This window comes from Mixophyes fleayi, chromosome 12 (genome assembly GCF_038048845.1).
Source record: "Mixophyes fleayi isolate aMixFle1 chromosome 12, aMixFle1.hap1, whole genome shotgun sequence".
NCBI classification, from domain to species: Eukaryota; Metazoa; Chordata; class Amphibia; order Anura; family Limnodynastidae; genus Mixophyes; species Mixophyes fleayi.
In genome coordinates, this window is record NC_134413.1 from 24,338,655 (window position 1) to 24,482,833 (window position 144,179).

General features: G+C 40.0%; 1 protein-coding gene across 2 annotated transcripts; it reads left to right on the forward strand.

Annotated features, from left to right (window-relative positions):
* The first annotated feature begins 108 nt into the window (after positions 1 to 108).
* BRMS1L (BRMS1 like transcriptional repressor) lies at positions 109 to 8,544 on the forward strand. Of its 2 annotated transcripts, none has more exons than XM_075193472.1 (4): positions 109 to 176; positions 481 to 520; positions 2,501 to 2,630; positions 4,676 to 8,544. In XM_075193472.1, exons 1-4 carry the CDS (start codon positions 129 to 131, stop codon positions 4,791 to 4,793), a joined length of 336 nt encoding a protein of 111 aa, XP_075049573.1. In that variant the 5' UTR covers positions 109 to 128; the 3' UTR covers positions 4,794 to 8,544. The 2 variants fall into 2 exon arrangements, with proteins under 2 accessions (XP_075049573.1, XP_075049574.1); XM_075193473.1 differs by having other exon boundaries at positions 2,501 to 2,627.
* Positions 8,545 to 144,179: the final 135,635 nt, after the last annotated feature.

Consider the following 144,179-nt stretch of genomic DNA (forward strand, 5'->3'; position numbering starts at 1 on the left):
CATTGGCTGTAATGATGTTCTAAGGCTATGACGGGAGCACTAGGTATGTGGTTATGTGCATTAACGATAATGCGAACCATCAATCCAATAAAATGTCCTTATCTTCTACACGACCATATATTGTTTACATGTTGCAAGACCTGGATATACTTGAAGACTGGACTACTATTAGAAAGGTGAGGAGACTTAAGATCTGTATTATATGCAATGCTTTCTCGTTAGTCAGCGGCCTGCTTTGTGTGCAGAGCGGGTAGCTAAAGCTTTATGTATTGTTCTTTTTACTGACAAGTATCTGGTTTGACAGTGAGACAAAAAAAAACCACCATTGTACTCATAGTTGACAGCTGTTCCTAATACACAGGGTCCAGGTTTATAAAGATTTTGTACCTGCTAATGTCTTTCAGTGTTTTGCAAACTCTCTTAAATGTACATGGAATAGTAAAGTCAGTATCTTGTAATTGTGTATTTCTTATTGCGCAGGCCATGGCGACATTGGGTCCTCATCGTGTAAAACCAGAAGGTAAGTTTTGCGTTAACAAATCTCACAACTCTGATTTTACCATTTACCATTTTACACATGCAAATCTGACTGCAGGTGCTATTTAATAGGCTACTAGTCAAGGGCTTAAACAATGTATAACATTCACAACGGGGCAATTTACCTCCGTTCATTCAGACCGTCTGAACTTGCTCTACAGATGTTTGGGAGGCATGGAAGTTTTCTCAGTCTGAGCTGAAGGACTTAAGCTGGGTACGCACTACAGAAAATTTCACCTGACGCAATGAGCCGGATTCATTAAGGAGAGCAAAGAAAAGAAGTAAATTTGATCCTAGACAAAACCATGTTACAATGCGAGGGGTGTAAATTTGTTTATTACTTTGCACATATGTTAAATACTGGCTGTTTTTTCATCTAACACACAATGCTTGATAGCTTTATTTATACACTGAATTTTAAAGTTGATCTAGGACATGTTCTATCCCAACTATAAATCTGTCCACACATTTTAATTTCAACTCCCCTCTCCAGTGCAACATGGTTTGGTCAAGGTGCAAAGTTACTCATTTTTTTTTAATTTAGTTTCCTTAATGAATCGGGCCCAATATCTTTAGTGATTTTACCAACGACTGAAAGTCCCGATCAGCATGTCTATTCATGTGTACACACTTACTCAATTTCACAGTATTTACCCTCAGATCTGTGCTCTTCATCTGTCATAACCATTTGCTGTGTGACTCTGTAAACTCTATTGGGATCTGCCTACACTGCTAGTTGTGAGGTCATACATATTTCGCAATTTGCCCGACATCTTCCATCATTTATAGAGATTTTTAGTCCGGTTATAAAATCAAATGAAACGATACAATGTGCTTTGGTACGGTAAACCATGATCGTGTGAGGGTATACTCTAATGCAATACCAGACCTAACAGTCGTGACCTATCGTGTGATTGGCACGATAATCCGTTGATAAACCTGTAGTGTGTACCCAGCTTTTGTGGACAAACTTCAAATGCTTTGTCTTACAATACCTTTAAAGATCTCCATGCATTTGTTTACTGCAGGTCAGAAACATTGTTCTGAAAAATACCTTTTATAAAAGTTGCATGTATTTTACAGAGGGGATATGTTCAAGGGATACATTCCATCCAAACACTTACTTTTTTTTTGGCAAGCACAATGCCATTTTCACAGTATGCCACTATTTTCATGGCATGCTGTAGGATACTAAACTTGTTAGCGCAACATGGTGCCTGCTGTTTATATTAGTATATGCATAGAAGCAAGGCTGCTTAAAGGATAAATCCACGTCTATAAAATGATATCAAAATAAGCTCTGCCAGTAAGCTGGTTATATTTTCTATTGAAAATGAATATGGATGTTCAATTCTGCTGTTGCCAGTGAATCTGCGAGCACCCAGCTCAGCATCTAAATGGCACCAGAACTTGGCCACAATTGCATTCATTAGTAGAAATGCACATGACCAAAGCTTGTTCCTCTTGTAGTTGTGGATTTTCCTACCCTAGGAATACCTTGTGTCATTAGTTCTTTTTCTTATACCGTACCTCCTAGTACTCAATTAACTACGAGAGCACCCAAGTATATTGGTATGAAACACTCAGGATTAATCAAATGTAAATACTTAAGGGTAAAATAAATGCGACCAATTTCCAGTGTGGGGATGGTTTGTCTATATTCTCCAAATCTAGTTGTGGATTTTCCAAGATCCTTCTGGAAAAGCAATGTGGTTATTGGCTCTCTTGCTGCGTGTGGTTAATGAATAGATGCATATGAAGAGTCATCGGGCAGTGCAGGTCAATAGCACTTGGGGGTGATTAACCTTCAGCTTCTAGATCCTTGTTAGTTCTGTTTGATATTTCAGGGGCATACTGGTGTACAGGAAACGTGAAGCTTAATGTGATGATGGTAATAAATTGTACAGTTATTCGTGGTTTTTTTGTTTTTAAATAGAATATATATAACATGCATGTTCATCAGTTACAGTGAAGCTGGAAAAACATCAGCATACTGCAAGATCAGAGGATGGTCGGCTGCATTATGATGGAGAGTGGTACGGTCGAGGGCAGACTATCAGCATTGACAAGAAGGACGAGTACCCAACAAGGTGGTAGTAATCTTGGGTTAATCTACAGTATTTTTAAAGTCCCTTTAGAGTGGACTATTCTGGATCTGTCTTTATAGTTTAAGATCTGGTACCCCATTGTCATAGGCATGTTTCATTCCTGTTACTGGTTGGTAATATTGAGGAATTCATATTTATTTGTGTAGTAATTCCTCTTGCCCACTGGGTGGCGCTGTTTTATTGCGGTCTACAGATGCTGCTAATTTTGGATCTGCAGAGTTGGAGTTGACACTTGGCCGTCCTTAGCCATGGAGCACTGCTTGCAGGGGCAGAATCTTTGTGGTTGGGATAGTGCTGTATAGGTGCCAGGGTTTCAAGAATTGGTGGGTGAGGGAGCAGAGTAGATGCAAAGAGGAGGTTAGTCAATCGGGCTGCTAAGGAGTGAGATATAACATATTAAGAGCTGTGGAACATAGCAGTTTGCAGAATTACAAATGCTGATGTGTCAAACAAGATTTTCAATAAGAATGGATTAAGGCACTGGTTCCCAAACTTTCTCAGCTCGAGGCACCCTTAGGGTCTCCATTTTTTTTTTCAAGGCACCCCTAAATCAAAGTAATTACTGAGCAGTCCCGTTTTTTAAGTAGTTGGGTCAAAATAGCGTAATAAGTATTTAGGTCAGGACAGAAATACTTATTAGATAAAAATTATACACATAAATCCAAGGACGTGCCCTTTGTCACTTTTGTCCCTCCATCATCGCACTGTGCTCCTTCACAATAACACTGTGCCCCTTCACTGTCCCTTTTATCCATCCATCATCACACTGTGCCCCTTCACTGTCCCTTTTATCCCTCCATCATCACACTGTGCCCCTTCACATAAACCCCTTCATCAGCTTCCCTTGTATTACACTGCCCCTTTCATCCTCCGTTTATATCCTTACCTTTTACATGTCCTTCTTTCTTCTGATTTCTTCTCAGTTTTCTTCTATTTTCTTCTCTTTCTCTTCTGTCTTCTTTTCTTCGGGCTCCTCACTGTGCCGATCTTCACTGAAAATGTTGGGCGTGATAACGTCATGGCCAAAAGACAGTGCGAACAGAGCAGGGTGCCATGTAAGCCCTGCTTACCTTGCTCACCGCCGAACCTGGTCGCGGCACCCCTATGAGATTGCCACGTCACCGTTTGGGAATCACTGGATTGAGGGAAATTACATAAATGTTTACATAGATGAATGTGGGATAAAGTACAATGGTTTAACAATAAGTGTGTTCCTGGGAAATGGTGAGGTAGTGGGGTTTGGTAGAAGTAGGAAATGAGTAAGAGTTGAAAGGTAAAGGTGTGGGGCGAAGTCAGAGAATAAAGGTGCAGTTTCGGGGGGAGTAGGAAGGAGCAGTATATGAAGTACTATGAAGAGAATGGATAAATTGAAATGAATATATGTTTAAAGGTATTGGGAGCTATTGCAGTAAAGGTTAAGTAGGATATGGAAGTGGTGTTTGTACACTAATGTCTCCTTAATCTGTCAAGAAGTTTTTTTATGACTCTTCAGTTGAATTCATTATTCATTCATTCATAGCGACGTTATGTACATTTCTTACCATTAAGTTTATAGTGTATTATAATGCTATTGCAAGTCTTTAAGGGGAATGGTCTCGCATAGTATATAATTACATGTCTACTAACATTAAGTTAGGACATTTAGAGAGTTTACACATTTAAAAACTTTAGGAACACTGAATAGCAGCATGAATAGCATTGGTCTGGTTTATTGCTTTGTGGCTGCCCTAGACCTATTTGGATCACACTCAATTATTTTAGCACCTGTTGTTGTGTTCTGCCCAGGACTAAAACCTCCTCATACTATCAGGCTGTCGCATTTACAAATGAGACCGGCCTCCCCTTGCTTGATTAATTTTATTATACCTCTTGCAGTTTAGGAAATGTTACTCTATTTTATATTACAGGCTACAGACAACATGGGTCTCCACTAAAGTTCAAAATTTGGTGCTTGAAAAAGTAATTTATGCCATAAATCTAGGAGTTGAAGATGCGGTGTTCAGTACATAACCCTCTTGTTTTCTTTTTAGTGCCATCATCACAACCATAAACAACGACGAGGTTTGGTTTAAGAGGCAAGATGGCAGCAAGTCTAAATTGTACATTTCTCAGCTACAGAAAGGGAAATATAGTATCAAGCACATCTGACCGTCTGATCTCACCAGGGTCTCCACTACTCTTGCTCCAGTCCTTCGGGGATGGAAACTGTGCCAAGTCATGGGAAGTCTGTTGATCCGCTCTCGCCGTTATTTTAAAGTATTTTCGGGAATGTTAATGTGAGCATGTTGGCATATTATGACTGTGTATCTGTGTGTACAGTGTTATGTAGATAATGTTGAGATAATCATTCATGGGAAAAATTATTTGTGCATATTTGTCTTGGATACCATGACTCTTGGTACCTCCCAACCTCAGAGTGGCATGCACAGGTGAACTGCCCCTGCCATCTCCTTCTGTAAGGGTATCTAAGAATCTAAGGGGTATACTTACTAAACTGTGGGTTTGAAAAAGTGGAGATGTTGCCTATAGCAACCAGTCAGATTCTAGCTTTCATTTTGTAGAATGTACTAAATAAATGATAGCTAGAATCTGATTGGTTGCTATAGGCAACATCTCCACTTAGACCTAAGACAGTTAGATTCCATATGGTTTACCAGCTCTGACTGTCCTCCCAGACAAATTGAGGAGGAGAAGGCAGTGTATTGACACCGGGGTGCCAGTGCAAATAAGAAAGTTCAGTATTAAACCTTTCACAAGATTATTTGTATTACATATGCATTTATTTATATCCTGCATGAATTGAATACTCTAGTGCAGGCCTGTCCAACCTGCGGCCCTCCAGGTGTTGTGAAACTACAAGTCCCAGCATGCCCTTCCAGCTATCAACTGGTTGTCTACCGGCAAAGCAAGCTGGGGCTTGTAGTTTCACAACACCTGGAGGGCCGCAGGTTGGACAGGCCTGCTCTAGTGGTTTGAGGACCTCTTTAACGACGTTTGAGCAATGTTCTGACCGATCTGAATAGTTGTTGTAGGATTTGGGATGTACACATTATAAGTCGTTCTGTTTAAAGAACCGAATTCATATGTACTTTGTGTTTGACCTTTTGTAAATGGTCATTGGTGTGTGGCTCCCATTCAGATGAAGTATTGAACATATTCCTAATCATTTCTATAACCATAATTTAATGAATTATTAAAAACACCTCTTATTTGTATGACCCAGTGTTCTGCAGAGTAAACCCACTTAGGTTACAGCTAAAGTGTTTGTTGAAAATCTATTGAAACTAAGTGGTCTCAGTGTATCCATTGAAAGTAAATGTCTGAATTTTTCCAAGTAGGGACCAATAATAATGTATTGTTAAGCATCTGGCAGTGGGAAAGTCTGTGGCCTATTAAATTGTGACACATATTGGTTATTTGTTATCTATTCATAGAACAAGAATTGTACAAATCTCATGCAATCCCTACTGTAAATTATTTGGATAGAAGTCACCAAAGAGAGGGGTTGGGTATAAAATGTGGACAATGAGCATGTCGACAGTCAATCTGGACACAGTAAAAAGGTTAAATATCAGAATGTCGACATTGTGAATGTCACCAGGGTTATATAATGTGGACAGTCACAATGCCGCCATAATGCATTAGATTTAAAGCGGCAATGTATAAAAATAAAATGAACTAAATTTTAAAAAAATTTGCTGGTTCTAGCAAAATTGGGGATAGGGCAAAAAGCGTTGGTCCCCCTGATTTTTTTTTTATTACTTGCACTAGGATTTGCCAGCTGTGGCTTGTAAGCACAGGGCTGGATTACTTAGAGGGACGAGGTCTGCAAAACAAAAATATGGTGGACTCCCTACGGGTTCCCAGCCTTGTGCAGAAAGCACTGTGGCTCTTCCCACACCCCTGGGTGGTGGGTGTGGGGTAATAAAAACGTACCATTAATAATAGACCATTTTGTCCTTGGTACGCTACATTTCTAAGCATGCCTAGGCTGCCATTCATTGTTTGGGCATTCTGGAGCTTGAAGTACTACAACCACCTGTATTACCCAAGGCTGCCAGGGAATGTTGTCACTTGGGGAACCACAAGTGCCAGCATGCCCTTCACCCAGGGCGTGCTGGGACATGTAGTTCAAGGAAAAATGTAAATACAACACACACATCCCTTTTTAAACATGACTTTATGTAAAATAAATAAAATCACACTTTGTAGTACTCGCCAACATCCAGGGTCTTCAACTGTAAATAATTATCCCTGCATGTCCAAGAATTCAGGGACTTACTGCTTTTCAAAACAAGCACTCCAAACACATCCACAGGATCATTGCTTGGCAAAAAAACAAACATGTAAAACAATGGTAAACTAGCTCTTCTCTGGAGAACTCCCACCAGTGTGTATTGAGCTAATCACGCCGTTGGGTCTATTTTTAATATGGGGATTTCCCAGGACCTCAGCGTTCCCCAAGTGCCAGCATACATGTGGTAGCCATGGGTATGCTGGTGCTTGTAGTACTACAAGCACCACCAAGTCTAAACAGTTAATGACAGCCTGGACATGCTGAGACTTGTAGTGCACCAGGGACAAGAAATAACAATTTCATTATTACCCCACCGCCCACAAGGTGTACGAAGAGCCCTAGTGGCTGGATACCCCTGGGGGGTGGGGGGGTCAGCTATTTTATTTTGTGCAGACCCCAGCTCCCTAAGGAATCCTGTGCTGACCAGCCTGGGACTGCTTTGTCATTACGGGAGTGGTACCTCTTGCTGCCAGTTTCCCTGCTATTGTGCCAGCAGGCAAAGCCTAATGCTGGTACTAGTAAAGAGGTACCTCGCGCTTTTTGACCCCCATGATTTTGCTGGTATCGGCCTAGGCTGGCAGCACTGGGATTAAGCTGGAGGGGACTTAACATAACTCAATGTAATTTTTATTAACATTCTGTTCTGTTTTATTTATTTTGTACTGTATATTGCCAGCAGTAGTGCATTGTCGCGTTAGATTTAACGCATTATGTTGACGTTGTGACTCATTTTACCCCTGTCGACATAAAGAACATGTCGACCATCAGAATGTCAACCTTTTAACTGTCGACATTCTAACTGTCGAGATTATGGTGTCAACATTTTGAATGTCGCCGTGTTCATTGTCTTCAACTACATCCCACCAAAGAGTTATCTGACCATATAAAAGCACAAAGCACACTTGACCTACAATCTTTTGTAGGTCAAGTGTGTTTATACAGGTCACAGAAATCCAAGGTTATTTCTAATATCCTTATTTGTTGGAGAAGAGGCATTATCCTTTGTAGTACTCACTGAAGTGATGATCTCCGATCTCATGGTTTGTACAGATGATATTTCCTGGAGTTTAGACACATAATAACATCATTTATGTATTCTATACAGATGGATAGATCACTGTATCTGGGAGCCAAAGCATTATACACCTGTCTCTGCTTGGGCTGCACTACCCCTGTGCCGAGTTAATAGTGGCCTTCAATTCTTCTAAACCAGACTTATTTATCATGTTCAATATTCAAAGCATTTTCCCTAAAGCAGTAAATGTTTATTAAGTGACAATTGTTTATAGTTTGTGTCAAACATCACTACTATGTTTCTGCTTGCATATTTGAAATTTATGTTTAAACTTAATTACAAACTTAAAGACAATGTAGGTTGTTTTCTATGAATGGTTTTCGTTTTGTTTTGTTTTGTTTTTGTTTTTTTTTATAAATATGAACTGTTGAACAGTTAAAGGGATTTTTTTTAAGTGATCTTTCTTTGTGTATCTGTAAAACTGACCATTAACCATTTGTGATATTCCAGAGATATTTACTTACTGAGTTTTGAATTCTTCTTTTGAGATCATTCAATGTTTAATAATAAAACCTACCTCCCCTACACGTAAGTGGCTATGGTCTGAAACTCACTCCCCAGTGACACCCTCTTCCTCAGAATGCAGGAGAATCTTAAATTTCTCTGTTGGTAAATAGTGTTTTCAGTGTGTGTGTGTGTGTGTGTGTGTACTCTGGAGATCACTTCTGCTGTTTATTAAAACACAAAAGCATTCTTTTATGTGTTAAAGCATTTAAATCAGTCCTATGTCCATACGGCAGGGGCGGACCTAGACTTTATGTTTGGGGGGGTGGGCGATTTTGCATAATCACGCCCCTCCTTTGCTCTGATTGGCTCTCCCACATTTAGCCCCGCCTTCCGTTCTCGGTCGGCCCCGCTCCCTCCCGTTTTGAACGGCGCCTGGGACCTATTTTAAAGGTAGGCTTTCTGCTGCTGGGGGGGGGGGGGGGGGGCGGGCGGGCGAAGGCCCCGATCGCCCCCCGGATCCGCCACTGCCATACAGTACTGTTTTGGAACAGATTCTCTCTATAAAAGCAAAACAGCTGGCTCTTCATATTTTTGTACCTCATATGTTTTTGGTAAAATCTCTCTCTATTGGAAAAAGGTAAAACTAAATCCGTACAAGCATAACACACACCATAGTGCCAAAGAGGTAAATGGATAAATGCAAGACAGAGCTACAGAACACTTTGGTAATGCACCATAATGAACTATAACGAAGGGTCAGGTCATTAATACAAATATACATTGTCAATCAAAAAAGAAACAACGGTACATTGCTATGCAACACGCAGTATTTTTCACTTGATAAACAAAAAGACGGCATAAGAGAACACAAATGTAATAAACAGGTGGAAAGGGGGGAAGGCATTGAGGGAATAAGAGTGGTAAGCTAGGGTCCTGCGTCTGTTGAAGTCAACCAAGGGACGTAGCCTAGGTAATCGGGGATAGTGGTCAAGCATCTTCAGGATGGAGCGGATTGTATGGAGTTTGGTGAATTCTAACCAGCTGCCCCAGGTGGCACAGTAGATATCGAATGTGTCTACAGAGGAGAAGATACCTGACATTTTTGTAGCTGATGGGAAACTGTCACCCTGAACCATTTGACATGTTGGCAGTAACACGCCTGTCTTCTCATAGTGACTGACAGTCCTAGCATTTGGGATATGAATGACAGGGTGGAGGGTTTTTTAGTTTTACAAGTGTTTTATCTTTTTAGTTTTTCTTCTATTATGTGTCCTGATTATATTTGTTCCCCAAAGAGGCTTTGTTTTTTTTTTTGTTTTTTTTTAGAATTCCTTATATATCTAAGGGAAGGCAATAAAGAATAAGTATATTAGTCTGTGTAATAGTCTAGGTCTACCACCCACCTCCTTTTCTCTGTGTTAGTGGTGGAGGTACTTTGGACTTACACCTATACTAACATACTTTATTAGGAATTTCTCCAAATGACAGACATAATCACAATTATAAAGCAGGGTCATTCCATGTCAGTTCAACCAGGGTTGTCCACCACCCATCTCAGATTTCTACGAAATTTTTTTAGTTAAGAAAGGATGTCAAAACAACTATTTCTGCCAAATATCTCGACTGTCTGACAATTAGTCGATTAAATATTGATTTTTCAATTTATTAATTTACTAATTGCGGCTTCTTTATCCAGTTTATTTGAAGTACCGCGGGTGTTTATTAAGGAATCGCCACAAAATTTGGACCCCTAAGGTAACTCTTCCTCCCGAATCCAAAAATCCAAACCAGATTACTTTATCTGCCTTGCGTTACGGCAAAAATGCACGTTTTTCGAATAGTTAAAAACGCTAGGTTCAATTGATATTAGGGATCCCATTTTTTTAGGGGTATTTAAATTACTACCACATTACATTACTAAAACAAAAATCAGCCGGGTACTCCGTTTCAAAGTGGAGAAAAAAAATAATGAAATTGATGTTCGATTACTGTTGTACCGCATACATAATTTACACATTGTTAAAAAGCATACCTCCCATAGACCACCGCTCCCTGTGTTCCGGCAGACTCTGCAGCCATTCCCATGTGATCACTCCTGCTGCCCTCCTGTGCTCCTAATTTCCAGCAGCTTTTAGAACATCAGGCCTTCTTCAGTCTCTATTGGATCATCACCTTTTCCCAGCCTCTGGCTTCTCTCTACTGGTCTCATCTGGCACTCACTCAGAGGACAGCGACCTGCGGGGCAGAGGCCGCAAAGTCCACACCTCCTTTCAGGGGTCCCGTAGGAGTAGGCTACTATTCCAGTGCAGGGAGGGGTTTCGCTTAAGGATGCCATTTCAGACCTGGCATGTCTACCACCTGGGTGAACAATGCTATTCAGGCATGTTCTGGACAGTTGGTCAAGGGTCTGCGGGATGATAGCCCACAGGCTGACTTACTGGTACTGGCTGACCACATTTGAGAGGCCTCTGAATTCTGGGTCAGGCATCTGTAGATGCCATGTCTGTTACTTCCACATTCTCGGCACTCATTATAGCGGCAAAACATTTCTTATGGCTTTGCTCTTGTTCTGTGAATGCTAATTCTAGATGGACTCTAGAGTTACCCTTTGATGAAGTGACCCTCTTTGGATCACAATTACACAACATTTTCAGGTGGCCATTGGAGGCAAAAACCCTTTCGCCAGTTAGACACGCTAAATCCTAACATTCCATATTTCAATCCTTTTGTCCTTTTAGTAGATCTCGGAGGATTCTGGCAAGAACACAGTCCTCTTCCACTAGTGGAGGGTTCCGTCGGGGCAGAGGGAACCCTAGGCCGACTGAGACGGTCTCCACGTTACGGGACTCCCACCCACAGAATTGTGGTAGGGGGCTGCCTCATGCATTTTCAGAAACAATGGCTGAAATTATCCCCTGATGCCTGGGTTCAGGAGATTGTATCTCAGGGTTATGTGATCAATCTGCACCAAACTTTTTCTGGTTCCGAAACTGGATAGCTCCTGGCCAATACTAAACCTCAAAACCCTGAGCAAACGGGTTTAAATCCTAGGTTTCAAAATGGAGCTGCTGCATTCTAATGGTGCCAGAGTCCACTTTAAATAGAAACAGGCTGACGGTCAGCGACGTAACTGACAGCTAAGCAAAGCATCCTCTTCACCTAGCAACGGGGATGCGTATTGTTGGCATGCCCATCAGCGAGACGCTCCCAGCCGGAAGAGACAGATGGCCGTCCCTGAGCAGGAAAAGAACTGCGGCACCTGGCTGTACCCCCCTCGACACCTTCTCTCCATCGGGAGAGGGCTGGAAGGGCAGCTCTTCCTGAAATTAGCCAGGAGGTGATGGGCATGGAGGTCTTCTTTGGAAACCTAACATCTTTCTTCAGCTCCTTATCCTTTCCAGTGCACCAGGTATTGTGTTTCAAGATACACTATACTTCATCCTCATCCCCAGAGATGGTTTGAATAGGGGAAGGGACAGTAGATTTGTAAAAACCCTTGGTCCTTCATGAATCTTTTAGTAAAGATATATGAAAAGTGTTATGAATCTTAAGAGCTGGAGGTAACTAGTGTGTAGGACACCGCAATGACAAGCTGGGAAATACAGAAAGGACCACCTCTCACTTCCGACTACAAGACTTCTCTCGTGCTGCTCTCCACTTACGGAATTCCTTACCACGCTCAATCAGACTTTCCAACAGCATTCAAATCTTTAGACTCTCTGAAAACCCATCTCTTTTTCAGAGGTGACCTTGACCCCGATAACACTATTCACACTAATGCACCCTCACAACTGTCCCAATCTCCACTCTGAACAACATTTGCTCCTCTTGTTTCAGCTGTGCCCTCTTCCACTTAGACTATAAGATCTCTAATGAGCATGGTCCTTCATACCCTTTGTTTTCATGTCTGCGTTTATTTTGTCTTACTTGTATGTGCCTGCTTTATGTATGTCCTATTTTCCCTACTGTACAGCACTGTGGCGCCTTACAAATTTACGATAATAAAGTCTCTACTTTATTATTATTATCGTAAATTTGTCTTCCAAAGACTATAAAAAAATGTAGAAGTACCAGTGAATTTGTGAAGATGGTTATTATGAGTAAATTCTGCCCAGGGAGGCACTCCAGGTGGATTTATGTTCAGAAACATAGCAACAAAGAAATTATTCCAAATCCTGTTTAAAACGTCCGGTCTGTCCATTGGCCCATGGGTGGTATGCAGAAGGAAATTTTAATTAGATGCCAAGATTTTTACAGAAACCTCTCCAAAATTTGGAGACAAATTGAATGCCTCTGTCAGAAATGCTGTCATGTGGACAGTCATGAAGACGGAAGATGTCCTTGATGAATAACAGGGCGAGTTTGGGGGCAGAAGGCTTTTGTGCATAGCGGTAAAATCAGAATCCTCGAAGGATCTGGAGAGAGCATCAGCTCTGGAGTTCTTTGTACCTGGACAGTAGGTGAGGGTTAGCTTAAATTGGGAGAAGAATAGGGACCATGGGGCTTGGCAGGAGTTGAGACACTGTGCAGTTTGCAGATAAGTAAGATTTTTGTGGTCTGTAAAAGGCCATGATAGGATGAATAGGGCAGTTTTAATTGCCAGGAGCTCCTTCTCACCGATGCCATAGTTTCTTTCACTGAGGGAAAATTTAGTAGACATGGATCCACACTGTTGGAATGTCCCAGAGGAAGATTTCTTATACAACACAGCCCCAATGCCGACAGAAGAGGCATTGACTTCCTAGACAAAAACGTTTGTAATGGTCAGGTTGTCTAAGCACTGAAACAACAGAGAAGGCCTTTTTCAGGATGTTAAAGGCAGAAACAGATGCCAGAAGCCAGGACTGACCCCCTTGTACAGGTGAGGGAGGTAATGGGAGCGATGAGGATGGAAAAAAAATTATAATAAATTGGCAGTAGCCAATGAAAGGTTGGGGCGCCTTTAATCTAGAGGGTTGAGGCCAGTTGAGAATAGCTTCTGCTTTCTTAGAATCCATCTGAAGATTGGAGCCAAATACAAGGTATAACAGAAAAAGCATTTGGAGAATCTCGAAGAGACATTTCTCTAATTTGCAAAAGATGATTTTGTTGCAAACGTCAGCGGACCTCTTTTATGTGTTTTCTATAAGAGGGTAAGTCCTGCATACTGACAGCGTTGAGGTCGATCCTCAACGCTGCTGTGGCGTTTGTCAACAGTATTCAGAATTATCCAAAGTTCTAGATATGTGAGAATAAGGTAAAGTGGGGGCTTGGGCAAAGAGCTGAGCCAGTGTACAGCTTACTCTAACCGTCGTCCACATGCCACTTATGCCCAGAGAGCCAGCATTGCCCTAGTTGGCCTTCTACACTGATGCCCTCTTGATGCTGCTCTGGGAACATCAGATAAACCCAAGCACACAAAAAAATATCACAACTCTCAACACTAATAATTGTCAGGTTAAGAGATGGGTTGGGGGGTGAAGAGACACCTAGGAAAACACATTATACACGCTCTGGAGAGTTTTTCATTTTCCTGTGTCTGTTCAGCTGATCAAAGAATTTGTTAGGGCTTCCAGGGAGTCTGAGGATGCAAATGTATTTGATTAATTATGCATAGCACAGGGGGATTCATGTGTTAAGTAAAGACTATCAACTATCTCTTACCCTACTATGTCATGTTTTTGTTCTTTCTGGACCTTGCCACACCCCATGCTGCTCTAGTGTGAGGATATTCGCATTTTGAGAATATTGACAGGAGAGCTCTAGGATTAGATAAAGGGATTATGGGAACAATGAATTGTAACAGTTCTGAATTGTGAACTCTGCTAGCAAATAAGCTAGCACCATCGTTCAATACAAAGGTTAAATGTCCTTTAATGTGTGTAGAATTGTGGGGGACATCTTGATATTCTGAAAGGGTTGCAGCTTCTAAATCAGACAATAGTGTAAATGTTTGAGTACGAAAACAATAATAATAGAATAGCCTATGAAATAGTGGAACTTTTGGTTATATGTCATTATGTCATTCTCCTTCACACTCTATTCATCCATTTCTACTTATGAGGCTTCTGTCTAAAAAACATTTTGTTTGACAAATCAATTTGTAAATTAAAAAAATCCTCTGTGTAAGGTTAGCAGGTTGCCTGTTGTGTCAAAATACACTTGAAAATGAAATGAGGCTTTTTGTAGAATGTGAAGACTTTAAAAATAGAATATGGCAAAGAATAAATAATACAACACGAAAATATACACAATAAATCCCTGCAAGATGCCTTCTTTGGATAATGCAAATGTAGAATGCTTGTGCATGGGTTTATTAAAGATGACCTTATGTACAGTGTCTAAACATACAATGCTTTATAAAGTGTCGTTATTAACATTTGTTAATATTGAATAGAAATCAAGCACAAGGTCTCACCCTGTATGAAAGTTTTAATCAATTGATAGTACAAAACACACAATAAAGAAAAAGTTGATGTAAAAAAAAAATTACGATGTCAAAATTTTATGTGCTATGTAAAAGGAAATGTGAAATAAAGTAAAGTTTATATTCTCAGTTTAATTACACTGCTCATCTTTAGAATTTTTGTTTAATATAACCTGCCAGTGACACGGCTCTATTGTTGATGAAAGGTTTAGACCAACTAAAAGCGCTACAGAAGTAGCGTTCTACCAAAGAACATAATATAAAACAATATAATTCAGATTACACATTATATATAATTTTCTGAAAAGTATTTTAAGGATGAATTTATGTTTTCCAAGGAAGCATCAAAATGCTTCCCTGGATAATGAATGTGATTATTATTATTATTATTATTATTTTGAGAAATCCCTAATAAAGGTCCTTAGTATAGGTGTATGTCCAAAATACCTCCACCACTAACACACATAAAGGAGGTAGATGGTGGTATACACAGGCTAATAAACATATTCTTAATTGCCTTTCTTTATAAGTGGGGGGGGGGGGGGAATCTAAAAAAAAATGACCTCTTGAGGAAAGAGACCTATTCCAGACATATAACAAAACATACAGAAAAAAAGTTAGACAAAAAAACAAAACAAAATCGCAACGAGGTACATAGAGCAAATCAGAGGTGGTACGTCACACTCCGTTCTCCGGGTGTCTACCCGAGCCTCTAAACATTGACTGTCACTTTAAATGTCTATTAGTTCACCTGTGTGTGGTCAGTTCTGCTATTGGTCAGCCTTTCTTTATAAGGTCCCTCCTTTCACCTGTGGATTGCTGGTTTTTCAAGTCATACCTGACCTGATTCTAATGCCTCCTCTGTGTTCCACTTCCCTGTGGTAATTGTGCTTCTATGCTGCTGGATGTCTGGACTATGCTGATCTCTACACATCAGTTTGATTACCTGTGGTAATTGCTGTGATCAACATCCACTGCCTACTCGGCCTGCACTACTGACTACTGCTGCCGTGTTCCACATCTCCAGGGCAAGCTGTACTTTTTCGCTGCTGTGTGTCTGGACTCTGCTGATCTCAACGTACCTGTTCCACTACTTGTGGTAATCGCTGTGATCAACATCTACTGCCTATTTGGCCTATACTGCTGGCTACTACTGTTTTGTTTTACATCTTCGGGTAATTATTGTGATCAACTTCCATTGTCCACCTGGTCCGTACCTGTGACTCCTGCTGCTGTGTTCTACATCTTCATGGTAAGCTGTGCCTCATCGTTGCTTGTATCTGGACTTTGCTAATTGCTGTACACCAGTCCCATTACAGTGAGAATCGTTATGTCCAATGCCCGCTATTCATCTCGTCTGCACTGTTGATTGCTGCTGTTCCGTTCCACATCTGTGATAAGCTGTGGCTCATCGTTGCTGTGTGTTTCTGGACTTTACTGTTCTCCGTGCACCAGTTCCACTATTTGTGGTAATCACCGTGATCAACATCCGCTACCTATTTGGCCTGCATTATTGACTACTGCTGCTTGTTCTACTATCCTGTGGCGGTTAACCATGGGAACAACATTTGCTATGTATTTCATCTACATTGTTGTCTATGCTGGCTCATGGACATCTTTATAGTGAGCTGTGATTCTTCGCTGCTGCATTTGGATTTATTGAACTATTAATTTCCAGTACTCCATTTAACTTTGTATTATGTTCTACTCCTCAGTGGTATAAGTGGTGATTTGCTATTAGCCTTCAGTCTGCATTATTGAATTTCATTGATGGTTCCTATTCTTGTATATTATCGTTATCAACATCTACAGTTTATTCAACCTTCAGTGAGCTTTGTACTATGTTTTACAATAAAGTGGTAATCGTTATTATCACCATTTGATGTCCGATTTGGTTTTCTTCTGTTATCAACTATTCTCCATCTGTCTCACTGGGAACTTCCCTAGAGGGCCGCGACCTGCAGGGTGGAAGCCGCTGAAGCCCAAATTCCCTTGCGGGAGTCTCTGGTGAATACCTTCCACCTTGTTAGATCTCTCTTCTCTCTTCTCTATCTCTCCCCGGTCCCTAGTCTCTATTACTTGGTGGCTGGCCCGGTTCAGAATCGGAGTAGGGGTTGATTATAGTATGAGGCCCATGGGGATGAGATTTGTAGAAGGATATGGAGGCGCCCCTCAGGATGCTGGTAATGTGCTCCATCTGATACGTGTGCCATAGCCAGCTGCAGACCATTTGTACCGTCGGTGGTAAGGGGTTTTTCCAGAAACCAGCGATTTGACAGGTCGCTGCACTGATAATGTGTCGGAACAACTTGTGGCCATGAAAAAGGGAGGTTGGGAGCGGCATGGGTAGGAGTATGTGATTAGGAGTAGAGGGTAGGGGGACCCCAAGGATTGTCAAGCAAAGGAAAGAACTGCAGTCCAAAATGGACGTAGTTTGGGAAAGTCCCACCATATGTGCATGAAAGTGATCACAGTTCCTCCAACAGGTATCGATCACCTGTGGATATATGGTATGGAGCCAGAAGGGATCTTTCTGCTGCATTTGATACTGTTGACCACTCTCTCCTCATACAAACGCTACAATCCCTAGGTCTTGAAGGCACTGTCCTATCCTGGTTCTCATCCTACCTATCTAATCGCTCTTTCAGTGTTAATTTCTCTGGATCCACCTCTGCTCCATTTCCTTTATCAGTTGGAGTACCGCAAGGCTCAGTCCTAGGTCCTCTGCTATTCTCTATCTACACCACTTCTCTTGGAAAACTAATAAGCTCCTTTGCATTTCAGTATCATCTCTATGTGGATGATGTACAAATCTATCTATTCTCTCCTAATCTTTCACCATCCGTGTTGTCTCGCGTTACTGACTGTCTTTCTGCCATTTCATCTTCAATGTCTTCTCGCCAACTCAAACTCAATCTTTCAAAAACTGAATTAATAATATTCCCACCCAAAAACAGAAGCTTCCTGCCTGACATTTCTATTACTGTTGATAACATGACCATAAATCCCACCCCGCAAGCTCGCTGCCTAGGTGTAATCCTTGACTCACAACTATCATTTATTCCACACATCGACTCTATCTAAATCATGTTATACATACATCTAAAGAACATTTCCAGAATAAGCACATATCTTACACAAGACACTGCAAAAACCTTAATTCATGCACTCATCATCTCCCGCATCGACTATTGCAATTCCCTCCTTACTGGTCTTCCCAAAATCAGACTTGAACTCCTACAATTTCTTTTGCACGCAGCTACTGGATTGATTTTCATTGCAAACAGTTCCTTTACTGACCCACTCTGTCAGTCTCTACATTGGTTGCCTGTATTTCAACGAATCCAATATAAAAATCTTCTACTAACATACAAGGCCATCAACAAAAATGCACCGATATACAGCTCCTCACTGGTCTCAAAATATCTCCCGACTCGACACCTCCGTTCTTCACAAGATCTGTGTCTCTCTTCCACTCTCATCACATCCTCCCATTCCTGGTTACAGGACTTTTTTTGGGCTGCACCCACTTTGTTGAATTCCCTCTGTCGTACAGTAAGACTTTCCTCTAGTATTCAAACCTTCAAGTGTCTGAAAACCCACCTCTTCAGACAAGCTTATAATACTCCTCAACCAGCATCTTAATCTCCATAGGTTACCCTATTACCACCCTCCACACAGCTAACACAAGGCCAACATTGCTGTGTGACTGATCACACAGCCCACTGAATACTTTTTACCTTTGCATTCTAGCTGGTCCAATGTGCAATATGATGTAGCACATACCCCTGTGTTTCAAACTCCCATTGTCCCATAGATTGTAAGCCCTCTTACCTCTCTGTCTGTCTGTATGTATTACCCAGTATTGTCTTATAAATGTTTGTTCCCAATTGTAAAGCTCTACGGAATTTGCTGGCGCTATATAAGTAAATGATGATGATGAGTGTTCAGGGAACCCTCTGGTCGTGGATACCACACCCACACCACAGCTGGAGCAGAAGAGGATGCGACAGCGAGTAGGGTAACACGTAACTGGATATCCCTAGTAAGTGACCGCTTAACACCAGTACCAGAGGGGTTTCACATTTCCACCGCTCTCCAGACACACTGGTGTAATCATCAACATATTTATCAACATTTATTTATATAGTGCCAGCAAATTCCGTAGTTCTTTACAATTGCAGCACGGTAGCTTAGTGGATAGCACTTCTGCCTCACAGCACTGGGGTCATGAGTTCCCAACCATGGCCTTATCTTATATTTGCAGCCAGCTGCAAGATAGAAAAAATAAATAAACATACATTTTTGTGCTCTATTTTCACATTGTAAATTAACATTTCATTATTTTACAGCTTATCCGTAAAAAAAAAAATAAAGCCTTGTTCTTATGCTGGATAGCTAGGTGGCAGTGTTAGTTCAGAAATACTCCTGTTTCTTTTGCAATCATACAGCATTCCAGATTCCTAGACATAGATATGTTGGACCTGATTCATCAAGGCACGCGTACTGAGCACAACGCGCATTTGCTTTAAAACACATGTAAATCGGCTCTTCGCACTCTTACATTCAATAAAGGTATGGATCTCAAGATCCATGCGCTGTTGAATTCGATTGATACCTAATAGCATAAAGAAAATACAAATATGTTTTGCGTATTTAGACCATTTCATGTAAATAACAACGGCTAATACCAGATTGTTGAAAGTTTAGATATTATTTTAACGAAAATGTATTCAAAATTAAGAAACCATTCATTGCAGTATTCATTTTTAAGGCTTGCACTTATTCTTTCATAAGTGGTAGTCATCTTGGTGGGATGGGTGTGGTGCAACTTTCAAATGCCTTGGGACAACTGACTTTCGATTCTCCTCATGAAACTGCAATAAGTTTGTTGAACTTCACAGAAATTCTCTATAGAGGCAGACGAATTCGGAGCTGTTGAAGGTTCACCTTGGTTTTGTTCAGTTGGTTGCGGAAAACTCTGTGGTGCATCCGCCACAGACTCCATAACTTCTGGGAAATTATCCACACATTCCAGAATTATGTGGTCTTCAGCTGCTGGGTCTGGTGCTGGTGTTTAGCCAGATTCAACATTGGACTCTGCTGGTATATAGTCTTGCATGTTCCTTGGTAAAAAAAAATTAAAAAATGAATCCACATTACCTGTACAAAACCATTTACAGGTGCTTATGTCTACGGGAAACAGTGACATGAAATATGTAACTTCCTTCTACATAGTTGGATTTACCTTCTGAGGAGATCTCCTCATCATAGCGAGTACCTGCTGGTGTTGTCTACGTTTGATACGAGCCTGCGTATTGTAAAGTTTGAGACGTTTGCTATTAATGTATTTTGTAAACAAATATTGTGAAGCTATGAAATAAAAAGATGACATCTACATGTCATTGGCACATTATCTAATATATGTCAGGATTCTGCATTCAATGTGCAAAAATGTATAACATTTACATGATGCAGGATTATTATTTTGGCATAAAGGGTTACAATATTTAACTATACACATTACTCGCCAGCCTTAGGTTGGGACAGAGGCCTGTCAGTGTCCCAGACATTGATCCCTTCAATAATCTTTCTGGGGATGAGTTGTTTAAATTCCTCCTTATAGGTGGTGTATGCTATGACCAGTGCGGGTCCACCTCCAGTCCCTGCAGCTGCACGACTCTCCATAGACATCTTTTGTTTGACTCACCATTTTATGTCGGAGATACGTTTGTGGCAATACTCAATGGACCTTTTGATGGGCCCAACAGCATTGGCAGCAGCACAGACTGCTGTCCACGGCTGCTTTTTAAGGGAAAAGGTAGTTTTGGCAGTTATCGTGCCCAAAAGCCGCTCATACACTGGGATGATGTTATGTACCGTATTTCCCCATGTATAAGACGCACCCATGTATAAGACGCACCTTAATTTTGGGGCCCAAAATGAAAAAAGAGATGTATTACATAAAGTTATAAGTAACGGTATATGGTATTGTAACCTACGGTATAGTAATGCAACCCTGCCTATAGATCTATTGTCATTAACGCTGTGCAGCTTACTGTATACAGACACACATGCTGGGCTCATTGGATATTATCGGCTGGCAGCTGTGGGAGGCGCCTGAAGGACCTTAAGGTCCTTTTGCCAATCAGTTTGAAAACAGCCAGCGGGGACACGATCTGTGAAGCAGACAGCGGGGACACGATCTGTGAAGCAGACGGCGGGGGCACTATCTAAGAAACAGCCAGCGGGGACACGATCTGTGAAGCAGACAGCGGGGACACGATCTGTGAAGCAGACGGCGGGGACACTATCTAAGAAACAGCCAGCGGGGACACTATCTAAGAAACAGCCAGCGGGGACACGATCTGTGAAGCAGACAGCGGGGACACGATCTGTGAAGCAGACAGCGGGGACACGATCTGTGAAACAGCCAGCGGGGACTCCTCTCTCACACCAGGTGCCGATTTCTTCATTAAGGTAAGTAGCGCTTGCAGTGTATAAGACGCACCTTTTTTTTAGACCCAAAATTTGGGGGAAAAAGGTGCGTCTTATACTTGGGGAAATACGGTATATGTAAAATGCAAAAGACTCTGTCTCTTTAAGAAGCTCCTGCTCCTCCTTACTTACTTGCTCCTCTCTCTCATCCTGCCCCCCCATCAACTGGGCCTAGACTTCTCACCTCTTCTTTCTCTCACCACCCTAACCACCAAAAGGATAAGACACAAAAACACAAAACACACATAAACAAAACACATGGGTAAGACCAAAAAACACTCACAAACAAAACATAGAGGTAAGACCAAAAAAATAAAACGACACTAACAAACAAAACACAGGCTCTTGGCAAAATTAGCAAAAAGGTACACAAACAAAGGTACAACAATACTTTAGCTACAATCAACACTCTCCTGCTCTTTCCACTTCACTCTCTATGCTCCTTAAACTCCTATTAACTCATATAAGGAAGAAGACTACTTTTTTAGTGTCAAAATCGTGCGAGTTTCATTTTTTCAGAAATGACTACTGGGTTGAAAAGAGACTAGTTGAATACAAGTCTTTTCGTGCTTTGTGAAAAACTGCTGCAACGCGCTCAAGATCGACGGCGATTTATAATTTGAGACTCAAAATCATTAGTTAATACTTATAGCGGCTCGATGCCTAAAATCGGCGGCAATCTCAAGCGATATGCAGCGATTTCAAATCGCTGAAAAAATCGCAGCTTGATACATTTAGCCCCAGGTCTTCAGACAAATACAGATTGAATTTTTAGACTGTAAACTCATATGGGCAGGGCCAATTTAAACTTCTCTTTTAACGTCATTGTATTTAAATAATTTATAACACAATCCCCTTAACGAACAGAGCTGCATATTATTTTTCTGCTTGATAAATGAAGGATAATATTAATAATACTATGTGACATACTAAGACTATGGTCTCTGAGCAGAAAATATAGATGGAAACAGAAGTAGGGCTTCAAGCAGGAAAGCAGTCTTCTCCAGTATCCCTACGCATGCTTATGCCAGTACTGTGCCCTCACACTTATTCTATTTCACAGAACCGTCCTTGTCAGCAGCTTTGACAGGGCCCACCCCCCATTGTACACTGCATTGCCACCCAGGACAGAGACCCATTGTCAGCCAGGTCTTATTCCAATTCACTCTACATGGGCCCCTTCCCCAATGGCACCTACGTAGTCTGAAATGGAAGCAGAGGCAGGTCTGGATTTACATCTTTGTCAGGCGCCGTCCCCGCAGTGTGCATGGGTGCTGGGGACGAACGTCAGCTTCTTGTGGCCTAGTATGTCCCATTGCCTAGCAACGGGACGCTTCTGTGCTCGGCAGGTCGGTGGCCATGTGCATCTGACCGCCAAAATTATTACTCACCTATCAAGGGCCATGTTAGGGTTTATCTGGCACCTCCTCCCCTCTGTCTGTGCCAGAGTATTGGTTTCACCTTTCTCTAGCGTGCTTATCCTGCTTCCTTGTTCCTGTTATTATTTATTGGTAGCTGACTCCTGGCTTGTTCCTGACCACTCTCTCTGTCCTGCGATTTGGCTCCGTTGTTACCTGGATTCCGACCCCTGGTTCGCCTCTGACCTTCCCTCTGGATCTCCCACGTGTACCGCGCTATCGTTTGGCACCGAACCGGACTGTACGACCATTCCTGCTCTCTCCCGCTGCACTGTTAACTAGCTGGCAGAACCGCGACCTGCGCACCCTACACAGCCAAGCCCAAACCTCCTTGCGGGGGTCCCTGGTGAATACCGGGGAGGTGTTAGACTCCGGGCCTCCATGTCTAGTAGTGGTAATGTCAGTCAGCGCCATCCTCAAAGTCATTATCGTGACAATCTCTCTAGAACATAATTTCTGTCCCACCACATAGCCCTCTTCCCACAATGCAATTGCTCTCCATGGTTCAAATTCACACCCAAGTATATAAAATAATTTAATACAGGCCTTATCAAGCCCATGGTTAAATGTTTGTAAAATGTAAGTCTCTACATTGGTTGCCTGTATTTCAACGAATCCAATATAAAATTCTTTTACTATTCATATCCAAAATTAATTAAAAACAATGATGTCAAGCCTTCATAAAGATTGTTTCAATCGAAACACATCAGCTGTGGATCACATACAGAGAGGACTGTTGATCTCCTCCCGATAATCGCAGAAGAAAAGTGCCCGATACCAACGTGGGGGAATCATTTCTATATGTGCACATATATCTGTATTAGGGTAAGAGTCCATCGTCATATGGCTGAATTTATATTTGGGGATCAAGTTTGTTTTAAGCATTGTCTGTATTTGAATAAATGGTAAAATGATAATGGACTCTTAGTGATATTTTCTTTCTGTATATGGAGTGAACAAACAAAGTTTGGGAATCCATGCGACATGATTCGCGAAGAGGAAATATAATTTACATACAACGCTGATTGGTAACCAACATCTTGTAAGTGCACTCACAATAGGGTGTGGAGTTATTCACGTGGTGTGAAAAGTTTGCATTGTAATCAAGTATATTCACCATATTAACTGGGAGGAAGTATTATGGAATGTATCTATAAGTGACTTGTGTCATACTGTGTTGCACTATGATATATTCTGTTTGTTTGATTTTGCATATGCGTTTCATGGGAGAAAGCTTTGAGGAAATTTGACACTACCGACGTTTAGAATCTCTGCACATGGGTTCCATATAGGATTGCACAGACTACATAATGGTCTTTCTCTTGAACAGAAATTGATTTATATGAACTCACCTTTCTAATTTATGGCTTTTTGATGTCATATTGGTTCTTGTTGATGTGTAAGGCTGAATGAAGAATTGAGATTAGTAGCACCATCTCTGGGCCTGATTCATTAAGGAAAGTACAGCAAAAAAAATGAGTAACTTTTCACCTTGACAAAACCATGTTGCATTGGAGGGGGATGTAAATTTATAATTGCGGTAGGGCATGTAATAGATCAACTTTTAGGGGGGTATTCAATTGACGGCGGGATCGCCGAAAATCCCGCGCTCAAAAAATATTACCGTTATTACGATAATCCTGCGCGGGAAAAACCGTTAATACGGTAATTTACTCGCTGGATTTCAGCTCGCAGCTCAGGGAGCTGCGAGCTGAAATCCAGCGACATATTACCGTATTAACGGTAATATTTTTAGAGCGCGGGTTTTTGGGCGATCCCGCCGTCAATTGAATACCCCCCTTAATGTCAGTGTAAAAATAAAGCTATTGAGTATTTGCTTACTACATGAAAAAAACAGCCAGTATTTTCCTTATGTGCAAATAAAAAAATAATTTGCACCACTTGCATTGTAACATGGTTTTGCCAAGGTTCAAAGTTACTCATTTTTTTTGCTTTCATTTCCTTAATGAATCAGGCCTACTGTCTCCAACCTTTTGAGATTACACTTTCTATTTGGCTCAAATACGGATCAAGCACCAGGAGGCAGAGCTTATGATCATTTGCGCTGTTTCACTAGTAACTGGATTTAGTTTACAGGGGCGAGCAGCTGAAAAATACAATGCACTTACTCTGTCTTATGTAGCAGTATATGTGCAGTGACAGTTATATTATGAATCTATTTTCGATCAGAGAATTGTGACGATGTAATTGTTCCAACAGCTTGGAAGATTAATTCATTTGTGAAGCTAAAGTTGATGAATACCAATTATCAGTCCTTCTTGTCCTTGTTCTCACAATTCAAATTTGATGAAAACCACCAAGGTTCAAAAGCACATAAAACCCTTCGGAATTATCAAATTAGCAAGTGGGTTCGCAAGAATGTTACTGGTGATCTCAATAGTAAGAGATCTAAGTGTCCTGTTGTGTGTCTATGGTGACATTGTGACTTCTGATAATCAACACTAAAGAGAGAAATTCTATTGTGAAACCAGAAAGACGTTTAAACTACACTTGGATAAATGGGCATTTCTATTCAATGTAGGGCAACCTTGAAACCATGCATCCAGAAATAATGGCAGGCTATATTCTCATTGTTTCCTTAATGTTATCACTCAACACAATTTATTTTATTTTTCATCCCATGCTTTAATGTAATCATACAGATGGTTAGAGCAGAACCTTCACATTTACTGATGTGCCATGACTGCTAGGTCAAAATATAAATGTTTTCAAATGAAAATGAACTGAAACCCTCATGCTTATTTATCTTTTATTTCCCCGGATCTGTTAAAATAAAATAAATATACGAGTATATTTTATTTTCTTGAATGTATAAAGTTATGAGTGTGGTTTATTGTTTGTTTGATCATTTTGTTTACTGTATCTGTATATGCCTGTTATCTTATAAACCAAGCAACCTTTACCCTAAAGACCTGTTTGTCTTGCCTCCAGCATTCATACCTGGACACCAGCATACAGGGGAGGGCTGGCAAATTTCTCGACTCAGCAGCCTATTTTGAAGGCAAAAAATGCAGGTGGCCCGGTGACCCAGCCCAAGGTAGTCTGCTAATGGACCAGCCCGGGGAACAAATGCCCCCCTGCCACCCAGCCCAGCCTGCCCCTGCCAGCATACCTTCCTTGGGGTTTTAGAAGGACTTTTGGCACTACTTTATGTACACCACTTGTTGTCAACTTGATATTTTTCAGGGGCTCTTGGTCTCAGATGAGAGTCACATGTTTATGGAGAAGCATCAGCTCACATTATGAAACAAGAATAGCTCACACACTATATCACACAATAATTCTAGAAAGGAGCGCTCGAATCTTAGTCTGCAGGTCGCATAAACATATAACAACCGATAAATATACTTTTCCCATAAAACTACAATTTTTATTAACATATCACTAGCATCATAAAATATCTCGTATACACAGGACTACATATTCCAAGCACCATAAATATGTATATTTGTGAACCAGTATATTAAAGCCAATATTAAGAGTAGCTATCAAATAGATTTTATATATATATATATATATATATATATATACCTAGAAAAATAGAGAAGGAAGAGGGAACCTAATATCATCATCATCATCATCAACATTTATTTATATAGCGCCAGCAGATTCCGTAGCGCTTTACAATTGGGAACAAACATTAATAAGACAATACTGGGTAATACATACAGACAGAGAGGTAAGAGAACCCTGCTCACAAGCTTACAATCTGTAGGACAATGGGAGTTTGAAACACAAGGGCATGTGCTACATCATATTGCACAATGGACCAACTAGAATGCAAAGGTAAAAGTACTGAGTGGGCTGTGTGTGTTGCAATGTTGGTCAGAGGGTTGTTGTCTTGAGTTAGCTGTGTAGAGGATGGTAATAGGGTAATCTAGGGAAATAAGATGGTGGTTGAGGAATATCATAACCTTGTCTGAAGAGGTGGGTTTTCAGTGAACGCTTGAAGGTATGAAGACTAGAGGAAAGTCTTACTAGTGCAGTATTTAGGAGGTCATGCTTAATACAAATAGGTGATAACTAATATGAGTACCAGATGTATATGTCAAAAAGGCACATCATCTGTTGGTGACAAATTTCCATTGCTCCCTCTTGATGGACTCCATAGAGAAGTTCCGGAAAAGACAAAAAATGGATAACCAGAGATCTTGTCTTAACAGAGTCAATATATGTGATTAAACCACACCCAATAGTAGCGCTTCACCGTACCAGAAAAAAGAGAATTATGAGCTTATGTATAAAGGCCCTTGATGCTGCAGTACATGTTGATCTTTCTTACCTCCAAAAGGAAGAGGTAATAGACCATGTGGTGTAGTATTTTTTGTAACAAAGCTTTTTAATCACATAAACATATAGTGTCACACTCTCAGATATACTGTATACTACAGTGCGCTATTCTGGAATCCTGGAACAACAATCCAAGCATAGTTGTTGTGGGGGTTTCAGCTGCTGACTCCCTATGCTGCACATAATGATACTGTTTCCCAGGTCGATTTCCAGAAAAGTCCATTAAGGTCCCAATCAGTCTAATAATGTTTACCCCAATGTGTTTCGTCTGAACTGAGACAAATTGCTTGGTATAAACTGTCAGGAGCCGTCCCTACACTTCCTCCATGTGCTGGGGACGGCCGTCTGTCTCTTCCTGCTGAGCGCGTCCCATTGCCTAGCAATAGTACGCTCCTTCTCCTCTTGGTGGGCGCATGTGCTATGTAACGGGACACTCCTTTGTTCCCTAAGTCGGTGGTCAGTGACGTACTGACCACCCAAATTTCTCCATGGCCGATCACGCCTCTCTCCACCCAATAAAAAGAAGATTTTGGCACCAATAGGGTGAAATAGGTCAAACCTAGCTTCAGCATTCTCCATGCCTGTTCCATTCACCTGCATCCTGCTCCTTTGCTCCAGTGTATTTGGCTCCTGACCTGGCTAGTTTCCTGACCTTCCCTTTGGATTACGATTTGGGCTCATACAGATCTCTCTGTTTCTGACTCCTGGCTTACCCTGACCATTCTCTAGACATCCCTTTGTACCATGCTGCATGGTTGGTTCTGACCCGGATTGTTTGACTACTCTAACTTCACCTAACACTTTGCTGATGACTGTCTCAGAGAACTATGACCTGCACCCCCTCACAGCCAAGTCCAAGTCCATTTACCCTTGCCATGGTCCCTGGTGAATACCCGGATGCATTAGAAAAACTTCTTTGTTCCTGAGCCATGCCCACTCAATTTCCACCCCATGAAAGAGAGTGTACTCTGGCTCTGTAAAGGGCACAGTAGTGCAAGATCCTCAACTACTAGAACCACTTTGTGAGATGTTCACCTTTAGCAGCCTCCTTTCTCAGGAACTTGTCACGTTCCACAGTACTTGGTTGCCTCCAGGACTTAAGCTCAGATAGTAGCAGGTATTGATCTAGCACCTGCCCGTTGGAAAGGACAGCACACAGTAGGAGGTTATCAGCCAGATAGACAAGGGTTAATGTGAAGTAGTCTGGAACTTGTATGATGGAGTGGACAGCTCAATGCAGCAGGTAGTGAGCAACCAGACTGTAAATAGTAGAATTCGGAGCCAGACAGACAAGGGTTAATGTGAAGTAGTCATCTAATTTACTGATGACGTGGACAGTACACTGCAGTAGGCAGTGAGCAACCAGACTGTACTTAGCAGAACTCTGAACCAGACAGGCAAGAGTTAATGCAGAGTAGTTTGGCACTTGTCTGATGGAGTGGACACATCACAGTTACAGGTAGTGAGCAACCAGATATATTTGGCAGAACTCAGAGTCAGACAGGCAGGGATCAGGAGTAGAGAATCCCGTAAACAAGCCAGGGATCAGGGCAGGTACAGATATGAGAGCAAATCGTGTAAAAAAGCCTAAAGTCAGGAGTGAGAAGACAGCAATTCCTATAAACAATCTGGGTCAAACACTGATAGCAGAATAGGTCAGGATACAAGGCACACTAGGTCAAGCAGGGACTATCACCAGCTTTGGTATGCTGCCAGGAAGAGGTTTATAAAGGCAGCAGCACCAATCAGAACTGCAGGATGATTAGCTGCATGAGTGTGGTAGGTGATTGCACACCTGAGGCTGCCAGACTGAGAGCTGAATGAAGCTTGTAACTATTTGCCTAGCAACCAGTTGAATCAGTGAACTGCAGGGATGATCCTACACATAGTAGTATCAGTATTAGCATAGATGATAGATTAAACAAACAGGAGAGCTCCTATTTCTTAACAGGTTCAAGTGTAGAACTGATCTCTGAAGTAGGAGGTCTGGTCAAAGATTTAGAGGGCACGGTTGCTTCAGAAGCATTTCCCAGGCTATGGCAAACCACACCATCGATGGCAAAATATGAGGTTGGCTATAAACGCCTTCCTGATCTTCCTCAACGTTCGTGGGATAAGAGGAAATGGAGGGAATATATATCCCAAACTGAAGTTCCAGGGCCTTGTCAAGGCATCTATCCCTTGTTCTCTGGGGTCTCCGTGATGGGAAGAAATGCTGCTAGTGGACTTGGAGGAGCCAAGAAGAGCCAGGAGTTACAGCACAGCGGCGGCTGGACCAGGAAGGTAGAAGAGGACTGTCTTCAGACAGCAGAATACAGAAGAAGAATAATGAAGAAGACTTCAAAAGTCTAGAAGAGAAGCTGAAAAGGTAAATATGAAGTAATACATTTTCCACAGTCACATATGCAAAATCTGGAAGACAAATAAAAGTCACTTTAATAAAACAGTCTGTGCTTTTTCCCCACGTATCTCTTTTATATTCCCGGCAAACCAAATCATTTAATATTCTACACCGTGCTAGCATCTCTCCATAGAAACATAGAATTTGACGGCATATAAGAACCGCTTGGCCCATCTAGTCTGCCCATTTTTTAACCTATGGTAACCTCAAACCCTATTTGATCCTTAGTGCTTTGTATGGATATCCTAATGTCTATCCCAAACATGTTTAAATTGCTCTACTGTATTAGCCTCTACCACCTCTGATGGGAGGCTATTCCACTTATCCACTACCCTTTCTGTAAAGTAGTTTTTCCTCAAATTTCCTCTGAACCTACTTCCCTCCAGTATCAGTGCATGTCCTCGTGTTCTAATACTTATCTTCCTTTGAAGAATGTTTCCCTCCTGTACCTTGTTAAAACCCTTGATATATTTGAAAGTTTCTATCATGTCCCCCCTTTCTCTTCTCTGCTCCAAACTATACATACCGGTATTAAGATCTTTTAGTCTTTCAGGGTAAGTTTTATTTTAGTTGCTCTTCTTTGTACAGTCTCTAATGTATTTATATCCTTCTGGAGATACGGCTTCCAGAACTGAACACAGTATTCTAGATGAGGCCGTATCAATGACCTACACAGTGGTATTATTACTTCTTTCTGCTACTGATTCCTCTCCCTATGTAACCAAGCACCTCTCCACTTCTGCAGTTTATAGATTTCAACGTTTAAAAAGAATATAAGGAGTTATGTTATTTATTTCTGCCAGGACATCTTTAAAATCAGAGAGCGCACATCTTCACATGGCCAAGACACTAACGAGAACGCCGTCATCTGCTTAAGTGGAACCTGATGTTTATTAACGCATAAAAAAAATATATCCAGTTTTACTAAATATCTTTAATATGCAGTAAAATATATGGCTGATATCGCCATCATATCAGTTGTATCTCTCCCAATATATCATCACTTTTCACTCTGCCAAGAGTATTGTTTGTAAATTGTACTTGGGATTGGGAGAGTGATATGTAGATAAAAAGGCTGCACTGTCTGGGATTGCTATATTATTTTTATTTTTGTTTTAAACCAATATTTTTGAAACCCCTCTCTAGAGCGGCTTACCCCTGTGCCCCAGACCGGGACAAGGTAGAACAACTAGAGAAGGAGAAACACGCCAACTGACCTGTCTCAGGGCACAGAGGAAGGACCAGTCTTTTCATTTGCCCAGCATCACTGAGAGCGGGACGGTAGGTTAAATTCTCATATATATTATGCATAATTATTTTTATTATTATTATTAATTTTTATTTATAGGGCGCCACAAGGTGTCCGTAGCGCCGTACAGGGACAAACGAATTACAATACAAGGTGAGACAGCACAGTACAGTAAACATTAAGCACAGTAACTCAGTAAGCTCAATGCACAGCTAGAGAGGACGGAAGAAGGGGGAGGGAGGATCCGCAAATGAAGGGGCCCAAGAAGGAGGGGCGCGGAAGACAGGGAGACCCCCCAGAGATGGGAGGAGGGAGCAAGAGGGGACGGGGGGTGGAGGGCCCTCGAGGAGAAGGGCTAAGTAGCTGGAGAGCAGAGTTAAAAGTGATGGAAACAGGAGAAGAGATTTACTAAGCTGCTGCTTGACAAATCACCAGGTGGTTGTGAGAGGTGAGATTACTTAAAGTACATGCTTTTTGAGCTATCTTACCATTAAGAACATAAGAGGAAGCACCATTGACATATAATTTATGGGGGCAATCGTTATTTATTGATTAAGGGGCAAAATGTATTTATAATTAACTTATGGGGCAAATTTTATATTTCATTACGTTAAAGGGATACTGTTACTGAATAATATTATGGGGGAAATAAGAATGCATAGATATATTAACTTGGCAATAATGTTTGATTAATAATCGGGGATATAATTATCTATGATACACACATGTGGCATTACATAGTACCCCCATAATATAAAACTCAATACATTTACCTTTACGTTCTAGCTGGTCCAGTGTGCAATATGATGTAGCACATGCCCTTGTGTTTCTAACTCCCATTGTCCTATAGATTGTAAGCTTGTGAGCAGGGTTCTCTTACCTCTCTGTCGTATGTATTACCCAGTATTGTCTTATTAATGTTTGTTCCCAATTGTAAAGCGCTACGGAATTTGCTGGCGCTATATAAATAGATGATGATGATGATGATTGTTCCTGTAGGTGCCCTAGAATGTAAGGTATCCATATATACCGATGATGCTATGCTATGTGCGATTTCATTGGAACAATACACAAATATTTTAAATCACCCTGGTCGTGCCCATCCTATAAAATTCACGGTAATAACTCCCCTACCTCATCGCTGGCAATTTTATTTCATCCATTATATAGACGCCCTGTAACCCACATCCCCATCAATTCTATGGTACCAACATATGTACCACTTGGGTAGCTCATTCATAACCATTGCATGTCAACATCTTTCCCAACAGAAGCTCGTCAAGGGAACATTTCATTAAGAATGAAAGTCCACAATTAATGATATTCAAAACTAACGGAATAACCTCCGCCAGATTCTGTGTGTTTAATCACATTGCAACACCTGACCACTACCAAGCCCCATTACGAGGACACTAATTAAGTTCACCAGTAATGACTCAATACCTGACAACCAATATACATAAGGTATATAACAGACCACCTCCGTTCACACTTGTAATCCCTTCAAAAAGTCTGTTACCATGGAGAAACGCATTGGGATTTAGACAATAAACACGGTCTTAAAAAGCTTATCCCTAATTTCACTGTTAAAAGTTTCTGGAAGCCAAAATCCATTAGAGCATAACCATGCAACCGGGGATCCAGTCATCCAACAGAAGATTGTGTCGCAAAGTTTACTATGCCAGAAATTTACTGCTAAAATGTAAGTGTAACTTTAAACTTTATGAACATTAAGGGCCAGATGCTGAGCAAAGCAAGGAAAGGAGCAAATTTGCTCCGAGACAAACCATATTACAATACAAGGGGTGCAAATTAATTTCTTCTTTTGCACGCAAAGTAAATACTGGCTGTTTTTTCATGTAGCACACAAATACTTTATATTTTTATTTGTACCCTTAAATTGAAGTTGATCTAGGACACGCCCTTCCCCAATTATAAATCTGTCCCTACATTTTAAATTTACCTCCCCTCCAATGCAACATGGTTTTGACAAGGTGCAAATTTGTTGTTGTTTTTTTTTTTGCTGTGCTCCTAACTCAGCATCAGACCCTAAATGTATGCAGAAATTCAGTATACCTGTTGTGTCTCTCTCTATCATCTTGTCCTGAGGGAGACTGAATGGAAGACATTAAAACAAACAAGACCACCTATTGGAGACGACTGCAACATTCAGATCCTGCAAAGGAGAACTACTCTAGAAATGCAAACACGTGAGAGAATATGCCTAATTAAGGTAATTAGATACACACACATATGACTCCAGAAGGCGAACCCTCCAGGATTTGCTAGTTGCTTCTATGATCACGAAGAGATAACATTTCTCCATTCTACACAAGAGACTATAAACTTTTTATGTTTAGGAGACGCAAAATAAGATATATTATTGACACAATCATCCTCATCATCATCAGCATTTATTTATATAGCTCCACTGATTCCGCAGCGCTGTGTGAATAGAGAACTTATTCGCATCAGTCCCTGCCCCATTGGAACTTACAGTCTAAATTCACTAACAGACACACAGACACACACACACAGACTAGGGTCAATTTTGATAGCAGCCAAACACAAGGAGAACATACAAACTCCACACAGATAAGGCCATGGTCGGGAATTGAACTCATGACCCCAGTGCTGTGAGGCAGAAGTGCTAACCACTTAGCCACCGTGCTGCCCCAATGACGATGACAATTACCCACCAGTGAATCAAATGTTACATTGTCATCATACACATACCCCTGGCTTTTAAAGGCAAACTTGCCCTTAAAAGCCATCGGCGCTTTCAATTTCCCCTGCAAGTCGCAGATTTCCAGCAACCTGCAGAAACCAGCGGTTCATACATTTACCCCCTGGTCATTACAATGATCCCTTTTTGTGGACGCATGTAACAATTGGCCAAAACATATGTAACAACATTTGCTATGATCATTACTATTTGTGTTAATTAATTAACAGAAACAATATCAATTTAATATAAAGAAAATATTACAGTCATGCATAGACACTTTTGCAAAGTAATCTAATGAGCCACTTTGTAGGAATTAAAAAGTCATCTTAATAATGTAAAGATCAATAATGCTCAGAGAAGAGTAACAAATGCTTTTAGTACAATACATCTAATGAGTATAATAACCTCATCGTTGGCAAAAACATTGTCTAATTATCTTTTGAATGCTTCTAGCTAAAACCGAGCTTGCGAAATAGGGCAATTAGGAAAATCCATACCGTATCTTGTTTATGTTTAAACACAAATTGGATAATGTACAGTAATTACATTAACACATTAACGATGAGGCCATGTTAGCAGTATGATGATTTATATTGTCAATCATTCGTGTGAGAAGTATTTTGCTATAAGAAAAAAGCGAGATTTTAAAATAAATAACACTTATTAATAAATTAAACCAAAATCTTTTCTGTAATAACTTCTGAATTAAATATCTAATACTTTAACGATTACAGTGTCATATTGTGTACACTGTTCTGCTCATTATTAAATGGACTAGAATCTGCTCTTTGCTAATTTCTGCATTGTCACTTCTTCTGTATCAATTACAAATGGTGGAACAACCACTACCAGTACCAGGGCCATCTTAACAACATTATGGGCCCCCGGGCAAAGCAGTGCACTGGGGCCCCTAGACATAGATATAGATATATAGATGGATACAGATATATATATAGATATATAGAGATAGATAGATGTACTTGCTCAGTGATCCTTGTAGGTTTTTTTTGCAGGATTATTTATTCTCGTTAAGAGCCATGCATATGGGGCCCCCTTGCCCGTGGGGCCCCCGGGCAGCTGCCCATCGTGCCCAATGGAAAAGATGGCCCTGACCAGTACGGTCACTATGGGGCTTGGTGTTAATAGGGACTGGACAATGCCGGTTCACCACCTTGAGGCCCGGCTCTGCTCTCAAAAGAGCAGAGCTGGGGTGTCTGATGAGCATGTGCCAAGCCCCAGTGCATGACCAGAGCTGGTAAGGGAATATTTAATGCCTTGGACTTAGAGGTACTAGATTTATAGTAAGATATAACTGAATATTTTTGGAGAAGAATAAATTAGGCTTCCACTGAGGGGAGTGTTTAAGAGAAATAATCACAGCATCTGTAAATAGACATTTTTTATGTCCAGTACCTTGGTTATAAATTCAACATCACCATCATCATTTATTTCTATAGCACCACTGATTCCACAGCGCTCGTTCACTCATTCACATCAGACCCTGCCCCATTGGAGCTTACGGTCTAAATTCTCTAACATACACACACACAGACAGAGAGAGAGACTAGGGTTAATTTTGATAGCAGCCAATTAACCTACTAGTATGTTTTTGGAGTGTGGGAGGAAACCGGAGCACCCGGAGGAAACCTACCCAAACACGGTGAGAACATACAAACTCCACACAGATAAGGACATGGTCGGGAATTGAACTCATGAACCCAGCACTGTGAGGTAGAAGTGCTAACCACTTGGCCACCGTGCTGCCCAATTGAGGGGTTATCTCTAATCAGCAGGGCTTGAGGCCCCGTTTCTAAGGAGAATATTAGTGCAAGTGGAAAGGCAGCCCTATCATTGGTAATGATAAAGGGGTTAGAAATAAAACCTGAGAAATTGACGGCGCCTAAAGGGTTGGAATATAAATTCAAACTAGCGTATAGAAAGTGGTCAAATTTTATATATACCCAATTCCGGCAATGAAAGGCTTTTTCAACATCCAATATGATAAACATAGCTGAGCCTTGGTGTTGCATATAAAATAATATATTAAATATTCCTGGTATATTTTGGGGTTTGTCTTTCTGGCATAAAGCCTGGTTGATCTGAATTAAGTGATGTGGGAAAAAGTGAATGTAATCTAGATATGCATAAAAATTTAGACTCATGTTAAGCAAACCTAGATGACCTGTGCAATTAACAAAGAGTCTTTTGAAACTAGACAGATAGATAATGATCTCTGGGGAGTTTGAAGCCCCAAAGTTGTAAACCATCTAGCCACTCAAAGCAGTTCAGAGGTGAGAGATTCTCTGAGGTGCTCAAACATATATCTTTGTGATATATAATTTACTTTGGAAAGCTCTGTGTCATTTCGGAATCAATCTGACTTAATTGAAAGTGTAATTCCTAAGGTGGGGGTGAAGAGCCTATAAGAAGGGTTTAAAATCTTCTGCTTTAGACTTTACATCGTGCATTTTCATGAGGAAGTCTATCAAGACTGAAATGTTCATGTTCTTCCATTGTGTTCCCTCACACACATCAAGACTACCTAGTAAGTAGTACTCTGATTTTATTTTCTATTTTATTTTCTGAAACTCATTTGTGTAAACATATTGTATGTCTTGTTATTAATTTTTGTAAATAAGCCTTGGAAACATTTTTCAGATTAAATAAATTTAATCTACTGTATTCTCCGTGATTATTTGTGAATTTACGAAGCCTAGGAAGGCTCATGCTACATGTGTATGTGATTTAAGTGTAAAATATAAATAAGTGGTTCTGGTGAATGTAAGGACACCACAATAAATCCTTTGTGGTGGCAGAAAAGGTGTATTTATTGCTAAGTGACTAAGGTGACGCCAGTCACGGCCAGCTGTTCAGATTGCTGTATCTGGGACAGGACACTGGTTTCTTTCCACCATACCTCCCATCATGTATACATACAAAATCAGAACACAATAAGCTCCACCCCTGAACCATCCAAACCCTGTCCTGATCTGATACAAAACATTCGTTTTTGGGGTGGGGCTTACATTTCAGTATAAGCTCCACCCACTCATGGTTTTCTAATTGGGATTGTCACATAGAAATGAAGACTGTTGGGAGTTATGCTTTCCACCTCCACTGTATATAAGTTACTGGTGCACTTGTTTATTTCCACCTCCACTGTGTGTGGGGGGGCGGAGGCAGGTACAGGGGCTCAGGCCTGCCTGTATAGTGGGAGGAGTCACCAACCTGAGGTGGATTTGGAAGGGGCACCACGAAGTTGCTATACCAGGGCCCCAAAATTTCCCTTGGTGGTCCTGCATGTAAGTTACTGGTGCCCTTGTGAATTTCCACCTTCACTGTGTGTAAGTTATTGGTGCACTTGTTTATTGCTATTTCCACAGTGTTTAGGTTACTAGTGCACTGATTTATCTCTATCTCCCCTGTGCATAAGTTGCTGGTGCTTATTTCTTAATTTTGTGTGGGCTACTGGTGCACTGATGATTATCACCTTGATTGTGTGCAGGCTACTGGTGCACTGATGATTATCACCTTGATTGTGTGCAGGTTACTGGTGCACTGATGATTATCACCTTGATTGTGTGCAGGTTACTGGTGCACTGATGATTATCACCTTGATTGTGTGCAGGTTACTGGTGCACTGATGATTATCACCTTGATTGTGTGCAGGTTACTGGTGCACTGATGATTATCACCTTGATTGTGTGCAGGTTACTGGTGCACTGATGATTATCACCTTGATTGTGTGCAGGTTACTGGTGCACTGATGATTATCACCTTGATTGTGTGCAGGCTACTGGTGCACTGATTAATTATCACCTTGATTGTGTGCAGGTTACTGGTGCACTGATGATTATCACCTTGATTGTGTGCAGTCTACTGTTGCACTGATGATTATCACCTTGATTGTGCGCAGGCTACTGGTGCACTGATGATTATCACCTTAATTGTGTGCAGACTACTGGTGCACTGTGTGTAGGTTACTGGTGAACTCAGTGACACAGCTACAACCACTGCAGGGATGCGACTGCTACGGGGAGTACCAGGAATACCGGACCGTGGTCTGACCTTCTGAGCATTAGCGGGGGCTGCTTAGTGAAGAAGGCCCAGACTGGTCTTTACTGCTCATGTGCTAGCCCCCTACTAATGCTCAGAAAAGGAAAAACAGAACAATTAATTTGCACTTTTTTTAAAAAAAAAGTACAGAACTTGTAAGTGCTTATGCCTGTAATCAATTCCAGGTGTTTCTCAAAATACGTTTCCATTTGAATCTGGGTGTAACTGCGCTCTGCCTACACAATTCCTGCTGTACGTAGACACACAGAAAAGCCTGCAGTATAGGCACAAGCATATGTTCAATATAAGGTCACATCAGAAGGTAAACAATAAATGAACAGCTCCTAACAGTATAATCACTAATAAAAATATGAATTAAAAAAAAAAAAAATATATATATTATTGATTACATTAAACACGTAAAGAGTCTTTTAAAGCAAACTGTACATACAATGTTTTTTTTATAGTCTATCTTACTTGCACATGTTCTGTGCTATCTAGTGGCACACATATATGTAGTTTTAAAATAAAGACTATGCTGTGTTAGTCATCACTATCAATCCTCACTTAACACCTGCCCTGCAGCTGGTGCAAATGATATGGATGAAACCAAGCGCACTTACGAGAATTCCAGGACTTGACTTGGCCACATCGGCAGGCCCTTACTGTACATGGCCAATGTCAGTCCGCTTCTTCCCGCCACCATTCTGCCTCTCATATTGTAGACAGTCGTAAGTGTCAGTTGCGTTCGGACATGAATTGTATTCAGTGGTGTAAGGTATGTTTGTCAGCGAGCCCACAGCTATTTTACGCAAATGGATGTTCGTCCGAACATGAATCAGACCTGCAGAGTATCAAAGACAACTAGAGTATGTAGAAGTAAATATGTGTTGAATAAAACTCATTGGGGGGTATTCAATTGTCAGCGAGTTCTTTTTTTTTAGCGTGTTAAGTCATTTTAACGCTGTTTTTTTTATCATTTTCGAGTGGGTTAACTTTACCCGCAATTGAATTCCATTTTTAAAGCTATGTTATTTTTCATGCAACGGTCCTCTCGCACTCCAGTGGAACGTCTATTGCAAGTATAGGGTGTGCGGGAGGCAGCCGTGTTAAAAGCTATTCAATTGTTTTTTAATGGGGCGGGTAAAACAGGCAAATATGCTGTTTTATCTCGCACCTCCTTGGGATGTCTTAAAAATAAAAAACTTCTGAAAAGTATTTGAAATCATGTAAAAAATGTTGAAAAAAAAGTTAAAGTTATGTTTATCACTAATGCCTACCTTGTGTAAGTTGATTTTTTCTGGTGAAAAAATAATGAAATAAATATAAATAAATAAGTAAAAAAAAATCATTAATTATTATATTTATGTATGTTTTTGGTACAAATATGAATGTAGTTTTGACATTGTGTAGATGATTTGTATGTTAAAAAATAGTTCAATTAATAATATGCTAAAGAAAGTACTTAAATGTAGATACTATCATGTGTAATGTATGGAAATGTATGCAAAACCTTTTTATTGTGTTATACATGACCGCGTTAAAACTCTCCTTCACTCCCCTAAAATCTCGCAAACACAGTTTTTAACACGCGTGGGCAGCGTTCCCTCTTTTTCAATTGAATTGCACACGTTTTTCCGCTGTGCTAACTAAAAACGATCGATATTGCTGTCAAAAACCCGCGGGAGTTTTTTTTTTTTTTAACACACCGGGAAAAAAAAATAAATCTCGCTAACAATTGAATACCCCCCAATGTATCAATGGGAGTACCATCAGACCACAGGTGCTACACTTTTTTTGCTTGCCTTCAGGGATATAGGTTGGCTGTCCCCAACAGTCAAAGTATAAACTATAAACAGCAGGGTATTCTGGGCTGAACAGGGTGGCCGCTCGGTCAGGCCGCTATTAGGGCCGGGGGGGTGTAGGCCGGCCGCCCCCCCCGGCTGCAAAATACTATGCTTTCCCCCCGCGGCCGCATCTGATGACATCAGATGCGGCCGCGTCAGCGCACAGGCGGCCGCATCACATGACAGGGGATGCGGCCGCCTCATCAATGACGCGGCCGCATCCCTTTTCATGGGATGCGGCCGCCTGTGTGCCCCCCGGCCACGCCTCTCCCAGCCCGCGCCTGGTGGCTAGCGATCATTATATTCTTATATTTACCAGTATTTTGGCACTTAGCCAAACAAAAAGATACAGTGAATAAAAATGAAACAACCATCGAGCTCTAGTAACGATGGACCAAGTTACTACATTATACATCTAGAGCTGATTATACAAATATATAAATAGTTAGCAATTCTTCAAACATACAAGATCAGAAACGACACTGAACTTATAGGGCAAACTTAACCTCATGTTGATCTTATTCATTCTAATTATGTCAATGTTGTATTTCATGTTGTACTGAGCTTAACGGTGCCAGCATCAATGCTGGAGAGACATAATAATGACACACAGATGTGTCCCAGTCCTCAGGTGCAATCACGCTGTGCAGGATTCTTACACAAGGGACAGAGACCTCTTAGGAGGTTCGTATTCATTCTCAGGGTTATGTGCACTGCCTGCAAAATCCCATCTAGGGGAGGGGAATTAAGACTTTAGCTGCTCTGTGAAGAAAACTGATACGTAGGCGAACATCAGACCTCGGAACAGCAATTAACCCGGAGAGATGAAAGTCTGAGCTTCCAAATCCAGGCAATTTACTGCAGAGTAGCTGAACAAATGTGTTCCTCATCTGCTCGTGTATTTATTGCATCCCTTTTCCCTGTCTTGCTCTCTGTTTTTCCTGCATTCATATTCCTCACCTAATGTTTTTTTTATCTTGTTACAAAGTTTCAATATATAAATGGACAATATATTAGTTACATGTATATAATAGAATATACAGGCACATTGTGCTGATGGGCCGGTGTAAATAAGAACAACATGGGGTATATTTACTAAACTGCGGGTTTGAAAAAGTGGAGATGTTGCCTATAGCAACCAATCAGATTCTAGCTTTCATTTATTTAGTGCATTCTACCAAATGACATCTAGAATCTGATTGGTTGCTATAGGCAACATCTCCACTTTTTCAAACCCACAGTTTAGTAAATATACCGCCATGTGTGGTGCAATTTAAGTGAACCTTGGACAAGTCCATCTGGTTGGTAGGTTAGAGTGGGCAGCAAATTTAGGATCCCAAATGATGCAGGAGGACCCTGACTGGCAATTAATTACTCAGTCTTACCCGAAAACCGTAATCTCATTATTATGTATCTCTCTATCTGAATTTAATCTACATAACCTTGTACATTTTTTCTGATCCTAGACCACCTCCCTCAATTTGCAGAATAACAAATCCAACACTGAAATGTTGTTCTTTGTGATATTTTTTTATTTTAAAGCAGTTTTGTGTTACAAAAACTTCTTAAGGGAAAAAATGCTGCAATGTGCTGTGTTGTGAAGGTTTACACTGATGCAGAACAGTTGCAAAAACAAAGCATCATTTCTTTACAATTGGCCTTCACAAGTGAATCATTAAAATAGCTGCCCCCCCCCCCCACAGTTAAGGGATTATTATTCAGGCTTAGCTGTGAAAATGAAGACCAAAGAGCAAAAGAGTATTCTAAAGAAGTTACGGGTACAGTAATGCAAAAACTGTAGGAAAATATTAAATATTGCAACTGCGCACTCTGTACCATTAAACTTCAAAGAGACTTGTCTATAATTGATTATAGTTTATTAAATATTTGTTAAAACTCATACACAATATATAAAACAACTCATGAACATTAGAACACTAGAATTAGAATTCAGTATACATAAATCTGTTTGATATTTTGGGTCAAGAGTGATCCTAAAATATTATTTTAGGAAGCTATATTACAAAAATTAATTTGGAACATTGTGTATATATTTTCTGTTCTTTTTCATCATCATCATCATCATCATCATCAGCTATTTATATAGCACCACTAATTCCGCAGCGCTCTACAGAGAACTCACTCACATCAGTCCCTGCCCCATAGGTGCTTACAGTCTAAATTTCCTAACATACACATACACGGAGACTAGGGTCAATTTGATATCAGCCAATTTACCTACTAGAATGTTTTTAGAGTATGGAAGGAAACCGGAGCACCCGGAGGAAACCCACGCAAACATGGGGAGAACATACAAACTCCACACAGATAAGGTCCTGGTTGGGAATTGAACTCATGACCCCAGCTCTGTGAGGCAGAAGTGCTAATCACTTAGCCACCGTGCTAATGTCATATGTTAATCTAATTGAGAATCTGTGACATTGAAAATTCAAATGCACAAGTTTCATCTGACTAACCCAAACAAGCTGGTACAAATCTACCTAGACGAATGGTCTAAAATCACTCCTTAAACACTAGGCAAAACTGGTATATACTTACCCCAAATTATTTAATACTGCTTTTGCTGCAAAGAGGGTTGCTGCAGAATATTAAAGTGTAAGGATTCACTATTTATGCGAACAGTATATTTCAGTCTTTATCTTAAGATGTTTTTGTAACAAAGAAATGTCATATTAAATAATTTTGAGTGTCAAGGCTTTAAATTAATTATATTGCAGGTAACAAAATATCCCTGTAGCATTTGTTATCTATCTATCTATCCTATCTATCTATCTATCTATCGATCCTCTATCTATCTATCTATCTATCTATCTATCTATCTATCTATCTATCTATCGATCTTATATATATCTATCTATCTATCTATCTATCTATCTATCTATCTATCTATCGATCTCATATCTATCGATCTATCTATCTACCTATCTATTTATCTATCTCATATTTATCTATCAATCTATCTATCTATCTATCTATCTATCTGTCTATCTATCTATCAATCTCCTATCTATCTATCGATCTCATATCTATCTATCAATCTATTTATTTATCTATCTACCTATTTATTTATCTATCTCATGTCTATCTATCTATCTATCTATCTTTCTATCTATCTCTTAGTATAGACATAAATGTTTACAATGAGCTGTAGTGACGAAAAGCATATTGATCTTTGCAAATGGGTTTTAAGGATTCTCAGCTGCCCCACTGACATCCAGTTGTATAACAATAGGAGAACACTCACAATAAGAACACAAGTATTAAGACCAAAAGACCAGGAGCAACATGAAATGTGCCCTAATGAAGCAATTATCAAAAGATTTAAAGGACATGAAAAGAGAACAGCGCAAGGCTCATTAGCTAGAGGTTTCTTGTAAAAATTAAATAATGGCTGTGTACACAGGTGCAAGTACTCTGCTTAGTCTCTACCACAGATGCACAGGCATCAAAATGTTGCCCTATTCAAAGGGGATCACATGACATGATTAATGCACTAATATTGGTGAAATATGGAATTGTATGTACTAAATATGGGTAAAAAGCAATTACTATGAATGTTATTATGTGAGGTTTAAATACAAGCACAAGTAGATGACATACCCTTTTATACATAAACATGTGCAAAATAAATATGCTCTCGATATAAAACAACAACCAAGATTATTAGGTCTATTAGGTGAGGGACACAAAGTGATAGGCAGCTGTATAAATGAAATGCAGAAACAACAGCTGACAAAGGAGCTGAAACGCTTTGTCTTAGAAGCAAAAGGCTCAGCAGTTCTACGTCTTTCACATCGCAATAAACTCGACCTGGTAAAATTAATAATAAATATTGAATGGGTTGAATCACACCTGACAATGGAGAACATTCTGCAGCACTATGCAGATGTCTTCAAAGGTTTGGGCTGCTTGTTTGAATATGCTTCATCAAATTGGAGCAACCATTTATTCACTCATTGAGAAGAGTTTCTATAGCTCACAGAGAAAGAATTTCAAAAGGAGCGCGTACATATGGAAAAAACAGGGTATACTAGCGAAGGTCACAGACCCATTGGAGCTGGTAAGCTCAATGATAACATTGGAAAAGAAATCAAACAACACACTGAGAGGATTATTTAGAATTAGACCCATTTCTGCACCGAGCGTATGTAATGCAAAGATGTATGTATACGCAGGACGAGTCGAATTCAGGTTCTGCAGTATTTCCCTGTGCTTTTACAGCATCCGTTTTTCTTCTGTTTCAGCAAGGTGGACATCAAGTGTACAAGTTTTCTACTTAATGAGATACAGTTAAATATGTTGCTTAAACTTTACTTCTTATACAAGGATAAACAAAGATAAAGTATGTCAAAATATTATTTTGATTATACAATGCTTTTTTAAATGCTAGTCCTGCATTAAAGTGTTTTAATTCCCACTTTGCAGTGTGTGTTGCCACGGAAAATATCCTCTAGATCAGTGTTTCCCAAACCCAGTCCTCAGGTACCCCAGGTTTTCCTGGTCACAAGTGAAATAATTCTACCACCTGTGGATCTGTTACAATGTGTCAGTCAGTAATGAATACACCTGTGCTCCAGAAAAGAGACATGGAAAAGCTACACTGTTAGGGTCCCTGAGAACTGGGTTTGGGAAACCCTGCTCTACATCAATGTAATATAGTTTAAAGGGTGAATTGGTACCATATGGTACACTTGTATGTCCATTGTGGAGGTTGCAGTCATTCAAGTCCTGAAAAGTATTGATTCCTAAATTTGCTTCTAGTTCATCCTCCACACGTGCAGCTCCTATAAACGAGTTGCAGGTCTGACTTGTTCCGTAGCCTTATATGTAGGAAAGTCTGTTTAACCCAAGTTTATTCTTTGATGTCTCCTCTGTCTCTCATTTTAGCTGGATCAAATCATGGTATTTTCTCTAGTCACTAATAATCAGAGCAGTTCTCCTTTACACTTTACTAGCACAGAGGGGAACTATACCAATGTTATAGAATTGGGACAGCCTTGAGAAAGAATATCAAAAGTCACCCATGACTACTATTTAATATGTATGAGGAGGAGAGTTAAAATATTCCCCCCTCCCCCGTCCAGTGACTGCTTTTCCACCGATACCAGACCCAACATACACTGTTTATCCATTAAAAAAAAACAAACAAACATGTGTAATGGGTGAAACGCGTTGGGTGCCAAATACTATTCACATTTAGACAACTATTGGTAATTTAAACTAAGGCTCAAAATGAATAAATTCTCTTATATACCTCTCAGACACATTTTCAAGTGTCATTAGTCTCTGTAAAGTTTTTGAAACCGATAAACCTGTGAGAGGTACACGTTCTAAAACATTTATTTGGGGATGTTCCAACTTTTACTGTACTTGCTCCATGCTTCCTTGTCCCTGTTCTACCTCTTCATGTGTAAGGGTGCGCTCACGGATTACAGATATGAGTATCTTATGCAAAAATACAGATGGACGTCCAGTTTTAAAGGAGGTCAATATGCACAGGCTTGATCTGCAAAATATATGTGTTTGTACAAAAGAATAGTGCAATTATCCTAATGATTCAATGATCATTTCAGTATCTAAGGAATATCATTATATATAGCTATATATAAATATCTACTATATAAAAGCCTAGTGGCGTGTGCCTGTGTGTGGGAAAAAAAAAACCAAGCTGCAGCGCCACCTGCTGGGCGAAGTTATACACTGACCTACTAAATTCTTAGTGTGTGTGGGGAAAAAAACTCAGAAAGGGCTGAAATTTGCTGCAGCGCCACCTGCTGGGCGGAGTTATACACTGACCTACTAAATTCTTAGTGTGTGTGGAAAAAAAACTCAGAAAGGGCTGAAATTTGGTATACTAAGATGTTTCTAACTTGTTAATTGTTAAAAGTGTTTATAAAGATTTAAAAAAAATATATATATATTTCTTGAAGGAGAAGTGACAGTTGGGAGTGGTTGGTGGTTGCCGGGGGTGACAGTTGGGAGTGGTTGGTGGTTGCCGGGGGTGAGAGCTGGGAGTGGTTGGTAGTTGCCGGGGGTGACAGAGCGAGAGGAGTGTGATACTCAGGACCGCTGAGAGAGATCCCTGTGTCTGGATAGACATCTGGATAGATGTGGCGATAAAGATGAAGGATGGGATGATGGAGAAGAATGATGAGGTGGTGACATGTGGACAAAACCACGTTAAAAAAGGGCGCTTGCGTCGGGAAGTAACGCTCTTCCCCTGAGAAGGCCTGGGCTAGGCCCAAATGCATGACAAGAACATTTTTAACACCTTAAGTAGCTTGATTTGACTAGAATGCATGAGTATCATGCACGGGTTAACTTGTATACAGTATATATAAGCACTGATATTTTCCCATAGTGGAAAGAAATGGGGCAACATCCAGAGCTATAATTTGTGAACCATTCAACAAAACTGAAGGGAGTTTCTTTTAACTGCTGAATTGATAATAGGCAGAAAGACACAGGGCTTGATTCATCAAGGAACACAAAATTAACATGTAGTGCATTTAACATATATTCAATAAAAGTCCAATCAGAACGCACAGGTATCGTCACCTGTTAATAATATAGTCATTAATGAAAAATCATTAAAAAAACAATTAACAATTAACTATAAATAGATGTAAAAAAACAAACAGCAATAGATAAAAAAAAAAAAATGGAGTGCTACCCACAAACAGCTTAACCAACCCTAGTGCTGCCACCCTAGGCTTACATTTTTCCTTGGTGTACTACAGGTCCCAGTGGCTTTCCAAGTGCCAGCATTCCCTGTGACCCATTGGTATGCTGGTGCATGCCCAAACACTAAATGGCAGTGTAGGCATGCTGAGACCTGTAGTGCACCAGGGGCAAAAATGGATTTATACAGTTAAATAATTAATATTACCCCACACCCACCATCCCAGGGGTGTTTGAAGAGCCCTAGTGCTATCAGCACGGGGCTGGTTAAACCTAGTGGTGGGGGTCCACATTTGTCTTGCTGACCCGATCTCCCTAGGAAATCCAGCCCAGTGCTTTCAGGTATGGGGCTGATTTGGCATTATGGCAAGGGGACCCCAAGTTGCTGGTTTCCCTGTTATAGCGCCACCAACCCAGGCTGGCAAAGGCTAGTGTTTGTAATAGTAAAATCTGGGGGGGGGTGGGCACACCCATTTATTTTTTTTACACGTACTGCCATATTTTGGGTTTACATCTATTTATTTATGTTGACATTTTAACTGTGTGGACATAATAAACATGTAGCCATTATGACTGTCAACATCATAACATTTATTAACTTTATGACTGTCAACATTATGGTGTAGACATTTTAAAAGTTGACATTATGAATGTAGACATTTTGACTACATCCCCTTTGACGAATGTATCAGTGTTTCTCGCGTGGAGTGAAAAAATGCAAAATATGCCACATATCAGCATTGACGTTCCTTAATGAAACAGGCCTACAATGTTTAATCTCAATGATACCAGAGAAGCCACTGCCGGTATCTGAAAAAGAAGTACTGATGTAATGCAGATACAATAGTTGTATAGTACAGAGAGACAAGCTGTAATCTATGATCATTAATAAAACAATGCGGCATACATAACTGTAACTTTATAAGTAATGATTTTTGGTCAGTCTGAGGCTTGCGGTGATGGCAGCCGTATCTCTTCAATAAAGGAAAGTGTTTATACCATACATCTGTGAGTTAAAATGTTGCAATAGATGCTCTCTCAAAATTGATGATCCGAATGGACAAACTTTAGCATCATGGCAACAGAATTGTCCTCTGCTCTCTATTTATTTCATTAAATTTAATTGTGTTGGTATTGGAAATGTTATTAAAGGCTTCCTTGTTTCTACTTCAATTAATGTAATTGATGTTAGGGATGGGCTGTGTCCTTGCTCTTCTGCGATACAATTAGCTCTCATTAGTTGCCATTACTTCTATGCCTCTGTGATTGCACTTGCATTCAGAAGCGTAAATGATATCAATATGTATAATGCAATCACAGTGCAGACAGACAAATATTACTTGCTTATTGGAATAATTCTATTGTAGTAATGTTGAAAAGTAATGGCTGCTGTTTATTTTAGCTGTTTAAAGACAAAACCTCTGCTCTTTCGTTCATATAGTAGTAACGTGATCATCCTCCTACAACCTGAGGAGACTTCTGTGTTTGATTAAGAAGCACAATGTCCTAGGTTTATGATTGTCATACTGTTTTAATAGCAATACATCTATGTGAAAGTAACCCCATTGGCGGTAATCTTGCAACATAAATTATTCCAACACCACGGAAAGCACACATCACTTATTTCTGTTACCCACTGAGCCATGTTATCCATAGTGAACAATTCCCACAGTGTCTTACTGACAGGTAGCTCAAGGACCACATCTAAAGATGCTCATCTGGGGGCCTTTATCTGCACAGCAGTCATTTTTTCCATTGTAAACTATTTTGATGTCAATGTAGCTACACAAATTAAATGAATAATTAAATGCAATGTAACTCCAATTTTTTCTTTTGTCTTTTATTTATTCTAGTGGAATTATTTATAGATGAATGTATAATAAAACAAGCTGATTACAGCAATCCCCCTATTTCCTATGATGGTAGTAGATATACAAAACTTTTCAAAAGGGAAAAGTGGAGGTGTTGCCCATAGCAACCAATCAGATTCTAGCTATCATTTATCAAATAAAGTTTTCTTTTCAGAAGGTTTAGTAAATCTACCCAAAGTCTGTGTGCAGAGTTCATCATTTATGCTGCGTTCACATTGCAGCCCTGGCAATATCCCAGGTATATGAACCCGGGATATTGCCAAGTGACAGAGTCCCCCCCTCATAAAATCCCGGGTCAACCAGGTTCACACTGAACACGGGTCTGCCCTCGTCTCCCTGGCAACATCACAAGAGGAGCTTTGATTGGCTCCTCTTATGATGGTTTTTTTTTTAACTTTCAATAGTGTTTGGTGAGACTCCGGTGGAAAACCCCAGAAGTTTGCACATGTGCAGTAAGCCCAAAGACACCACCCTAGCTGAATATGAGGTTTGATGTTTACTGCCAAAATTTGCTTTCAACTCCTCAACTTCCTCTATGTGGTGATATATAACTGCTTCAGGGTCTTCAGTATCATTGATGGAGAATGAACAACACTGTACAACAAACTGGGTGGACAATGTGAGGCAGTAGTCTCCACCCTGGGCTGTAAGCACTAATTTGTGTTGAATGATCTCTTCATTGATTATTTGTATCTCTTCTTCCAACGTACCTAAAGGTGGTATCACAAAGGGCTGTTATGTTGTCCAGTAGATCAGCCCAAATCACTTACTTGTCTGTCATTATATGGAGTTCCTGCTGTTACTAAAATAATGACATTTAACGGAGTATATCCTATCCTAGTGCCATCACTGGTATAAATAAGTGTTTGAACTTTTTGTCCACAACTTGTACTCCTCGCTTAAACCAATAAACTGCAGTGTTTTGCACAGAATATGCTTTCTCCAAACTGTTATGTGGAACTACCATAGTATATGGTAGTAAATGTGCTAAAGTACAATTTCCATATTCCTAGCTGCCCTGTATTGCCGGGGTGTGCTAAACACAACACTCGGCGTCCGGACGTTGCCCTAGCAACGGTCGGGCCGAGAACCTGGAAGTGACATCCCGGTCATCATGGAGACATCCGGGACACCAGGGAGAATGTCAGGCGCCGTCTCCGCACTGACACTTGGTGCAGGAGACGGACGCCTGTACCTTCTCAGCAACCACGTCCTGTTGCCTAGCAGCGGGACGCTATCTCTGCTCACCTGTCTGCAGCCAGCATGTCTTACCGCCAAAATCTCCCTAACCCAATCAGGAGGCACATTAGGGTATATAAAGCAGCCTCTGACACATGTCTAGTGCCAGAGTATTGGTTCACTCCAGCTCCAGCGTTTCCTGAACTTCTGATCCAGTGTGTTATTCGGTTCTGACTCGGCTTCCTGTGACTACTCTCCTGTGTTTCCTTTTGGTACCTCGCTGCCTGGCTAGTTTGACTATTTGGCTTGACCTGACTTCTCTCTGGATCCTCCCTCTGTACTGCACCGCTCGGTTGGCTCTGACCTGGATTGCCTGACTACGCCTGTCTACTACTGTCGCTACTCCGGTGACGGTCTTGGAGAACCGGGACCTGCGTACCCTCTGCAGCTAAGCCTAAACCTCCTTGCGGGGGTCCCTGGTGAATACCGGGGGTACGTTAGACTCCGCGCCTCCCTGTTCAGTTGCGCTAATACCGGTTAGCGGCCATCTCTGCAATTCCGTGACAGAGAGGAGCAGTGAGTCGTGGTGGTGTCTGCGGCTGCTGCAGCTCCTGTCACACAGAGACAGTTTTGTGGGTAGTTCATGTCATTTCTTTAAAGTTTCAAAGATAAAAGTCTCAAAAGTCTGTGTGAGTGATAAATCCATATTGTCATATTTAAGCAGTTGTCATAAGGCCTTCTTCAGGATCAAGCAGTATAGTCCACATTTTCAGCAGTTGGTAAATGTAACAATTTACTGCAAAGTCAATGATCAATGCAATCCCTTCAACTTCAGTTTACTGGAAAATAACTCCAACTTCTCCGTAGCTTAACAGTTCTTGCACCAAACGTTTTGGCACAACCAGTGCTGTTTCCATGATGAATTGCATACCATGTGTTGTAAACAGTTCAGTTGGTCGCCCACCATTGAAGTTATTGGTGTGTATATCAGCATTTCCCACGTTCTTCCAGTTCTGGACAACAATCCATATAGACTTCTTGTCAGACTTCCCATTTGCAATGCAGAGCTTTACAGGGCTTTCAGTCTGTTCAGTGACTTGGCAAACAGCCTTGGGTTCAACCAATTGGATAGCCCCTTTTCCTCCTGTCTGAAGTCTGCTAGTCTGTACAGATGGCTGCATTTCAGTAGCAAAAATCCACACAAGTCCTTTATTAGTGTGTTGTACCAGAAATTGCTCTGTCTCCCAGCATAGAGATGTACTCATAGAGAAACCCAAGATAAACAGTTCTGGTGCTTTCGGCAAAGTTTGCTTAAGTTTAACTCATCCTGTAAGTAGCTGCCATACACCATGTATAACATGGGGGTTTTCTCCTTTAATACCTCCCCTCTCCTGTGAGTACCATCCTCCATGTATTAAAGTCTGTGTCTGTGCCACTTTGCTGTGGACAGGTAGCATTTCTTCTTTGATTTCTTCCACAATAGACATGACACCGTTGCCGTTGGTAACAGTGTGCCTTTCAGCTGTTTTAAAACCATTGACTGATATAGCTTTATCAGGAAATACACCAGGGTGCGAGTTTCATTACCAATCACAAAATCTGCAACTTGTCACTAAATAATCCCCCAGCCAGTATGTCTGTAATTGTCTGTTGCTCTCTGTTATCAGACAATTCCCCAGTCAGTAGTTGTGTTGTTGCATGTTCATTGTGCTTTGATGTGTGGGATATGCTGTTCAATATCATTGTGATTCCAACCAGTGGCGGATCCAGGGGGGGGGCGATCGGGACGATCGCCCATCCCAGCAGCGGCTTGCTGCCGGCGGCTGCACACTATGTGCAGATCCGTTCAGCAGAAAGAGTTAGAGAGAGAGTCCTGCCCAACTGCTCTGATTGACACAATCAGAGCAGCCGGGCAGGACTCTCTCCCTAACTCTCTCTGCTGAACGGATCTGCACATAGTGTGCAGTCGTCAGCAGCCTTAGGTGTCAAAAAGGGGGCTGGGCTAAATCGCCCCCTCCCCCCCTAAATCGCCCCCGATACAATTAACTTCTGGATCCGCCCATGATTCCAACCTTCACTACATTTCTCTCAACCTGTACACCATTATCAGGTAACCAGTGAACATTTTGTGCAGTGAATATCTGCCCATACAACACTCTGCCATTTGAATGTGATTTCCTCATAGGGGCAGTCCCCAGTCTTACAAGCATGGGATGCAAGAGTGATGTGATCTGTGTGGGTGTTTGTAGCCACTCCTATCTCATCATCACGTAGTATAGCCCCTTTGCAATTCCAATTTATACTTGAGTTTTCCTTTTCATATTTATTAATGGCAAAAACAAAAACAAAAACAATGTATATTATGGTAATAATAGTTACTATGGTATATTTATGGTTCTTTATAGTTTAATTATACCGGATATTTGGGATTTATTAGGCAATTACCTGTCCAAATAATTTATATATGCTGGACAATATTGTTATTTTATAGAGCCATGTCATAGTAATATCTATTTGGATTGTTTAGTATTACATTTGTGTTTGATTGCATTTAGTTTAAATACCCCTCTGTTTTCCTCCTTTTCTCTTTTTGGAATATATAATAATGACATTCATGTTATGTATATTATTGTACACTAGAACATGATATGCATATTTTATGCCTCACATTATACTATATATGTATTTTATGGCTTATTCCTTTATATGGGATTATTACTACAGCTGCCTTGAATGCAGTTTATCAAGTGAGTAATTAACGATTGACATCTGGAACGTACCCCTCCTCCTTCATCTATATAAGAAGGAATCGAGATATAACATCCATATCTACCTTTGGCTTGAAAAAGTCTCATGTCTGAGACGAAACGCGTCGCCTGGTTATCCATTCATCTGTTTTTAAACCTTATGATCTGACTATATATCGATCAGATAGTACAGATCTATTGGCGAGGAACTACTTCATACTGCTCTCCACCACTGCCCGGGCAGGCTGTCTGTATGCACAGTTCTATGTCACATGTTGGCAACTATCAAATCACGATAGAGCTGCGGTGAAACACCGCTAGGAGGACTTACGTGCAGGATATTTCCACTATCAGCAGCTGTTAGCTGTAGGAGATTCTGTCCCGGAGAGCCATATCAAACACCGCATAGAAAAGGACCGTGAGTGCCGCTGGTCTAAACTTCTTATACCTTATGCTGGATTGTATAATAGGCTTGTATACCCGGATACCATCATTCTTAAATTACCTCCATACTCACTCCCGGAGACATTTGTGACTGTGGACATTTTTTGCGAAGAGTCAGTGTGACGATTTATGCCTTCTATCTGAATACGTTATCTGTCAACAGTATTACTATTTTTATTTTGGTTTTAGGAGTCATATCTCCTTGTTTTACATTGGATTTGATTATATGGTTGTAATAAATTGTTGATTATTTAATTCTGCCTTGGTCCTTGTACCTCCTCTATTGGCTACATCTATATATATTTCTAGCGCTGTTTTTTGTCCTTTAGTTTATATTTATTAATGGGAGTTGCATGTTTTGCTTACAATTAAGAATGTCACATCAGCCATTTAAAATATGATGTATACATACTTGCCAACCATCCCTAATTTATAGGGACAGACCCATGTTTTAAATATTTGGCCTTGGAAATATTTATCCCTGAAAATGTCCATATTTTTTATAATTGTTTTAAAATTTCTGAAAGGAGTATTTAAATGGACAGGAAAGTTATAATCAAATTCAGTATACATTATGTGATGAGAATTGTAATGCTCCAAGGTCCACTGAGAGTGAGATCATTGAGTACATGACATGATAAGATATAGTAGCTCAGCAGCCAAATGTTGCTGGAAACTACAATGCATTATAAAACATGCATACAGCATGGCTGCATGACTGCACTGCAACTAGTTCACATGCATGCTACATGTATGCTCTGCTACAAATAGGATTGTGTGCCTGAAGAGTTCTACGTAGCTGGTGATGGGCCCATCTTGGCCACTTTGCCTGTGTCTGCATAACACTTAGCTGTCTTGTTACTGAAACTACATGTGCTGGGACACTTGTTTGCATAAGCACCCTATGTCTCCTTGGATAAAGTGGAATGATCTATGCCTAGATGGTGAAATGCATCAAGGAGATTTAGTCACTCATTCTCAGAGCTTCTTAACAGCTTGGTATTCCTGAAGGGCTAGTAGAGCGCACTGTACATCGTGGCTTGGAAATAATCATTAGTATCCAGACCCTGTAAAAAAATTAGCTGGGAAGTTGCATCATACATATTCATTTACACATTTTCAATTGTAGGGAGATTCATCTTGAGAGCTCTAACTTATGAGAAGACCACAACTAACCTGGTAAGAGAGTCCCTGAGTGATATACTAATCATTATTTTTGCCATGGGTGACCTGAATCTGTACTTCATATGTGTTCTTGCATAGTGAGCGTAGACTGTATCCAATCCAAAGTATTCTACCAGTGGATTGACACTGAGTCCATTACACAAACAGAGTGGTCCTTACTGCATGCAATCTCGGTCGGAGAACAGAAAGAAACACATAACCTCTCTTGGTGTTTCAAGTAACTATTCTGTTTATTAAAATCAAGATTACACATTCTTATAGGACTCTGAAACTTTCCTAGTGTGAAAAGAGATATAACACCTGGAATCATATGTCTAAAATACATGGCGCTATAAATCTGCCATTATGATTTTAGCCTTGCAAAGTAAATTGCAAAAGATTTACGAGTTACAGTGTTATCTAAAAAACACTATTTCTTACCAGCGCTTCTCTTATATACTTTTAAACATGTTCCACACATTTCCACATACTCATTATTTGTCTTGCTAACTTCTACATTATATTTGAAGTAATCTTAAAGGCACAACCCATAATATTAAATGACTTGTATATTCTAATTTTTCAACTGTGTTGGTGAATGAAAGAGTAAGTTAGAATGCATAATGTGAACCGTTAGCACCTTCTAATTGGCTAATTGTATTTTGATCACTAATAGAAGTTAATCTTTAGTGTTCTGTTTATATTATTGTTATTACCAATTATTTATATAGCGCCACTAATTCTGCAGTGCAGTACAGAGAACTCACTCACATCAGTCCCTGCAACATTTAGGCTTACAGTCTAAATTCCCTAACACAGACAGACACAGACACAGAGAGAGACTAGGGTCAATTTGTTAGCAGCCAATTAACCTACCAGTATGTTTTTGGAGTGTGGGGGGAAACCGGAGCACCCGGAGGAAACCCACACAAACACGGGGAGAACATGCAAACTCCACACAGATAAGGCCATGATCAGGAATTGAACTCATGACCCAAGTGCTGTAAGGCAGATATGCTAACCACTTAGACACCGTGCTGCCCCAAACACTAATGTCAGAAGTGGGATACGAACCCACACCTCTAGTTGAAGACCAGATACATAGATGTGTTGGCATGGTCTGAACAGCTCGTCACCTGCAATGAGGTACACTGTTTCAACAGATTGTAGCATAAGACAATGTACACGGAGGCATTGGCACTGTTAATGATATATGGATACCATGGAGTATAGCACGGTGACCCTGTAGAACAGAGATAGACAGCAAGTGTAACGGAGTACGCACACACAGATGAAAATAACTAGCAGGAGTGATTGGCACAATCAAATACACTGGCGTAGAGTCTAAGAGACTGAAGAAACATGAATAACTGCTATGCCTCCAAGTATAGTCCTGGAGAATCGATGTTGGACACAATTAGCACTCAGGCACTGAGGAGTGCACTGAGTAGGTTCTTATAGTGGCTGGTTGATTGGTGATTCCCTGCATGTGTCATCAGTATTGGAGGTTGGTGGTAACACCTGAGAGCGGTGTTATGTCATCTCTAGCCTGCGGGTTCTGTTCAGGATTCCAATTGAAAAGGCCAGCAATCAACAATCAATGGACTTCTGAGTGTTGGAGGCAGGTCAGTCATGTATAACACAGGCACATATACATATATATATATATATATATATATATATATATATATACTCGCAATCTTATAAAGTGACAAACACAATGCACCTTATCAGCTTCTTCCCTTTCAGGATTACATGACACCACCGAGAGAGAGAGAGTAATATTTAAGCACCACTAAATTGCAGGTGAAAAAAGGTTAACATCAGAAGAGCAGTTCAGTATTCAATAGACGGGGGCCAATTTAAAGCAGATTTAAGAATGTCCAAATATGCTCTCACAAAGGGGCAAACAGCAGGCAGAACAGCGGGAGAAATAGCAACACACCAAGGAAAAAGCTGTCTGTAATGAGACGAACACTATGCACAGCCCATTAACTCCTCCATAGGAAACATTTGCTCAATTTGTGAGTACGCCCACACCACGCTGCCTCGCCGTATGCTGTGATATTTCTCTGCCGTAACACTGTTATTACTGCTGCATGACAGCTTTAACTCAAACCTTTGAATAAAGCCGCAAGTTATTCTCAGCCGCACCCTGCCATATAATGATAAGTATTGGCATTATACATCCTACTTTTTAAATGTTCCAGGAGGGGGAAGGGGGGAGATAAACTTGAATGTGTCAGAAAATTGCTCTTTTTATTTTTGTCTTCACTGCTGTGCTTTTTGTGAGAAAATATCCTTATTTCTGGCAGTTTCAAAATTAATGACAATATTTACAAGTGTGAGAGAGAATTTATGCACAGATAGAAATTATCAAGCTTTTAAAGCAGAAGTAGCAATAAAATGCTAAGCATTTCTTCACACATGTGAAACTAGCAAATAAAGTAATACTTTCCCCAAGTAAAGGCACATTCACACAAGTCTCTTAGGGCTAGATTTACTAAGCTGCGGGTTTGAAAAAGTGGGGATGTTGCCTATAGCAACCAATCAGATGCTAGCTGTCATTTTGTAGAAAGTACTAAATAAATGAAAGGTAGAATCTGATTGGTTGCTATAGGCAACATCCCCACTTTTTCAAACCCGCAGCTTAGTAAATCTAGCCCTTAGCCTTGGCTGATATCCTCTGTATTGCATTACACTAGGGGGTCATTCATTGATCTCTATGTCAAATAGATTATCCATTCAAAAGGACTACATTTATAAAGGACGACTGAACAGCATTGGAGCATATTGGCGCATTGTAGTGACTCAATCATTAGTTTTTATTTATATTTCTGAGAGAAAATAACAAGATGGGGACGTATCAATGAGTGTTTTTTTCTCTAAGGATCTAATGAAATTAAAAGCCGCACATCAAGCTGCATTTTTCTAACAAGCAGATCGCAAAAGTGGTGGCTCAAAACTGCACATCAATAGGCAAATTTTTTATACGTGGTTTTCCTTGACGAACTTTGCATGCATTTCGAGTGTTTCTATGAAAAGGTGCCTGTCTAAGGGGTATATTTACTAAACTGCGGGTTTGAAAAAGTGGAGATGTTGCCTATAGCAACCAATCAGATTCTAGTTGTCATTTTGTAGACTGTACTTAATAAATGACAGCTAGAATCTGATTGGTTGCTATCAGTGTTCCCTCTAAACTGAGCAATCTGAAAGGAAAGAGTTAAAAGGTCACTCTAACGAGGGCTCCACCTTTTGCATTCACAATCTGCAGTAAGATACAGGTATAACTCTATCATTTCCAGATTGCTCATCTTAGAGGGAACACTGGTTGCTATAGGCAACATCTCCACTTTTTTAAGCCCACAGTTTAGTAAATCTAACCCTAAGGGGTAGATTTACTAAGCTGCGGGTTTGAAAAAGTGGGGATGTTGCCTATAGCAACCAATCAGATTCTAGCATTCATTTATTTAGTACCTTCTACAAAATGATAGCTAAAATCTGATTGGTTGCTATAGGCAACATCCCCACTTTTTCAAACCCGCAGCTTAGTAAATCTAGCCCTAAGAGTTGATAACTAAAATGCTCCCACAATGTAGCTGGAAAATTACATTTAGATGCGTATCTTATCAAATGTACAACTTTAAGTATAGCATCCAGAACACATATGTGGCAGTCATCATTATCAAAACGTTAACTTGCACCAGGCCTATAAGATGCACAAAGACACTCCTGCAAAAAGGAGTATATTAAAGATACATATAGGTTACAATTGGACCCATTGCAAAGGGTTAAATCACGATCAAATGGGTTTTGCATGATGTTCAGTTTTGAAAATAAGTGGTTTGCTTCCAACGGCGCGCAGGTTGTGTTTTTCATTATACACCACCATACATCGGACTCGATTCTATGCAAATCACAGATTAATATGTGACATACTGTGTGTTTGAAAATCGCATCCAATTGATAGTGGCTTTAATATCGCATATTAAACAGCACTTTGATACCCAACGTATGTTCAATGTGGTGAAGCAGATATCAGTACTTCATGCAAATGAAATGTCTGTCCCTACACCAGGTCAGGCCCAGATTTACATTTTTTACATCATTTGGTATTATTGTACTGTGCCCCCTCCTCCCCACCACACCCCATCTGCTGTAATGCAATTAGTTAAGCTTGTTTTAGTAGCGTATTTTTATTTTTCATTTAAAGTAAGAATGTAAGGCCATCTGTCACTTTAAGGGGCCTATTCATGAAACTAAAAAGTGTGTTCAATCCCCGAAAACATTAACCTCAAAATTCTTATTTACTATCACTGCATCGCAGCAGATATCATAGATATCTGCTGCTTTGAGTATCTCTTCGTTTTACTGAGCAGTCCCTATAACAGTGTATGGGCACTGCTCAGAATCGCTATTTACTAAAGTTTGATAGAAAAAAAATATAATTTTTTTTAGTATGTTAATGTACGCCAGCTGAAGTTGGAGGTTAATTGGCTGCTATGTGTGTGTGTGTGTGTGTGTGTGTGTGTGTGTGTGTGTATGAGGAATTTAGACTGTAAGCTCTATTGGGGGCAGGGACTGATGTGAGTGAGTTCTCTGTACAGCGCTGTGGAATTAGTAGTGTATATAAGTAAATAAATGATGATGATGATATAATTTATGTGTCTACGCACCTGTCTACAACTTGAGAGGCATTACGGTAGAGGGAAAGGGCGGCTTAATGTAGTCCATCTACAGTAAGGTTGTTCCAGCGCACATGCGGCCGATTCCTGTCCTGTGCTGCCATAAATATTCTTGTTTTTAGCCATATATTTTGCGCCCACTACTATCAGCTGATAGTGATGATTGACACGGCATACTATTTGATATAAAAATTGCGTGTATGCATGTGTCAGTTGCTATGTGTCAGTAGCTATCACATAAAAACAGTACGCAACTAAGATATTATAAAAATTCATTGTATGTACAGTACTCTTTGAAATATTCTTTGTTTATGTAACTAATATAAAACAATATTTAAAAATATTATATGTGAAAATAAATATTTATGTAACCCCTGGTACCTACATACAAAAATAGAGACTGCATTGGACATTATTTGTGTAGGAACTAAATAACTGCGGTAACTGCCGTTAATTGTAATGGCACTGGAATGACTGGAAAGTCGTGGGCTGATCGCTAAACTCAAGGACAAGACAGTTGACAGTGGGAGTTTAGGGAAGAACATTTAAGCCTTCTGACAAGATAGGGAGTTAATGTCCAGTGCCCAGAAAAAGAAAGAGATATAGATAAGAGTGACTGATATATGATCGGAGGTAGAGGAGGGCTGTAGCCTCTGTCAACTGGCATATCTGTAAACCACTGTCCTGCTTTTAACAACATATTGGCAGACGGAACTGAAACACTACGGCCACATCCGCATCAAAAAGTGTACACACCTTAAGCTATCATTAAAAGAGTACGGAAAGATAATATGATAAGGGAACTGATGCTAATCTGATAACATACCCCATCATCACACTTAATAGAATATAAGAAGAAATAAAAAAGTATTTACCTAGAAGAAGATTTAAATTGAAAGGCTGGCCATATGTCCTTACTATCAATTTCCAAGGGATTGAGAAACATCATTAACTAAGGCTAAGTACACACTGAAGAATTTTCTGACCGACATGTTATCTTGACCGATTGTACCTACGACTGAAGGTCCGATCAGTCTGGTGATTCATGCATACACACTGACACGATTTACCTTCAGATCTGTGTCCTTCATCTGGTCCTCTAGTCTTCAGAGAATGACAGCACAATATTCATTCATTCATTCTTGTCACATTGTCACACTGAATAAAACGCCTTGTTATAGCTATCCACATGTCCTAACTAAGTTTGCTAGCTTCTGTGAGTCTGAAAGAAAACATTCTGCCTCAGAACGAACAAATTAATTATTCCTCCTAGAGCACTCTTTACATTTATTCACCGGGACATTCATTGCCGGCATCGGCTGAAAAGAGCACGACTCTGTAAACTCTATGGATATCGTGAGCATGAGTGCATACACAGTACATGATCATTAGGTGATTGGGCGGAAAATATTAAACTGTACGACCAACCAAATGAGCTGACAATAGGCACTTTGGAACGACTTTTGACCATCGTGTCACACTATACACACTAACCCGACTTTGTATATCAGCTGGTTTTCTCAATTATTGGACAAATTGCTAAATTGTGTACCCACACTACGTTATTTCCAAAATAAAAGTTCCAAATGTGCTTGACATATACTAAGGCGTATTATGTTATAGTACATTTTACTAAATACACAAAGTACAGCCATAAACCAAAAAAGGAAATATTTTGTACCATTGCCCTTTATCAAAACTAGCCAGCAACGTTTCTAACTACAAGTGCACCACCATAACAGGTAATTAGATCTGTTAAAATTAGAGCATTCATCGTTATGAGTGACAAACATTTGCTATTGACCATAAAATAGCAATATTTGATAAATAACTGTTGTGATATATATGCTAATTAAAAAGAGAAATTGAGTAAAATCTAATGCTAGTTTTATTGATGGTAAACATTGTTAGTCATAAAGTGTTCCAGTATAGATACAATTATGTTAAACAATTTCAATGTTATGATATTCAGGCTAATTTAAGTATCAGTTCACCTATATTTATATGTTGCAAGGTTTACCACAGATTCCTGTTAGGAAACTAAAATGGTTATGTAACCCTGACAGGTTACTAAGCTTTTCAATATTATGAGTATTTCTAAAAATATGGAGAATATGGTAAGAAGAGCTATTATTTAATCCTTAATACTGAATGTGAATACATTTCATATACACAGATCAGCCACAACATTAAACCACTGACAAGAGAAGTGAATAACATTGATTATCTTGTTACAATGGGGCTGCAAAGCCACAGACTGGTCCGAGTGCACATGCTCACCCCTGTCCCTCATCTAAAGTGGTTTGAGGAACATGACAAAGAATTCAAGGCGCTGACTTGGCCTCCAAATTATCAAGATCTCAAATCGATCGAGCATCTGTGGGATGTGCTGGAAAATTAAGTCTGAGCCATGGAAATGTTTCTTGAGTGTAGGTATAATTGTTTAAATATATTATCCGTGTAAAAATAAGGGGAGAGTGGAGTATTACTTTATGTAACAACAGACACATTTATGATACCATCAAGTACAGTAGCAAGGGTTTGATTTTTGTTGACTAGTAATTTCCTGAAACAGTGGGGTACTGTTATATGTATATACTTGTATATATTTAATGCTAAAATACTATTATTTTAATACCTACTAATTCAATAAATAATCCTGGTTAATTTGTTATGGTGGCTTATCTAATAAATTGGTAAATAATCTGTTGTGAAAAATCCCTGAATCGACCCCTCAGTGCTCAAACTCTGGAGTACTAATCCCAAGTCTATTAGGATTCAGGTGGAGACACTGTTCCATATTTGTAAAAGGTTCTCTACTACTTGGTAACCTGGGCTACTCCTTTTATCCTGGTTACATTTCTATAAATGATTATACTACTAAAAGTTGTTATTTTTAATTTTGATAACATCAACTTTTTATGCGCTCTGATGCACATTTTTATTGTACATATGTATGTGCATATAGTGCAGTCTGTTATGTGTGTCTACTTACAGCAGGTACTGTTTAGGCAGAGTGTACTTCTACCCAGATGCAAATCGTGATGTATCTTGAGATACACTTGGATCTGAATACTACAGGTACTTCACTCAAGTTCATCATCATCATCATCATCACCATTTATTTATATAGCGCCACTGATTCCGCAGCACTATACACAGATCTCATTGCATGTTCTCTTTAAAAACTTACATCTACGTTGCGTTTGGACATCAATCATGATCGGTTACCCCAAACTGACAGCCCGTGTAGCATGAACGCAAAATCTTCCTCTAGAACCAGCATCGGAAGGAGGCTCAGTTAAGATAAATGTTGGTGGTTAGTTATGGTTACCAGCAGTTGTCTGTTTTAAGATTTCTACAGTGACTGATTCTTTTTTAGTTTTCTCGCTTTCCCCTTTCCTTGTCCCATTCATACCACACTAAAGGTGGCTACACAGAAATTCCAATCGCCAATGCCTGCTCGATTAATGCTGTTACCCTAAAATAGACACATGCACCAGAAACTACAATTATTATTCTGCTACCTTATATATCAAGGATTTCCCACACCTATTAGATTGTAAGCTAATTTGGGCAGGTGCATAGAAACATAGAAACATAGAATTTGACGGCAGATAATAATTGTTTGGCCCATCTACTCTGCCCATTGTTTTATTAACCTATGGTAAGCTCAAACCCTATTTCATCACTTATTCTTTATAAGGTTATTCTTATGTCTATGCCAAGCATGTTTAAACTGCTCTACTGTATTAGCCTTTACCACCTCTTAAGGGAGGCTATTCCATTTATCCACTACCCTTTCTGTGAAGTACTTTTCCTCAAATTTCCTCTGAACCTACTTCCCTCCAGTGTCAGTGTATGTCCTCCTGTTCTAATACTGCTCTTACTTTGAATAATGTTTCCCTCCTGTACCTTGATAAAACCCTTGATTTATTTGAACGTTTCTATCATGTCCCCCCTTTCCCTTCTCTGCTTCAAACTATACATATTAAGATCTTTTAGTCTTCCCGGGTAAGTTTTGTGCTGCAGGCCATGCACCATTTTAGTTGCCCTTCTTTGTACAGTCTCTAATGTATTTATATCCTTCTGGAGATATGGCCTCCAGAACTGAACACAGTATTCTAGATGAGGCCGTACCAGTGACCTATACAGTGGTATTATTACTTCTTTCTTTCTGCTACTGATCCCTCTCCCTATGCAACCAAGCATCTGACTTGCCTTCCTCATTGCTGTGCTACATTGCTTATCTGCCGGTAGCTCACCTTACCTTCTTTATCTTCTATTTAACTTATATGTTATTTGTTAGTTTTGTGATCCTCAATGTACAGCAATGTGTAACATGTCTGCACTTTATATATAAAAGATAATAAAAATTACCATCTACCAAAGTGGTGATAAATGGTGGAGGGTGGAGAAATATAACACATGAGTTTGAGGAACATCTGAGTCTGGGGCCCATTGAAGGATTTTAAATATGTGTACTGACCCATAAATATAGACGTGATTAAACATATATATGTGCACTATACACTATGCAAATGGCTCTAAGTGGGGGAATTTAATTACATTGATTATGCACATTGCCAACCAATACAGTATAGAAGCTCTGCTCATTATCTCCTCACATCTCTGTGGGACACAAGGGAAAATGAGCGATAAATGTTGAATCTGCCTCTATAGAGCAAACTGTTAATTAGTGTTGCATTTACAATCTGAAAAGATTAAATCATAATATGTCTTATATTTTCAAGATGACTGAGCAACAGCAATATTTTTGACTGTTTGGTAAAACTAAATTTATAAAAAGCAAATCTATCATAATCAAATTGAGAATTATATATTAAATACCAGGTATAATATGTACAGTGTTAATTTATCAAGAAATGTACTAAACATTTGAACATGAAAAATGTTCAATTTCAATGAACAGACAATTCTGAATACCAATCTAAGGAATGAGAAGAAGTTTTAAAGTCAATGAAATGCCCTGGAAATAATTTATAATTCTTTGTCAATGTCAGATTACAATGGTTGTGAATTAGCATAACTATTTTATTGGTGCTATCATGTCAGTATAAGAAAGCTCAAGGACGAGTCCCCGGCATTAGTTGGGGTACTGGGAGAGGGAGTGAGAAAGGCATTGTCCACGTTTGACCTCTGAGTATAGATGATCTTTGTCTGTGTGAGTTCATGTCTGTGAATAGACCTAAGCTTACACTCAATTAACAAGACTAATTCCCAGCTAAGCTCCAGACCACCCACTGCTTTCCGGTATCTGACAATCGCAAACCTCACTGGTGGCCCATTCACGTCACCAGTCACCAAGGGACATTAGATACTCATGCATCCTTGTGTCTGATAACCCATTCTGTCTTTTTTATTATTATTTCCATGTAAATCCCGCAATAATAAACAACAGTTACATTTTGTACTAGCAACTCAAAATCAACATGTCTGTTTAATTTTTGTCCAATATAATTATTAATTTTGTATACTGCTAGGCTTAAATATTATAAATATGATCATTTTTCAAGGTGTTTTACTTAGCAGGGTATCACAAGGCAACATATGGTATTACAGCACAGCACAACTTTAATTATTGCAGCACAACAGATGGAGACTAGAGGAGTCACACATCCTGCATCACTTCTAAGGACACATGTAGGCAATGTACAGTAACGACGTGCTGAGGCGCTAAGAACAATTTGTAACATATATTTTTATGAATGATTATAGTATTAATAGTTGTAAATTAATTTTATAATCTGCTGGACGTGATATTGTATATATGCATGTGCGTATCCTGCAGTCTATTCTATCTGTCTGCCTACGGCAAGTAATGTACAGCCAAAGCGCACTTATACCCAGGTTCAAATGGGAACGGTTCTTGAGATCCGCTTATATTTTAATAGGGGCATACGTGAGAGTAAGTTATGTCCGATTTTTTTAAATGGAAGTTGCATTCACATTTGTGTTCAAAAAGATGAATCATGTCCTCAGTGTGTTTATTGGCCAGCAGCGTCCCCACACTGAGAAGCGGTATCGGGCAGTTTCCCATTTGTAATAGGCTGAGGTATGGTGCTGTGCATGGCCATTGCGAGGAAGGTGTGGCCAGTGTGGTCACCCAGGGCACAAGGCCCAAGAGGCGCCATGGTCTCCCGCTATTACACAAGGCACAGTTGTCCATCTGATGCAGCTGTGGATAGGTGCCCCCAGAGCCTGTAAAGAGGGTGAAACAAAGAAGTAATGAAAAAGAATCTGTTGTATTTGAAACGCGTTGGACTAACAGGAAGACATTTACTTAGGACTACCCGAGGAGAATTGCAGCCATTTGGGAGTTTACTACCATCGGGTAAACCTACTTCATCTCTCATTTGTTATGCTGTGTTTATCCTTCATTGGGGTACGCTCCTAGAAGCAGACTAATCTCTGTGTATTTTGTACTTTTTTAATACATTTAAATAAATGGTATTATGGTATGATCTTTATCTCTGTGCATATGTCCTCATCGCTGGAGATTTCAGTGGAGGAAGATATCAGATGTTCCGTCAGGAGTGTTTTTGATGTGCTGTGGTTCAAGAATTCATCTTGTAAGCGTATGCCCTACGGGGACCCCCTCACGTGGTTATCCAATAGCTGGCCACCCAGAACACACTTGGAAAAGGGATTAATCTCCAGGGCCCTTATAGAGAATCTATATCACTCTGTTGGGACTTTACTGCTCTATGTATATTTTCTTTTGTGTTACAGTTATCCATTATGATGCTGGCATTCTTATACATGTGATCCTTTTAGCGCCGTGAGTCACATTTTTCACTATTTTGTATTATCTTTCCAGGGAGCAGGTGGCTCCTTTTTATGTTTCTCTAGACTGCTTTTGGGTAGATGCATCAGTGCGCATTCTTGATAAAATTGTTTTATCAAAGAAGTAATGAAGACTCAGATGGCCCGTGGTCCAGGGACTTAATTTCATTTTCTTTTTCTCTACAGGATCCAGTACGGCTGACAGCTGTCAGGTGACCCAATTAGGGCTCACCTCCGACTGTCAGCCAATCGGCAACCAGAGAGGTGAGCCATTCAGGGCTCACCTCCAACAGTTTGGCTCATTGTAACCCAAAAATTCAATCAGGGCTCATCGCATCACCAATCCACGCCCACCCAACGGCTAGTAAATAGCTGTCCCATGCGGAGGTCAGTTCAGTTCGTGAACAGAGCCAGTGTGAGAGGACATTGTGGGACGTTCAGACACAGACAGCGCAGAGAACGCAAATGGAGCTAGGAGCATCCCTGCCAGCAACACTCAAAGCAAGAAGCCCTCAAGATCAAGACGAACAGAACCGTGAGGATGGCGGCATCCAGAGCACCGGCAACTGTGTGGTGAAGTCCCGCATACAGATGGCTGAAGCAAGGTAAGGCCCTTGTGGGCAAACCTCTATCCTGTTACTCCTCATTTTGGACACAAGGCTCTGGCACAGATCAGGAACTAGGCACGTCCAGCAATAGTGAGCACAAGACCCTGGAGCAATAGGAATTATTGGCACAATTAATTTTAGGCTTTGGCCCATATGCACATATATTTGTATTATCACCTTATATGGTCATGGTCAAGGGAGTCATCTTTAAGATAACTTCTATATAAGAATGAGTTAAACAAAGAAAGACCGGCCTCACACTGGAATCAGAGGAAATAAACTGATGCCCAGAATTCTTCTCTAAACAAATCAAGTGTCCAAAATGAAATTAGACAACAGGGCTCCCTGACAGATCACTGTTTGTAGCTAAGTATAAACTATTTAATCATTTAATGGTTGTTTGTTTTTATTGCTAGTAAGTGTCTTATAGTCACTTAATAAATCACTGGTATTATTTGAACATACGTTCAATTGGGAACAGTGAGCTTAGTTCTGTGGGGCTCTTTGAAGTCGGCCATCTTGTGCATTCCCCATAGCAGCCATTTTATTGGGTTTAATTATCCCAAATAGTATAGAATTGATTTCTATTATTCCTTGATAGGTCCCTGTGTAAGGGATGATAAGTTCCTCCACCCCCAATTATTATTATAAGATGGAGAAATGTCTCTTTGAGGAAGAGGAAATTCCGTTCCTTGGATATATTGTATCCGGTCAGTGCCTGCAGATGGATCCAGAGAAAGTGGATTCTGTACTTAGGTGGTCGCAATCTTTAGGTCTTAAGGCTATGCAAAAGTTTGTGAAAGATTTCTCTACGGTTATAGCCTTGATATTACCACCCTTACCTGTAAGGTAGTCCCTTACAGAGACCTGGCACCTAAGCAATTTCAGGTTTTCAGGCCCTAAACAGGCTTTATCTTAAGCCCTAGTTCACCCAACCAGTCCTCATCCAGCCATTCTTTTTGGAGGTTGATGCATTCACTGTAGGTTTTGGTGTGGTTCTATCTCAAAAGGATACCTGTGGGTTTTTCTCCAAGAAGTTTTATACGACTGAGAGGATCTATGGTCTTAAATCAAGTCAAAATTGTTGGAGACCTCCCTTCACTGCAAAAGAGTCTTTGTTCAAAGACCAGTTCCAGGTCTGCAAGTAGGTGTCCGTGTTTGGTTGTTTACGAAAAACATGAAACTTCAGGGTCCCTCCATGAAATTGGTTCCTCATTATATTGGACCCTTTCACATCATACAAGTGATTAATTCAGCGACCTTTAAACTACAGTTACCCACTTCCTCTTCTCATCCTTCTTCTCTTTGGACAGGAGTTTGAGGTCAAGCAACTCTTAGACTCCCAAATTTTCAAAGGTAAATTGCAGTATCTAATCAACTGGAAGGGTTATAGCTCAGAAGAAAGATTGTGGGTCAATGTAGAGGAGGTCCATGGGACGTCCCACATCTTTTGACTAACTTCAAGAGAAATTTTCCTCAGAGAAAAAGCTTGATTGATCATGAATGTATCTTATAGAGAGGGGTACTGTCAGTCACCGTCCCTGCTTACCTTCTCTGCCGCAGAGACAGACACCTTCTCTGGATGCTGGCTCTGCATGCCCATTGCCTTATAATGGGGCATGACTTGCAGATACTTCATCTGAAAAGAAAGTTGTTACAAATCAGCGCAAATGTGACCACTTCCTGTTTGTACTTGTTGTAATTCAAGACAATAGTGGGCTTGTTGAATAAATGTGGGGGAGTTGTGTTATGGTTGTTTTTATCTACTTGGAAATTTCCAATGTAAATGTATACTGCTCTTTTTTTTGTTAACATTTTTCGCTTTAGCTTTTTTTTCATTTCCACTTGTGTCAATTTCTCATTTTATTTCCAGTTTTGGTGATCACTTGGATTACATGCACACTCCCAATTGAAAATTCAGAGAAAAATGCACAAACTGATCTGACTGAACCATACCCTTCTGCATGAAGTCACCCCCTTTCGGACATGACCTACCACTTTTAGCTGTCAAATATTTGGACTGTCCTAGGAAAATTGGGATTGTCGGTAGGAATGGTATTATAAGTGGTGTACAGCTCATTACAAAGAAATGTAAGAAATGAAAGACACAAAAGGATAGACACAGTTCAGCTGCCTAGTCACCAGCCAACTAGCTGGCATTGGTCGCTCCACCCACAAGAAAAGTCTTTTAACCTACACCCAAGCACTACAAAGCAATCACTGAAAACAACAAACCAATTACACCCATGTTGTGCACCTATGTGTTTGTTGCCATAAACTGTTCCTACAGACTCCTTGGACTTCTCTCCCACTGGAAATTGCAGGTTTGGGTTACAGTGAATCAATAACACAAGAAACTAAGGCTGTCAACCAAGTGTATCATTTAATTTTTTGTGAAGAAGTTAATACAAAAAGTAAATATAATATAAAGAGTAAATAAAAAGTGATATTTAGCTGCCAATAAATGTTTCCAGTAAAATATGTTCAGTGACTGATGATTCTAGGGCCCTGACTTTCTGATAAGAAAGCTAGAATAAAGAAACCGGAAAACAACAACTAAAAAAGAACTGGACACCCGTGCAGTGGTCCGAGCCAGAAGCAGAGTTATGTTATAATTATCTAGCTTTTAGTAATCAGAAAACAAGGGTCCTGGAAATTACTTACATATGAGATATAAACATGATTTTTCAGACATTTTTCAGACATTTTATTGGTACACTACTGATAAGAAGCTTGCACATGTGCAGTAAGCACCCCAACAGAAAAATGTGATATGTGGAGATATCTCTGATTATACCTTCGTTACATAAGCATTGCAAAACACTTTGGTTATATAAGTAATTAAAGTAATACACACATGATAGTACAAAAACATCAAAAATGGAGTTCATCAGACATTTTGACAGGTCTGCCACATGTGTCAAATAAGTCTCTTATAAGTCTCCACAAATGGTAATTTTATTGTAAGTTTGATCTTTGTTTTCCCCATTTTTGTATTCTTCTTATTTTTTGTTAGTACTTGGAGCAGAATATTTAGAATAGAATATAGCACATAGCAAAGGTATATACCATCCACAAGCCACTGAGGTTGCACATAAGTACATCTGCACAATGTAAAAATGCATCTTGAGGCAAAGATGGTGCATTATGCATGCACTCAAGTTACGTCCATATATAGAGTTGCACGTATCTTGCACTTGCAGCCCTTTGCACTTGGAGAGGCAGATCAGGAACTAATATGCAAGTTCAGTACTGTAAGGAGTTGTAGATGCAAGTTAAGCACACCCTTTAGATATAGGTACAAGACGTACATTTTGCATATTCATAAACCGCGAAGGTCAGGAGGATGACTGTCACATCTTTGCTCCAGATGCATCTATCTATATTCACACATCTCAAGAATGAATTACAGATGTGTTAATGCTAGTGTGCAAATGCGTGTTTGTTCATATGCAAATGCAATATCTTTACATTTAAAATCGGGATCTAGGTCTTTATTCTCTGAATTTATAAGCCCTTGCCACTATTAAAAGCATGCGCTATAGTTTGTTGACTGCAATTCATAAGTACATGAATGTTTTCATGGTTGTATGCTTTATCACTGGAACAAATGTTTAATTTAATCTGTTTCATCAAGTTGTTCTGCTCCTATGGTCACATATATTTATTATTATTATTTATTTATTATCATTTACTTATATAAATAATGGCACTGTCTCTTTAGAAGCTACCAATGTAATCATTGTCGGTGAGGAAAATTCATGAAAATACACACTGTTGATTACTGTCATTTTGGATGTTTTAAGATTAAAATTTCTGTTAAGTATTCTGTTCTCTGGTAGGAGCATGTCCAGGTGAATAGTCTATACGAAAGAAATCACAATCTTGATCGTTTTTGTTGTGAACATAGAGAACTTACAGTTATTTATAAGGGATACATCATAACTGCAGTGTAAATATGTTATATCAAATGAATCCATTGATAAGTTCAGCTACTAAAGTGTAAAATGTGAAGACAGAAAGTCTGCTGTATGCATATTTGCACAGCCCAGTGTGTGAGAAGATAACCATGTCACATAAAGTAGCTTCAAAGGGCTCTTGCTGTGAGATATATCCTGACACAAGTTAGTTTTTGGACTCCTGAATAGACTTTGTGGGGCCGCTCACAGCTGGACATCCTTGCAGCCCAAGGCAGTATTTTGAAAGCCTATATAGGTATATAGAAATATGAGCTTCAAAGGAAAATGTCTTCATAGTTCCTATTTTGGGAAATCCAGGTGCTTCTCCATACTGAGAAGCAGAAATCACCCCGGGGTTGTGAATGACAGGTAAGGGTGATATCCGGGAACAGCTAAAATTACATATCTTTGGAAAAGGTATGTCACATTGTCAAAATTTCATCATGTTTGGTATCAAAAGATGGACAAAGTCATAAGGGATTTATTCATAATAATATTGGGTCTGTGTGACACTCCACAGAAAAGTTAGATCACATAGTAGAATTGGGTACTAAATCAGGCAACATGCAAATGGTGATTGAAAAAAATATCACAGGCACACCCCCAAGGGGTGGAGACAGGTGTGGAAGTCTCTTTAAAAAACTGAGACCAGTTACAATAAATTATCAAACTTTTTGGGAAATCAATTCACATTGATAAGCTGTTCATCTTCCTTGCCAATCTCCCATGGCATAGAGTATGCCATTCATGTAAGTGACATTCTGAATCTAATCCTTTTTATTTTAAACTGTTTTGCTTATGTTGGGCAACATGGTGGCTAAGTGGTTAGCACTTCTGCCTTACAGCATTGGGGTCATGAGTTCAATTCCCGACCATGACCTTATCTGTGAGGAGTTTATATGTTCTTTCTGTGTTTGCGTGGGTTTCCTCCGGGCTCTAGAGTTTCCTCCTAAAAACTTTATTTTCACCCTATATCTTACAAAATCAGAACTAGAAAAATTAGTATAGAAATTGCCTCAGTAAATCAGCCATTAAATACTTTTCATCCATGGTAATTTATAGATATATTTTATAGTATATGTATGAATTTAGAGTGTATTAATAATAAATATTTTCATGATTTAATCCACTAACCATACAATTCATGCAAGTCAACATCGAATCCATTGATTAGGAAGTTAAATCTCTTCTTGACTATTCTTCTTTTTCACTGAGTTGAGAATACAAAAGAGGAAAATGTTACTATATGTTTCTATATTCCAAATATTAACAATATTCAAAACCTCCCTAGTAATGTAACTAGCATGTTCAATCAAATAACTTAATTATACATAATTGTAACCTTTTATGACATTTCATTATCATAGATTTTAATAGATAAACACTTACATCATTTATTTAAATGGAAGGCATTATACCATCACTCCATGATGTGCCAGTTATATTCGTGGATATTAGTGATGGACCCCATTTTGTCTTTGTATTAGTTGTCTGTATGAAATAGAAATTACAATAAGTATGTGATTCTTCTTTTTTAGACTTTGGCTCCTGTAAGGAAAATACCTATTCTTCAGCAACTGTAATTTCTGCCATAATAATTGTAATGTTTAAAAAGTTACATACAGTGTTAGTTGACCCAAAAATAATAACCAATTATTAATCTCAAATCTAATACATATACTCACTGTGGTCCTAATCAGGGGAAGGCTGAGCTGGGGCGGCAAGGAAGCATCTGACCCCCGGTCTAGTCCCGTAGTGGACTACTTTGGGCTGGGTCACTGGGCCACCTGCATTATTTTTCCTTTAAAATGTTCCCAATAGGCTGCTGAGTTGAGTCTAGCCCCCCGGGCTAAAATTTGGGAGCCCTCACGTGGTCCTAATCAATTTAATGTTAGTATTCTTCTCCATGTGTATTCAGTAATTCTTCTACGAAATTCCCCAAAAACTTTGCATCTTATTTTCTGAACAAAAAAATTGGTATAGAAATTGCCTCAGTAAATCGGCCATTAAATACTTGTCATCCATGGTAATTTATAGATACATTGTTCAAATTATCATTTGCCTCAAGTAATTCTTAGTCAGCACCCTCCTCTTCTTAGCATACAACATGTCCTTTTTTCCCCCTATTTTTAAAAAAGGGTCACACAGCTAATGTCAAACTTTAATAAAAAAAAGTAATTCTGACCATGTGGTAGCGCAGCGGTCAGACATTGCTCAAAGGGCAGACTTACCGGCAATTCGAGGGAAGCAATACACCCATTTACAGTCAGATACCAACACATTTCTTTGTTTAATGGAAGACAGGACCTGTAAAATTTAAAAAAATTACATGGTTGAACAGTGCATAGCATTGGCAATGCGCAGGCAGTTTTGATTGGTACAGACACACTGTAAATTTTGTGTTCACGAACATTTACGTTGACAATGACTATCAGGTACAATTTATAAGTTGTATGCTAACCCTCTTAAAAAGGTCATCAGGTCCACATTCTCTCTTTGGCTGATGCAGGTTTGTAAAGCAGTTTTTGCTCCCTTCTTGTTGGTGTCCTTCTAGTGTTGGCAGTTACCTTCTCTATTTAGGCTTTTGTGGTGTTCTGTTATTTGATGAAGTAGGTGACCAGGTTGTAGACACCTAACTTCAAGTCACCTAATATACTATTCCACCACCAACCTTCCAATTTATTACTAGGTCCTGGAATGCCCAAACTGTTATTTTCATGCGCCGACCAAATGCTTGCGGGACACAATGGTGCTGTGCTGGCATATCAGCTAGTCTCACTCTCTTCACAGATTGCCTGAGAGCAGCTCGATTTGGAATATAATCTGTGCTGGTTGATGGCATTTCAGCTGTGACATGTTGGATGATCTGTGCCGGGGTCTCCATCATATTCCTGGGCCCATTCCCTGATGTTCTTTCTTGCTCTGGCAACATCAGTTCATTCTGCCCTCGCTGGGTGGTTATGTTCGGTGTGTGAAATTACTTCCCAGGTATTGGAAAATTCAATGGTGATGGCCCATGATGAAAAACTGCCAGTTTTCAGCACGTTACAATAGCACCTTTCTCTACTCTGTTTGTTCTTGCAGAACAGAAACCCATCAATGTTCAAAAGAGATCCACCCTTTTGAGATGGAACTAGGGAAACAGATTCTGCAGCCATAATTTGTAAAATATTGTAATCCACTTCTAAAGAAATTGCAATAATGTTCTCCAATGGGTTACAAAGGTGGATACCAGCAGAATGGCAAGCCTGTATCAGAAAGTAGAAGACAGCAATAATCGTTCTCTGTAACAGAGTCAGACAAAACCAGATATACAACAAGAATTAACAAGCTTTTTCAGTAGTATTAATTGCCAATTTGACTATGGTCGCGAACACTTTTTATAGGAGCTGATGTAAGGTGGGACTATTTACCTATATTACGTAATTGCTTAAACTATGACAGAATGTCTGAAAGATAGCACAAAGTTGCAGATGTCATCCTGTGTCTAGCTGTAGTAATTGACACTTAGAAATTCAATTGCTTTTCACTTTGAACGGAGACAAGGTCGTGTGAACTTTATAACCTTGTAAAGCTGGCGACAAGATGTTTGTTTGTGAATACATGCAGACTGTAATGTACAGACACAGGGCACTTGTTCCCAATGTGTATAATTTGGATAATCAACATATGTAACGATTAGATGCCATCCTTTTTGATAGGCAATCGTGATTCTATATATAATCAAAGTACTTAATAATAATAATAAACACAATATCATGCTTTTTTTTATAACAAATACAAATTTTTACTTTATTTGGTAGATTGTCTTGTAAAAATGTTAAGGCGGATGGTTGGCGGGGGCTAATGGCAATGTTGCGTGACTGAATCTTGTTATCTCTATCAGGTAGCGTGTTTTCAACGATTTGTGGTTACGGTACTTACAGTTTTTACATATGGTTTATTTTACATTGATTTCTATTAAAAATAATGTCTAAATTTTAAGGCAACACTATACATTTGCTAATAAGATAGCAAACTTATTTAATTTACTGTTTTGTAAATGCTTTCTACTCTATTTCATTTTCTTGCTTTACAAATGAGTTACATGCAATAGTTCAAACAATTATGGTTGAAGGTTATTCATATAGAACATTTATTAGTATGGTATACTTTCATAAATTACATTTCATTCAAAATACATATATCTTGTGTATCATTACAGTAAGGATGTACACTAGTTGGTAAGATAATGAAGTTGAAAAGTTAGACCATTGATCCATATTTTGTTTAACAGGAATGTTCATGTACACTGCCCCCTCACTATTCCTCTCTATACACTGCCCCCTCACTATTCCTCTCTATACACTGCCCCCTTGCTAAACGTGTCTATATTAATATCCTTACTTATTAAATAAACTAGGAATAAATGTAATGTCCACACACTAATATTTCAAAATATTTTTAGTAAAAATATGCATCCTTTACAAGTGATTTGCTGTGTAGCTTATTTCAATGACATTGCATATCAATATTAATTAAATATTTTGTTCATACAGTACATATAATAATTGTTGGCCAAAAATTAATTGTGAACATGTGTTAAACCATAATAGAAGATTAATAGACTGGTCTCAAAGTGACCTTAGTCTCTTCCTTTTTTGTGTCTTGGTTAGGGAATTTCATCTGTAAGGTCCAATGGTCAGATACGATGGAGATGTCTTCACAGAGCTGTTGAAATATAGGCCCAATATAAATAACTTCATGATGCTCATTATCTTGCTGATGACATTTTCTTTGTGGACACTGGTTGCTTTCACGGTGATGACTATTCTTTAACATCTGTAACAATATATTGTAAAACATAAATAATTACGTAATACATTTGTTAAAAATATGTAGCAAAAGATTGTAGCAAGGCTGAGAGAGAAAAGTAAGAAAGAACAATAAAAAAATGAAGATTTGGAAAAATTACATGTGTACATTTTTTTTGACATAGCAATGAAAAAAATAAATTTGAATTTACATTTAGATGATGTCGGAGAACTCTGTTGGACATTTCTTTGCATAATATTATTTACGATCAGTTGCAGACTTGTGGAAACTGCAAGGCTTGCATCTGCCGCCTGTTGCTGTTTGATCAAGATTTAATTCAAAGTTGCCCACATTTAATGCTGTGCCAGTTGTACATTTGTGAGTGCTGCTGAATGTTTTATTTGACGTGTTCCCTGGTTCAACAGTGCTTGGGCAAAGAATTTCTGTTTGGCCAAAATCTGTCTTGAATTGTCCATAACCCTGCGAATCACAGAGGAACGAGTGACTGGCTCCTCTTGACTTGCATTATCTCGAGGTTCTTCCTCACGTTGTGTTCGTTGAGGTGAGATGCTTTCAACTTCAGCTTCAACTTGTGATGGAGGTGTGGTCACCAGTTCTGTTCTTGCCTCTGGATTTGCTGTGACCTTAATTGGGGATATGTTCACCTCTTCAGGTTGCAGGGTGTCCTGTACCAGAATCGTGGCTCTGTCAAGTTCAAGTTGCGTGGTGTCCTGTGCCTCAATTGTTGCTGTGTTTCCATTTCCTCTGTACAGACATCTTCTATTGTATTGAATTCAATACACATCCTTCAAATCGATCACAGTGTCTTCAGTACTTCCATGCTCTGGTGCTTCCTGGACAAAAAGTCTTCTCTTAACTGATGAGATAGACAAAGTTTTTTTTTTTATTACTAATGACAATTTGTGTAAGGACATTTGATAAAATGAGGGGTTTCTTAGTAGTATGAAATCATTTTAATTATCTCTCACAGATGAAAATGAGGAGCCAGACGATTCTTCATGTACAATGACTTGCTTCATTTCTTCTGGATCATGTACAAACTCCTCAATGATCCTTGATGTTGACGTATCTGAAATTATAAATAAATTTAGTATTGAGGGCATTTTATTGACTGCTTATACTTGAATAATTAAAAAAATACATATACCAGTTGAGGTTACAGTGGATTACTTCCTGATGTTTCTGCTACTAACCCTTGCCTTTTCTTTAGTGGCTGTGGAAAATTAAAGAACAAAAAAAGATTAATAATTTTCATAACACAATTGAGAGTACTGTTTTAAACAATAACATACATGTGGTGAGGTAAGAGTATGCCTAAAGGAACCCCCAAAAAATTAATTATTTGTCGTGAAATGCATTTGGATTAATATTCAAACTAGGGCGGATTCCATAAGGAAAGCAAGGCCAAAAGGGATAATTAAATTTGCAGCTTGACAAAACTAGGTTGCATCTCAGTAGAAAATTAATTTAACAGGTGGTTTAAGATTTACAGTTGGGTTAAGGCATGTCCTAGATCAACTAGAAATGTGAGTGGTAAAATACAGCTAACAAGTATTTTGTGCTATTTTGTGCATAATCAAAAAGTATTTAGCCACACTTGCATTATAAAATTGTTGTGTCTTGCACAGTACCCCCCTGTCTAACCCCCTACCCCTCCCATTTTCTTTACCCTTAACAATTAAATGACAGCGTGAGAAAATTCCTTAGACTATAAATAGAGCTTGCGGCTCTGTTATAGTCATTGCATATCAGAGCTTGTACAGTGTACAAGCTGTTCCTACGTTGTCTGTCATTTTTTTTTTAATTTTTAACCAAGCATGTTCTGGGTTGGATTCAGGCCACCTGGCCTGAAGAACAGAAGATATTTACAAGCAGGGACAATTGGAATTACACATTTATTTTGGGACATGGTTTACAAGCATTTTTGGATTAAAAGCTGCTGACAAAAGAAGAAGAAATCTGATTGGTAAGTATATTAGGGTTTTCTTATTTTTAATAAATATATGTGGTATGAATGAGGGTGCTTAGTGTATTTATTGGGGTTTTATTATTTTTATTAAAATGTTGTGGTTTGAAACAGGGAGTTGTGACTTATTTAACATTTTGTTTTGTGGTACTACAGATCTCAGCCAGCCATGGGTGTCAGGTCATGTTGGCACTTGTGGTTCTCCAAGTGCCAGCATGCCCTGGCTGCCATGGATATATTGGTGCTTGTAGTTATATAAGCATCAGCATGCCCAGACTGTTTAGGGCACTCTGGCGTGGCTGGGACTTGTAGTTCCACAAAACAAAATGACGTCTGTTTGTTTTTTCACACAATTTTCTCTGTTATTACCCTACTACCCACAGCCCACGAGGGTAGGAAGAGCTCTAGTGCTTTCAGCACTGGGCTGTTTATTTCTAGAGGGGTGGCCATTCATTTTTTTGGCGGACCCTACTCCCTAGGGAATCCAGCCCAGTGCTGAACAGCCTGTGGTTGGTTGTCATTATGGCAGGGGGACCCCTGTCGCGTGTCCTCCTGCTACAGTGCCACCCGCCCCAGGCTGGTTTGCCTAGTGCTGGTTGCATGAAAATCAGGGGGACCCCAAGCAAATGTTTCCCCGATATTCACGCAACCAGCAGTAGGCTGGCGGCACTAGGATTAATAGTGCTCGGGCGGGGGGACTCCACGATTTTTTTTTTGAACAGTTATCTATTTTTAAACTTTTGACAGCTGCCGGACATCCAGCTGTATAGGCAGGGCGGTGTAACAGTGATGTGTTTACTAATCTCGCAGCTAGGAAGCAAAGGAGATTTTGCTAAACACAGGAGAGTTAGCTAAACACAGGAGTGTTTGACATCGCAGCAACTCGCCAGAGATGACCAGCGATTTTTAAGATCAGAGTAAAAAGCGCAGTTTAATACATCTGGCGACTTGGGGACTAAAATCACGGGTTACCACCAAAATCTAGAAAAAATATATGACAATTTTATAAAAAGAATAAAGAAATAAAGAGCAAATAAAGAAAAGAAAGATTAAATTTACATGGGGTCAATAGACAATACATTGTGTAAACAGATGACAGATGGCAAATAGGGCTATTGTAAACATAGGTTAAAAGCCATAAAAGTAAGACAGCACAGCTTGAATTTATAATGAACAGACTAAACAAATGCGTGTCACGTTCAACAATGTCTTTTTTGTAACAAAATTGATTAACATCTTATCATAAAACATTAGATAAGTAACTGCATAGCAGCTCTGAAATACATATAGGGCCTGATTCATTAAGGAAAGTAAGACTAAAAAAAATTAGTACGTTTTCTCCTGGACAAAACCATGTTACAATGCAGAGGGTGCAAATTGTTTTTTTGTTTTGCACATAAGTTAAATACTGTCTGTTTTTCATGTAATACACAAATACTTGCTTTTACACTGAAATTTAAAGTTGATCTAGGACATGTCCTACCCAGCTATAAATCTGCCATCACATTTTAAATTTACCTCCCCCTCCAATGCAACATGGTGTTGCCAAGGTGCAAAGTTACTCCTTTTTTTTGCTTTACTTTCTTTATTGAATCAGGCCCAATGTGTAGTATCCCGATAGTAGAACTGCTCATCTGAGCGAAGATGGTTCCTTATTAGAGCCAACCCATAGTGCTTTGGCAGCAGACGGGAAAATCCAAAATGTCTCCTATTGCGGCAGATCACAGATTTTGTAAGCTGAACAAATAAGACCTACTAAATTTGCCCGGTTCTGCTCTTCGCACACAAATTTAACCTTCATTCCATTGGAGTGTGATGGTGACCATGGCTCTGGCCCAGTCACCTGCTTGAACCGCTGATTCTGCATGCCTCCTGCTGGTGCTCCAGCCTGTCCGACACACCAAAGATCTCCTGCTGACCCTGCTCGCTGGTCCTCTGGTGCAGCTTCTAGTCCTCAACCCAACCTCTGCACGCAAGGCCGTGGCCCGGCTCGGCCTAGTCACCTCTTGCAGCCAATGATGCCCCCTTCCTGCCGTCCAGTCCAGTCTCTCGCAAGGCCTACTGCGCTCTCTGTCTGGTCTCTCCTGCTGCTCCAGAACACCCCGGCTGCCTCTTCTGTCCCCTAGCTTCCACATGGAGCTCACCTGCACAGCTATCCGTTACTTCCTCGTGAGGCTCACCTCCGGACCTGCACAGCTGCTGCCTCCTGATGCCAGTCTTCTGCCCCCTCCTGTCTCTAGGCATTTTGCCTCTGCTGCTGCCTTATGCTACCCTTCTTCACCCCTCTCCTGAGGACTTCGTCCTGGTCTGATGTCCCTGGATTATCCTCTCCCACCACACCATGTCCTGGTCTCTCCCCATTGCTCCCCTCCAGGACTCCTTGAACTTTAGCCATCTTATAGGCCTCACCCTATAGCCCTTCCGCTCACTGTCTTGCCCACAGATACTAGACCTACTTCTCATGGACTCATCCTCCAGCTATTTTCCTAAGGACTTATATTGCTGGTATTGTACTGCACCTGGACTCACTTGGATTCACATACCCTGCACCTGGACTCACCTGGACTCTCATTTCCTGCACCTGGACTCACCCGGACTCAGGTCCTGGTCTACAGTCCCTGCACCTGGACTCAACTGAACTCCTGCTCACTACCAAAATTCACCTGTTGCTGTGGACACTCACAATTGCTTACTCACTGTAGCTGTATCCAATTGTTATTTCTTTGCATTTACTGTTTTATTCACTTCTGGTGTTATCCCTATTTGCTCTGTCTGGTATTGTACTCACTATAGTTTTACCTAATTGTTATTACTTTGCATTTACTATTTTATTTCACTTCTAATTGCCTTTTGATGCTCCTCGCCTCTGTCTGTACACTCTAACCTCTTATCCTGTTTCTCCTCCCCCTGTTTCCACTACTTTTTCTATTACCTCTTTTCTAATACCTTTCCACTACCTGACCCTCCTCTCATCCTATTTTCTTGCACCACTCTTTCCCACTCCCAGCCCACTCTTATATACTTCTTGTCCACTTCCTGTCAGTCCTCCCATTCCCTCCCCTCCACTCCCGGTCTCTCACCATGCCTCCTCACTCCAGTCTTATGTTCTCCAGCAACACTGCCAATCTCATCCATATCTCCCCACTTCCCTCCCCCCTTTCTCCTGTGCCCTCTGGAACTCTAGATCCATCTGCGTTAAACTGCCCGCTACCCATGACCTCTTCACCTCCAACTCTCTTAACCTCCTTGTAATCACCGAAACTTGGCACTCCTTTACTAATACTACTTACCCCACTGCTCCCTCCCATAGGGGCCTCTCCTTTACTCACTCCACCAGACTGGATGACCGTCCAGGAGATGGGCTGGGCTTCTACGTAACACCTAACTATACATTTGGGTCATTCCCGCTGTGCCCTCCCTCTCTTTCTTCTCCTTTGAAGTTCATTTTATCCTTCTCTTCTCCCCCATTCACCTCAGTATCTCATTTAATTTATGATCCCCTGGCCCCACTTCCCTTTTTCTTGACAACTTATCAGCCTGGCTTCCTTACTACCTTTTCTCTGACCTCACCTCCATCATACTAGTCGATTCTAGCATCCCTATTGATAACCCCACTGACCCTGCCTCCATAAAACTTCTAGTCCTTCATTTCTCTTTTGGCCTCACTCAGTTGACCTTATCCCCCACTCACTGCCTTGTTCACTCCCTTGAACTTGTCTTCTCTCATCAATGTGCTCTCTCTGTCCCTTCCCACTCTCTGACCACCATCTCCACTCCTTTACTCTGTCCTCTTCCCCTGCCCCACCTCTGAGTAAATCTACCCTCACTAGGCGCAATCTTGATGCTCTAGACCCTACTCCATTCTTCTTCTCTCTCAAAACCTTCCACTCCCCTCTTCCCAGCCTGGTCTGCCCTGACCAGGTGACCTCTCTCTACAAACACTTCCTCAGCACTGCCCTGGATGCTGTCGCCCCTGCCTCTTCTGTTCGCCATTGCTGCTTGATAACCCAACCTTGGCATTCCAAATTCACCACTTCCTTCAGAAGTGCTCTCATGCTGCTGAACACCTCTGGAGGAAATCTCACTCCCTGGCCGAATTCCTTCATTTTAAATTTATCCTCTCTTCCTATAGCTCCACCCTCTCCCTCGCTAAACAATCCTTCAAGTCCCTCATTTCTTGTCAGTCCTCCATCATTCTTCTGTCACCTTCAACACCCCACTATCCTCCAACAACCAACTCTGGGTCTCCTTCCGACCTACTTAGGGTGAAGAAATCCACTCCCTCAATCATTCCTCTCCCCTGTCCATCTGGATCGCATCCCCTCTCACCTCGTTCGCATCCTCTCCCGAACTGCCTGCTCCTACCTCACACATCTCTTCAACCTGTCACTCTCCACTGGCATCATCCTCTCTTCCTTTAAACATGCCCTTATCTCTCCCATTCTCAAAAGAAAAATAATCTTGACACCACCTCACTCGCTAATTGCCGCCCCATTTCACTTCTCCCCTATGCCTCTAAACTATTAGAGGGGGTTGTCTGCAACCACCTCACCTCACCTTGACCCTCTCTAATCCGACTTCGGCCTACTCCACTCCACTAAAACTGCTCTGGCTAGTGTTATTAATGATCTTCTCTTGGCTAAAGCCAGGGGTCGCTTCTCCCTGCTCATCCTCTTGGAACCCTCCATGGCTTTCAACACCATGGACTGCCCCCTCCTGTTGCAGACTCTTCTTTCACCTATGTGGCTTTGTCCTCGCATGGTTCACCTCTTACCTCGCCAACCACTCCTTCTCTGTATCCACTTCTGGTTCATCCGCCCTTTCTGTAGGAGTCTCTCAAGGCTCTGTTCTTGGCCCCGACTCTTTTCTCTGTACACTGCCTCCCTGGGTGATCTCATTACTTTCTTCAGTCTCCAGTATCACCTTTATGCCAATGACATCCAACTTTACCTCTCTTCTCCTGATCTCTCCCCCTCATCTGTATCTGACTGCCTTTCCACCATTTCTTCTTGGCTGTCCTCATGTTTCCTCAAAATTAATATTGCCAAAACCAAACTCATTGTCTTCCTTCCTTCTAGATCCCACCTTGATCACTCTATCGCTGTTAACAATACAACCATCTCATATGTCCCCGAGCTCCCGCTGCCTGGGCATCACCCTCAACCCCTCCCCCTCTTTTTTGCCCCCCACATTCATTCTCTTGCCAAATCCTGCCACTCCAAACTATGCAACATCGCCTGCATCTGGCCCTTCCTATCTCAGGATGCAACCAAAACCATTATCCATGCACTCATAATTTCCCATCTTGATTACTGCAACCTTCTCCTCACAGGCTTTCCCTGTTACCACCTTGCCCTCCTTCATTCTATACTCAGCGCGGCTGTGAGACTTATTTTCTATTCACACCACTCTTCTTCTGATTCCCCTCACTTCCTTGCCTTATACTGGCTCCCCTTCCCCTACAGAGTCCTTTTCAAACTCCTCACCCTCACCTACAAGGCCCTATCCCACTCCTCTGCCCCATATATTTCCAACATCCTCTCCATTCACATTCCTTCCTGTTCCCTGCGATCAGCCAATGACCTCCGCTCTGATCACATCATCCCACTTAAGAATGCAAGATTTCTCCAGAGCTGCCCCCCTCCATTGGAATGACCTCCCATGCTCTACCTGACTGCCCCCTAAGCTGTGCACCTTCAAAAGGGCACTTAAAATTCATCTGTTCCTCAAAGCCTACCAGCTATTCACCTAACCATCACTCCATGCTTGATCTCCTCACCTACCTCTTCCCCTGTTCCCTCTTTCATGATCCTCTTGCGCTAGATCCCCTCCACTGACTCCCCATTGTGCCTGCTGTCTGATTGCCCTCCCTTTAGGATGTAAGCTCTTACAAGTAGGGCCCACTTCCCTCCTGTCTCTATACCTATTCTTCAGCTCCAACTTCACTGTACTAGCTATGCTTGGAGTTCTTGGAGTCTTGGTATTATTTGTTTATTGTTCTGTACCCTTTTACCCTGTATGATCTACTGATTGTATTCTGTATGGCACTGCAGAAATCTTGTGGAGTCTTATAAATAAAGGATAATAGTAATAGTAATAAAAATAGGATTTTCTCAGGATATGATTATTCACTAATGGACACAGTTCCAGGGGAAACTGATCTTGAAGCTGTGGAAAAGTATTGGGGTCCCTGCACACCAACAATACCATACCCATACCAACAGGATATGTGAAAGGTGTAACGGTACCCTAAAGAAATTGCTGCGGGCATACTTCCACTCGGAAGGGGGAGGCTGGGAGTCGTCTACCAGTTTTTCCCCATTTGAGCTGCTGCATGGCTGTAGGGAATGAGGAGCCTGTATGTGGAAGGTATGAGGAACCTGGACCTGAATTTTGTCTGTGAGAGTTGGAAATGGAATTTAAAGGTGCCACAGATACCCATTATTCAGTATGTTGAGAAGTTGAAAAAGTGAGTTAGTATGAGTATTCCACCCAATTAGTTTATACACTCTCTTTTTGAATAACCTCACAGGAGAGGTGATGTGGCCAGGAAAAATGAGTTTAAAATCCCCTGCAACTGTAAGAGATTGTCATATTCCTGTGTTGAGAAATTGGTCCATGCTTCTGTGTCCTCCAGCAACTGATAGAAAATTGCATACGTTTTCTTCCATTTCTCTATTTCTTGTTACTCACTTGCATAATCTAATCTTACTGTGTGTCAGTTTCATATGTTATTTTTTTATGCCTTAAGCATTGTCAGATTAAATTTAATGTAATAACAAATTCATGTGAGTTCATGTACTATAGATAGCTTGATTATTAAATGCTACATAATTGAAATACAGGTGGCTCTTCAGTTAACAACAACTCTGGTTTTATTAATTTGAAATATGGAATATAAATTGTGATGGTATTTTGAGTTTAAGGGAGTAGCCTAAAACTTTCTCAAAGTGCAATCTTTGAAACCAAATCTTGGTGGTGGCAGTTTTTCATTAATAACCAGTATGAAGTATAATTCTAAGGGTTTTTTAATCAATTTTAGACAGACCAATTGGTCTTGTAGTGATTAACCCTTGCCACATACATGCCTGCAGGCTCAGGTGAGTGCTATTTGTTACACTGCTGCATTAGAATAACTGATCTGAGTTTCCCCAACTCTGCTTGCTACACCAGGTTGATCCTGCGCCATGAACTCGTATTCCAACTGTTTCTTAATTTATTCTTCACTGCACATTTTATACAGATAATTATAACCTCAAACACTTGGATACCTCTGAGTGAGCAGCCACATTTTGAACATCTGACCTACATACATTTAAGCAGTATTCTACTTATGGTCAGCATAGTTGACTTTGCTTCATGCTCATCTGTTTGGGATCTCAAACTCTGCAGCTTCACTGGCCACAATTTCTGAAATCAGGAGGGACTCTCAATATTGTACCCATTCCCTTTGACCTGCAACCCTGAATTACCTCTCTCTCTATTGCAGAACTCACAATTCCTCCCACATTGTGTGTCACTCAAACTCCTGTGCAATATCCAATTCTTTCTTGACTCTCTCTATAAAGCATTTTAATATTCGTTATTGTGGGAATGTATCCCAAAGTTTCAATGCTCTTATTGCAAACAACAATTATGTACGCTTAAAGGCACTACATGGGCCTCTTGCTGGCTACACATGCTGCGATATCAGAAGCAAAATCGGCAATCGACCAACAAATCAGTGTGTGTAGCTGCAGAATGTCTGTGTGGCATGTTGACAATGCAAAAATGGTTGACTTGTTATCAGGCATCTTGAAAACTCTTCTTGGAAGATGGAAGCTATTGGCCTCCGTGGGTTATCTTCCAACCACAAATAAGGGCTCCAGTTACAGCAGAAGTAATCGGCTGGAATTTATCTATTTGGCCACCTACAGTTCATAAGTGGCCAAACTGGACATTGATTGGATCAGATTTAGGTGTCTCATTATAAGTCCAGGCCATCATGATAACAAATGCTGTAACGAGTAGGATAAATACTCTAAATGTTAATTTCTGTGATAAATTTGTTCTACATATTAGAATTTGAAATGTGTAATCTGAACTTTGCACTATGAGCCTGATTTGTATGAATGGGACTTATAGGCTAATTATAACTTTGATTCTCACACAAGAGAAAGAATTACAGACAACTAAGAATAGCTCCTGTAATCATAACATCAGATAGATTGATCCTGAACAGAGTGTCTAGACTACAGTATAGTATGCATTTTACTATACACACTGCATTACACTGTTAAACCATTGTTCATAACCTCACTGTCAGACTCTTGCACAAGACTTTTCCTTCTAAACATTTCAGTGAGCTAAACTGTGAGTGAGAAAAGACCAACTAATATGCACACTTTACACCTGTCAAATCTGCTCTAAGCAACAGTTCAGCAGTGAAGACGTTAACATAATAAACAACTTTATAATGCTCAAGTTATGTTAATGTATGCTTTAACTCCTGTAAATAATATATTTATAAACAATGGGTTCTATCGTTTTCTATTATTATTGATGTATGATATCATCACTTTAGTGTTACTACATGGGCTAAATGTATCAAGCTGAGAGTTTTCCAGCGGGTTTGAAAAGTGGAGATGTTGCCTATAGCAACCAATCAGATTCTAGCTGTCATTTTGTGGAAGGTACTGAATAAATGATAACTAGAATCTGATTGGTTTTTCAAACCCACCGGAAAACTCTCAGCTTGATACATTTACCCCCAGGTGTCACTTAAACATTTGGAAAATATTCTGTAAAATATATAATTCAATTTAGAGAGTTGCGGTGTCACTCTCAAAAAATGTAACATTTTAGAGAGTAGTGATGTTCCTTGTGTCATACATCTCATTTAAAGTGTTCTGTGGTGGTAGGCATAACAGTCAATGAAGGTAAAATAACACATAGATATGGAGATCATGTCATGAAAACAACTTTCGTTGTTTCAAATTGAATTTACACTATGGGTACATTATTTTCATTATAATACACATCAATGGGCAGTCTGGGCTTTTACTTCCACTGTGCATGTGCGAACTGGCTAGCAGGGTCACATGTGCACATCCGTGACTCTTCCGACAAAGCTGTAAGTTAAGCCTTATCTCTCCCGACTCTCCACGCCAGTATTGCCGAAGCAGCTGAGTATCGCTCAGTTGCTGGGCGATATTTTATTGATAAATTGCAGTGATAGAAAAATCAGCCTTATCACCGCAAATTGATAAATAAGCCCCTAAGTGAGTTTACAGATTATTTACAATGATAAAATCAGATCCTTTTAAGAACACATGTTTTATGTTCCATTAACTGCCACAAGATGGCAGAACTACACAATCCTGCTCAGCTTGCTGTCTACGGCTTTGACTAGATGAATAGCAGTTGACTTTATGGGCCACATACACTACAGTGTCATTGTCATTGTCTGCTTTTAACAGCCACTCATTTCAATGGTTGTCAAGTATTGCTAATGGCTATCACACTTCAGTGGCTATACACTTTCATTCTACTAGATAAGATACAATAATCAGTTTTAGGGCTCCTTAAGTAGCAACAAGGGTTAATGCCCTATTTCATCTACATATGGGTATTTATTGGTACAGAAGTACATTTACAAAGTGATTGACAACAATTACAAAACATTTTCTTTTTTAACATTTGGTTTTGCTAACCAATTGTCTTGTTCAATAGAAACTAACTATAGTATAATATAATAAGAATAAAACTGTTTCTATACAATACAGACGCTTTTCACCTTGCTGCACTTGACTGAATATCGTAAGTTATTAAAAGCAAGTGCAGCCTTTGTCTACATTTGCAATGTTAAATAAGGTAGCTCACAAGACTACTGGGCCTCTAAGGACAAACACATATAGGGTAAACAATGTACACATTTAACTGTGCTAACCTAACTGTACTTGAAAAGTCCTTCTACTTACCTACACTCATAAGTCCTTTCTCCAGGGGCTGAACACACATTGCTGGGCACTATAGCAAGATTTAGCAGAGGGCTCAGAAAGGTCAATACCTCCTCCTGAGACCCCCACTTTGCTCTTCTAAACACACACAGGAAGCAGTGCTACTGCACTACTACTCCAATACCCACTTCATAGTCCATGGGACACTTGACTTTTGCAAAAATTAAAATAACTGTTACCTCCTCTTGGATGTCTGTCCTACTCTCTCCTACCTGTTCTTGCAATTGTGTCCTAAGCTCAGTTGTTGCTTATCTGGATCCTGGAATGTTGGGGCCCTATTTGGAAAAAAGACGCATGCATAAAATTTAGAAAGCCCAGCCATTAAATCAATATCACCCACATTTAATAATTAGGCCTCCCTCCCTGCAACTAGCCCCAACTATTAAATTAAATCAAATTAAATTAATAATATTCACAATAAATAGACCTATTTCCCTCCATCAGCTCTGGCATTAATTTAATAGCATACACATTTAATAAATGTCCTATTTCCCCAATGAGCCCCACATTAAATTAGTAGCCTTCAAACCACTCCAGCATCCAGACGGGAGATGTGTTCAGTGCTGGCAAATAATGAGTACTGGCAATGACTACTACAATACATTGCGGTGATTACTAGATTCAACAGATAGAGACAGGCTCTGCCGCTCTACATTTATTTTAATGTTTTCTATGGTAAAATTAAATGTCAGTAAAGAATTCATTAGTAATTTATTATTAATACTTATGACTATATAATTGTGAGCAAACATTTTTTGGGAGCATATCTTTAAGGTGTCACTGTGGCCATTGCCTTGAATGGACTACATTTGGTGATTTATCTGAGATTAAGTCATGCCTACTGTAATTATTACTTCCTTGAGTGTCAAAAGTCAAAAAGGTGGAAAAAGATTTACAGGTAGAATTTAAAATGTGCCAGAAGCTGATGAAAGACTCAACCATTGAAATCCTGGAAAATGGAAATCAAGTAGATAAATTATCTCCCATAGGAGAACAGAGAATTAAAGATAGGCAAGAATAATGAAAGGTAAGGGATCCAATTAAGCAATGCTAAATGTTAATTGATGGTATATATGTGGAACAATAAGTTCTGAAAGGTTGGTACTTAGACAAAAGTTTATGATGGTATAGGTTAAAGGAATCCTACACTGCCTTTATTTTAATATTTTTTTTAACTTTTATACATAATATCTAAAACAGAGCATTGTGGCATACTCATTTAACACCTCAATACAGTAATTTATTATAACTCTGATCCAAACACTATTAGAGATTGTGGCCCTGAATCATTAATGAACGTAAATGCCAATATGTCCCGCATTTGCGTAAATTACTCTGCGCATGCACAGAAAGGAATCATATGCCAGAAAACGCAGCAACGTCCAATTAATCTTCAAGCGCAAAGGATCCTTGCTTCAGCCTACAATTTCAGGGGCAGAACTGAGAGGGCGTGCCCAGGGCCGATTCTAGCAGGTCTGGCGCCCCCCTGCAAAAAATAAATTTGCGCCCTCCTCTTTTATAAATTATTTGTTTATTCAATAATGCTTTTCTTGCTTGATGATACAAATCATATAATAAACTTTCATAAAGAGAGTAATACAAATAAGTACACTAAACTACGAACATGTATAGTTATATGAATAATATAAATGAAGAATATGTATTCTTTGTAATAAAATGTTAAATTTTTGCAAAATGAATTTGGTGAGTGTGCCCCCTCTTTCATCACACTGTGCCCCCTTCATCAACACACTGTGCCTCCTTCATTATCACACTGTGACCTTTCACCAAACTCTGGGCTCTGTAGCTATCATTTCCAGCTCTCAGCATAGTAGTGTGACAGTATAACAAACCCACAAAACAGCTTTTGAGCCGTGTGAAAGACTTCTGTTTCACATATTATTTCCTGGGACTCAAACTGCCAATTGTTTCTCCTACAATATGTCTTCTTTACAAATTGCTGGACTGCCTCTGCTACAGACTTTACAAGCAGATATAATTTTGTTACACTCTTAGTTGGCTCAGTTTTCTGCTATACTTACAGACCTACTAGGAAACTATTTGTATTAATAACTTAATGAATAACCAATTACTGGTAAATATCCCTCAGATAACACTTTTAGACATTTTTAACATCTATATTTTATTATTAATATTATTATTAATTTTCATTTTTTTTTTATTGTTTATTTTTATTGTGCTTACTGTGAACATAATCCATATAATCCAATACACAAAAAGAAGAAAAATAAATTGATGATATTGGAGGCCCACACTTATGTACCAGTATATAGACTCATTCCCAGGCTTATATTCTCTAGTATAATTACATTACAATTAATACATTTTATTTCTTATATTATAAAATAAAGTCTCATTTAGTATGGTATCAATATATTGAATTGCGAAAATTAGGATAGAATAAGTGAGATTCTTATCATAAAATACATTTTATTTCAACTTATTAAGATTCTAATTCTATGGCATAGTACTGATTTTGCTGTAAAATATAGAGTATTAAAATGAATGTGATAAAGATAGAATATGTGTGTAAAGATTAAAAAAGGAGGAAAATAAAAGGTCCTCATGGCTCTCTAAACCTCTGTTTAATATATTTGTTGGTTGTCCCTTAGAAATGCTTAGCTATACTCTATTGTAGCTTATCAATGGGGTCCACAATGTTTTATATGGCATGTAATGACCATCTTTTATTATGGGAATATGCACCTAAACCAGTTGTGAATATCTCAACTGATATAGTAATCTCAGTCTATATTGTTACTATTCCTGATATTGTTGTTCTCATTTGTTACTTCTTCAGCTCCCTGGGACTACTGCAAGCTGCTAGTCGGCATCCTGGTTCCTTTCCACTCAACCTGTTCTCCTGCACCAGCCATATTCTTTGTTGTTAGCTACTTTCAGCCTCACCCAGAGATCCATTGTTCAGTGTCTGCAATACTCGGTTTGCACAATTTTATGCACTATCTAGATCATATTTGCTCAATAAATGTTATATGCTTTCACCATACTCTGGGCTCCATAGCTGTCATTTCCAGCTCTCAATGTAATAGTGTGACAATATCCATGTTTATTAGGTGCTATCTTGTTATAAATTAGTGATTTGTGCAGCTGGTTAAAATGTTTGATTGTTTTTGTTTACTTTTAGTGCACTAATAACCTCCCACATAATTTATCAGTACTCTTACCTATTCTTCTCCTGAATGACCTTCATCTAATAGAAGCTGTCCTAAAACTGTAATTATTGACAATATGCTTGTATACTTTTGGATAGTTGACTTTGATCATTTGATGCAGATTTGGTTGCCCAAAACCTGTCAAGACAATGCAATTGACATCATTGTGAGTCCAGAATGGGTGTAGCCAGATTTAGCACTCACCAATTGTAGGTGGTTATATCCTGGGACCAGTGGTGTAATGGGAATTTGACTTTCCACCGATTGATTTTGCTATTAGTTGTTAGCTAACTCTCATTGCTCTCTCCATCACCATTTTTGTTTAAATAAAAACTGTGACCTTTTGCCAAATTTATATGAGTGTCTGAGTGGTTGGTTATTTATTTATTCAATTACAGTAATAGTAAGTCTGAACATGCAAAGGAGGTTTGGGTTCAATGAAAGGGAGATATCAACACTATGCAATTTATTTATTTTTTGCAGTTTTGTTTTTTATAAGTGAATGGGAGAAAGCAAATGCAAAAATGGTAAAGTTACAAAATCCTTTATTAAGACAGCTCGCTGCAGATTTTGACCAAAATTGGTGAAAATTGGGACAGTTGTGAAGGGATCATTAGAAAATAGACTGGAAATGACTGAAAAGAATGTTAATGCTATAAATCAGGCCTGTCCAACCTGCGGCCCTCCAGGTGTTGTGAAACTACAAGCCCCAGCATGCTTTGCCAGTAGACAACCTGTTGATAGCTGGAAGAGCATGCTGGGACTTGTAGTTTCACAACATCTGTGATATTGGAACAAAAACAGCTCAAGATGACATTATTTTACCTACTTTATCTATTTTCACAATATTTATTAACTCCAGATCCAACACGAAAACACAACCTTTCTCTGTTTTTAGCAAAACTAGTTACAAAACACAAACACAAACCTGTATCTATCTGTTTCTTCTGTCCCAAGCCACAAAACAGCTGTGCACAGTTTTGATTTTAACATGTCATTGTGTTTGAAAGGTCAAATTTGATGGGTTGTAAATGTTCTGTATCTCTGAATTGTTTTAGCCCATTACAAGAGACATATTCCAATCACAAACTATTCTCTCCTCAAAAGACCTCCAGAGTGTGATCAGCCAAACATTGATAAGGTTCCCTGATAACAAGTTAGTGACCTGTATTACATTTTTATGAAGAAAATGTGGTAACCTCAGTTAAATGCCTGATAGTGGTAAAGGTGTAAAACTGGATTCAATCCAATGAATGATTAAAACTAAGCTTAAAATGCAAGTTTCTATCTTAAAGAGCAACTTGCAATGTCATCCAAATAAAGATAGATATGGTTATTTTGTCAGATTGGCAAACACAGAGTGGCCACACACAGGGGTGGTGGAGCAAAGTGGTCCAACATCATAGACATTTGCAAGGGGATTGGGGGGGGGGGGGGGGGGTTGCTTTGACTGAAAATACTATACACAATCCAAAATGCACATTTTAAGCACTAAGCCATATTTATTCATAATTAGAGACAGATATATGTTAAACTTTGCAGTAATATAAAGTGTGCATCTCATTTTGTATTTGGTATTGTGTTTTCAGTCACAGCAGTGTAGCACTTTTAATAGAGATGGAAACTAGGGTGTGCGGACTACACCCCTCTCTTGGATATTTATATCTTTTGAAGGTTGTGAGTGCCTTCTTTTTTGGCCTGGGGGGAAAAATTTGACTCAGCACCCTATTAGGAACATTTTAAAGGTAAAAAAATGCAAGTGGTCCAGTGACCCAGCCCAAGCTAGCCCACTATAAGATCAGCCCCCTGCCCCCCAGCCCAGCCTGCCCCTGGTCCCAGGTATTTTTGTGCAATGTATCATCATCATAATCATTTATTTATTTATATATCGCCACTGATTCTGCAGCTCTGTACAGAGAACTCATTCACATCAGTCCCTGCCCCATTGGAGCTTACAGTCTAAATTCCCTAACACACACACACACACACACACACACACACACACAGACAGAGAGAGACTAGGGTCATTTTTTTTTTTTTTTATAGCAGCCAATTAGCCTACCAGTATGTTTTTGGAGTGTGGGAGGAAACCGGAGCACCCGGAGGAAACCCACGCAAACACAAGGAGAACATACAAACTCCACAAAGATAAGGCCATGGTCGGGAATTTAACTCATGACCCCAGTACTGTGAAGCAGAAGGGCTAACCACTAAGCCACTGTGCTGCCCTGTATCTATCTTATGAAAAGTAATTTCTTCCCCCTTATTCAGTTAGAGGTCTACATACACAGAATTGTGCATGGGAGACCAGTCTATTGTATTCCATTCTGGCTTTCTAAACTTACCTCTGGAAATATTAGTAGGACTGTCACCGATTATTATGGAGGCTTCTCTTCTGACCTGCACTTGCTAGAAGAACCTGCAAGTGGTTAGTAGTCATTCTCCACATAGTGATAACAGCTTTGTGTCGAAGAAGTCTGAGAAGAATGTTCCCAGCCTCCCCTACTTATTTTTTACTGACAATGCAAAATATGGGACTGCTGCAAATTGTGTGTACATTTTTAAAACAAGTTTCCATACAATATGTTGCACCTAAATCCTGCTCTCTGGGATAAGCAACTTTGTGTATTTACATAGGAGACTCATAAATGTGCAGGATATAATTCTGTCTCTTATTGGGCAGCACGGTGGCGTAGTGGTTAGCACTTCAGCCCTACAGCACTGGGGTCATGAGTTCAATTCCCGACCATGGCCTTATCTGTGTGGAGTTTGTATGTTCTCCCCGTGTTTGCGTGGATTTCCTCTGGGTGCTCCGGTTTTCCTCCCAAAACATACTGGTAGGTTAATTGGCTGCTAAGAAATTGACCCTAGTCTGTGTCTGTCTGTCTGTGTGTGTGTGTGTGTGTGTGTATTAGGGAATTTAGACTGTAAGCCCCAATGGGGCAGGGACTGATGTGAGTGAGTTCTCTCAGAATTAGTGGCGCTATATAAATAAATGATGATGATGATGAAAGAGATTGATTAGATTTACAGTGTGCTTTAAGCTAGCCACACATGGGTTGATCCAACTACTAGGCCCAAGTGCCATGCAGCTTGATTACTGTCCAATTTGACTGCATTTATCTCCAAACCCAAAAAAGATCAGATTGATTTTTATCAGATTATTACTGCCTGTTGCCCAATATCGTCTGCAACATGTGTGTGTGACCAGCATTACAGACTGTGCTGTCTAGATCTTACAAAGATATAGATCCACCCAAGTCATAATTCAATTTCTATTGCAATTTCTAGAAAGAATAAATCTAGTACTTTGAGCTATCTACTACTTCACATTGTACAATAAATACATTAATATTAAATAGCTGAGAGCACAAAGAATAGGTTGCTGATTAAGCATATTATATAATTAGTCTGACATCAGACTCAAGACTTTGTTGCCTATTTTAACGGTAATCTTAATTTTTTATTGTTACACATTCATTTTTATATGTTGGAGACAGCAAAGGAATATGATATGGGAATCCAAACAAAAAACAAAGGGGTTGTACCCGACATATCTCTTTAATGTAGAATTACATGCAACAAATCAGAGAATATAGTTTGAAAAATATATTTTATCATTACATTAATCATTTCTTTACTTATTACTGAAATTGGGGTTTGCAATAGTTATTTTCCTGTTAAGTGACATGATCATCGGTGATGCCTCAATTCTATGCGGCCTCTGGTCTAGACGTTACTTCTGTATTGATCAACTAATTTTGGGTCCTGTTTGAGAGTAAGTGCAACAATGTGTTTGTTACATTTTTGCAGTTTCAGTGGTCTTAAATCAACTTGCAGGGAATGCAGGAAGTTCACTCCTTGGGGCCTATTTATCAAAGGTTTCCCCCCTGTCAAATCCCCGAAAACAACAGTTTTCGGGGATTAAACACTAAATTGCTATTTATGATTGTAGCATCGTGCTTTGCATCTCTTATCGTTTTACTGAGCCCTCCCCATAACAGTGTATGGGGAGTGCTCAGTAACGTTATTTAACAATAAATGAAATTAACTTTTCAATCATGCTAATGTACGCCAGCTCAAGCTATATTATCATAAATGAAAAGTTTCAGTGCTGTCAGCTCTGTTCCGAAGAGCAGAGCTGGACAGCGCATGTGTGGAGGGATCACATGATCCCTCCCTGTCACTCACCGCTCTCTCTCTGCAACTGTAATTGCCGAGAGAGAGCAGAGATGTTTGTGCGCATGCCCGAGGTATTCACTCGGCGCATGCGCACTGGAGTAAGAAGAGGAGCCCCGTTGACCGCATACTTCTTCGGAACTGAAGAGACCGTGGTAAGTATGATTTCCACTTCACAGGAACAGCAATTTTTTGGAAATGCTGTTCCTGTCTTGCTTTTTTAATAAATATGAGAAATAGTTCAATCCTTATCAATGTGATAAGGACTGAAAACTATCTTTCATATTTTGCTAGTGTTGATAAATGTGCCCCATTATGAGACTATTTGATGAGACTTTGCTAAATTCGATGTTCAAAATTTCATTTTAAGTTGTGTTAACATCGAATATTTTTTTGCACTCAAAAATAAAACAACCAAATACATACCTTTAGGATATTAATAGTATTCTTTGAAACTTACCTGCAAACAGTTATTATACACTATGTTATATAATACACTTTAGAATCCTATGGTATATATAAATGCCCTTAAAAACATGTTTTTGTTACCTTTACCCTGTATTGACATCTGTAATAAAAAATGTATGTCTTAATTGTGACTTCATTTAATTTAGTGTCTTGCATGTTTTGAAACGGCACTAATATAAAACAGGAAAACACAAAATTAATGGCAGGCATTTCAATATTTACATATGTTCTTTTGCTGACCCAAATTTGTCCATCAACACTTTTTCATTTTGACTCATTGTCAGCGAGAAGGGGGATCTTAGTCATGGTTTGAGATCTAACAACAAAACATAATGCTCTGAGTAGCTGGCAGGAGGGGGCTGAGTACAGAGTGGGAGTAAAGGAAGAAGGGGGGTAAAGTGCTGTCTGTTAGTGTATTTGCACTTATTACCTTGGAACTGCTGACTGTAATGCAGAGTTATAAGAATGATAGACTGAGGAGTATTCAAAGCAGATGCCTTTCACACCATTAGGTTAAAACTAAACCAGGCTTGAACAATAGAAGCAAACCTAAGGATATGTTACACTGTTAAGTTCTTAGGATGGAAAATAATCTAAGGAAGATACATTTCTGTGCCTCAGAGCTCTTCACACTCCGTGTATCCAATCCTTTTAGGGTTTTTTCTAGTATCTCAGACCTTTTTTTATGATCCTTTTATGTAACTTTTGCTACATCTTCCAGACCCTCCTTTCCATGTTTGCAGAGAAAGTGAAAAATATGCATAGTGTTTTGTGGTTTTCACTGTTTAGGTTTTTGTTGTGTTATTAATTAATATTATTTGACTTTGAGACTATTTTTTAATCATTTTTCTGTATTAGGCTGGTTACCCATTGGTGTGGAAACGCTGCACCCGACTTGTGTTTTTTGTGTAAGTGCAAAGCATACACATACAAGTAAATGTAAAACCCATTCTTCAGTATTCCCATTTGTGTCTTCTTGTGTTTGTGTTGTAGCTTGGTTGTTTGGACTCTGCTTGATTAATTTTAGATATTCAAGACTTGATAAAGTCTATTGATCCCTATGTACATACCTAATGCAAGGTAATGTATAAACGGTTTTGATTAATTTTAATGGTTTACCTTATGGCACCTTCATTTTAATGCGGTTGCACACTACATGTTGAACCCCAACGAAATGAATGAGCCATAGACATAAATGGGCATTTAAATGAATGAGCCATAGACATAAATGGGCATTGAACTGAATGAGAAAAATACAGCACAACACTGGTTAACTTGCTTCTATTAACTCCTAGTGGATTAACCCCTATTGAAATAACATCAGTTCACCTCCTTTGGCCTTGAGTGTTGATTTATTTCCTAATTTTCCTGGTTTCTGTTGCTATCTAATAATTTTTGTGCAAGTCAAATATGTTTTCCTCCTATCATTAGCACATTATTGTTCTATTTACCACAATAATCAGTTTTAATTTTCTTTAATACTTGTTTGTACTACTAGACAAATAATAGTTCATGTGTGTGCGGTTATTTTTGTTTCCTGTTTTAAAGAACACTTTTATTAATTTTTATGAATATTACAGGTGAGCAAGGAGATATGGAGGTACATCAAGAAAGAGAGAAGTTGGAAAGGGTGTACATTTCAAATACCATTAATACAAATGAAAAAAAAGCTCATAGTCAATGATACAAGACAAGCAACTATTATTCACTCTCATCAATAGTAAAGAGTTTCTGTAATTTCAAAAAGATTCAGATTTATACATGGTATGTGAAAACTAGATTTGCACAAATATTTAGTATAGACACAGCCTTTATTTGTAAACACAGAAATAAATAGATTTCCACACTGGGACAACACCTAATAATTGCTTATGGGAACCAGTCCCTGATTAACATTCTGAGATAAATTAGAAACAATGTTATATAATTTAATAATGAGAAAAGTATTAAGTAAAAGGTTTAGAGTCTTGTAAAATGTCACTATCAAATCTGTTGTTAAATCTTTATGTATTTAAGACTAAGTATAACTTCACTTATTGTAATATTTCTATTTAAGGTTTACCTGTGATTTAGTGACTCAAGACTCAAAAGTCAACATTGCCTTAGGGAGCAAAACAAAGATGTATATTATAATAATAATCACTTATAACTAATTTATTGAATATAATAAATAATTCAATTTATATAATCAAATTTACTGATTTTGATACTGTGTTATATTTGAAATGTACTAATTTCTGATGCAGTAGCCATGGTGGAGGAAATGTGTTTGTGTAAGAATGGAAGAAAGGAGATCCTAAATGAAGTTAATTAATTATTTTCATCTCAGAAGTGGCAAAAACCTGCTTTAGCAGGAAGGCCCAGCAGGAGGTCATTACCTGTTGTCATCTCTTGTTAGAGAGACAGAATACCCCCTAAGAATGTAGACAGCAAATCTGAGGAAGTCACAGATTGACTTTCGTAAGTTAAATTGCGTTAAATGCAAGAATACAGGATATATCACATCCTGATGTTAAATCATCTCATATAATATCAGACGTTTCGGTGCCAACTAGAATCAGGGAGGCTGGATTACTTCCTGCCAGCATATGTGTTTAAATCTGTGTAAAAGGAGGACTGCTTGACCATGTAATGTATCATTTTTCATCTGACTTGTGGATGATCATCAGTACCACAAACTGGTGTCTAAAAGACCTTGTCAGGACTCTTGAGCAATAAACCATCACTGCTTGAAGATTCTGCCTGTGACTATTAAACAATGAGAGTCCCATATATTTGGGCCATACATATGTGTTTTATTAATAAATGTATTTATTTTTCACTTGAAAATAAATAAATATATGTATTTCCTTCCTGCAACTGGGTTGGACAATCTATTTTTTTCTACATTATTAATTCTGAAACATTAACTTTTTTTTATTATTGTGAAGTTTCAGGATTCTTTTCAAATTGGGGGACGGGCAAAGAGAAATTGGGTGCTTCATCTAAAAGAAAAGATTAGTGGGGACGTCTGGGGTAAACAGCAGAGGAAGAAGAAGGGAGAGGCACAGGAGGGGAACCGTTGTTGCCAGGTTGGGGGTAAGAGAAGTCACTATGTACGTTTATCTTGTTATTTTGTAGTAAGCTTCATTTGATTAATAGTTGGTAGTTTATAGAGCCCAAGTGTTTGAAAAGCTATTGGGGGTATTGAGTAATATACTTGTTTTATGTTCCAGACGGTAGATAGAGTATACATAATAGGCAAAACCAGTTGCTGTAAGACTTGTTGTAAAGTAAGTTATTAATTTAATGAGGTGGTGGGGAATCTTAATGTAATATTGGTGGGAGGTGGACTAATAAAATGCAAGTGTGGTTGGGCGCCAATTATTTAATGGTGGGTGTTCTAAATGTATTTGTGGAGTGATAGAGGGCTATTTTATTTAATAGTGGGGTCTATTAATTTAAGGTGGGGTGATGAGACCTTTAATTTAATGCTGGGGTGCTTTGAGGAGTATTAATTGAAGGTAGGGCTGAGTTTGGGGAGAAGGTGAACTATTTATTAAGTGTAAATATTAGTCATTTAAAGTTGGTGATGGTTGTGGGAAATTGTTATATTATTTTAAATGTGAATACTATTAATTTAATGTTGGGGCTACAAGAACAGGTAGGAGAGAGCTGGACAGGCTGCCAACTCTCCTTATTCAGGTGGGGCAGTCCCAAATATGGGTTACTCTCCCGCTTAGTCGGGATTTGGTATGTCTCCCATCATCTTCATCATCACCATCACCATTTATTAATATAGCGCCACTGATTCCGCAGCGCTCTACAGAGAACTCACTCACATCAGTCCCTGCCCAATTGGAGCTTGCAGTCTAAATTCCCTAACAAACACAAACACACATATAGAGAGAGAGAGTCTAGGGTCAATTTTGATAGCAGCCAATTAACCTACTGCTCTGCTTGTAAAGGGAGAGCTGCATGCATCTAACAGTAGTGCACACAGTATTGTCCATGACTAAAATGATAGCAATATTACACCATAGGGGCCCACCTGTCTTAAGTGCTTCGGGCCCCTCAGACTCTTAATCTGGCTCTGACTGTCTGTGTAGCTGTCTTCTCTGCTTCATTCCATTACACTCAGAGAATGTACTCCCATTAAACAATCACCACATCAACATTCTCCAGAACAAGCGGAAAGTGGGCAGCACGGTGGCTTAGTTGTTAGTACTTCTGCCTCACAGCGCTGGGGTCATAAGTTCAATTCCTGACCATGGCCTTATCTGTGTGGAGTTTGTATGTTCTCCCTGTGTTTGCATGGGTTTCCTCTGGGTGCTCCGGTTTCCTCCCACACTCCAAAAACATACTAGTAGGTTAATTGGCTGCTATGAAAAATTGTCCCTAGTCTCTCTCTCTCTGTCTGTGTGTGTGTGTGTGTGTTAGGGAATTTAGACTGTAAGCTCCAATGGGGCAGAGACTGATGTGAATGAGTTCTATGTACAGCGCTGCGGAATTAGTGGCGCTATATAAATAAATGGTGATGATGATGAAGTAGAAAGGGCTTCAGAGCAGGGGCAGGCTGGATTTTGGGGCAGGGGGGGCATATGCCCCCGGGTCATGTCCCATAGTGCTCTACTTTGGGCTGGGTCACCTGCATTTTTTCCCCTTTAAAATAGGTTGCTGAGTTGAGTCTTGCCATCCGGGCTAAAATTTGCCAGCCCTCCGCTGCTTCAGAGGCAATATGAAGCTACCGGTGAAAGACAATGTTGGTACAGCAGAAGCAGTTAAGATTTATGGCACATGGTCACTGTTTGCACTATTTTCCAGTGCACGGCATGCGTCATCAACTAATAACCTGATATATAAACAAGTCTACTCTATATTCAGAGAACGTGTTTGTTTACACAAACCTTGTGTGTCGCTAGAATGATTGAGAAGTATGTTATATGTCATAATGCATTCTTCAAAACACATTAATTTTACAAGCAGCCTTCTCTTTTACATTTATTTCTATGAATATAATTTTCACGCATCTTTACACTCTGGCCAGCACTATTCCATAGCACCATATTACTTCTTAGTCTTCCATCTCTTTCTACTTTGTTAACTGTAACGTCTCTTTCTCCCGTTAGTCAATACCTTTCATCTCCCCCTTCTTTACATAGTTGTATTTCCTATTCCTAACATGTAATGTGTCAGCTTTTAATGCTTCTGATTATATAACTGACCTATTCCACTGCCTCCTCTTGAGAGGATAATGCTTTTATCTTCCTGTTTCCTTGATTAATGGATCTCACTGTACAGTGAAGGATTTATGCAAACACCCAGCAGTGCGGTAAGGAACTCTTGATAAGCACATTATAAATGTGCCATTCTCTTGAGGAGGGCCTGGGGATTCCACAACCTTTGAATTTGGTCACAACTTGAAAGACAAATGAAATATATCAAGATTGAAATAAATCAGATATTTGTATCCCTTTTAAAGGAGCATTGTCTGGTTTTCAAATAATACTAATATTTAAATTACTTTCTTGTAAGTGGTTAGTAAAACACATTAGAGCCAGGTAAGACTCATTTATTGAAAGTGTAAAAGCACAATGCAAATGCTGATTTGTGACATCTTGTAACCACTTTTGCACAAATGCACCATTTTTATGGCTAAGTGCAGACCACATCAGTCACATCTGCAGGGGTTGGAAAAGTTTGCCCTGATTGATGGGAGAAGTTAAAAAAAATAAACAATACCAAAAAACAGAAAGAAGATAACGTCTAGAGGCTCTTTTTCAACGCCAAAGGATTTTAACATATCCTATCAATATATCCATGATAATAATAATATCTGAAATGATAAGGATATATACAAAGAGTATATGGAGAAAGTCAGACTAAACAAATCCACTAATTTCAATCTCTGATGTGGATATTGCAAAAATACCAAAATTCCTCCACACAAGAGTTTTTCGGCTTTAGTTTCCTGCGTGTATGCGATAGTACTTAGGCTCAAATGAACAACACAATCGTGGACTTTCAGAGTGTTTCCTCTTCATACGAAACATGTGTAGTGAACCCCGAATGATAGTCATGTGGAGAGAAAGAAATGGAATACCATAGCATAATACTGCATGATACAAACAACCGCTTCTAAATAAAATTCACATTTATTGTTGAACACATATAAAATAATTAACTCTGTATGAGTGTACTCGTACCAGATAGTAGAAATGTAAAGAGCGTCCAAACATTAAGCTGACACACTCAGGCTGTTGCCGTCCTAATGGGCTTCTCCACGAGTACTGCTCCACAGGTTAACCTGCTGCACACCTCCTACACTGACCTATTTGCTTTAAATATCATTAAAATGCTGTTAAAATCAGATGCACTCACCTCCCTGGTATAGGGGCTTACATCTAGCAAGGGCTGGCTTGTGAGCCACACCCAAATGTGCCTTAAATAGGCTTGATGGACAGCTACTATGACAATAAGGCAATATTTTGAAACAAAACCAGAGAAAAAACAAGCCCGCGCTCGGTATATCCCATATTATATATGGTACCAACTGCTTGGCAATAAGCCCGTGCTCGGTGCATATAATGAGGTGCCCTTGACGTTGGGATGCAGGCTTAAATGTTTTGATCAAAACATGAACTAATACCTCATGTTTTCATTTTGCTAGATACACACAGATATGCAGTGTAAAGGATAAACACTGACAACAACTGTCTTTTTGTTTTGTATACATATATGGGCATTTATATTGCCAGGCAGCTGGTACCATATATAATATGGGATATACTGAGCACAGGCTTGTTTTTTCTCTGGTTTTCATGACAATAGAACTTTAAACTGTTTGTTAAAAAAGGCAAACTAGGCACCTGTCTATAACAGCACTATCCAAGGGGTGCATAAAAATGTTTTTTGTTGATTTTCTATTTTTATTTCTCATTTTTTCTTACTACTCAGCTTCTACCAACCTCTCCTTATTACAATAAAAATAATTGGGAAGATGTATTTACTCACAATGCCTAGGGCTTTGTTAAGTATACATATATTTCCTACTGCTCATAGTAGTAGTCATTTTATAGAGCTAGTTAGTACTTCTTTTAACTTATGTCTCAAAGTTATTTTATGGCTTAATGACGGGACCAGTTCTCACATATTTGTGCTGCATCAGTTGAGAAGCATTTTTTGTAGTGCAGGCACACAAAATAATTTTATGCTGAGCTTCAGGTTAAAAGACACTTCTGTTATATAAAAATATAAATATTAAAAGCAAATTACCTACTAACAATGGTGAACTCTCTACTACATTCCATTCACATTCAGCAAGAAACGTCTTGATCCATGCGATTTCATGAAAAACCTGATGGACTCACATAAAAATTACATCATAAAACGTAATTTGTGTTGTTGACCCACAATTTTCTATTTTTGTAAGTTGCATTCTTTTTGCCAAGTTTTCTTTAGAAGGAGAGGATGTATGTATATAAGCATACCCTATGGTATCAAAGCTCGCACAGTTGCAGTTTATCAGCAAGCTTACTAGGCTAAAAGATCATACTTATCCACTCTTCAGACTGTCCGAAAGACTCCCGAATTCTGGGTAGGTCTCCCGGACTCCCGGGAGAGTAGGCAAGTCTCCCACATCCTGCCCGTCAGGCGGCAAAATAACGCGATTTGCAGGAAATCGTGTCAATTTTGCTCTGCCCCACGACAAAATGGCGATATTCTCTATGACTGCAGCTAATGTTTGAAACTAAACGTATTGATTCTAATTAGAAGGACCTAGCTTTTTAGCATTCACTTGTTTTGGGATGCAGTTGTTTTGAATTACTTTCTGCCCAATTTTGGAAAACAACAAAAAAAACCTCACTTTATATTACATTTTATTTTATATATTTCCGCTCTCTACAGCATTTTTTTTTTACATAACTGGCTGATTATAATGGGTCATAAATCATATTATAGCACTAGATTATATAATAATGTTCTATTACAGTACTGAACACAGGGGCTTATTTATCAGAATGCAAAAAGCCTGGTTTTTGATTCGCCCTACACACTAATAGGGTTATTATTTGTTTTAGGGTTAACCTAAAACAAATAATATGATGGGTGCTACTGGAAGGAGGAGCAGAACACTAGGGGCCTGATTCATTAAGGATCTTAAATTAAGAAGTTTAAGTCTTCTGGACAAAACCATGTTACAATGCAAGGGGTGCAGATTTTTCATGTAGCACACAAATATCAACTTTAAATTTCAGTGTACAAATAAGCTATCAAGTATTTGTGTGCTACAGGAAAAAACAGTCAGTATTTAACTTATGTGCAAAACAGAAAACTAATTTGCACCCCTTGCATCGTAACATGATTTTGTCCAGGAGACTTAAATAAGAAACTTCTTAATTTAAGATCCTTAATGAATCAGGCCCTAGATGGGAATCTGACACCCTGGGGCAGAGCTGGATTAAGGCTACGGGGAGCCCGGGGTACTTTAGACAGGGGGGTCCATGTGATGTAACATGGGTATCATTTTAGACAAATACGCAGGCAATACTGTTAGGTGCACAAAGCTCTGCTTTCACAAGCAGTACAGTGTAAAGCAGGACATATCTCCCAACTGTCCTTGTAGTCGGACCAGATTCTGACTAAGCGAGACAGTTACCCAAATTCAGGACTGTCCCACCAGATTCAGGACAGTTGGCAGACTGTCCTGCTCTCTCCTACCTGTCCTTGTCACTTTCACCACTTGTGGCTGCTGATTTCTTTAGCTCAGTTGCTGCTTTGTCTTGATCCTGAAATGTTGGAGGCCCTATTTGGAAAAAAATGGGTACATGACATTTAGAAAATTCCAACCAGCCCCGGCGTTAAATCAAAACCACCCACGTTTTATAATTAGGCCTCCCTCCAGTCCCAACATTAAACTAATAATATTCACATTTGCTAAATAGATCTATTGCCCTCTAACCAACCCTGACATTAAATTAATAGTATTCCCATTTAACATATAAACCTATTTCCCTCCCCCCAACAAGCCCCAGCAATAAATTAAATAACATTTACATTTAATAAATATAACCATTTCTCACAACCATCACCAATTAAATAGCCCACCAATAAATTAAATTGCCCCACCATCCCCCACAAATAAAATAGCACCCATTAAATAGTTGTTTATGTTTAAAATAATTATAAGTAGCCCCTACCTGCACTCCACCATTAAATAGCTTACCTCCCACACTATAATAACATACTGCCCCCCCCTCAAACACACACACTTTATTAACATACTGCCCCCCTCAAACACACACTATATTAACATACTCCGCCCACACACACATTATATTAACATACTGTGCACACACACACACACACACACACACACACACACACACACTATATTAACATACTGTGCCCCCCACACACTATATTAACATAACATAATGCAATACAATACAATACACTATATTACCAACCCCCCCCCCCCCCACTCACACACACACACATGTTACAATAACATACTGCCCACACACACTATATTAACATAACATAATACAATACAATACAACACACTATATTAACACCACCCCCTACACACACTACAATAACATACTGCCCACACACACTATATTAACATAACATAAGACCTACACAAAATTCGGGTAGGTCTCCCGGACTCCCGGTCTCCTGGTAGAGCAGGCAAGTATCCAGCATATTGAAACTTACTCCCCAAAATGACGCGATTCACCGTGCCCCGCCCCCTCCTGCCCTGCAACCACGCCCCCTGCCCAGGATCTCCCGGAATTCACTTTTTAAAGATTGGTAAGTATGCTCTATTATGAACAGTGGACACATGATTTCTCTATAATTGTCTTTACTTTTGGGAGATCATATAGGGTGGAAGGACTTTTAGGGAACTGCCTTGCACAAAAACAATATTAGGTGGAGCATTTTCTGGATCTAATAGCAGCGTACTTGTAACATGTCTTTAGTGTACTTGGCCTACAACAACCACTTAGGGGCATTAGTCATTATGGAAAGTAAGGCAAAAATAAGGAGTAAATCTTCTCCGAGGCAAACCATGGTACAGTGCATGGGGTGCAAATTAGTTTATTATTTTGCACGTAAGTTAAATACTGGCTGTTTTTTCATGTAGCACTCAAAAACTTGATAGCTTTATTTTTACACTGAAATTTAAAGTTGATCTAGGACAGTGTTGGCTACCTGTGACACTCCAGGTGTCCCAGCATACCCTTCCAGCAATAAGCTATATATTGGCAAAGCTGGGACTTGTAATTTCACAACACCTGGAGTGTCACAGGTTAGCCAACACTGATCTAGGACATGCCGTATCCCAACTATAAATCTGTCCCCACATTTTAAATTTACCCCCTCCCCCCCTCCAATGCAACATGGTTTTGCCCAGGTGAAAAGTTACTCCCTTTTTATGCTTTACTCTCCTTAATGACTCAGGCCTTTAGTGCTTAACTCAACCATAGAACTGCAGGTAATGTAAAGTCTATTAGCCCTTACCTGTGGCAAGCAGAGCTCACATATGCTGTGGTATGTTAGTATGCGTCATTAATCTCTTACTTTATGAGCATCCTGCAAGTCATGTCCTTTCAGCAGGACTCAGAGTATTGCATTTCATCGGTCTGCGTGGATCATTGGAAAAAAGACTGCTTACTAAGAAACTCTAATTTATATCCAACAAGTACCATTACAGATTATTATTCTCATTATATGACTCTGCTTTTGACATTTTGCCCTCTAAAGTACCCCTATTTGTTACTGGATAGACCGAAAAAAGCATGAGCCATTTATCTAATGATACAAGCACAAATTGTATAAAACCTTTTTACTGACATGCTTTTTTCCTTTCATTTCAGTACTTTTCTAAAGCTAAGGAGGGGAATCAAGAATCCGAAGGTTATGTATTGTACTACATTTTCACAATCGATAATGTGTATTAATTTTCCTTTTCTTTGTCCCGTATATTAAATAATCACTTTCTGTGATAGAAAATTCAACCAAGGTAGTCTTTGGACAAAGGAAAGGCTAACAGTGTTACAAAGAAATAGATAATAACTCCAGCTCCTGCATTATTTGATTGGAAAAGTACAATAGATCCAACCTGGCAACAGAGTGCTCTTTGCAAAAATTACCAGATTTACCAACCCTTGTACTGTGATTGGCCTCCAAAATTATTGTGCATGTAATCAAAATTGCAGACTATTGGATTGGATTAATCGAGTATGATTGATTTAAACGATAATCTCCATTGTTTGGTTTATAGATTCAGCACATTGCAATCTGATTGGTATATTTGGAGCCTTGCAAACCTGATCAAGCCATGTGTGGACAAATTGTTTAATCTGGTTCATTCAGCTGTTGCTCCAAACCATTGGATTGAATACTATTATGGACCCTAACAGTAATTTCCACTATGAAATGTTATGTACTTTATGTTAGGAATTGCAGGGATGGATTATAGTAATACTTAATAGGTTAGTACAGTGGTTCCCAAACTTTCACAGTTCGAGGCACCCTTAGGGTCACCATAAATTTTTCCAAGGCACCCCTAAGCCAAAATAATTACCGGGTAGTCCCGTTTTTAAGTAGTTGGGTCAAAATGACATAAGATGTATTTAAACCCCTTCACCATCACATTGTGCCCCTTCATCATATTACTGCGCCCCTTCACTATCTCACACACTGTGTCCCCCCCTTTGCCATCTCACACACTGTGTCCCCCCCCCTTTGGCAGCTCACACTGTGTCCCCCCCTTTCCCAGCTCACACACTGTGTCCCCCCTCTTTTGCCAGCTCACACTGTGTCCCCCCCTTTGCCAGCCCACACACTGTGTCCCCCCCTTTGCCAGCTCACACACTGTGTCCCCCCCCTTTGCCAGCTCACACACTGTGTCCCCCCCCCCTTTGCCAGCTCACACACTGTGTCCCCCCCTTTGCCAGCTCACACACTGTGTCCCCCCCCTTTGCCAGCTCACAAACTGTGTCCCCCCCTTTTCCAGCTCACACACTGTGTCCCCCCTTTGCCAGCTCACACACTGTGACCCCCTTTGCCAGCTCACACACTGTGTCCCCCTCTTTGCCAGCTCACTCTGTGTCCCCCTCCCCTCCTTCAGCGTCTCTCTCTCTGTGTCCCCCTCCTTCAGCATCTCTCTCTCTTTGTCACCCTCCCCTCCTTCAGCGTCTCTCTCTCTCTGTGTCCCCCTCCTTCAGCGTCTCTCTCTCTTTGTCACCCTCCCCTCCTTCAGTGTCTCTCTATCTCTGTGTCCCCCTCCTTCAGCATCTCTCTCTCTTTGTCACCCTCCCCTCCTTCAGCATCTCTCTCTCTCTGTGCCCCCCTTCACTCTCCGTTCCTTTACTTAACTTCTTCATCATTTTCTGCTGTCTTCTTTTTTCCTATGTCTTCTCTCTGCTGCTGCTCCTGCTCCTGACTGACACTGTCGGACGTGATGACGTCACGCCCGGCAGTCAGTGAGAACAGTGAGGAGGATCCGGCGCTGGATGGGTAAGAAGTCCCCTCCCCCTCCCAGGGCGATCGTGGCACCCCTGTGACAGCACCGCAGCACTCCAGGGAGCCACGGCGCACACTTTAGGAACCGCTGGGTTAGTATAAACAATATTTAGTTTTGCACCCTTACAGTAAACTGTAAAAGCATAAGATAATGCTACTCGACCTTTTATGTGACCAGATAGATAGATAGATAGATAGATAGATAGATAGATAGATAGATATATAGATAGATAGATAGATAGATAGGTCACAATCTGTAGTGTAATATGTGTGTTAGAAGAACTCCATTATTCCATTATTTTGTATCTGGCTTGCTGTGAAGGGTTGATCTGGAGGCCATATTGCAATACTTTCTGCCCCGGCTAGCTGGAGGTTACGGGCAACCAATACTAGAAGACCCCCCCAAATACACAGGTGTTTAACACAATCACATGTGGGCAAACTCTAGTGCAGTGGTGTGGTGCAGTGAAAATTAAATATTGGGTGCCAGGCCATCTGAGTTCAAACAGAAACAACTTTATTTATCTCCTCCTCTCCTCCAGCACAAAAGAACATAACGTTTGCATATAAAGGTTTTATAACCACTTATACTCCTCCAGCTCACACTGGCAGTAATAAAATATCTCTGTGTACATTTTATCTATTAAATAACTATTTGACTTACACTACAATATAGATAGAATTACAAATATTATCTGAATGATTACACCATTTAGTACTGAAAGAGAGTTGCCACTGTAACCGTATAAAGACCTTAGGCTGGGTACACACTACAGTGTTTTCAGTTGAGTATTGGGTCAATCAAACAATAAACGACAGCTCATCCTGATATTGCATTAGTGTGTACGCTCCAGCAATGAATGAGGATCGTTCCAATGCGCATATCATCGTTTGATTGTTCAGCAGAAATATAAATCTCGTTCGGCTATGGAATGACGTCCTTCCACTCCTGCAGTGTGTATGCACTCACCATCAGGATCTCCATAGAGTTTACAGAGTCACAATCTTTTCCACAGATTTGAGGGTAAATCTTTTTGACTTTTTTTTTCTTTTTCAGTCATTGGTACAATCGTTGTAGATAACACATTGGTCGGAAAATTCTGTACTGTGTACCCACCCTTTAGACAGATTGCTCTTATTTGGGCACAGGAAAATGACTACAAATATTATGATGTAATAGTAGAATATTTCTTTAAAAACAAGTTTTTCTATCCAATACATATTATTATTGTTAATATTGACATGTGATGACATCACTGTACACTAACATTGTACACTGCTCAGCTCCCTACTACAGGCCTCCATGGTAATAGATCTAATAGGTCTCTGGATCAGTGTTTCTATGCAGGACTCCTGTCTGTCTAATATGCTGCACTTTGCCATAGTTCACAGCACACTGTAGTGAAACCTTGGACTATAATGTGCAATCAACTATTGCTCTCTAGAGGAGACTGGCATGCAGACACTCTACAGAACCATCAATTGCATTACCATGCAGGCCGGAAGCAGGAAGCTAACTGGTGCATAGTGGTTTTTCACCAGACAGTCATAAAGATTAGAGATGTTCACTGACCCCCCCTGTTTTAGTTTTGGTTTTGGATCTGGATTAACTTCGGGTTTTGGTTTTGGATCCCTATTTTTTTTCTGCTAAAATCACATAATTTGTCTCGTTTATTGTTCCTACATTATTATTATTAACCTCAATGACATTAATTTCCAGTCATTTCCAGTCAATTTTTGGCAAGTGACAAGAACACTGCTACCCCTCCTGTTTCTGTGCGAGCAATGGCACTGAGCAATGTCACTGGAGACTGGAGAGTGACAAGAACACTGCTACCCCTCCTGTTTCTGTATGAGCAATGGCACTGAGCAATGTCACTGGAGGCTGGAGAGAGACAAGAACACTGCTACCCCTCCTGTTTCTGTGTGAGCAATGGCACTGAGCAATGTCACTGGAGACTGGAGAGTGACAAGAACACTGCTAAAACTGTTTCTGTGTGAGCAATGACGCTGGATCTCCTGGGGAGGGAGGTACTTCTGGAATTCAAAACCTGCGAGATCCAACAACGCAACAATGACGTTTTGCCTCGATTCAGATTCGAGGACGTGCAAAAGTAACGAGCCGGCTTGCGAGCCTTAAAGAGACCACAAGTAAAACTTGGGGTAGTCCCCAGGCGCCTGTACATACAAACAATGGTAGTGGATGAGTTAATGAGTATTTAATGAAACATAAACACAATGGAGAAGTGGAGGCATAAACTTTCACTTTCTAGTGCTGCAATAATATTAAAACAAGCACAATTAACATTCGGATCCCCTAAGTTCGGGAAGGTTCAGTTTTCAGAAAACCAAGCCCAAGCATCTCTAAAAAAGATATGAGGAAATGTCTAATTTAACTGTATAAAACCCCCTTAACATATCTGATAACATTATTGGATAGCAATCAGGGACAGTAATGATTTTGTTTTTGTACGTTTGATTTTTATCTGGATTCATAATCAAACTGATTTTTAGGTAACTATCAGCTTTTCAGCATTGGGATCCTCATATCTTTCCCAAACAGTAATATATACTTGATATTTGAATGTCGAGAACCAGATGGTAAGCAGAAAATACAGTAGAGATGTGAAGATGCAGTGAATTCACTCAGTGGAGTCCCTTCCTTATCGCAAGAGAGTGCAAAGGCCAGTTGCTGGAAAGAAATACACATTAAATGATTGAATTAAAACTCTCATCAAGATAATCACAAAAGGGAAGATTTGACATATCCTTTGGCTCTGTTGATGAATTTAATAAAGAACTAATCACAGATCATTAGAGGGCTTTTGTGTGCATAGTAACTGGATTGAATTCTGAATGCAATGTATTTGGTTCCTGGGTCTATACAAAGAGCACAGGCTGGGGCTTAACCTAACAGGCAAAAATAATGAAGATGCAGAGTAACAAATCTAACATTTATTTTAAAATGAACCCTGTGTCATGTTGTAATTTAGCTTTTTCGTGATAAATTTAAAGGGGCACTAACCCAATTTTTAAAGCTACTCTTGTCTAATGGAGTTTAAAAGAAATATATTTATATCCACCTTTGTACAGAAAGGCTTTTGGTGCAATATGTGACAATGCCTGCTAGATACAATGGTTAAACAGCCAATATGAAACAACACCATTTTACTTATTGTCTTTACATACATTTAATATGTGTGTACCAAAAGTACCAAACATGCTGCATCTATCTGCACTGATCCCCTCCCATATTGCAGTGAGATACAGGGCCTGATTATCCAATAGGCCGACTAGGCTGCAGCCTAGGCCACCAGGCTTTTGGGGGTGCAAAATTGTGACAGGGAGAAGTATAAACTGAAAATAATTTTAAAATACAGAGAATGAAAAATGTAGTAAGGTTTTACTCTTGATGGATTTCCATGGTAAAGGCTGAAGACATCCTTGGATGGGCGAGTTGGAGAGTTACGGATAGCAATATATGAAGGCATGACCACCCCCACCCTCCGCCTTTTCACCAAGCTCAATGAGTGACAAGAAGGGCAGTGACCCTTTTAAAAAGCAAAGTGGAGCTGAATTAGTTTTTGCATACTGCTTATTAGCCTAGCATGGAAGGTGAGGGGACACTATGACCGTATTAATCTAGGGCAGCCTGAACCCTTAATCAGGCCCCGGTGAATTAAACAGTAGAGGCTCTGATAGAAATATGTAGGGAATAATAACAGAAAATTTTTAACTGGAAAATGTAAAGTATTTTTAGCTACTCCCAAGCTGTGCCATCTAACGGTCTTTTCCTCAGTAATCCTCAGGCAGCTATACTGCCATGTTCAAGATTTCTGGGATTTTAGGGATTCCAAAGTATACATGACTTTCAAATATATATCTTAATTGGGATCTAAACATGCCGAAGTTTTAGCAATTTACAAATGGCTTCTTAGTGGATTACATGTGGTTAATGAACATAAAATAGTAATGAATAGGACACATAAGAGCAGCTTCTTGTTTGAGGGTTAACCAATTCCTGTAGTGTAAATTGTTAAATGGATAAACAATCAGCACTTTTAATTACAGTCAGATATGGATGGATTGTATGTTTAAACACATGAGTTGTCTTTAATGGAACAGGACAGTGTTATTCATGATCAAGAATCAGTGAATAAATAGTCAGTAACTAGACTGTGCACGGGGTGGTGGTAGTCAACATATCGATGTTGACAACCTTGACAAGACTTACCCCGACGTCTTCACACCGAAGGGCTCCTTCCCGACGAGGCTGCAGGACGACTGAAGTGCCCACTGACTGCAAGCAATCGCGAGGAATGAAGAAGCCGGCACGACTTCATGACGTCACTGGGAACCGCGACACCGTTATCGGTGCTGTTAAGGGGGTAATGTAAGTATGTGGCCATGGACAATGTACAATGCTTTGTAAAGTACATTGTCCATGGCCCCATACTAACAACACCCCCTTAACAGCACCGATAACAGCGTCGCGGTTCCCAGTGACATCATGAAGTCGAGCCGGCTTCAGCATTCATCACGATTGGTTGCAGTCGGTGGGAACATCAGTCGTCCTGCAGCCTCATCGGGAAGGAGCCCTTTGGTGTGAGGACGTCGGGGTAAGTCTTGTTGGAATAATCAGCATCATTATTCCATAATCCACCCGCACGAGGTGTGGAGTGAGAACAGATTAGACCTTAAGCAAATGACAGTAGGCAATGTACATATTTCAAAGTATACAAAGTATGACACTTAGTAGTCAGCTGTAGTCCCAAGTTTTTGCTCATGTTAATTGCAAGGATGCCAAAGTAGCTGCAAGTAGTATTGCAGATGTAGGGTCTGTGTCTCTTATAATTGCCTTTTTTTGTAACAGAATGCCCAGCAGCTATCTGTGACTTATTCTGTGTAGACCACTGCTTGTAGTGAGGGGTTTAAAATTACCTTATGGATACGATGATCGCACTGTGTACTTGGTGGTGGTTGTTTAATCTTGTGGGAAAGCCATGTGGTTGTTAACCTGATGAGGAAACCGGATCACTCTTTCCCTGCATGTGGCCTCATATATATATATATATATAGCCCTCCCCCTGTTCCCATATGCCATTTTAGAACAGACAGTGTGTAGGTGTGTAGGGAGAAAGGTGGCTTGCAGGCCGTGCTCCTATAATAGCATGTAGACAGTGACTAGAGCGCTAGACAGGACGAAATAAGAAATTTTACATAGGAAACAATAGCTGTGATTATTTTTAATGCAGTTTATTTCTGTAGTGATCAGTTAGCTAGAATAGTTTGAGTGTTTGATTGGGTGTCTGATTGGGTGTCTGATGAGCGCTGACCCCCGTGTTTTAGTTTTTCATGTGATTAGGATTCTACAAAGTCTTTTTGTTTTGGTTTTGTTACAGGTTTTGCTCCAAAAACATGAAAGGTTTTGGTTTTGAATTTGGATTTAATTAAAGATTGTGAAGCATAGGTAAAATTATGTGATTTTGAGCTGTTTTTGCTACTATATAGCTATTTATAGCATTAACATTCATTTACAGTCTATTTTCTAATGATCTGTTCACAACTGTCCATTTTTCCCTAATTTTGGCCATCATTCTGAACTACTATTTCTTTGTAATTCTGTTTATTGGAGAAAAACAGAGTGCTGTTGCTGTATGACTATGTGAAGCACACCCCAAAAACAATTAGATATATTTCATTTAAAATTCTTTCTAGTGAAGAAACAATCTTGTGAGGGTCAGTTTTAGTGACATCTTTATGAAGTAGGCAAAAAACAGGGTTTGACTGTGAGCAGCATTCACCAATAAGCAATTATTTCTTTTAAAACCTTTTCTTTTTTCAAGTCAAAGTAACTTTAGTTATGGGCAGACTCAGTGAACGCCTTTATTAAGCGGGCAAAAAATAGGGTGTTGTGGCTGAATCTGAGCTGCAGTGCACTAACACCCCCCAAAAAACAATATATTTATTTCTTCTAAAATGTAAAGTATTTTTGCTTTTGTACTCAAAGCAAATTTTGTCAGGGGCAGTCAGTAACATCTTTATAAAGCGGGCAAAAAACAGGATGCATAAGTGTGAGCAGCGGGGTGTTTCTTTTCTTTGACTCTAAGCAGCACAAACCCCCCCCCCCAAAAAAAAAAAAATATTAAATTTGTTTGTTAAGAAATAAAAAATAATTATTAAACAGGATTTTATTTTTACTGCTACTCTGTCATTAATTATAGACAGCCAGTTCGCGCAGACTTTAGTCAATGCTGGTGAAAATTGGGAAAGTTGTGAAGAGCTCATTAGAAAATAGACTGAAAATGACTAGAAATTAAAGTTAATGTTATAAATAGTAATATAGGAGCAAAAACAGCTCAAAATCACATCATTTGACCTATTTTTCGCAATTTTTAATTAAATCCAGACCAAAGAACAAAAACTTTCTTTTTTCTTTCACTATTATTTTCATACTAGAATATTATAAATCTAAATACTTATTTTAAAATAAATTTAGTGATACTTTAGACATCTCAACGGCTTTATATTGATGTCCATAGGTCCATAGAGTGACACTATTGTGGTTTTATATTTGACAATTTGTTTACTGCACGAATAAAATTTGGTTGATGAGTCAGTCTCAGTATAGATTATATCCCTTGTAGAGGGAAGTATTGAGTCATACATTGTAGGTGTCCCAGCGCTTGACATACTCTTTGTATTTTTATTTTAACGGTCTGGTGAACCGTGTCTGAGCTGCAGGGTCGCCTACATAATAGCATCCTTTTCCATTGTGTACAATATTACCGACTGTTAGCGCCAGGGTGATCCCCCAGGGGATCGCCTTGTTTTGTAAATTTAGTGATGGGGCTTGTTGTTTACTGAGTATTATAAATATTATATTCTATTTAATGAAATATATGTTAAGAAGACCAATGTTAATAACTAAAGGCACCTCAGATAAAAAAAATATTATGAAATTTTATCTATTTCTACATAACATACTTAACTAATATTGTTCTATAATTTACAATATGCTTACATTTGTGTGTGTTTAATTGTATGACACTGTTGTTAGCCCTACATTGGTTTAATTTTAACTTATTATTGTTAGGATTTTTAAATAAGATGTATAACATTACAAAATTTGAATACATTTTTTTTTCTGATTAAAAAAACAAGTAACAAAACCTTTCAGGAATTTTTGGGCAAAATCATTAAACACACACATATATATAGAGGTTATTGAACGATGCAGCCTCCTACACCAAACTACAAACTGACCCTACCATAGACTATATATCTCAACTAAGAAACACTCTTCTAAAAGGTTTACGCAATAACGTATTAACCAAAGATGAATATCAATACTCACTAGTCTTGAACCCCATCATCCCTGTTTTCTACTTTCTAACAAAAATCCATAAGACATTGACTAAACCCCCTGGTAGACCTATAGTGGCCGGTATAGATTCCCTTACATCCCATATTTCTGAATATGTTAACATTTTTCTTAATAAATACGTTGTCACGCTCGAATCCTATCTTAAGGACACGAGTAATGTTTTGAGCCTCTTTGAGGATTTCTGTTGGAACCCAAACTATACTTGGCTCACCATTGACGTCCAATCACTGTACATAGCAATTGAGCACGATAAGGGTATCAAAGCTTGTAGAGAATTTCTAGATCCAGACCCTAACCTTTCTTTAGAACATAAAGATTTTCTGTGCGAATTGATGGAATTCATCCTTACCCACAATTATTTTAAATTTTCAGAAACCTTTTATCTCCAGATCTGTGGCACAGCTATGGGCACGATTTTTGCGCCCAGCTTCGCCAATTTATTTATGGGAAGCTGGGAACATGAATATATATACAAGCCTAATCCCTTTTCCCACTGCTTTAAGGTCTACAAGAGATATATAGATGATATCCTTATGGTTTGGGAAGGTGACGAGGAATCCATCAATTCATTCCTTGCATACATTGGTATTAATAATTATAATCTTAAATTCACAGCCAACCGGAGTACTACCAACATTGAATATCTAGATCTAGTACTCACAGGTACTAACGATAGGGTTGAAACGAAGAATTTTGTCAATACAGTTGACACCAATAGCTATCTCCACTATAAGAGCGGTCATGTAAGAAAATGGAAATCGAACATCCCATACTCCCAATTCTATAGGATTAAAAGAAATTGCAGTAATGACTCCCAATGTAGGGAGCAACTACATATGTATGCACAACGATTTCAGGAAAGAGGGTACCCAGACAAACTCATTTCAGAAGCACTGATGAGAATAGAAGGGGTCAACAGAACTGACCTTCTACAACATAAAATCAGAGATAACCAGAAGGAACGCATCCCTTTTATCATCAATTATAATTCCTGTGAGAATAGAATAAGGTCTACCATCTCCAAACATTGGGAGATTTTACGCATGGACCCCATTTTAGCCACCATTCTACCCACAAGACCTGATATTATCTTCCGTAAAAATAGGAATCTGAAAGATGCTCTTGCACCTAGCATGTTACCTGACATTCATACCAACACTTCCAACACATTTTTAGCGGTGAAGGGTTTCAACAAGTGCAGTCACTGCAATATTTGCAAGTTTGCGAGCCCTGATAAGAAAGTTTTCTATAACCATGACAACAGCCAGAAGTTTAACATAAAAGAATTTATGAACTGCCAAACATCCTCTGTTATATACCTGTTAGAATCTTCTTGTGGTCTTAAATACATTGGCAAAACAAAGAGACCATTAAAACTGAGAATCCAAGAACATGTCCGAAATATTAAAAACAAAATTGAATCCCATTCTGTCTCCAGACATTTTAATAAGCAACATAACTCTGACCCTAACCACCTTACGTTTAAGGGAATATAAAATGTGTGCTTAGGACGCCAAGGAGGCGATCTCCAGTCCAAGCTCTCCAAAAGGGAGATGTTTTGGATTTTCCAGATGAACACCCTCACCCCCTGTGGTCTTAACGAAGGCTATGAAATTGCACCTTTTTTATAGTAATGTTTCTTATTACACTTTTGACTAACACTTCCATTAACACCAGGGGGCCAATTGTGGTTGATGGCGACCTTTGCTTAGAAGGACCATATTTTCATGGTGTTTGAGGATGTATAAGATGGCATCAAAATGTCTGCATTTTTATCTATATCTATTTTTAGTACTGTTCTCCTATTATTTTTTAGCATGTATATATATTTTAACATATGTCCTTTTAGCTGCAGTCTATGTACTGTTTTATATATGCAGTGATTGTGGATATTTATATGTATAATGTATGTTTTATTTGCCACATCTTACTTACTATGTTCAAACAACATCATTTTACTGTGCATGTAATGAATACTATAGCACCCTTACTTAAAATGGCCACTGTAGACTCCACTTGATAACAATCTATGTTGGGTGCCCTTATCCAAGATGGCCGCCGCACTCGATTTCACTACCTTTTTCCTAGACTTTTTTAACTTGAATATGGCACTGGACTTGCTCCATTAGTGTCCAGAGACTCTGTCCTGCATACCTATAGATACTTTTATAGTATCATCCATCCTGCAGCACCCGCTCGGTCGCGGGTGTCCTGCGCATGCTCAGTAGCACCTGCGCACTGCGCATGCGTGGTAGAGTCCGCGCACTGCGCATGCGCAAAATGGCCACCGTACAAAGTATTTAAACAAAGCCCTGAATATGGGCACTCGTTTTTCCTCCTGAAGAAGTCTGTCAAGACGAAACGCGTTGAGGCCCCATTACCTAGCTATATGCCTGTGTAGGTCACACTACCATCCTGGACATTTATTGTATATACCCTGATACTTCTGTGTGGAGATCGTTGGTAATACCTGTAAAGCTCTCCAGGGATCCATACTGGTACAAGCTGACCTACTGCCTAAATACAGATAAGCTTATTATTATTTTGCAATATGTGAGTGTGCATTTTATATGATTTCTGAATAAATTATTTGTACATAAATTACTACACTATATGGCTCCTCTATCTCTACTATTTCGGTTGATTGGAGACTGTTAGCGGTGATTGTATGGGGACAGCTGCCCGAGGCTAAGAACTACTGTATACTGCATTTGCTGTCTTGCCTGTTCCTGACACACCAGACGGAGCCAAGATTTCCTTTCGGAGACCCTGATACAGATAAGCTGGTTTTATATTACTTTCTGGTACGCTCCCACCTATTTGATTTGTTATCTGGTGAACTGTACTACTACACACATCTCCCACTTATCCCTGTCCTTCTGTTGACATATGATTGGAGAATTGTAAGCTGTGTTACTTCTGTCTGGTAAGCTCCACATGGGTAGCAATTACATCTCAGATTGCGGCATCAGAAATTGACTCTCTGCACATCAGTGGTTGTTACGTTTGAACACTCTGTCTAGCATTTGGATTTGTGAACTGGTTTAATTGCACTATTGCTGGACACCAACCCAGAGACTTGTATCACATCCTTATGCCAATTTATTCTGCACCCACCTTGTTCAGTATAATCTGTTAACATCACCATTGCGCCCTCCTTTTGTTGTACCTATTATATATATATATATATATATATATATATATGTGTGTGTGTGTGTGTAAACTAAGGGCTAGATTTACTAAGCTGTGGGTTTGAAAAAGTGGGGATGTTGCCTATTGCAACCATTCAGATTCTAGCTTTCATTTATTTAGTACCTTCTACAAAATGACAGCTGGAATCTGATTGGTTGCTATAGGCAACATTCTGACTTTTTCAAACCCGCAGCTTAGTAAATCTAGTCCTAATTGTCTTTCATTCATAAGGTCAATTCCAAGTATTCTGGCAGTAGACTGATTAATGGTTTCACCTATAAGATGTGTTTAAAAGGCTGTCGGTGTGAACAGTCTCTCTCTATCTCATTACCTGGGGAAAGAGGTTGGATAGCTCTACAGAAAGATGAAAAGCTGCTACTGTTTTGTGAGTGACCTGCACTTACTTATTTTGTTTGGGAGTTGGACATTAAGGGGCATATTCAATTCTCGCTGTTTTCCGTGGCGTTAAAACTACTACCGTTATTACGGTAATAGTTAGCTGGATTTCAGCTCGCGGCTCAGGAAGCTGCGAGCTGAAAATCAGCGAGAAAACTATCGTAATAACGGTTTTTACGCGCACTATTACCATAATAACGGTAATAGTGCGCGTGCCGCAAGATTTTCTGCGTTTTCGCCAACAATTGAATATGCCCCTAAGGGTCTCATTTATTAAGGCACGCAAAATGAACGCATTTTTTTTTAAACACACGTTATTAGGTCATACGCACGTTCAAATTCAACTGCAAGCATACCTGAAGTTACATCTCTTGTTGAACACAGGTGAGGTGCGCTCTGCTTTGACAGACACAATAAATTGCAGGATACCTCCAATACATGTGTGGAATATAAAGTCCCAAAAGAAGAAAAAAAAAATTCAGTTATTGTCGCCTGTTAATAATATAATCATTAATTAATAAACATATTTAAAAAGAAATGTCCCCAATCCCCCCATAAAATACATTTTGAATGATATTATTGTCTACTGTACATAAAATGCATTTTTACAGTTGCTTCAGATCGCAAATACTTGTTCTAACTTGCATACACATTTGTCATCACTAACAATCGGCACACACATGTCCTGTACCCAGGGCCGGTGCTAGGGTCCATGGCGCCCTAGGCATTTTGAAAAAATCGGCGCCCTCCTCCCTCCTCACCCCGTCTTTCCTTACCTCACCACCGCCGCCTCTCTGCTCCGTCTCCTCCCCTCCACTCACTGAGTGAGTGGAGGGGAGGAGACGGAGCAGAGAGGCGGCGGTGGTGAGCAATAGCCTCTTCCCCCCTCCCCCGTGCATCTGAATGCTGTGCGGCGGCCGTGACAGGTATGGTCAGCGGTCGCCGCACAGTTTTAAAGTAATTTTCATTCTGGAGGGCGCCCTCCAGAGCCCGGCGCCCTAGGCAAGTGCCTAACCTTGCCTAATGGGAGCGCCGGGCCTGCCTGTACCTTTTGCAAGTGATATGACAGTAAAACACGTACCTTTGAGATGCCCAAAGCTTGAATCGGGCGTTGATGCGTGTATTCAAGCTTGGCACGCCTTTACTGTATATTGACTACGTGCATACACCCATTCTCCTCCCTGTTCCGCCCATAAAATCATAGGCTGTCACAAGTGTCCTTTGCACTTGAAGATGAATTGGATGTTGCTGCGTTCACTGGCATGTAGTCCTGTTCTGAGCATGTGCAGAGCAATTTTACACAAAATACGCCTTGTAACAGCATATACGTTTCTTAACATATCAAGCCCCAGGTTCCCCCACAGTTAGAGAGGGAACTGATATATATATATATATATATATACTATATCTTTATCTATCATACTTGCCTACTCTCTTTGAATTTCGGGGAGTCTTCCCGGACTCCCAGGAGAGTAGGCAACCTCCCCGAACACTTGTGGTTCAATGGTATCATGAAGCCCCGCTCCCGCTATTCAATGCCGGCAGCCTCGCCACACCCCCTACCACTTGTCACATGACATGAGGTTTAAAAAGTTGGCAAGTATGAGATATCTCTCTCTCTCTCTCTCTCTCTCTCTCTCTGTATACACACACATATATATATATATATGTATGTATATATATATATATGTATATATATATGCAATTAAATTGCCCTTAGTCTCTCTTGGTCTGTGTATGTGTTAGGTGTTAGTGAATTTAGACTGTAAGCTCCAATGGGGCAGGGACTGATGTGAATGAGTTCTCTTTACAGCGCTGCGGAATTAGTGGCGCTATATAAATAAATAGATGATGAATTAAAAGCACTTTAGATGGTTAAGTTATTCATATATTATGTTAACATTTATATATCTTGTGTTTTCAGAATAAACATTGTCAGCATATCTAAGAAGATGCTACATTTAAATTGCAAATCATATTTTATCATATGGATGTTGTAAAGATATTATGAATGGCCAGTTGGGGGTGCAAGTACATCTCCACAAGACATTTCTGAGGGTTATATATAGAAAGTGACTCTTTTGTTACAATGTTAGTCAATTTTATATGAAAAAGTATTTTCCTTATGTAAAGCATTCCCCGAGCTGTATCTGTATTTCAAAATGAGAAACTAATGATCTACTTATCATGTAGTGGGAATTCTATTTGCATTCTCCAAATAGAGTACATACATACTCTACAAACTCTGCTTAGAGTATACATGGAAAATATTATAGATTTACACATTATATGGGCATCGTGGTCTCACAGTGGTTAGCATTATTCCATTATAGCACAGAGGTCATAGATTTAATTCCACCTAGAGCCATGTATGTGTTTGTATGTTCTCCCCATGTTTGCGGGTTTTTTTTGAGTACTCCAGGTTCCTCCCACACTCCAAAGACATACAGATAGGTTAATTGGATTTGCACAAAAAAAAAATATCCCTAGTGGGCAGGGGCTAATGTGAATGATTAAATATTCTCTGTAGAGCGCCACAAAAATAACTGGTAATAAAATAAAAATATACACTCAATGGCAACTTTATTAGGTACACCTTTCTATATTGGGATAGGACCCACTTAGAACAGTCTTAATTCTTCGTGGCGTGGATTGAATAAGGTGCTGCAAACATTCTTTGCTTCTGGTCCACGTTTGACATAATAGCATTACAGAGGTGCTGAAGATTTGTAGGCTGCAAATTCATGCTGAAAATCTCTCCAACGACACATTTTTCTTCTCTTAAACAGTCGCCACTGTTCCCTCTAATATGCACATCCTGCAAATGAGTGTTAATTGTCCATTACATGTCCATCAGACCTCCTCACATGTCCATCAGACCTCCCTACATTTCCTTTACATGTCCATCAGACCTCCTCACATGTCCATCAGACCTCCTCACATGCCCATAAGACCTCCTCACATGCCCATAAGACCTCCCTACATGTCCTTTACATGCCCATCAGACCTCCCCACATGTCCCAAAAACCTCCCTACGTGCCCCTTACTTGCTGCTCAGATCTCCAAACATGCCCCACAGACAGGGCCATCTTTTCCATTGGGCACGATGGGCAGCTGCCCGGGGGCCCCACGGGCAAGGGGGCCCCATAGGCACGGCTCTTAATGAGAATAAATAGTCCTGCAAAAGAAAAAATCCTGCAAAAAAACCTACAAGGGTCACTGAGCAAGTACATCTATCTATCTCTATCTCTATATATCTATATCTATATCTATATCTGTATCTGTATCTGTATACATCTATATATCTATATCTAGGGGCCCCGGTGCACTGCTTTGCCCGGGGGCCCATAATGTTGTTAAGATGGCCCTGCCCACAGATCTCTCCAAATGCCCTTTACATACCCACCAGACCTTCCCACTGGCCAGCTCCTCAAACTTCGCCCCATGCATAACAGTGTTTGATGCCATTTTTTGAATGCTTTCTCTCTATATTTTTCTTATATTGGTCCCTACTAAGTTATATAGATGTCACGAGACTCAATGACCAATTTGACATATAAATTAAGAGAATTTTACTCAATGCTCCATAATATTAAATTCAAATTAAGGGCAAAGCAAATAACTACTTTTTAAAACTAATTTGTAGTGCTGCAGTATAAACTTTCTGGTTGGATTTGTCACCAGTTTTTCATGTGTGCAGCCGCCATGGACAAATTAATTGACAATTGATTATTGAGTTTGCTTAACCTCTCTAATGCCAGAGCAGCAATAGAACTAAGGACAGCTATTAATTTCTAGTACAATATAAGTGAACAGATTTGTTATCAGGTCACTACCCTGATAACTTGCAGCCTGTCACGGGCACTAGGAGTCTTTACCCAGGGATCACCAGGTGATAGGCTTACCAGAGCAATATAGGTGGTATTATGGTACTCTGGTAGCAGGGTGATCACGGAACAGGAAATAGCAGATGATGAGATGCTCAGGAAAGTCTATGACTAGCAGCACTGGTAATATGGAGGTAATAATACACGAGGAACTGTATGGACAAAGGACACGTGAAGGTAGTCAGTGGTCTGCGGTAGCAAGTTGTACCACTGCTATAGTGAGGAGGAATGTCCAACAGAAACGAGGAGGTGATGAGAGTCAGCAGTCTGCAGATAGCAAGTTGTACCGCTGTCTTGAGTGAAGGAATGGAATCCAAGTGACACAGGGAACAGGGATCAGTGGTCTGCCTCTAGCAAGTTGTACCACTGAATATATATGTGGGGAGGAGCACGGGGAGAGACTGCAACACAGGAGATACACGGGCACCTTAAACTTGATCCACAATAATATGCACAATATATAAATGACTGAACAGCACTGTAATAATAGAAAGTCTCTTGAGGTAATCCGGTACAAGATAACACAGTCAATGATGGTAGTAGACTCAGCGGATAGCAAACTCCACAGAAGAACCAACACAGTCCAGCAAGATATGCAATACACCAGCACAGTCAATGAGAAGTATGCATACCGTGGTTCAGAAGCAGGCTGTCAGACAGGAGTGCAGAGATACCTGAACGGCAGGAGGCCGGCAGGATGCGAAGTCCCTGGATGGGTGAAGCGGTAGTCAAGTAGGTGCAGCGCACAGGTAGGTAGACCAGCAGGGAAACAAATACACAGGAATCAGTAGAGTGTGGAACTGGACTCCTGGAGGACCCTGAAGAATAGCGATGGTCTAGCTGAGAGGTAAGTAGTGAGACACGAATCCAATGCTGACAGGCGGGTAGAGACCAGCGGGAACACAGGAAAGCATGGAGAGTGGATCAGCAGTTGAAGGACGAGTAGAGCTGAGGAGTAGCGGCAGCAGGGCTCTGCGAACACACGGAGGTAGCCAATAGCAACCAGCAGGTGCAGTAACGATGGCACACGGGAGAGCAGAGTTGAGCTGGAACTGATGATCACGGAGAGTAGCGGATAGCAATAGTAGTAGCAGTCTCGAGGAAACACGGGAGAGTTGAGATGAGCTGAAGACTGAAGCGCACAGAGGCAGCGGATAGGAATCAGCCAAACAGTCACGATGAAACACAGACGAGTTGCAGGTTGCAGACTGTAGTGCACGGAGGCAGCGGATAGGAATCAGCTAACAGTCATGATGGAACACAGATGAGTAGATGTAGATTGAAGACTGTAGTGCACGGAGGCAGCGGATAGGAATCAGCTAACAGTCAAGATGATGCACAGGTGAGTAGATGTAGATTGAAGACTGTAGTGCACGGAGGCAGCGGATAGGAATCAGCTAACAGTCACAATGATATATGATAGAGTTGAAGTGGCTTGAAGACTGTAGTGCACGGAGGCAGCGGATAGGAATCAGCTAACAGTCACGATGATACACAGGAGGGTAGAAGTGGTATGGGAACCACAGGAGTAGAAGTGGTTTGGAAACCACAGAGGTAGAAGTGGTTTGGAAACCACAGGAATCAGCAGCGCTGAAAACACGAGGAAACACAGGAACACCTTCAGAGACTCATGGGGAATGAGACTCCAAGATCAGGCAACGTGGTATTGACCACAGGTGCTTAATATAGGGAGTGTTGCCTGATCTGCCAATTAAGTTAAAGGAACATACACTGAAGGGTTAGAAAGGGCTGCGCATGCGCAGACCCTCAGGATGGAGGACGACCACGGTTCCTAAATGTCCGGGAAGAAGCACTCACAGTCCGGTGAGTGACACAGCCTCAAATAAGGCTGGAAAATAAATGTATTCCTTAATGCATTTTACTGTACTGCACAGACCTCTTGTGTGTAGATCAGGGCCTAACTTTTCTCCTATCTCTTACTGAAAAGTGAGAGAAAACTAATGCATTTTTGAACACCGTTTACATCATTGTAAGGCCTATTCAATCGCCAACTTTTACTACGGCTAGTAAAAATTGGGGAGATGGAGGTGTAGAGTTAGTAATTGGGGGGGACAGAGGGAAGGGGGTAATGGGAAACAAACCCAGGACATAATAGGGTCATAAAGGACTTGAAGAGATGAATGTGGTAGCAGTGTAGCGGATGGGGATTGATCAGCCAATAGGGAAATGATGCTTCACTGTCCTTATTGGCTGCCATTCTCAGCCTTATCTCTTTAGCAATAGGAAGCTTTCCCATACAAAGATAGGCAAGGGTGCCAGCTACGCCATATCAATGCCGTATGCAAGTCCAGGTCACACCTCTAATGCCAGAGTGAATGCTCTTTAAATAAGGAATAAGGGTCACACGCAACATGGTAAAATCTGCCAAATATCTAGTTATTTGGTGATTGGGTAGAATATGGCCTCTCCAATGGCAAAATCCACTTGCAGACGCAAAATACTCCAGAGGCACGTTTTTCTTAAACTCCTCCAGGCTCCCTTAAGCATCATGGACATTACGTAATGACTCTGCAACGCTTAAGGTAACCAAAAGGGGATGAAAGAAGAAGAGGAAAAAAAATGAACTTTGGATTATATCTCTAGGGTTAGTTACAGGGGGGCGTTCACCCCAATAGCCTTTTTGGCCCCTGCTGGTGCCCCACAGAGCATCTAGTGAACAGAACACATGCTTCTCTTGCTCTGCCCATACTACGTCCCTGTGAAGATGCTCTATGTACTGGGAAGGGGCTTTACAGGTCTGGGAGGACTATGCATAGGACAGGCTTAGCAGAAACTGGGTCATCATGTGAGATGATGATTAGAATGTGTCTTTTTAAACAATTAAAAAAACAGATTAATAAACAAAACAGTGTAAAAAAAAAAGGGGAACACACAACGAGAGTTGTAGATGCCACAATGTTGCTGGTACTTATGGAAGACCTTAGGCTGCTTACACATAACGATGCTTGATTATCTGCAGCATGATTAGGTTGAAACTTCATAAAACGTATTACTGAATGCAGTTTAGATGGTAACAACAACAAAATACTCTCAAAAATAATCAAAGGACTCGGCCCTATCTGATCAGCACATAGCTAAATTAATTCCCAAGGATTCACAATGAAGTTAATTTATGCCCTACATGGAGTATATATAAATACCCAATCAGAATATCTTTCTCACACTCTGGTCAATCATAGCGAAGCTGCTCTGATTGGTTACTTCTGGACAACAGGAGAAACCTGACCTGTCATTTCCACTGGGATCTGCTAGGAGCAAGTTGAGCGTCATCTAGCAGGGTTTTTCTTTTTTAAACCATTGGGATATCAGCAAACAAAAGTAAAAAAAGAAGGTTTCTAAGGATTTAAGCATGTAATAAGAGAAAAACGAGGGATTCAGTGAGCCTTTCTATAAAGTGAAGGAATTTTAATAAAGTCTGTTCAGGTTCCAGTGGGCCCTGAATATCCGGTCATGTTGGCACTTATAGTTCTACAAGCACAATTATGCTCTGGCAGCCATGGGTATGCTGTCACTTGTATTTGTACATGCGCCAACATACCCAAGCAGTTTACTGACTCTTTTCTTCTCTTTAAGCTTCAGCACACTGTATTGTTTATATTAGAGATGCTCTGGCTCGGTTCCTCGGAAACCGAACACACCCGAACTTAGGGGATCCGAGTACCAACTTTCGGATTCCAAAACGAGGCAAAACGTCATTGTGATGTCGTCAGATGTCAGATCTCGCGAGTTTTGGAATCTATAAATTTGAGAGAGGGATACAGAAGGGGTAGCATAGAGTGTAGAGCAGTTGGGCAGGCAAAGTTAGAGAATTGAAAGAGGAGGGTGGTAGCAGTGTTAAAGAAAGTAATCAGTGACATTCAGGAGAGCTCCTTAGCTTTCATTGCAGAGAAATACAAATACTATTGCTGCTGTCAGGATTTGTGTAATTCTGCAGTAAAATTCTACAGTGTTATATCGGTAACACAAAAAAGGAGAGCTGCATTGCTAATTGTCATTGCTGAAATACAAATACTAGTCCTTGCATGCTTTTCTTCTGAATTTGCACCAAAAAGTGTAGGGTGTTATATACACCCAACGACAAGAGCTCCATTGCTAATTGTCATTACTGAAATACAAATAGTAGTCATTGCAGGCTTTTCTTCTGAATTTGTATCAAAAAGTGTTGGGTGTTATATACACCCAAAGACAATAGCTCCATTGCTAATTGTCATTGCTGAAATACAAATACTAGTCTTTTACTTGTTTTTCTTCTAAATTTGCACCAAAAAGTGTAGGGTGTTATCCAAATGGATTCACAGCAGTGCACAGAAGAGCAGGAGCAGCAAGCAGCTGCTGCCACCAGTCCTGATGATAGTAATCCCTGTACGTCATCTGGTAAAGCCTATGTAAAAGTACATAATCTTTTTAAGTCAGGGGAAAAAAAACATAAAAAAAACACCTTTTACCGTGGTGAAGAAAAAAAGAACTGTAATCCAAGAAAAGTTATTTGCCGGAAAAAAATAATTGCCAACATGCCATCCTACACATGCAGTGGCAAAGAAAGAATGAGGCCTTTGCCTTTCTCTATGAGTGCGAGATATAAAATTGTTACTGAGGCATCTTCTTGTAAGGTCCCTTATGACCAAGCAAGACCAAGTAATTCGGACTCCAAAAGTGGTGCACAAATACTTTTCCGTGTAAAAGCCGAGCTGGAAGAAAACAGCAAGGCATTAGAGGAAAATGTATGCTCAGATTCAGAAATGACACCAATCCCTCAGGAGAGCCCATGCACGAGTGATATGTGTAATCGTGACCATTCTGATAGTGTACCCATAAAGAAGACCCCTTTCAACCTTTCTGCAGATGTGTGCCTGAACAGCCCGTGTGTAGCTGATGATACACCAATTGAGGATGCCACTTTGGAATTAGAACAAGATGAGGGGGATATTTGTGTAGCCGAAGAGGGCGCTAATGAGGATGTTGATGAGGATGATGTTGTTTGTGTAAGTGCTGCACCAGTGGAAGCAGTTCTGGCAGGTGATAAGAAGAAGGCCATTGTCATGCCTGGACATAAGACCAAAAAAGCCACGTCTTATGTGTGGAATTATTTCTATGCAAATCCTGCCAACAGTTGTCTAACCTTTTGTAGTGTATGTAAAGCCACTGTCAGTCGAGGGAGTGATCATAGCCATCTATGAACCTCATCCATGTTATGCCATTTGACGCAAGTTCATGGCAATGTGTTGGAAAAATCAAAAAGTTATGATAAAAAAATAACAACAAGCAGTCTATCATCACCTACATCCCGATGTCTGCAATCTATACCCACAACACCGTCTTCATCAATATCCTCAGTAGCGATCGGAGTTAGTCCTGCATCCAAGTTGCTAAGGCTAGATGACTCCTGCACTATCCTTGATTCCTCTGAAGAATTCTTGAACGTTAGTCCCACTGCTGCTGCAGGGGATGAATCTTCATCCCAGAAGCAGACCAAGAAGAAGACTACTAGTAGTTTACAAGAATTGATTGTTAAACAAGAGGAAGCAAGTATGAAAGCTGTCACTCAGTCGCAAATCGGATCACAGACGCCACGGCAACTATGCTAGTATTAGATCCGTGTCCAATATCCACTATTAATGCAGCTGGTTTTAGACAGTTACTTGAAGTCTTGTGTCCTCGTTACCAAAATCCATCACAACACCATTTCACTAGAAAAGCTACTTCTCACCTTCACCAGAAGATCCGTAAAATGTAATTATTGGGCTACAAAATGCCATTCTACCCACTGTACACTTCACCACAGATATGTGGACAAGCGGAATTGGGCAAACTAAAGATTATATGACTGTGATAGCCCACTGGGTTGGTGATTTGTCTTCACCAGCAGGAACAGCAGCAGCATGTACTCAAGTACGTCATATATGTCAGAGGCAGGCTACTCTGTGTATCTCCGGCTTCATTAAGAGGCATACAGCTGACAATCTGTTACTAAAACTAAGGGATGTCATTGCATCATGGCTTATCCTGCTTGGACTCTTCTCAGCATATGTCATTTCTGATAACGCAACTAATATTGTGATAGCATTACAGCTGGGTGAATTACATCACATTCCCCTGTTTTGCTCACACAATAAACTTTGTGGTGCAAACCTTTTTAAAAAATTACAGGGATGTGCAGGAGATGCTGTCTGTGGCCCGTAAAATATCTGGACATTTCCGGCATTTGGCAACAGCATGTAGGAGATTGCAGCAGATACAAGAGCAATTTAATTTGCCCTGTGACCAACTGAAGCAAGAGGTGGTGACAAGGTGGAATTCCACCCTGTATATGCTTCTGCGGCTGGAGGAACAGCGCAAAGCCATCCACGCTTACTCCACAAGCCATGACATTGGGAAAGGAGGGGGATGTATTTTACTCAAGCGCAGTGGAGAATACTATCCGTGTTGTGCAAGGTGCTGAAACCATTCAAAGCAGTCATCTTAAGTGAGTTCAGACACTGCTAGCTTGAGTCAAGTGATTCCCTTAATTAGACTTTTGGAAAAGCAGCTTGAGAAACTGAAGGAGGTGTTTAAACAAAACAATTATGCCAAGTATGTCGGACTTGTAGATCAAGTACTGTATTTGCTTCGCCAGGATCCAAGAGTTATCAAAATCTTGAGGTCGAATCACTACATTTTGGCGACTGTGCTTGATCCTCGGTTGAAGAGTTATGTCTTCTTTTTGTTTCCAACTGACCCAGATCTGAAGAGATGCAGTGAGCTCCTGGTGAGCAAGATGACAGCTCAAGTGTTACGTGACAGGATGGCATCTCCTCCTTCAGTTTTTCAGTGAACTGCTGCTAGGAAAAAACTTAGTTTCCCAAGAGACCCAAGGATGATGAAGATGACTTTTTGACATCTGGTTTGGTCTAAAAGAATTGACCAAAAAAATGTGACACCTCTGCCGTAAGTCCACCTGATCCTACTATCAACATCCAAAGGATGGTGGAGGATTATTTTCACGGCAGCATAAAAATAGAGACATCAGACAGTACCTTTAGGAAAAAAAGGGAATTTGGAGACCCATGTACCAACTCACTTTGCACTGCCTAAGCTGCCCACCCTCCAGTGTGTACTCGGAAAGAGTTGTCAGCACAGCCGGGAACCTTGTCAGCGATCGACGTAGGAGGCTACTTCTTCAAAATGTGGAAAAGATAATGTTCATAGAAATGAACTTCAAGTTCCACAAAGAAGGCCTTTCCCGCTAATTACATCAAAATACTGATACTTCTGTAATGGTGGATTCCAGCGGTGATGAATTAATAATGTGTGAGGATGATGTACAAACTGATGAGGGTGAGGATGAGGATGATGACAACAACAACATCTTGCCACAGTAGAGTTCATTATCAGCACTGTTACCTTAGGTGCCTTAAGCCTGTTGTTAGCTTGTTTTGTGGGGGCCCAAACAAACCAAGCACATCAGCCTCAAAAGTGGCAATCCTTGTCGCTGAACTGCTTGGTTTGTTAAATTTGTTCAAATTTGCATGTCCTTTTTAAGATCCAACATAAAGGTGGGTGTGAGGGCCCAATGACAATTCCATCTTGCACCACTTTTACTTTCAGCTACTGCTGTGTGCCAATGTTACCTACATGTGCTATATACTGTTGTGTGCTTAGCAAAAATCTTAGACACCCATTGATGATGCAGATGGCTCAGCACAACATTTTGACATCTGGTCTTGTCTACTGTAAAAGAATTGACCAGAATTAGTGACATCTCTGCTGTAACTCCACCTGATCCTACTATCAACTATCAACATCCAAGGAATGGTGGAGAATTATTTTTAATTTTTTTGAACGGTATAAAGAACAACATTGTTTGCAGAAGTAATGTAAACATGGATGTCTAAATAGATGGGTATATGTATTACCTTTCACTTTGCTGCTGTTTCATCAGTATTGCACAAAGTGTTTGTAATCTCCCTCCCTCCATCAGAACTTCCCCTAATCTGTCCAGTTTCAAACGGGCTTTAAAAACCCACCTTTTTCTTAAAGCCTTCTAGTCTCCCACTTAACGTCCTACCTTTTCTTCTGCCTCTTCCTCCCCCCTTATCCTTATCCTCCGTTCCTCCATCTCTCCCCCGTGTCTCTCTGTCTGTCTACCCCACCACTTAGATTGTACGCTCCTTTGAGCAGGGTATTCTCTCCTCCTGTCTTCACCACTGTTAACGCTGCTCTCCAGCTACTTAGCCCTCCTCCTTGAGGACCCTCTTTCCCGCGTCCCCTCTCGCTCCCTCCTCTCCCCTTGGGGGTCTCCCTGTCATTCGTGCCTTCCCTCTTGGACTCCGTCATTGGCGGACCTTCCCCTCTCCCCTCCTCCGCCCCTCTAGCTGTGCTTTGAGCTCACTGAGTTACTGTGATTATTGTTTACTGTACTGTGCTGTTTCACCTCGTATTGTAATTTCGTTTGTCCCTGTACGGCGCTACGGACACCTAGTGGCGCCCTATAAATAAAAATTAATAATAATAATAATAATAATAATCTGCACTTTACGTCAAAGATACCTAACTATATTATAATTGTTTGGGAATTGGGGCTGATTCGAAGCTCAGTGATGAACTTGCTTCCTGCTGTGAATTACAATGGCTCTTTTTAGGGCATTGTCTGGCTGTCAGGCTGGCCGTGAGAATGCACCCACCCTCTGGTATTGGCACCGCCACACCGGGATTCGCAGAGTCAAAACGTCCCCCTGGTTTTTACCAGGGACCCCCAAAAGGAAGTTTAGATTTTGCGGCAGAGACACGCAGGTCGTGGCCCTCCCAGGTAGCCACCAGAGGGTTGAGGGATAAACGTAGTCGTACAATCCGGGTCGGTACCTTGTAGGAATACTAGAACAAGGGAGCAGGCAGAGACGAAGTCAGGTCCACAGGGATTTCCAAAGAAGGATCAGGCAAGCCGGGTCAACACCAATCAGATTGAAGCAGAAAGAGGTTAGAGCTGGAGCACAGGGGAGACATTGATACTTTGGCACCCTTCTGGTGCCAATGTCTCCCTTATATAGAAAAAGGTGATGCCTCATTGGTGGCATCTGGGTCGGTGGTCAGAATCAGCTGACCGCCGACAGGAAGCAGAGCCGAGCGTCCGGTGGCCTATCAACGAGGACGCCGTGGCTCTGCGCATGCCGGGTATAGATGTGTCCCGTTGCCTAGCAATGGGATGTGAGGAGTCGGAGCAGGAAGGCGCCCGTCCCCGGCACTTCCTGACAGTGTGGCGATGGCGTCTGACACTGGCACCCTGGATTGGTCTGTGTCTGATAAAAGCACGCATCCCTGGGGGGGGGGGGGAGGGGGCAGCGCTCATCGCCATGTATTAGCTGTAGAATTGCCACAGTTATCCAAGGAACGGGTGAAGGGATCAAATGAACCATAACTGATTTCATGATCCAAGGACAATTCCATATTGCACCACTTTTCTTTACTGACACTGCTGTGTGGCAATATGTCCTAAATGTGCTAGGAACTGCCGTGTGTTTGAGACATTGCTCAAAGTGTATGAAAATAATATTGTGATCTCTGTGGCGGTCAAAATTGATTGTAAATTACTTGAAATTAGTGTTATTGAGGTTAATAATAATGTAGGGGGGGAAAAAGCAAAAATATGTGATTTTAGCAAAAAAAAATAGGTATTTTAGGGATAAAAAAATCGGGATCCAAACCTAAAACCAAAACACGCAAGGGCGGTTGTGCCAAAACCAAAACACGAAGTTAATCCAGATCCAAAACCAAAACCAGAACATGGGGGTCAGTGAACATCTCTAGAACAGATACAGTGCAATTGGCATACACACATCCTGGCAAGTATTCAGACACAATCGAACACAACATTTACATAAAATGCTGTACAAGTCTGCAAAGTCTAATCACAGCTGTATAAAAGGAGAGTAACAACACAAGATTATACAACCAATGCTAATATACGCAAAAAATATGTATATTTTAGAGAGAAGATGAATATATTTGAGGGGCAATGGAATGTATCCAAAAAAGAAAATAATTTTAATGACTAGAAAAGCAGCAGCTGAGAGGAATAATGCTTTGTGCTGAATATTTTTTCACATTAACTTTTTTTTAACTGGGAATGTTGTCAATGATCTTTCTGCTAGTCGGAGCCATCACTGCTACTAATGCTTTTTAAATTCTTTCATTCAACGGCACAATATATTCACATTGCTTTATCACACATGTGCTTATCCAGAGGTTCCCAAAGTGTCACAGGGGGGCCGCGGGCCAGCCAGAGAAAAAACAACGAAACAAAAACTTACAAATCCGCCGGGGGCCGGGAGCCAGCATCCGCCTCGCTCATGAAGCTTGTCAACTTGCAAATCCGCACGGCGCCGGGACCCAGCATCCTCCTCTCTCACGCTGCTGCAAAAGTTTGGGAACCACTGGCTTATACGACACAATGAAGAGTCTTTTTCCCGTCAAATTGCAGTGCCTCTTAGGTTCCCAGAACACCACTGATTGTCGGGACCCATAGCGACATTGGATAGGGCGCCAGAGGGAGAAGGACCAGGCCTCTTCTGAGCATACACATGGGCTGCTCAGAAGAGGACTCAGCTCTGCTCTTTGCAGAGCACGGCGGAGGCCCTGGTGGGTACCATGAGGTCTGGGGAGGGTGGGTTGGGGGCTTTGGAGGGGGACGACCTATAATTGCCAGACCCAATAACCTCCATGCCCCAGAGAGGCTTCAATTCCTGCACCCACAGTAGTTCTACCACTGATTTCATCTCCTTTGAAGCCAGACCAAATGAATATATTCAATCTTTATAGTATAAGTTCCTAAGTTTTGTGGCTCCTGCCTGAATCCAATCACATCCAAAGAGCCACCTGGCAAGGATGAAGTACAAATAGAAAAATAGCACAATATCTTATCTAAATGATATATTCTTGGGCTTCTGAGCTAGCAGGGCTTGTATATCCAGGGGAAAACCTAAAAACAATCCAAGCGGCATCCCATGGTGTAGTATATACATATAGCTTGAATGTAATATGGTTAAAACCTCATACATATATAAAATTGGATAGAAGCTCATAATAAGACCACTAGTTGGCATGTTGGGAAAACCAATTTGTAACATTATCACACTATTATACTCTTTAGCTCTCTCTCTTTGTCCTGACCCTCTTTCCGTGTATGTATAATATATACATATATACATATATATATATATATATATATATATATATATATATATATATATATATAATAGTTACGTTTTTCATGTTTTTCGAATTTTAATGTGATGTATTTGAGACACTGTTTATTTACGGTTTCCACCCCTGCAATTTTTTAGCTTTAATGACATATGTGGAGTACAGCACAAGGCAAAAAAATCAATTCTATTTTCCAAGATAAGGCTACAGATTGTGTATATAGATATGGAAACTCATCTGCTATGCAGAGAGTGTAAAAGAAAAAAATCGAGCAGAGTAAAGAATCCCAGCTTTGGCTTTTGGCACGGCTTCAGTGCAATGAGATTTTTTATTGCAAAAAAAAAAAATAACAGATTTAAAAAAAAATCAAAAAAATCAATAGCATCTGTGGTATTATGGTTAATTAAAGAAGCTCTTGAAGAGGGCTGAGAGATGAGAGGCTTGGCCAAGGAAGGGAGATAGCTGAAACCTGATTAGCCACAAGAAACGCTTTTTTAGATCTGAGTGGATGGACCAGAGACTGCTTTGCGAGGAATATTGGGAAAAAAAATAGCTTTTACTCTAACTTTCTTTAAGTAATCAATACACCCCCATTACCGACCTGCTTGCACCACTCCTGTATTCCACTCACTGTCTTTCTGCTCTTGGATTTTAAAGGCTTCATGCAGAAATGGAATGCAGGCTTTTTAACCACTTTGTGTTTCACATAATGAAATAGTTTTATTGTAACATGTGACACATGGCTGGGAATACATATTGGGAAGGCCAATTTAAAAATTTCTCCTTACCATAATACTATTAACATGGATAAATATATATGCATATTGGTCGCAGTGTGCTGGTATATGACAGCATACCACACTGGCACTTCTCCCCAATGCCTTAATTGTATGATGCGCATTGCCAAAAAGACTGATTAGTACATCTGTCATAGAGAGAAATACTAATCATTAATTTTGGCCACGGTGTCCCATACAGTCAGTGACGGGCAGGGCCGGATTAAGGGAATGGAGACCCCTGGGCTAAGGGGGCCTCCATATCCCCATGAGGGCCCCCCATGATCCGAGCCCCCCCTCCCCCGGCACTTACCTCCTTCTCCTCCTTCCCCGGCGCTCTGTACACTCTTATTGAGGAGATCTCGTGAGAGTGAGACTCACGAGATCTCCTCAGTAAGGAGACTACAGCGCGCCGGGGAAGTACTGCAGTGAAAGTGCTCAGCAGCACTGATCGCGCCGGGGGCGCCCCCGCCCCCGACCGATCAATACTGCTGCTGAGCACTTTCAAGGGCCCCCTGGATGCCCGAGGCCCCTGGGCTGTAGTCCAGTTAGCCCTATGGTTAATCCGGCCCTGGTGATGGGAATCCACACTGTATTGGTCCGGACTAACTATTTGTGGTGGTTTTGTCAGGGGCCCCTGATTTACTTTCCTTCTTAGATCATCATCACCATCATTTATTTATATAGCGCCACTGATTCCGCAGCGCTGTACAGAGAACTCATTCACATCAGTCCCTGCCCCATTGGAGCTTACAGTCTCTAAATTCCCTAACACACACACACACACACACACACACACACACACACAGTCAGAGAGAGAGAGAGCTAGACGCTCCTGATTGGCCGATTCCGTATTCACCTCTGAAGCCGATAGTGCTTTCTTCATTGCGCATGCCTGCAGTGTATTATATAATTTTGTGGGTGTATTTTGGCTTGAAATGTTTGCTATTTTCATTTATACTCAAGAAGGAGGTTTATACCTGCAGTATTATCAAACTTAATAGGAAATGTAATTTTCTCTATCAAAACAAACGTTAAAAAGCGTTGATTGTGCTTATGACCTAGTTGGGTGTAAGTGTATCTGGGTGTAAGTACACCTGGCACATACGCTACTGGTGCAATGCTAGATATCTTGGGTCTGATTCATCAAGGAACGCAAAGTGAAACCAGTTTATGTTTATGGAAACTGCTTGTAGGTACGGCCATATTAAAGCACAAGCGGATCTGGAGAAACCTTGAAATAAGTACACCCTGGGTATACGGCATTTGCAGTTTGTAGACAGACAGAACGCGCTACAGGATACTTACAATGCATATGCGCCATATAAAGTCCTGTCAGAACCCCCCAAATTAAATAAATAAATACATTAACACCCGTTAATGCTATAATCAGTAATAAAAATATATTTTTAAAAAAGTATATTTTTTTTAACATGAAATACAGTACATAAAATGTATATTTCCAGTTGCTACTTAATTTCAAGCACAGGTTATTGCATGCATACATGTCCGTCATCACTATCAATCGGCACTTACACCTGTACCTGAGAGATGCCCAGAGCTTGAATCAGACAAATGTGCGTGCGCTCAACCCTATTGTACGTTGCCTATATGCATACGCCAATTCCTTCCCCCGATCGGCCCTTCAAATCATAGGCTGTCGGAAGTGTCATTTGCTTTCGAGCTTGAATTGCAGACACTTTCATTCAATGGCACATAGTCCGCTTCTGAGCATGGTCAGGCACACAACGGTACTTACATTCCGTAATGAATCAGACCCCTAGATTACAAGCCAAGAGGCTCTTTAGATCTTACTTTCTGGACACACGTGTCCAACTCAGATTAAGCCGCATGGTTTCTGTCTGTGTTTATATCAAAGGCTATATAATGACTAAGGGCCTGATTCATTAAGGATCTTAACTTGAGAACCTTCTTATTTCAGTCTCCTGGACAAAACCATGTTACAGTGCAAGGGGTGCAAATTAGTATTCTGTTTTGCCCATAAGTTAAATACTGACTGTTTTTTCATGTAGCACACAAATATCAACTTTAAATGTGAGTGTACAAATAAGCTATCAAGTATTTGTGTGCTACATGAAAAAACAGTCAGTATTTAACTTATGTGCAAAACAGAATACTAATTTGCACCCCTTGCACTGTAACATGGTTTTGTCCAGGAGACTGAAATAAGAAGTTTCTCAAGTTAAGATCCTTAATGAATCAGGCCCTAAGGGTCTAATTTATAGTTAGGCGTAAACCAGCTTGAGGGTGCAATGTCACACATTGGCAAAACTATGTTGGGCTGCAGGGGGCAAAAATGATGTGTACAGACAGATTCAGAGCTGGGAGCGGGACACATTCTAACTCCACTCAGGATCATAGTGTAACTTTAAAGCTGTACTTGTGTGTTATACGCAATAGCAGGAAGTATTCATGCAAAAAACAAATGCACCCTATACTTTGCAACTTAGTTTGTCCATTCGGGGTTCCCAAAAAGTTGCATACAACTGAACATGAAACAGATGCGAACGCAAAAGATAATGTCAAAGATTAACTATAATTACAAACTAGATACAAAATCACCCACTCATATTTCTTATTCTGTATACAGTATATAAGCAGAATGTCATCACAATTTGATACAATGTAAGAACACGGTGACACGTTTAACATTGTAGGCTGCTCTTTTATCAAAAGTAACTTTCCACCTTTGGGCTTCTCCTAATAATGTCCAATGAATAGTATCTGATTGGATGGTGGTATCACCCTAACAAAGCGTCCAATATGACAAGCCTGTTATACTGACTCTTATTCTTACTCCGTATGTATTTACATATAAACAGTACCATGTTTCTTATTCTGTATGCTTGGTTTAATTATCAGTATATTGAGGCCAAACATTGCTTTCTAACAAATTTACAGAATAAATATATGTTTTATTTTTTTAAATGTATAATATAACTTGAAACAGTGGCACTTACAGCACAGTAAATATATTTAGATTTCAACCAAGCTCATTATTGGATTTTCCTTTAGCTTGATAACAGTGCTTTCATTAAGGTGTTTTACAATGGATTTTTTCTGTGTCTGTGGTCTGTTGTATTCACTTGTTTTATCATTTGTTTTATTATAACATCATGTTGTTGTTGTTTTTTACCTGTCTAGAACTCTCTAGTTCTATGCTTGAGTCCATGACACTTCAATATTCACCATTCCTGTTGTATAGGGAAATAGTCATTAAAATATATTTTTTAATTATATCCTGGGAGATAATAAAAATAATTCACCAATTTAACCTGTTTACCAGATGAAATAGATTAGGAACTCCCTTATTTCAGCTACTATGGTATATATTGAACCACACTTAATAATATTCTATGTAAGATAGCCGAAGGCAAAGACAGGACTGTCCTGGGAAAAACTGTCCCACCTGGATATTGCACTTTGTATAGTGGCAGAGCTAAAAGAAATGTCACTATTACCAGGGGTGCGATAGAATTCTAACAGCAATAAGTGCCCATTCCAGTTTCGATAGGGTTAATATCAAGACACTTCACCATGAGAAGATCTCAGCTTTCCTCATTCAAATCTGGACTCTGGAATAGAGGGTAGATGGGGTGGGGAGTCAGTGGGGGAAAAAAAATCATCTTATAAACAATTAATTAATGTTTGCCATAAATTATTTTACTTCCTACTCAAGAACAGCAGAGAGAAGGAAAAAAACAGCCTTTCTTGCAGGTGGTGGCATTCAGAGTAAGGGCAATCAGCGTATTGAGAGAGCAAGTACAGCACTTCCAGTGCGGCTGGGTGAATTGGGCTGGATTAAAGCCCAGCAGGGTGCTGGGGTTTCAGGTGGAAAGCTGTATATTTGTGATGAGCACAAAAAATAACTTGAATTTATCTAAACTGCTCTTCTGCTAACAACACTCTTCTCGCCAGCAGCATTCTCAGTCTCTCTCCAAAGAGTCCTCAGTGTTTCCCTAGGAAAACATGATCAGCATCTGAAAGCTGAACCTCCCCCCCCCCCACTCCCCAAAGCTTGGTGCTTAACAGAATATGAAAAGCCCATTGAGCAGACACCCCACACATCTTGACAGTGCCATCAGCATTCTCAAACATAAGCACTTATGTGAATGCATGCACAACCAATGCGGGCCCACAGACATAGGCTTGTAAACTGCAAGAGCACACTTAACACAGTGTGTAAAGGTACATACCATATGTTTCTAGTAATCACCTTAAAGTCCTACTCAATTGCTGACTTCTTGGTCTGCACGGAGGTCCAAATTTTTATTTCAATTTGTCAGCGTTACAATATAAGCGTACAGTGTAAAGTAGACAGGAAGAACACCTTTTTTTTGAAGATTGGATATTATATTGTGATATTGATTGTTAAGGCACTGTGTTGTTTCATAATCAATATACTACAAGTAAAAAAATATATAACTAGTGGTGTGCGCACACATGTGTTTGTGTATGTTACATGTGTTTGGATACCGCATAGCCAAGTAAACTGTCTGATTTTATTTTTAAAAAGAATAGCTTAGTATCATATGTAGCCAGTAGGTGGCAGTACAGAGCTCCATCTTTTCCTCTGTTAGACACTAGTGCAGGCAACACATGAAGTGTTAGGGAATATAAAAAAATAAAACCACTTCTGGAGTCCTTCTAATCTTCTTCTATGGAAATGGGAGTATTTGTATATTGGCCAAGAGGTCAACAAGACTTCTGACCAATATATGAATGAAATAAAAAACTAAAAACAAAACATCACCTTATTAAAAAATATTTTATTAAAATAAGCACATACTTATCGTTATAAATGCTTGAAATTGTTTCAAAGTGGTCCTCAAATGGGCTCATTGAAATGGTTCTAAAGTGGAATTAATTCTAGAACTCTAGCTTAGACTGAAAAGTCGATCAAAATTTGAGCAAGGCTGACAGATTAGACCACACTGAGGCTGGTGCAAAGTTGCTCGAGCTTAATGGCTACATTGTATAGTATTTTTTAATGGCTATCCATGTGAAAAGCAAAGTTCAAACTCAAACGCAGTAATGTTTATTACTAAAAATAATATAAAATTCAGCTATTTAAGTTTCAACAGGCAATATTTGTTACTTTATTTTAATGTCTATAAGATCCAATCTACAAACACAAGTTGGAGGTTCATTCTTTGAGGGTAGGTCAGCTGAAGGTGTCAAATAAGACTGAACCGGAAGATTTTATCGTAACCAAGTTCACCATTCTCGAACCAACCTTGCATTTCAAACCTGTTTGAAGTATTTGAGTGTATCTACCACATTTTATGCATTGTCAATCGATATCCTCAGTCTTAATAAGAAACAATCAAAAGGAGAAATGTATAACATATAGAAAAAGAGAATATATGTAAAGTTTTTTTTATAAAGCTTTTTATTTTACGACCTTTAGCTAGAAAGATAAAAATCATGAAAAAAAATCCACTTTTCCACGATCTTACTCAATTTTACTTTCAAATATTTCAAGTGAACTGTATTTGTCAAATCATCTGACGTCTCTAATGCTTTTGATAAAAGTCTTTAAAGGGGCAGAAAAGTGTTTTGCTTTTTATATTTTCATTTTTTAATTTTCTTTAAGTCATGGGAGACCTTTAGGAGTCACCAGAGGATTCAATAGGTCACTATTATTTATATTACTAATAGAGCCAATGTAAACTGGATCAATTACTAACTCTAATATCAGTTACATCTATTAGTAATCCCTTCCATGAATAGCTGAACAGATCACGGAACCAAATTAAACAGTTATCCTGAGCCCAGAGCAGGAGCTGTGATAAGGGAAGGGTACACACGCGTGGTATTGAGATTATTCATTACTGTGCAACATGCTGCTACGCGCTCTCCCCTCTTCCATGAGCCAAAATCCTCAGTCACCTCCATTTATATGAGGTGACTGAGGCTTTAGAGCTGCATTATATGTAATATATTATATAGGCTCAACAGAAGTCTCATTTGTAAATTAAGTCAATGGGCTAGATTTACTAAGCTGCGGGTTTGAAAAAGTAGGGATGTTGCCTATAGCAACCAATCAGATTCTAGCTTTCATTTATTTAGTGCTTTCTACAAAATGACAGCTAGAATCTGATTGGTTGCTATAGGCAACATCCCCACTTTTTCAAACCCGCAGCTTAGTAAATTTAGCCCAATGTGTGTGATTGTGTGTCAGGGTTACTTAATGCTTTCACAGACTGAACTGAAGGGGTAGTATATACACGGTGACAACCAGCTTTAAGAAAGAAAACCTGTGCAAGTAGTGCAGGAGTGGTGTGATTTATGGTAAATGAATACTTAAAGTAGAGATGCTCAGGCTTGGTTCCTAGAGAACCGAACACACCCGAACTGACTCGGTACTGTTTCGCGCCCTCAGAATCGAAAACGAGGCAAAACTTCATTGTGACGTTCTCGGATCTCGCGAGTTTTGGATTCCTTTTTAAGACCCAAAATAACGAGAGGGAGGGCGGCCCCCCCATTTTTCTTTTCTGCCACTGCTGTGTGCCAATGTGTCCTAGATGTGCTAGGAACTGCCGTGTGTTTGTGTCATTACTCTGTCGCTTACCATCCAGCCAGGTCGCTGCAGTATTTGTCCGAAAGTGTATAAAAATAATATTGTGACCTGTGAGGAGGTCAAAATTGACTGCACATGACTGGAAATTAGTGTTATTGAGGTTAATAATAATGTAGGGGGAAAAAAGAGCAAAAATATGTGATTTTAGGCATATTTTAGGATTTTTCTTAAAAAATACAAAACCAAAACATACGAGGGTGATTTTACCAAAACCAAAACCAAAATACAAAGCTAATCCAGATCCAAATCCAAAACCAAAACCACTCCACAGGGGTCAGTGAGCATCTCTAACTAAAAGGCAAAACACAGAATTGCTCTAATAATAATTTCCCTTTAAACACAAAAACTATTTAGTAAAATTTTTGGTCACACATGATTCTTATCAATTTTCTATGTGATAAAAGATCTGCACACTTTCTGGAATTTTGGGTACGTCAAAGTGTTACCCATGTGGTACAATTTCAGCCTATCAGTACAACCTATAGTTACAGGCGCACAAGGGTTTTCTTGCCATCAACAATGTTTACAGATTTTAATGATTATCAAACCTCTTTTAGTGAATCAAGCGGTTACTGTGCTAAAATGCACATAAGTTGTACTGGTGTGAATAAACCCTTTGACTTGCTGAAAATCATTTCAGTTACACCCCAAGCCCTGTGTTGTGTGTGTGGCCGTTTGATTTGGAATTCTACTTAAGCTTGTATGACTGTAGGTGGAAAAATGCAGCTGAGTCCTTTCTGGCAATGACATGAAACACTTTATAATGTGGAATGGAAAAAGGAAAAATGGAGGAGGGGATGAAGTAAGTGTCTCATCAGTACTCTGCTCATGTTCACATGGCCGGGCCAGGCGTGTGCCCTGACTTGATTGTAATTGTCTGAATCTGTTCCTGCTGCTCGGGAGCCTGTGTTAATGTGTAATAAAACAGCCAGGGTGGGGGAGGTGTTAATCATCTGAGAATTGACACTGTTCGGGGGGCCCGTTAACTACAGAAAGTTAGGTGCACGGGAGAAAGACATTTTTTTTTTTTTTTTTGCACATTTTCCAATTTTACCTTAGGCCACAAAGAAATTATCATACTACAGTTTTGTGAGCAACATCAGCAAGAATAGTCTTTGATTTATACAGCTGACATATTTTTCACATTATGAAAAGTTTTGTGTCATAGCCCAAGGTAAATTTCATTTTATTTACAATATATAGATCGTTGAAGCACTTTTGCAAAAATGCAAATAAATGCTCTTTGGTACCTATGGTTGTGTCAATGCTCAAAATGCATATGAAGGTTTTACAGGTAAGCACGTGGATTTGTGTTTACAGAAATATAGAGATTGATAATATATAAAATAATATACAGGTTCATTTAATGCAACCTTTTTATGTGTGTTTTTTTATTTATTTTGGGTTTTTTGGGGGGGTATTTGTTTCTAATATTTTATTAGTCCATGTGTTCTGTTAATTTTGGTTCCATTATGAAATGGGAAATAGGCATTTCTTCCCACCAATAAGCTGAAGCATAGATCCTTGGCAAAGGCGGCACCTAAGGCCTGTGGTAATGGTCTTGATAGCACAAAGCTTCTCAAGGGGAGATTAAGGAGATCTTTTAAGTTGGGTAATGGCTATATTTGGAATACCACTGTTCAGGGGCTGAGCTGGGGGGCAGGGGGGCATCTGCCACCCAGGCTGGTCTCATAGTGGGCTACCTTGGGCTGTGTCACTGGATCACCTGCATTTTTTCCCTTGTTCCTAATAGGCTGTTGAGTTTGCCAGCCCTCTCCTGCCACTGTTCCTCTCCTGCCCTTCAAGATTCACTTTGCTGTTTCAGATATATTCCTACAAAGGAAATTAGTGGTGTGACTGGGACATAGCAGCCCCGGTTGGCTACCATGGAACTCGTTCACTGCCACAACTGCAAATATGACCTGTAAACAGATACCACCAGGACCTGCAACCTGCTTCCATTGTTCTCTTGCAATCACTGGGCTATTGGTAGACTTGTCAAAACACTATTTTCTCCATCAACCTCATACCCGGAGGTAGTTCTTTTACAAGAGGTGAGGAGGCTCCGAGCTATCATTAATTAATGGACGTGCAGAGCAGCTGTCAGTAAAGCCATTTAAATATTGGGCTTATAAGGAGTGAATATTTAATTAGAAGAACTATTATTAGAATTGGGGAAATAAGAGAGACCATAACTGTGTAAAGGGCACACAAGCAGACAATGGGAACTTCACAAGAAAAGGACAAGAGAGAGACAGAGACACTGGCGCACAAAAGACTCTGGGAAGAATAGTACAGAGGTAGACACAAGAGACATAGAGACATATGCAATGTGTTGCAGGTGATAAATATGGTTGGGTTAATTGATGTGGAGTACCTCTTTGGATTGATAGGGACCCCTTCAAAATTTTACAATGGGATAACACATCTCTTTGTAACCAGAGCACTAATCCCCAAATATTGGGAGTCTACTTCCGTACCTTCTACATTGAAAAGGATTACCAAAATGAATCTGACTAGGCATATGGAATAGATTACACACAGCAAGACAAACCTATTCCAAATGTGGCATAAATTCTCACCTTGATATAAGGACTTTTTGTCCCATACCTATATTATCCACTAAACAAATGTAATCACCTAGCTGGGGCAGAGCCTGGGCACAGAGGGGGGAAGGGGGGGGTATGAAAAGTACCAGGGCACACGCCTGCCTGGGACACACGGGCCTGCCTGTGCAGTTCAAGTAGCTACCAACTTAGTGTGATCACGCATGCTTAAGGTGCTATTAAAGGGGCCCCAATAATTGTTCTACCAGGGCCCGGTATTCCTCTTGGTGACCATTCCTGGGTACACACACCATTGCCCTTTTATCTTTTTGTTATGAAGATGGACAGGACACAATATTGATATAACCACATTCTGAGCTGGAATATTGCTGGAAGGCAGAAGTGTTAACCACTCAGCACGGTGGCTAAGTGGTTAGCACTTGTGCCTCACAGCACTGGGGTCATGAGTTCAATTCCCGACCATGGTGAGGAGTTTGTATGTTCGCCCCGTGTTTGCCTGGGTTTCCTCTGGGTGCTCCAATTTCCTCCCACACTCCAAAAACACACTGGTAGATTAAACTAGCTGCTAACAAATTGACCCTAGTCTGTCTGTGTGCGTGTTAGGGAATTTAGACTGTAAGCCCCAATGGGGCAGGGACTGATCTGAGTGAGTTCTCTGTACAGCGCTGCGGAATTGGTGGCGCTATATAAATAAATGGTGATGATGATGATGATAATTGTTTAAAGTGGCTTGATGATTGTTTGTCATCAAGCCAGAGTCAGACGTCTGAAGCTGTGACCAAATGGTTTTTCAGGATGTCCAATAGCTTATATAGAGCAGTTTACAAGGAATGTGGTTTATAAGATCCTGTTTGTATGATTTTGTTTGCCGTTTGTACTAGAAGCTTTTATGACTTAACTTGCTACACTTTCCCTTATTTTGCTCTTATGTATTGTTTTTTTTGTTTGTTTTTTTGCATTATATGAGAATTTTTGTATAAGGATTATATAAAGCACGCTATGGCACTCAGTAACTTCTATATGCATCTCTTATTATGAATCTGGTTATAATTATATGAATCTCTGTTGACAATGAACCATATACACCTATGAAATGCAGTCTAGCCTTTTAAGTACCCTATGTTATCAACACAGTCATGGTTGAAAACCAAAACCTAACACTATACAACTGAATTTGTTCTATTTTACCAGAAGCAAAATTGTCGACATAAATATCAGCCTGTCTGCAAACAGTCTATAGGAGTATTCTCTTCAGTTATTATTCTTGTTATGTCGCATCAGCTATTATTATTATGTTGATTCAGTTATTACAAGCCCTAACTTTGATTCCTTTTGAGCAGAACAACCCTTTCAAAAATTTAATGTGAAAGGTCTTGTTGGCAGTGACCACATCAGGACAGGCTGAGTGAGATTTAGACATTAAGCTCTTCAGAATCTTGCGTGACTTTGTCCAGGACAAGGTGGCACTGACTCCTGATAACAGCTTCGTGTTTAAAG

Bases quoted from the DNA above. Each gene is read 5' to 3' on its own strand.
- BRMS1L (XM_075193472.1), top strand. From the start codon at position 129: ATGTTGCAAGACCTGGATATACTTGAAGACTGGACTACTATTAGAAAG. The intron at 177-480 runs GTGAGGAGACTT...CTTATTGCGCAG, and splicing joins ACTGGACTACTATTAGAAAG to GCCATGGCGACATTGGGTCC. The intron at 521-2,500 runs GTAAGTTTTGCG...CATGTTCATCAG, and splicing joins TCATCGTGTAAAACCAGAAG to TTACAGTGAAGCTGGAAAAA.